The sequence below is a fragment of the Castor canadensis genome, chromosome 4 (assembly GCF_047511655.1).
Source record: "Castor canadensis chromosome 4, mCasCan1.hap1v2, whole genome shotgun sequence".
NCBI classification, from domain to species: domain Eukaryota; kingdom Metazoa; phylum Chordata; class Mammalia; order Rodentia; family Castoridae; genus Castor; species Castor canadensis.
Window position 1 is genome coordinate 175,081,233 of NC_133389.1, and position 144,179 is coordinate 175,225,411.

A 144,179-nucleotide genomic window follows, 5' to 3' on the forward strand; every position below is an offset into this window, starting at 1 on the left:
TAATCTTGTGTGAAATAATTATGTAAGCCTGGGACACTTACAGAGACCACCAGCTGTCTCTCAATATTTCAAATAATTAAAATTTTACATTTTCCTTAACAATCACCATTGAGATTAAGAATTAAGGATCACTGACTAGAGTCAAGGAAACTCTAGAATTTGATGGCTAGAAAGGACCCATTTCTGTCATATTTAAATCTATCTCTTAAGTTGCTAATATCCAAACAATTTGCTCCTGACTATTCCCAAGTAAACAATAAATTATTATAGCTACCTATATAGAAAAAGTATGTGCATTTGAGTTGATACATAGATATTTTGTCTTATGGATCAGCAAAATTTATAAAACCAATGGGTTTATTTTTTAAATGTACTTTTCTAAAATTTAGTGATGGGATTTTAAGAGTTAAGACAAAGGGCTCTGATCTTGGAGTTAAGAGATCTGAGTTCAAATTGTAACCATTCTATTTCTTATGCAATAGTGGGCAAATAACTTACGTTCTATAATTCTAGACACCTGCATTAATGTCAAGATTGGATTAGATAATCTGTGAATAGTAATTTATAAATTGCAAATTATGATTTAATGGCACCCTTATTTTAAAAAGAGGAATACAACATTTATATATATATATATATATATATATATATATATATATATATATATCGCTTTTTCTTAAAGTTATAAATCAGATTGCTAAGGAAAAAAATAATTTGATAGAGTATAATCATTAACCAAGTATAACGATGTCTAGCTGGTAGACTAGGAAAGAAACCAGTAGAAGTGATGGCAGGAAAATATCAGGAATTACTTATTCATACAGATATCAGAAAGGTTAGAGGAGTGAATGGGGGAGAGAGAAAACTAAGAAATCAGGAGAAGAAGGGCTAATCTAGAGTGACAAATGTTGCCACCCTTGGGCTGGAGTCCAGCTCTCTCTTGTCCTCACTTCCTTGAGTACAATACTGAGACTGTTGCTGCTGTACTGAAACTTCACCATTGAGCTCAATGGAAGTGCAAGAACCCACACACCTTCCTGTGATATGCTCCTAGAAGGACCTCCATGTTTGTTCCTTTACCCTTCTTCTGGTCATACCTCCCACTGGTGAATCAAACCAGAACCTAGCTGACAGGGGAGTCTGGGAAATATAATAAAACTTATTCCTTAGTCAAGTTTCCTTAGTCAGAAACTTAATTGGAGCTTAAGGTTAATGCACCATATATACTACTGATAGTTTATTTAATAGTTTATTTAGTTAATTTATGCTTTTACCCAGCAAGTAGATAAAATCCACTTAATTTCAGACTATCTTCACATGGAAAGCTAGGCCTAAACAATTAGTAGACAATGCTTACTCTCTGGACTTATTGTGGTAAAATAAGTCTCTATGAAAATATTTGTAATAAGGAAAGATTTTAGATTTTCAACATAATGTTTAAAGAAACTCTTTTTAAAATATTAAAAAGACAATATTAAATATTAAATATCATAGACAGCCTCCATCAGAAGCTCCTGATGCACTTGTTTTTTATGTGTATGTACATACATCCGTTCATCCATATTCATACATACATACACACATTTCCAAAATGTACCCCAGATGTTCCCAATCACACTATCTAATTGTCAAATCTGAGGACCTTCATTTTATTTATGCTGTCTTTGGTGACTATAATAGTCAAGAGAACAGGTAACTATTGTAGCTTTTTCAAGCCTAGAGGGTTGCAATGCAGGAAATTGCTTATTCAGGTGTTACATTGGCCAGTTTAAAGAAACGATTTTCTAGATGATTTAGATAGTTCTATGGACTTAATTTTGTTCTCTTCAAATTTACATGTTGGTGCCCTATCCCACAATGTAACTGTTGTAGGACCTTTAAGGAGAGAACTAAGGTTAGCTGAAGTCATAAATTTAGAGCCCTAATTCAACAGAACCAGATCCCTTAGAAGAAGAGGAGGCACAGCTCTCTTTTTCTCTGCCATGTGAGAACACAGCAAGAAGACAGCTGTCTACAAGTCAGAAAGAAAGTCTTCACCAGAAACCAATCAGTATAAACCTTCATTGTGGACTTCTCAGCATTTAGAACTACAAGAAAAAAATTTTGTTGTTTAAGCCATGCAGTCTCTGGTATCTTATATGGCATTCAAGTATATCAAGTTATCATGTTATCTTAAGTCTGTTTTGTGTTGTTACAACAAATAACAGAGGAAGGATAACTTATAAAATAAGGAGGTCAATTTAGATCACAATTTTGGAGGCTGAAAGTTCAAGAACAGGGGCCTCATCTGGTTGGCCTCTGGTGAGGGCCTTCCAGCCGTGTCATAACATGGCAGATGGCATCATATGGCAGGAGTGGAAGAGATAAAGATCATGGTGACAGAAGAAGCAAGAGACCAGAAAGGGGCACAGATCTCTTGCCCACTCTCACAGGAACTAATCCACTCCAGAGAGACCCAACACACTCTGTGAGGCCAGCATTAATACCTTCATATGGGTGGTCATTACTCAGTTATTTTCCACAATGACCCACCTCTAAAAGGTTCCACCATCTCTCAACATAGTGAGAAACAAGACTCTAGCACATGTACCTTTGTGGGATAAATCACAGCAAACAGTAGTGGTAGCTGGGCACTGAGGGTAAAGTGGAATCTTTAGGCTAACCACCTATATTCCTATTCACCCACTTGTTGCCCAGGTGGCAATGCCATGCAGATGCATTGTGCACCCATTATACAGTGCCTGAGTGTTAGCTGTAACATTGTGACCCACTGTTGCTGCCATGATGTACAGTCCCATGACATCAAGCTACTGGCCATTTTCTAATATAAAAACTGAAAGTCAATAGTTAAAACAGCTTTCCCTTGTTTTCTCAAGTGCTCACCTTATCCAACACTATTTCCCTCCATTTCCAAGCCTTGCACTGAATTTTAGGATTGTGAGTTTTTGTATACACTCACTTCTATCTTGGTTGTATCCTAGGACTGTGTACTCCCTTATTAAATGAAAAAATTTTCTTTTCTCACCCAAACCTTTCATGACTCCTGCTTCATGAATTTCCATCTCAAGCCACATTTACTTTATATTAACACACTTATTTTATGCCTGGCATCCTCAGATCTGGAAAATGTAGTTGGAAAGTACTCTTAAAATTCAGTGGCCAGACTGAACTTATTGTTAGTCCTGTTCCCATAGCAGCCACCCACAGAAATGCTGCTGCTTCTAGATGAGCCGATCCTGTGCTATGTTTGCAGCTGCCTCTCATGGCTCTAAAGGGAGCAGCTGGTGTCAACCTTGATGCCAAAATTCAATCCAACCCACTGGGTGAATGACTAGTTGCCCAGTAGTTCTGCCTTATGACCAGTGTGACATTTTCCCAACCTTAACACTAATATAATGGTCATGTGGTGATGGCTAAGTGTCTGACTTTCATGAAAATATCCATCCCATCTGTTTACTTTTGGAGAAGATGATTAAAATCCATTGAAAAACCACAAAAGTACAATGATGATTGTCACTTCTGAACTGTATCCATCTTGCCTTTCTTTCTCAGAGCCCTGGTCCTTCAGTACTAAAAGGGGCTGCCATTTGCTAAATTTGATATGGTTTTCTCAAAGATATGTGTGCCCATTCCTTAACATGCAATGCAATGAGTATTGCTAACTGAGCAACTAACTCTTTAGGATTATTACTTAGTATTTGTTAGCAAGAATTTTATGCTTTACTTGGCAAAATCTTTCAAACCCCACCTCTACTTTCAGTTTTCAGCGTCATAAAAATTCACTTTTCCTGGGGAAAATGACCTCATAGAAGACCCTGTTGAAAATAGAATAAGGACATAGCCATGGACAATGCTTACTAGGAGGACAACTGAAGGTAGAGAAGCTCTCTTCTCTGTTGCCTACTTTATTCAAGACAAAAAAAAGCATAAACCAAAAGGGACAGGGTGACTGGAATATAAGGATTCCATCAATCCCAACACAACCAAATGCTGAGAGTTCTATACTAGGTGAAGGACTCGGACACCAGGATTTGTTGTACGCATGATCAACCTTATCCATAGAAGGAGGTGCTAGAGTATAAGTTCTCCAGGGCCATTGCAACTCTTAAGACTTAATACATCTTTGATGCCCTAAGGAAAAACCCAGAATTCAGTCCAAGTTTGACATAACTGACAATTGTGACATGTGTGTCTGGGATTGCAAAGGATAGGGCAGATAATGCCTTTTTCATTAAAAGTTTTATCCAACTTTTCAAATTTTTAAACAATGTTTTTATTTAATTTTCACAAAATAAAAATGAAAAATAAAGTCTAATAAGCAGGTTAGTTTAGAGCATGTCTAGGAATATCTAGATGATATATTCAGGATGTTGAATTCCTGTTATCAGGTAAGTTGGAACAATAGAAGTGGTAAATATTTGAGCTCTAATAGTGGGACTAGCAGTTAGGAACAATTTTACAGTAGGTCCCTTTGGTGAAGTGTAGAGACATCAAATTCCACGGATGTTTTACTGTTAATGACTTTGATCCACAAAGTTTTACTGGAGGACCCACATTTTTAGAAGTTCTAATGCTAAATTTTCTTCCCAATAGCTAAAAACTGCCTTTTTTTTCCTGAAAGTTTTCAACTGATTGGATGCAATGAGGCTTATCCATTACTGAGGAAAATATGCTTCAAGCAAATGTCTTTTGATTTAAATGTTCATCTCAACTAAGAAATAGCTTCATAGCAACAGTTAAATGGTGTTTGACCAATATTTGTGTGCTGTGTATATGAGTGCTAGCTAAATTAACACTGAATTAGCCTTCATGTCAACTGAAGCACATGGGATATCCAAAGTGCCTCATACCTCTTAATGTTTGTGGTCACTAATCTCAGATTAGAGCACCTTCTTTCTAATCTTTTTTTTTCCAATCCTCTAGCTTTATTTTTATTTATTTATTTCTTTTATTGTTTTATTATTCATATGTGCATACAAGGCTTGGGTCATTTCTCCCCCCTGCCCCCACCCCCTCCCTTACCACCCACTCCGCCCCCTCTCTCTCCCCCCCACCCCCTCAATACCCAGCAGAAACTATTTTGCCCTATCTCTAATTTTGTTGAAGAGAGAGTATAAGCAATAATAGGAAGGAACAAGGGTTTTTGCTGGTTGAGATAAGGATAGCTATATAGGGAGTTGATTCACATTAATTTCCTATGTGTGTGTGTTATCTTCTAGGCTAATTCTTTTTGATCTAACCTTTTCTCTAGTTCCTGGTCCCCTTTTACTATTGGCCTCAGTTGCTTTTGATTTGTATGAGTTTATTTCATTTAAAAAAAGACTCAACCTTGATACCATCTCCTTCACAAAGCCTTTATGGGCTTCCCAGTCTTCAATCACCAGATATTTCTCCAGACTTTTTAGCATTTTTATTTATAAATAAATAAAAAATTGCCTTTAGCAGTTCTCAGGTCACAGGTTGGTTTCTTGGCATTGCACACATTTCCTCTAGTAGTGCTATCTTACTGGAGTGGAGGATGAACAAGTGTAAGGAGTTGTGTAGAGGCAGACGTCCATGATTGCAAGATGAAGGCAGAAATCCAATGTGAATTTGGTTATTAAGAAAAGGTATTTCTTATTATCTTGCATTGGTCATGGGTTGTATTTCTTGCCTGACTTTTAGAGTGGACCCCTTCCTACTAGCTTGATAAACTAACCAGGGTGTTATTCATGTCCTGATGGCTTTATGCTGGGTTAAAAAGAAAGAAATGTATTAGAAAATGTCACTGTCCTCTTCATGCATATAGAGCTGGTAACTATGCCATGTACTCTCTGGTGGTGATGTGTATATAAACATTTTGTCACAAGTTCAAACCTTAAAGTGAGCGCTCCTTAGTCTCATTTCTGTCTTCTGAAGAAGCATTACATAACTGTCTCCAGTGCTGAGGGAGGGTTCATTATTAGAAGGAAAATAAAACAAAACAAAATAACAAACCAGCAAGGAGACTTTTCTTTGCTGCCCTTGTTTTGTTTGCCTCTGTACCTACCTATTTCACCAAGCATAATTGGATCTGCTTTATTTTATTAACTTGTAAATTTTGGAGTACAAATGTTTAGTGAGCCAAAGGGGGGGGGAAACAGTGAGAAATAAAGTACATAAATCCTTTGGTCTATGTGTGTTTTTTTGCTGATTCAATTTTAGTCTGAGAACATAAGCCTTTTCCTGAGCTTTGATTATAAATGAATAGTGTGTAAATGATTCCAAATCCTTGTCATGGAGCAGGGGTGGGAAAGAAATCCAGCTGTTAATTATGTAACCCACTGACTTCTTATGATAAAGAAAAGGATAGCTCTCTCTTACCCATTTAAAAATAAACAAATTTATTTAAACTTGAAAATATAGTATGCAAGCATGCAGGTCCACCACCAACAAGTGTTAACATTATGTAATTATTTGCTCCTGGAGTTCTCTTGCACTTATAAAACCTGAATGCCATGGACACTTCTGGAGGGTTTGTCTGGTTTCTAAAGAAACAGGAAAGAAGAGACAGTGTTGGTGTGAATGTTCAGAAGTGGGGTAGTTGTCAGTGAGCTTTATTCCATGTTTATAGTACAGACTTTCCCACAAACTCTCTAAAGTAAAGTGATCTTTAAGATAATTTACAATGCTAAGATACTATTGAAATTAAAAGAATATTGAGACGTTTTAAAGATCATTTCAAGATCGTTCTTGGTATTTTTGTAGAGTCTGGATAAGTGTTTGCCCCACAGTTTACCAAATTTTGGTACTTGTCTTACTTCAAAATGCTTTTGAAGGACTGAGGTAAAGGAAAGTAAGAAAATTCTCTGAGATTTCTACTTATTTATATTTTGGTTGTACTGGAATCTGAACTCAGGGCCTCATGCTTGCTAGGCAGGTGCTCTACCACTTGAGCTATTCCACCAGAATCTTTGGGATTTTTAAATATCATGTCACCATGTTTTCAACAGTTCATCATTCCAAGACAGATAGAACTATCAGAACAATGGAGCTCTGCAGGCAATATACCACATGAGTCATACCTCCAGCCCTTTTTGCTCTAGTTATTTTGGAGATAAGGTCTTGCTTTTGGTCTAGGCCAGCCTAGACTGCCATTTTATGCAGTCCTGCCATGGCTAGAATGATGGGGATGTATGTGCCACAGTCTCACTTCATTTTCCTGTTGAGATGGGGGGTTTTACAAACTCTTTTTTGCTAGGGCTGGCCTTGAACCCAGATCCTCTGATCTCAGCCTCCCACATAGCTAAAATTATAGGCCTGAGCCACCAGCACCCTACTGACACTAGCTCTTTAAAAGTTGGATTCATTTACAATTCTCTGTAGACCCAGTATGACCCCACAGACCAATAATTCCATTCTGAATCTATCTTCAATCTATCTATACATATATACATATACACATATAAGCATATGCATGTATATATACTTATGCATTTGTATGTATATATATGCGTACATACACAAACACACACACACACATATATATTTGAGACTCTTAGAGTTTGTTGCTATTTGCAAAATAAATCTTTTATGTGCTTTTTGGATAATGAAGAGCCAAATTCCCCCAGAGTAATAGTATTTTCTATCCTTAAATATTCTGCAGATGGATAAACTGTATACTGAAGACCTTAGGAATAAGGGAAGAGAGGTTGATAGAGAGGGGATTTTTACTTATGCTAGTCCTAATGGTGTAATGGCCAGGAGAGGAAGGAAGCAAGAGTGACTAAGACATTGCTTAATTACGTTTAGATTACTGTTTTAAAAGCAAACTAGAACTTCTGATACTCAATAAAATTTTCTCAATTTTTAGGACACCAGTCTCATTAAAACATCAAAAAATACCTACCAACATCTATATTTAGCATGTAAGCTTCATGAGAAAAGATTCACTTACTGTGTTTTCTGCTTATCTTAGTGCTTAAAATAGATGTTCAAAAATATATTTGAAAATGAAGAAATGAAGGCATATTATATAGCTGTAGTTATTGCCCTAACAGGCTCAGTGAGTGACTGCTGATATTAAGACTCATCTGTGTAAGAGTAATAAACTGGTGGGTCAGCTGAAAACAAGACCCTTTGAGGCTGAGGAACTGTGTAAGAAACATTCTAAAGATTTCCCCCTGAGATTTACATCGCTTTGTTAGGCAACTAAACATGCATCTAGTCCCTTCGAGGTGATTACAAAGATTATGCAGAAATTTATGTTCCTAAGGATGGGTTCTTAAAATAGGTAGAGTGCCTTGGATTATCCAGGTAAATGCAACCTAATCACAAGAGACCTTTCCAGGGTCTCTTGGAGTTATTCTCCAGCTGGTTACAAAGGAGGAAGAAGGAAGGCACAAGTTGAGGAGAGAGAGATGAAACCAAAGGAGATGTCAGAAAGATCTGGAACATGACAAGGATTTCGTGCTGACTTTTAAAGATGAAGAAGGGGACCACAGGCTAAGCAATGTGAGTTGACTCTAGAAGCTGAAAATGACTTCACCTGACAACCAGTAAGGAAATAGACCTCAATCCTACAGCCTCACAGAACTGAATTCTACCAACACCTGAGTGGTTGGAATCTTTGGAAATAAATTTGTTTCCAGAACTTCCAGAAAGGACACTAGCCCTTTGATTTCTATTTCACAACGTTCAGCACAGAGATCCAGCTGGGGCAGGCTGTTATTGGTATGGAAACCTAATGAGAAAGAATTCATCAAGAAGAAAAAGAGAGATGGAAAAATAAGCTTGAACCAGAAAAAGACCTGGTGATCAGGAAGCGTGATACTGATATGACTTACTGGTTGTAATCCAGATTTGACAAAGTATTGAAGGACATGAAAACATGTCGCTCCATTCCTTGCTTTTGAACCTAGTGAGGAGAAGATGACAGCAAAAATAGAGATGTGTTCACCGTCCACTAGTCAATAGACTGTCCTACACCCCTGGTACTCACAGTGCACAGATGCCTACAGATTCGGCAATGCCCAGTGGGAACATAAAGCCACCGCAGGTGTGGAACAGAAAATGCAGGTGTGCACTGCTATCCTAACTCCACTTTATCTGTCAATATTGCCCCATGAATGCCTCATAGGCCAGCTGTGACTCTTGCTTCCTAAATCTAGTTCTCTCCAGGTCTACACTGTATTAATAAGTGATACTGAAATCTGCCATGTTTTTCAGGTCGGAAACCTTGAAATCATGCTTAATTTTATTCTTTCCCTCTCACCCTGCATGATGCAGTGTACATCCAATCCATCAATGAGTTCATTTGATTCTAATTATACTGCAATCTAGTACACTGCTCAGTGCTCTATTGCTGCACCTTCATCTCTTCTTGGAGTCTCATAAGAGCTTGTTAGCTAGTTTGTCTGTGTCTGCCCTTTCCTGATCATGCTTCCAACAGTGACCATAACCAGTTCCAAACAATTCATCAGCTAAACAGCAGACAGGCATCTTTCTAAAGCATAAATTAAATCCTATCCTTTCTTTACTTGAAATAACTTCTTGGCAATAAGAATAAAATTCAAGTTCCATTCTGTGGTGTATGACATCTTAATGATCGTGCTTCACTTTTCTTCTCCACCTTTACCTTCCTCTTTTCTTTTCCTGTTGGAATTGATAACCCTCCAGTGCCAAAAACAGACACACGAGAGACAGAAAAACTTGACAAGGAAATTTTCTCTTGATCAAGAGGGTGCAAGCATGTGCTCACTCCTGTTAAGCAACATGCAAGCAGAAGATGGCTGACTGTGGCTCCTCCTTATATCCCTGATGCAGTTGTACCTGTCCCTCACCTGGGATTGGTCCAGGTCAGAGGTTCACAGCCTTTCCCAATTGGCTAAAAGGCTTGGGGGATGGGTTAGGGCATGCAGTTTGGTGGACAATGGAGTTGTACAGGGACCCTGGAAGAAGGACCCTTTAAATATGCAAGTCACCTAAGATGGTAACCTGAGGAATTTTTAAGTAATCTAGTAGAAATCAAGTACTTTCATAGAAAAGATCACTTTTCTTACATTCCCATTTCAGCACACCAGTCTTCCTGGCCTGGTTATGTTCACTGAACAGCTCGACCTAATTATTCTTTCAGGACCTTGGTGCTTACTCCTTTCTCTGCTTTGAAAGTCAAAGGTTACTTCCTCAGACAGTACTCTCTTGATAACCTACCTAAAGTACCTCTCTGCTTGCATTAACTTATTTTATTTTCTTTATAGTACATTCAGTTCTGAATTTTTACTTTTAAGTATATTCATACATTCATTTCTTTCTTCATTTTTAGTCCACCTGCTGAAGGTCTATATCCTTTTAAAGAGCAAATGTGATTTAAATATAAAAGACTTAATTCTCTGTTTAAAAATAAGGGAAGATACTTCTCCCTTCCTTTTTCTTAAACCATTTACTTTAGAAAACTCGCCATAGTTTTTTCTCTGTCTCTTTTAAATGTACGTAAATCTTTTTAAACTAAATAATCTCTTGCTAGCTTGACAAAGCAATAATGTTTCCTAAGAACCTGGAAGCTGTCTCTTTATAATGCAGTCAAGAAAAATGGAGCCCCTATTTCCTAGTCCCCTAGTAGGACAGGATCCTAACTTCAGCTGGTGAGTACCAAGTTACCCAAGTTACAACCTATGTCAGGTCAAAGATATGTGAGAAAAGTTTTCCTTGTAATTACAATTAGTAAATAAAGGTGGCTACCCCAAATACCAAATAAATTTAGAACAAACCATGCATGACACACGATGCTGCCAGGTCCTCTTTCTTGAGGATTATTCTGTCTTGAGAACACACTTGTCATGGGTTGCATCTGTTTACCTGCATAGAAGGATTAGACTTCTTTCTGGTTTCGTGACTTCTTTGGCAGATTGGCTGTGATGTGTATTATGTTCTGGATTAATGCTTACTAATAAAATGTTTTTTAACTCTTCCATTTTTGTGAAGATATTGTCTGGAGTGATAATATTTTGCTTATAATTCTATTTTCCCAGAACCCTTCATTGAAAAGTAAGATCCACTGGAGTGAGGTATTTGCTATCATCACCTGTTTTGCACTTGCTAGATGCTCCACAAATCATTGTGGACTAACTGAAAAGCCAAAACAGTGATACTCAAGCAAAAGCAAGGCTGCTGGATAGATGGGAAGCACTTTGAGACCACAGGAATATGATGGTGGTCCTAGGAATTAAAATTCCTGATAACGGTACCATGCTGGGAGTGAAAATGGCCCACAGGCACGAGCCTTGATACCAGAAGAAAGATTCATCTTCCAGGAAAAAGCCCATCTCCATATGTATATTTCCTGGCTTTTGTTTCATCTGTTTTATAAGTTGAGCCACTGCTATCAGCACGGTGGAGACAGATTAAGAATTTTAGAGTTTTGACCAAAACTGTAAATGAATTCATTTTTCCATTTCTCTCTATGTATTATGTAATTTTCTCTTAACGTTAGAGAGTGTGTGGTCCCATAGCCAGGCATTATGGTGGGGGTTCATGTAGTAATAATAATACTCTACAGAGAAGAAATGGAAAACATGCCTGAGGGTCACAGGAACAAAGAACAGGAAGCAGAGAGCTTACTGGTCTCATTCAGAGCACAGGTGAGGGACTTAAAGGATGCCCCAGATTTGTTCTGGACCATCTCTGCAGGTGCAGTAACATGTGATGCCTAGCAACTGCAGAGCTTAGCTTGCACACAAACTTGACATTATTTCTGACCAGGTTAGGAAGTAAACACCTTGTATCAAATGGTTCCTGCTTAAGTGATCAAAATTTAATCTACTTCTCATTCCATGACTGTAAATGTTACAGAAAATATCAAAGAAAAAAAGTCAGAAGCAGTCTAAAGTATTGCAATGTTGTCCTTAGTCTTGAGGGAGGGTACTGATCACTGGCCTCACTCTATTTTGCCCCTCTATTTTGTCACCTTAACTTTTTTTTCCTCTTCTTCTTCTGAGTTCCCCTCTCCTTTCAGTCAGCTTGGGGTTCTAGGAAGGACAGAATTAAAGGAGAAAGATCTTGTGACAGCAGCTGAAACTGCCCCTCAGATAACAGTATCCTTTTCTTACTGTGACCAGACACACCTGACTATGCTGGAATAATGATCAATATCATGGACCAAATCTTTGACCAAGACGGCTTACTAACATACCTCTTGTCCCTACTCCCAATTCTTCCTCGATTAAATTTAAAGTTCATGTCAATGAAACTGGATCTTTGTGCCCCAGGCCTAACTCCTGGGCTTCCCCATGTCAGTCAGGTCCAGTTGTTCCCACTACATACCAAGTAAAGAGACATGATGAAGAGCAGAGAAAAGAGAATTTTTACCCAGCCCTGGTGGAACATGCTATGGGACAAGGTAAAGTCATCACTTAGTCATTTCCAGCATTTTGGGGGTACAAACGTGAACTTTAGCTTTAAAGAGATGAAGAATTAGGGGTAGGGAACAGAATGTATGCATAGAAAAACAGTCCCAGTCACAGGGCTCCAGAGAAGTTGTCATCACCTGAGGGGAGCAATCTGTTTCCCAAGACACGATTACTCCTGCCACAGGGTGCAGGCTCATCATTTTAGGTAACTGTCCTTCATTTGGAGAAGTGGTCTGTCCTGCAAGGCTGTGCTGTTCTTTACAAGTAGTTTTAGTCCCTTCTCATAAAGATGTTATCCATCATTCCTGACCTTCCTTGATTTCAAGGTAGCTGCAGGAGAGAATGGCTCAGAGCAAAGGATAACAGGTACAACATGGTCACAGAGATGCCAGGCTTTTCTCCTGTGTTTAGTTAATTTGTGGGCCAAGTAAGAAGTCAGTGCCTTTCAGCAAAAGCAGTTTAAGCATCTCTTACATCAGAACCCCAAAGATAATTGGATTCATTGAATCTCTTTACCTGTTTTCTCTTCTGTTCACCATTGCTCCTCTCTTTAATTAGTGTATGTGACAGGTGCCTGAGCCTACTCTGGTCGGAGGGGTCCCAGAACCTGGGCTTTTTGCCCAAAGACTCTAGTATCAGCCTCTTTAGTTGAGGGACAGAAAAGAAAGGCCACTAAGAGGTCACAATGATCATGTTTGTGATTTAAAAGTTTAATGAAATGTGGAATTAAGGAAACTTGAAAAACAAAATTTCTGGCTCTTTGCAACAATTACAAGCATTTTCATTAGTTGTACTATGAGGCAGGCTATGTTAGGGGTCACCTGGGGCTCCTCCCCCTAGCCCACAGGTGAGAGGAGCCTTGTGGTGACATACCGTCTCCCCATCTCCAAATTCAAGGTGGTACAAAAATAACCTATCAAGAGACCCAAGCCCTTCATCTTCCCTTTCCTCACCTGGCAAAACAGGTGACTCCCCTTCTCTCATAAAGCTATTCTACCTCACCCCATCCATGTGCTCTGCTTGGATTCTTCCATTTGCAATGCAAGGACCAAGATCTTCTGAAAACACCATTTGCCAATAACACTTGTGGCAAGCCAGCTAGGAGCAACTGAAGGGTGAGAGCCCAATATGCAATCTCTGCTATTGAATATTCATTCAATCCATCCTTCTCTGTCCTGTGGACCCAGGTCTCACCACTTGATGTTTCAAAAACAAAACACCGCTCACAGATTGGGTGGAATGGGACCCTCATGTTGGGACGTCCACCCAATGCTTGGGCCTCACCCTGACTGGCAGGATGCAATGTTTGCCTGCAGAACTCATGAGCTCCCACAATGCACAGTGTTCATGTTCAAGTTCCCTGGCCCTGACCTGGGGGATGGACCACAAAGCTGCCCCTTCTCTAATATTACTTTACCTAATACTTAATCCCTCTCCTTTTCTTCCCTTTAGTGCACTATGGGTGATCATACTCCAAGGTCTCTAACCCCCCCCATATAGCCAGGGACAATTAGAAATGCCCCTGCCATTTGAGCTGCATTTCTCTCCCCCACTTCTTTCTCTTCTTTTTTCTCTCCCCCAACCAGTGGTTTTAAGAGAACAAATGTGAGACACATCTCATTCAGTCCATCCAGCCACAGGCTTTTTTTAAAAAGAAGAAAAGAAACTGGCTCTAGAGTGGCTAACTGATGTCTACCCTGGGAAAGCATAGCTGCTCAGAAGAATAGGGAGGGAGCCCCATGAACAGGGAGCAACCTGCAGGGTGTTACCTGCAGGTTAGAGGATTGGCATGCCCCTGCACTCGCTCACAGGGTCATAAAACTAAAGGAATTTAGACCTGTCAGGGAATGCACTTGAGAGCTAAAGGGAAGGAGCCTTACTGCCCCATCCTGACTGATGCCAACACCTGGGGATGGACTTATGCTTGCAGCAGACTCCCGGCGGCTCCTCTGGATGGGCACAGCTGGCTAGGCCAGCACGGGTGGCATGGCGGTGGTGGCAACATAGTGTGCGGGGACAGAGTGGCACTGCAGGTGATTTTCAGGCCTGTCCCTCCGGGTGAGCACATGTGACTTCCTGGCCCCACCCCTCAGGGCAGACACACACTTTCTCTTGGCCCAGCCACCCCAACGGCAGATGGAAGTCCCGCCTCCAGAGGCAGAAGTCCTGGGCTCCAGAGGACCAGAAGTTCCTGCCCAGAGCACCGAGAATGTTGCTGCTTGCTGTGATCCTCCAGCCCTTCCTCTTTGGCCTACACACAGCACAGGCTCTGGCCCCATTTCTCAGCACGAGCTGAAAGCCCCACCCAGCCAGCCACATGGCACTGACAAGGAGATAATGCACAGCCACCATAACTGCTGAGGCAGCAGGCAGTGGCATGTGTGCTGCAATAGTTACAGCCATGGCTACACCATGGAAAAGGGGCTACAGCATCTGCTTGCACAGGTATGCACATTCGAGCATGGGCCAGCAGCCTCTGTCCAGCAGCCTCCAGTTGGAAGACTCCCAGTGCCTGAGCTAGCTAAAAGAGGGATCATGAAGGCACAGCAGCTCCACCACAATGGGAAGGCCAGGGATGCTTGGGGCACTGGGGACAAGGCAAGTGATGGCCCAGCAGCCCACCAGGATCATGCATGCTGTCCCCAGCAGTGCCTTGCATGGCCTCCTAGCCCCATGGCAATGGTAGCCACAGCTACTTGCTCTGGGGACTAAAAAAAAAAAAAAACTTTTTTTTTTTTTTTTTAAAAGGGCACCACCTCTGGTGACCAAGGTCCCGTGCCTGGACAAACCACCTTCTTCCTATCTGCAACATTTTCTGTTTTCTGCCTCTCACTCACTCCCTTGCCCACCTACCCGCCATGCCTGCCTATCCTAGACACCACATCCCAATTCTTGTCCATGCTCACCTTGCCCCCATGGCCTACAGGAAGTTGAGGAAACACTCACCCAGAGGTCAGATCTCCTTGCTCCAGAGGCCCATGCCAGGCCCTACCTGCAAGTGGTTGTCACCCTTTATGGATGGAATTAATGGGATGAAATTCTAGGTTCTAGAGACAGTCCCTAAATCTCCTTTCTTTATGGAAACTAATAGGGGCTGACAACAGGACTCTAGCAACGAGTCACCTGCCTAACAGAAGAAGAGTCATGGGTTCAAATCCCACCCTAGTGCATTTCTATTATCTGGTAGTTCTCTGACCTTTGTTTTCTCCTTAGTAGGATAATAATTGTGTTAGCATTCAAGGACCCTCATGCAGGGGTGGAGAGACTGACCTTAGGAGAATGTTTGACTCGCAGGACAGAGTACCATGCCACTCACTTGCTCCAGAGGCATCTGATGGAAACGGGTTGGAGGGACCTGTGTTGAGCCTTCATAGATACACGGGGACACTCCATGGATCTTAGAAGGTCTTGTTTTTCTCTCCCTAAAGGGTAAATTTCTTCCTTGCCATTTCCTCTCTCTCTCTCTCCAGACCAACATGGGATTAGCCACCTCATTTCCAGTGGATTCCCCACTTGGCTGTATCCTTAAATACTGGACATGTGTTGACCCTGCTAACCTCAAAAAGGAGCATTTGATTCATTATTGTAATGGGGTTAGGCCCCAATATCAACGGGGGACCAAAAGGTGGTGTGAAAATGGGAGTCTTGATTATGACACAATCTTACAGTTGGATCAGTATTGTAAAAAATGAGAGAGATGGTCAGAGGTACTGTATGTACCCCTCTGTAAGGGGTTCACCTCTGTAAGGAAAGAGACATATATATTCTTGATCCTCACATCTCACAGAGAACCCCCATTGCCTCTCCCTTACACTACTGACTCTAAGTCTACATCACCTCCTCCCAAAACTCCTTCCCCAACTCCTCCTCCCTCAACACCCCCTGTGCCAATGAATTCACCACACACCCAAAATGGGAAATCTTACTCAGAGACTCCTCAAACAGTCCTCGCATTACAAGAAGTGTCAAGTCCCTAGGGATCAATTTGTGTGCTTGTACCCTTCACTGTAAATGATATCCAACAGTGTAGGGAAACACTGGGGAAGTATGCTGAGGACCCAGATAAATTTACGATTGTGTTTCAGATCCTTGCATTAGAGTTTGATCTCTCTTGGAGGGATGTTCAGTTCCTCTTGACCAACTGTTGCACTCCTACAGAAAGTGAAAAATTATTGCTGCTGCCCATAGGAAGGCAGATGAGGCCTTTGCTGGGGATCCCACAAGCCAGCATCCAGGGGATGTCACTGTCCCAACAATTGAGTCTCACTGGGATGATAATGACTCAGGAGGAATGCAGATGAGGCTCCACTTGTTGGAGGCCATCCTTTGTGGAATGAAATCAGGAGCCACACAGTCTGTAAATTATAGCAAGGTCAAAAGGAGACCTTTATAACAAGGCAAGAGGAGAACCCTATAGCCTTTTATGATAGACTACCGGAAGCCTTTAGAAAATATACTACCCTTGATCCTGAGTCTGCTGAAGGGACTGCCCTCCTAAATTGCCATTTTGTTAATCAGTCAGCCTCAGATGTTAGATAAAAGCTTCAGAAGCTAAGTCCAAGACCCCTAACTAACAAAACTGAGCTAGTAGATACTGCCTTTCAGGTCTATAACAATCACAGCTTGGAAGAGGAAAGGAGGGAACAGAGTAAGGAAAAAAGGCAAGACAAACATGGGTGCTGAAAATGGGGATGTCCCCAATGTCCAAAAGACATCCTCAGACAAAAAGGCTGGAAAGTTATCCTGTTTCAAGTGCAAGAAGCTGGGGCACATAGGAAGGAATTGCCCAGAGCCACCTTTGGTACGCTGTTATGAATGTTCCAAAGCAGAAGATTACCAATGGCACTTGAGGATGAACTTTCCCTGCTCCCAGAGAGGGGCCCTGGCCAGTCAAAACTCGGGGTTTATCAGCTGAAGCTGCACATGGCTGAAGAGACCTGGGGTGCTCTCAACACCCCCTGCATAAACTTTTCAACATTTATGAGGAACCTAGGGTGGCTTTGGAAGTCTTGGGTAAGCAAATTATATTCCTTATTGACATGGAGGCACATCACTCTGTTCTCCTTGCTTTTGCAGGAAAGCTTTCTTCTCAGACCACAATTGTAGTGGGAGTTGATGGCAGGATTAAATTGGAAACTTCACTCCTCCCCTCCCTTGTCATATCAAAACTTAATTTTTATGTATAGATTTCTTATAGTCCCTAGTTGCCCCACCCTACTTTTGAGCAGGAACATATTGAAAAAGTTGGGTTTGGTCCTGGTAATGGGTCATTTTCCAGGACTCCTAATGCTTCAAAAAGGACCCAAAAGCATCCATAAAATTCCTTTAGGGGTGGACCAACAAGTAAGCCCCTTTGCTTGGTATGACTGGTTACCCGGAAGGGCAAAAATAGCTATCCCTGTGAAGATACAACTCAAAGACCCCAACCATTAGCCTAGTTGTAGGCAATATCCTCTTAAGCAAGAGGCTAAAGAGGGCCTGCAACCGATTATTAAACAATTTCTAGAACATCGACTGTTAAAACCTTGCCAATCTCCTGTAACACTCCTATCTTACCTGTAGTAAAACCAACAGCAGAATATAAGATGGTACAAGATCTGTGATTGGTAAATGAGGCTGTGGTTCCCATTCACTTTCTAGTGACTGATCCATATACTATCCTATCCCAAATACCTGAAGACAGTAAGTAGTGCACAGTCTTGGACTTAATGGATACCTTCTTTACCATCTCTCTGCACCAAGACTCCCAATACCTCTTTGCTTTTGAGTGGGAAGATCCATTTATGAGGGAAGACAACAGTATGCATGGACAGTACTGCCCCAGAGATTTCAAGATAGCCCTCACCTGTTTGACAGGGCATTGGGAAAGGATTTGAGAGAACTTCAGTTTAAGGAAGGGGGACTTCTTCAATATGTAGATGACCTCCTGATCTATAATCCAACCCAGGATATTTCCAATGCCAACATTGTTTTGGTTCTTAATGTCTTAGCTGATAGGAAATATAAAGTCTCAAAAAAAAAAGCAAGGCCCAAATCTCATTACAGGAAGTCCACTGTCTAGGTTACATCCTTAACCCTGGGGCAGGAGACTGTCCACTAAAAGAATAGAGGCCATCTGTACTCTAGGGGTACCATTGACTAAACACCAACTCCATTCATTTTTGGGAATGGCAGGGTTCTGCTAGATCTGGATACTCAACTTTGGAAGCACAGCAAAGCCTCTATATGAGGCCACAAAGGGATTAGATAATGAGCCTTTAAAGTGAACTGGAGAAACAAACCATGCCTATAAAACACTTTAAAAAGGCCCTCGCTGAAGCCCCAGCACTAGGGATTCCAAATTTAGCAAAACCCTTTGTACTATACATGTCCAAGAGAAAGGAAATTATCATGGGAGTCTTAACCCCAAAATTAGGAACAGAAACACATACAGTAGCCTACATCTCAAAGAAACTAGTTGGAATAGCCTTAGGTTGGCCAGGATATCTAAAAGCAATAGTTGCTTATCTTCATTGTCCCGTTAGTGGAGGAGGCAATGAAGATAACCCTGGGCCAACAATTAGAAGTTCTAATTCCCTACCAAGTTAGAGCCACCCTAGAACTAAAAAGTCACTTGTGGATGTCCAGGGAAAGGCCTGGTTGTTGAGCCAATCCAGAGGCAAGGCTCTTGCCCAGGAGAGTATTGGCAGGTGGATTTCATTCACATGCCCCCACCTCCAAGGTTATAAAAAACTGGTCTTTACAGATACCTTCACAGGATGGATTGAAGCCCCTCGAATGGAAAGAGCCTCTGAAGAGGCAAAGGCCCTTCTAAAAGAAATTATTCCTAGGTTTGGCTTACCCCAAACACTCCAAACTGATAATGGACCAACTTTTATCTCACAGGTCACCAAGGAAGTTGTCCAGGCATTAGGAATTAAATACCACTTACATTCAGCTTGGAGACCCCAGTCCTCCAGTAAGATAGAAAGGGCCAATCAAACAAGCAAATGAACCTTGGCTAAACTTTGCCATAAGACCTCTGGAAAAGGGACCCAGTTTTTTGCCTATAGACTTACTAAGAATTAGAAATGCTCCAGAGGTCAAGATTCACCTTAGCCCTTTTGAAATGCTATATGGGAGGACATTTCTCTCCCCAATGAAAGGAGGAAAACTCTAAATAGAACCAGGAGAACAGGTGTTAATTAAGTCCTGGAAAGAAGGAGCCCCAGCTGACCAGCTCCAGCCCAAGTGGAAGGGCCCTTATCCAGTGATCTTGGCCACACCCATGGTTGTCAAAGTGCGGGGGATAGTTGGATTCATCTTTCTAGGGTAAAATGTGTAACTGTGGAATCTACCTCTGACCAAGTACAGCCTGGGGATTCTTCTGTGAGCCAGTAGAAGATTTAAAGCTCATCTTCTGGAGGAACCAAAAGACTTCTACTTAAATGATAAGTATAGCTCTAATATGGATTATTCAGCTGAACTTGTACCTCTCTCAACCCCATCTCCCAAGTACCACCATTCTGCTTACTGCAGAACCTTGGGACACTTCTTTTGGGCATTTTGCCTTATTCTTCTGGGACTGACACCTGACTTTGACCAGCCCCTAGAGGATTCATCAAATTGTATCCATCCACTAACTACCCCAAGGCTCATGCCCCTACTTCTAATTAAAACCACTGAGGTCATATTGACCATAATCTTACCCAAATGGGCAAATAAAAATAGTGGATTCACCCACATGCTTTCTGTAAAACCCAACTTCTTCCAGACACCACAGGAAGTGTTTCCCTTGGACAAAACAGTGTCTATCAATGTGTACTGCCTAAATGGACTAACACACATGCTCTAGTATGCACAACCCATGATAAGGACATTGCCCTAAGCCATTAATCCTTTACTGCCCCAATTACAATAGCAGTTCAAATCAAGAAGGCCATTCAACTTACCTCCCTTTTAATTGTGTCAAAAACAGTTACCAAAATCAACACCAAAAAATGATCTAGATCACTCTGTCTCATATTACCAAAAATTTTGCTAGTAACCAAAAAAAGTATCATAAGTCATAGCCACACCTCATAATTGGATAAACTCTCTAACAGTTGTTGCTTTTCAAAATAAAAGCAAACTAGATCTTCTGACAGCCAAAGAAACTTCCCAAATCTGGCAACAATCCTTGGATTTCTGGAAAGAATTATTTGAGACTTGGGATCTGTCCCCCTGGGTAATACACCTGACAAGGCCCCTAATGGTTCTCCTGCCAGTGTTCACACTTGGGGCATGCCTCTTTAACTCCCTAATTGGATTTTTGTCATCCAGAATTAAGGCCTCTAGGAGCCAAACCATGACATGACAGGAACATTAACTTCTGGAAGTGGACGGGATGCCTATGAGCAATCTTGATTGGGATGGACAAAGATTCAGACAAAAAATGTCACTGTTCAAGTTCCCAGGGGCAGCAATAGGAAAGGGGCAATATTCCTGATAGCTAGGGTCTACAGCCCCTTGTCAACTAGAAGCAGCTACTGAAGATGGACCACCTCTCTTCAGCACTGACCCAAAGAATTTTTGGAATATTGTCTCTCAGGGAGAGTTTGAGGCAGGCTAGGTTAGGCACAGTCTGGCACTAAATGTAGATACCCTTTGGTCTCTTGGCTCAAGGGCTCCTCCCCCTTCTTCCTTCCCTCTCCTCAGGTGAGAGGAACTACATGATGACATATTTTTTCCCTACCTCCAAGTTCAGGGTGGTATAAAAACGACCTATCAAGAGATCCCAGCCCTTCTCCTTCCCTTTCCTCACCTGGCAGGATAGGTGGCTCCCCTTTCCTCAAAAAAGCTATTTTACCTCAACCTATCCATGTGTTCTACTTGGATTCTCCCATTTGGAGTGCAAGGACTAAGATCTTCCAAAAAAACCATTTGTTGAAACACTACTAGCTTATTTATAGACAGGGAAATTTTTAACTCCTGCATTAAAAAATATATGTGAAAGACAATAAACATGCAACCTTCAGCTGTAGCTGTAACTCAGTACTGAGATAGTCAGACAACATTAAGATGATCAATGAACTTGCTTAAATACACCTGGCTTAAATAAGAGCCTTCCAGAACTTCCCTAATCTACTATCCCATGCTGGGGACAGAGTGCAGGAAGGTGAATAAAAGTGAAAGGCAAAGGTAGTCTGGTCCTCATCTAAATGTTCATGGCAGATAAATGGCTCATTAAGATAAAAGCCAGGAGTGGCCTAAAATCAATTTCAGACATGTTTAATATTTGGTTTTTATTAGTAGAAATGGCAACATGTCTCTTTTCTTGAATATCATATCATCATCTTTCCACTAGTACTTAAGATTTTCCTTTAAGCATTTTTCCAGAGTGTTGCAAAAGTTTTGGCAAGTGTAGACACCCTTAGATATGAATTCAGCTGACTCTGAATGCCCCTACGCAGGTATTTTTCATTACAATCTTATCAGCAGAGAACAGGGAATGCTAGCATTAATTGAAAATGGTCTTTCTCTCCCCTGGTTTTCAATAAACCAAAGATTTTGAAGAAATGAGTCATGTAGCTTCAGGGAGAGAATTTAAAAGGAGAAGACGAAGAATGTCCTGGAGTTGGGATATAAAAAATATTTTATTACTTCTGTCATTCAAAAAAATGTGAAGGCCAAAGCAACCAGTGAATTATTGGATGGTCATGAAATTCTATTATTTGTGGAGGATAGTCAGTTGGACTGTGGTCAAGTTTTAAAATAATATTTAAGACAATGGGTTTAAGAGTCACAAAAACCTGGTTATCATTCTGACTTGGCCAAATGGGTGACTTTTAGAAAGTTACTTAATGAAACTGAACTTTAATTTGTCAACCAAAAAAAAAAAGGGGGTAGTAGCACTCAAATCCCATCAAATCTCTGAGGATTGTGATTATATAGGAAGGTGATATATTAGAAATGGTTTTATTAATTGTCTTGAATTAACAAGCCATGTGCTCAGAGGTTCAAAATGAAAAGCAACTTTTTACAGTTGAATTTAACTTCCTTATTGAATTCCTACAATGCATGATGGCAGAAAGACTAATCTGGCATTTCCAGATAAACTCAGATACTTCTCAATTTTCTTATTCATTTCTAATTTCAAGTCACAGCATAATTTTCTACTCATTTTTTCCTCTCTATAATGGTAGACAGGGTTCTGAGTATCAGAAAATAGAGACAAGGCTTTGTGCTACTATTAAATTATGCTCACATTTTACTCAAAATTAAGATTTTTTTGTTTGCATTCTTTATGTTCACTGGATATTTTCCAGCCCCATAAATTTATCACACCAACAAATGATTAATATCCTTTAACAAAAGTCACTATAAAATGAAATATGTAAGTTAAATCTGATCTTCTCAGAAAAGACTATTTTAGAAAGGTATATATCCCTAAAATACATATTTCATTTTATGGAAATAGCCATATTTACACAAAATAATTACAAAATATTATGCCTTTCTAAAATTATTATTCCAATAATGGAGAAAAATGTAAAGCATTGCACAGCACTATTGTCCTTTAGAGAAGTTTTGTTAAAGACATTGAACAGGGAATGGTATTTTTCTGTTTCTATATGCATTTGTGGTTTGGTTTGAGTAATAATCATATATTAAGACCACAGAGCTAATTTTATCATTTGCCCTTAGCTTTTTTCCAGATCTCATACATGTATTTAGCATAAATACATGAAGGAAGCAAGTTAATAATATTTTAGGAAAGCATAAAAGTCAAGTGAAAAGCTAAACTCAATATACCATATATTACTTTTACCAAATGCTGTGATTTTCCACTTTTTGTCTGCATGCAGCTTCAATGAACTCTTAAAATGCTTGATCTCTTGTGAGTTAAGATTCAAAGAGTATCTTTACTATATGTATGAGAAGCAATTGTCACCATTGGTGGTTCCAAGTTCAATATATAATGAACATGTATTTATTGTCTTGAGATTGGGGGAAATCTATTTGGAAGAGTAATGGATGGGGTTAGACTGATTAAAGTACAATATATTTACGGATTAAAGTACAATACCAATGCAAAACCCTACTGAACATGAACAGGCACAAAAGTAAAACAGGTCATGTTAATGAGAGGGTCATAGTTCGAGGGGGAGGGTAAAAGAAGAGGGTAAAGGAGGGTGACTATGGTTGCGGTACTTTCTATACATGTATAAATATGGACCACTTAAGCCTGTCAAAGTAATTTTTAAAAGGGGAGGTAGAAGAGGGAAAATAATGGAGGGAATGAAACAAACTTGGGTACAATATATGTTTATATGGAAATGTCACAATGAAACCCCCCTGTATAACTATCATATACTAATAAAAATATTTTTTAAAACCCCAAAGAAAACAACAAAAGAAGCCATAATAAGAAAGGCTGGTCTACCACTTACCCACAGCACCAATCCACAAGGACTGCTAACAGTCAATACAATGGGTACCCAATGCTTTTCTGCCCTTCACTAGAAGGGACACTAATCAGAAAAGTGCATTTATGAATGCTTTCATGTTGATTGCACATATGTGACAAAGGTATTATGTGTTAACTGTAAGCAATCCCATCTTGGTTTTGGCTGTACACACTTTTATTTGTCAGAGCCAACAAAATGTTTCCTTAATGATACTGGCTTCTGATTTATTAATAATAATTACTATTATTATTAATATCTATAAAGAAGGAAGGGAAGTTGAGGATCAAGTTTTCACAAGGAAAATGCTGTTACCAGAAGGGAACTAGGAAAACTGACCACAAGTCTGAGAAGAGAAACTGAGGAGAAAGAGTAGCCCTCACTGAAGCCTTTTCCAGTAAGATGCTGCACACGGTGTGGGTTATCTGCATTTTCAATCCCCCCCACAAAGCCCTCATGAATGCTTTCCTTTTATTTGATTAGATTTGTTTGCTATTCTTTCTTTTTTGTGGTTCTAGAGTTTGCCCTGAACTTGCTAGGCAGGTGCTCTGCCTTTTTGCTTTAGTTATTTTTCAAATAGGGTCTCGTGTTATACCTGGTCTGGCCTGGCTCAGATTCTTCTATTTATACTTTCTGTGAAGCTGGGGTGACAGGTTGGTGCTACCATGCTCAACTTTTATTTGTTGGGATGGGGAGCTCCTGAACTTTATTTGTTTGGGCTGTGCTAGAACCAAGATTTCCTAATCTCTGCTTCTTAAGTAGCTGGGATTACAGACATGAGCCCCCACACCTGGTATGTGAATGCTTTCCTGATGAGACCAGTGCAGAGGTTAACAGTGGTGTTTATATATTGTATCATGAGAAATATCAACTTTTGAAAAATATGCATATTTCACTGAATCATCATTTCCAAATGATGGATGTCTTGAGGACTCATTGTACTAAGAAGCAGAGTATAACCTGGTTCAGCAATTGGCAAGAGTATAAAACACATCACATGGAGTTTGAAGGAATCTCACATAGAACACACTTGGGTCTCCAGCAGTGACATGCAGCAACACATGTTCCTCCCAGAGAAGCCTAGATGGGAATCAGAGTCCAGGTGCTTTTCTTGGAGGTTGGTCATGTAGAAACTCCTGAAATTCCAGATTCCCTGAATTGCTTTGGGTGGCAATGAACAGAGTTACCAATGTAAAGAACATTCCAAAAACCAAATTCCCTGATGCTAAGCAAGGTCTAACCCTGAAAATAGCTATTCTAAAAATGGTTAACTTAGGACTGATATACTGGCTCCTTCTTGCACAATCAAGCTACGAAATCGTGAATGGGTGAAAGATTCACTCTAAGTGCAAGAGGCAACGATACACTAAATGGAACAGACTTTGTACTAAAATATATGATAGGGCTTCAGACTCTGCCTTGAAACCAACTTTTAGGAAAACACCAAGTTTTGAATTTTGATATAGCAAAGAAGAATATCTACAGTTATCTGTAATGACTATTAAAAATCTCTTTCCCAACTATACATTTTTTTAAAGTTGGATTTTCTTCCTGCACTTCAACCAAAGCAATGTAGAACAGAAAATTGAACTCAGAAGCAGATATGAGAATGAAATTCCCAGAAGAGAATTTAACATTCCTTAAGATAATAACAGAAAGCAAAAACCATGTCCCTCTTCTTATTGAATCTATTATTTGAAAACGACAGGTCTGGAGGAGTGGCTCAAGTTGTAGAACACTTTGCCTCTCAAACTCTAGGCTCTGAGTTCTACTCCCAGTACCTCAAAAAGGAAAACTAATTTTTTTCATAAATGTATTTTACTCATGTTGACATATAATGGGTTTGTTCATTCAATTGAAAATTAGTTGGGAAATACATATTTAAAATATTTCAACTTTAATTTCTGATATCAAACTATAATAAAGATATTAGAAATAAACTATAGAAATAAAAACATTAGGAGGTCTTCAACAATTTTGAGTATAAATATGTCTTGGTACAAAAGATTTGGGATGTGCCGGCTTAGAATAGTAGGATGTGAGTTCAAGGAATTTATAACATTGTTGTTAATTCATCTTTATTAAATATTCACATAAGAGTTGTGAGGGATGTGGAGGCTGAGAGCTGCATTCTAAGTCTACAATCAGAAAGTAAATCTAAAGGAGAAATTTTCTAGATTCCAAATGAATGAAAAAGAGCACTGAGCAAAGTACACTCCTCTGTGCCTTAATAGTGACCTTCCATTTAAGGGTAAACACACAGTAAAAATTAAATATTTCTGTTTTCTATTCTCAATAAGACAGATGACCACATCAGAGACCAATGCTTCAAAATTTAACAAAATACGTACATGCATAAGCTCTGGGATACTGCTTTCATTCCTAAGAATTTACTTGTGGCAAAATTCTCACACATATGCAAAAGATACATGTATGAAGATACTCATTACAGTGCAATTCATAATGACAAAATAAAACCCGTCCCCCAGCACGGTAAGGAACAAATTGACTCTCTTAATATGATGGAATTTTATCTGTAATTTAAGATGAGTGAAGTAATCTTATAATTATTAGGTTGAATAAATCTCAAAAAAAGTCATGCTAGCTGTAAAAGTTTGCAAAAGGTGATGTATAGCATTATATCATTTATGCAATTATTCAAAATATATGAAATAAAGCAAATGCAAAGTTTTAAGATCCTGTAAAAATAGGACTAGATGCTAACATTATGACTCATGAAATATTCATTTTCCTGTTATTAATTCCTTCTATGCTTTCCCTTTTCCCCTATAATTTACATAAATTACTGTTCTTTCTCTACTTTTATTTCCACTTACACTTTCCCCTGTCATCCCTAGTATTTTAACATGCACATAGCATTTCCACATAGGTACTTAACTTTTCCATACTTGCATTTGATTTACAAGACAATCAGATGAGTTTTCAGTTAAGGGGTCAGATTTAGTCACCTCAGGAAAGGAAAAGTGACACACCCGGAGTCACACACCTAGTAAATGACAGAATCAGAATTTTTATTCTGTGTTTTCATGTTTCGTGTGGCTATGTCTGCATGTTAGGTTAATTATGAATAACAGCTCAACAGGTGTTTTAGTGGCAGATAGTAATAACAATGACCGTCCCTGAATAAACAGAAAACACCCTCCTCTAGGCACAATTCTAAGTACATTAATATTTTAATCACTAGAACTCACACCAGCGTGCTATATTTATCTTCAGATAGCAGAGGAGGAAACAGGCCATAGAGTTTGAGAAATTGCAAATCCATACTTGAATTTGAACCCAAGCAGTCTCTAATTCCAGAGATCACACATCCTGCCATATGGAAGACTTTTTCTTCTCTGTTCTGAATTCTAGTAAAACTGCTGAAGTGCAGAATTCTCTGAAGATGCTCTTCAATCCTGACATAATTTTAATAAAGAAAGCTTTCTCAATGCTTTTAATTTATTCAGTTTTACCAAGTTTATTTTTCAATATACCAAAGAATTCTGTTGATACCAGTGCAGGTAGATGACCTAAATAGTGCTGTATTAATAATCATTTCAAAACTACTTTTCTTTTTTTTTTTTTCATTCTCAGGCCTTTTCTTACTGTTTCATTTTATTTTCATTCTTCTGAGGATGGTAGTGTAATTATTCCACATGCCATAGTTCAATTGTTGACTTTAACAGACATTTAAACAACTTTTTTTTTTTTTATTCATATGTGCATACAAGGCTTGGGTCATTTCTCCCCCCTGCCCCCACCCCCTCCCTTACCACCCACTCCACCCCCTCCTGCTCCCCCCCCTCAATACCCAGCAGAAACTATTTTGCCCTTATCTCTAATTTTGTTGAAGAGAGAGTATAAGCAATAATAGGAAGGAACAAGGGGTTTTTGCTGGTTGAGATAAGGATAGCTATACAGGGCATTGACTCACATTGATTTCCTGTGCGTGGGTGTTACCTTCTAGGTTAATTCTTTTTGATCTAACCTTTTCTCTAGTACCTGTTCCCCTTTTCCTATTGGCCTCAGTTGCTTTAAGGTATCTGCTTTAGTTTCTCTGCATTAAGGGCAACAAATGCTAGCTAGTTTTTAAGACACCTAAACAACTTTTGAATAAAGAAAGGAAGCAAAAGGAGATTCTAAGAGCAGCAAGAACCTGATTGGTGACTGTTTCTTTTGTTGAATTATTTCTTTTTATGTATTTGTAAGAAAATATAAGCATTCAGTGCTCAAAATGGCTTTAGAAAAGTAGTGCTGCTATTTTGGCAACATCTTTTGGCTTAAATTCTGGTTTCATTCATGATGGATAATATGAATTTCTTCAGAAAATGAGCCTTTTGTACAAAGTGAAAATTCAGAATTTACAAAAAAGTGAAACACAATGTTCTGTGCTCTTAATTCCTCAACAATTTTACTAACTTTTAAGGGTTTTTGTTGAAACAAAGTAAATATCATAATTTAATTTTCACCTCCTCTTTTGTGTTCTATATTTGTTTGTTTTCTTTTTAATTATCTTGGTGCATATATATTAGCTATACAACATTTAATTTATGGTTGACTATTTTACTATTACCAAAAAAGTTCCAATGATTTTACACTTAAAATTTTGCATGCATGCATACATATTTATGCAGTTTATTTTTGGTATGAACTTGCAATGGAGTTTCTGAGTTAATTTCTGAGTAAGTAATGAAGTGACCTTTATATTTATTTGAATAATTCATTTCTTGGTCAAGACTGTCACTATATGTGGTAATGAAATTGCTCTTTATTATTTATTCATTCGCCTTTCATTAATTTATTTTTAAAGAATAATATTGATAGGAAATGTTTGTATTAATGATTAAAAATTATTAAAATTAGAATTGGAAAAGTATTGGACAGAATTGGTATGGAAAATGTACATTGTTGAAGAAGTATTATGTAGTTGCAATAAGGGGGTATTTTGGATGTTGTGCCTTTCTGGTAGAAAGAAAATATATTAAAAATCTATTAGAATAACAATAACTCTGTGGCCAAAGAAGGAAGTGGCAGACAATGTGATTGGAATGGCACACATAATAAAGAGATGCAGTACTGTGGTCCTGTGGTTTTTACATTGTGTGTCCATGAGAGATGAAGTGATGTCTGGGGAATTTGTGGAAGGGCAGGGCTAAGAATCCAGGGGGTTCTGCCAGCTACTTGGGCACTGTACATAAACCTGATTTCTCCCACTGGTGTGGTTGAGACCAATGTAGACAAGATAACAATCTGGGATCCAAATTAGCCTGATCCAGCCTCTGTATTTTCATTATCACACAGTAAAAACCTTGGCTTGAGGGATGCTGGAGGTCCTTCTTCTGGTAGTATGAGTAAGATGGAATAGGTTATTGGTGTTTGCAACTACTCATTAATCCCTCATTGCCTTTTTTGACCCTTCCGACTGACAAAGAATGTAGAGGTTCTCTAATTGGGTAGTAGGATGGGGAGCCAATTCTTTCTCATGGGCTTTACCTCTTAGCATTAAACCAGTTCTCCAGGGATCCAGATGATCATCAGTACTGATCACTATTCCTGATCCATCTTTGACCAAATAATATCCATTTTCTGTCTTACACTGCTCTGTGTGCCTCTAAAGAACCCTCTAGTGGTTCCCCAGAGATCTCTGGCTAGGCTAGAGAAGCAGCAAGTGGTTTTAAAATGTTTTGACAAGCACACCCTGACTACATTTATGTCAGGGATCTGAGGTCAAAGGATGCTGTAGCCATGATTAGCATTAAGCATTGTGAGACTGCAAAGGACAAAACCAAAAGTAACATTTTCCCCCATTCTTAACACTGTATTTAGATGGCTTTGAAAATATTCTTCCACCTGTTAAGTTGTAAATGTATAAAACATCTCATTGGAAACATTTTCCAGGACAAATTAAAAAAATGAATTGATGATTCAAAAAGTGAATATTGAAAGAGAAACTTTGCCATTAATAAATTAATGACACCACTTACTTTGTTAGATAGCATATCAAGATAAAATTTTAAAGTTTACTAAGGATCACAGGTTGAATACAGTATTCTTGTTGCTGCCATGTGTCTGTGGAATCAATGGAGGAGAACTGCCTGTGATATGTTTAAAGAAATGAACCTCATATTTATGAAAGAAAACAGAAAGATCATCAATTTCAAAAGGAGAACCACATGCTAGTTTGAACCTTGAATTGTGTGGCAGGAGCTGGTGGACCTCAAGCAGGGGATATATTTATAGTGTATGTTATGTTTGTAAAATAACTTTTAAATTGTTTCACTTGGAAAATTATTTACAAGTACAAGTCTTCTTGTAGCAGTTTATTCTCAAAGCAAGGTTCAATGATATGCAAATATACGGAATATACAGATGCATATAGATAGATATAGATATATCAACATCTATCTATGTTTATATCTTTGCCAATAATACCACCTATACAATTAAATGTCCTCAGTAATTTTTCCATGGGTTAGTATATTTATTGTTAAATAATTCTGAGGAGGATACAGAAAGAAAACATGCATTAAGTAGGCTCTTTCTATTTGCCTGATTGTTACCAAGTGGTCTCCACTTTCAAATCATTTAATGTTCATTCAGTTAATGTTAGAGGGGTGACTGAGCCATTATTTATTAATAAAAGTGGATACTCAGAAAAATTAATCAATTTTCATAGGATTGAAAAGAAAACATGAGGCACAGAAGAATTGTATCCAGTGTATCTATTTTTTATTCCCTTGGTCTTGCTTGTTTTCCACGTGTACACAGAGATGGTAACATCAGCCATGAACACAGCTAACATTTTTCATCATTTAAAATGAACCGGGTTTTATATTAAGTACTGCATAAACTCTGTCTATAATAGTCCTCATAAAGAAATGATTATTGCCTCATTTTATAAAGAAAGTGTGGGTGTTCAAGAAATAAAAAACATTTCCTAAATCCTTGCAGACACAGTTGCTGTTTGACTGATGTTCAGAGCAAGATTAGAAGCAACTGCTCACTTTTTCCCATAATGGGTTTTGCTTCCATAGCATTAATTTTGCACTTATAATTTGCTGACTATAATCGATAATAAGTTTCAAAATGTTCTTAGTTCGTGGCAAACATTTATTTCTCACAGCTTTTGAATCCCATTAAAAATTACTTACTGCCCTGTTATTAAGAAAGTAGTACCATGGAAGAAAGGATTAGGAGGATTAGAGTACCATTGGTTTTATCCTCAATATCACCATGCTTCAAACCATCACCTCCATAGTTCAGGTTCTCTTTTCTCTTTAAAGTCCTAAGTGGCTGAGATAATCCACATAAGCACTGCACACGGTGTTCCCTTACCATGGTGATTTAATTTCTACCATAAAATTGGAATCCATATATGTAGCCTGCTAAACTTTTTGGAGAGATTTCATTTCCTTTTATTAAATTGTTCAATGCATTAGAAGAGAGATACATATTACACATTCTAGAAGAATTTTTCCACCAATGCGGTGAGATAGGACTTAAATTCCTGTTGGGTAAAACATTGTTAAGTTAGTATATAATTCAATATACTTAAATTGTTGTTAGCAAATAAATAAACACGTTTGCTTATAGTTGGAAATCTTCAGAAAGTTACGTGGATAAATATTTAAATGTTACAGTTACAAAAAAAATGTTACCACCTTATTCTTCACCAACATAGTATACCAATGATAGATGGAATTAATCTTCTTTCTTGAAATAAAAGAAATCTGTATTCAACATTCCCTTCTGCTTTCCAGTTTCCTTGATCTGTCTATTTGGCTCTCTCTGGAATTCCAAGCACCTGTTCTTGACAAGCACCCTCCTGACAAGTGTGAGAGCTCCTGCTCATAACAGGCATTTCTGGGGACTCAGTTAGAGGATATGTTTATGTCTACTTAAGTTAGTAAGTGTGTGGAAGTATATCCGGGAGATTAACAAAGTGAAACACCTCATCTTATCCATTAATTAACTATGGCCTTTACTGGACATGGACATTTTTTCATCTGTATGATGAAGAGATGGTTTTGAAACAGCAAGAAAAAGATGTGGATTGGATTCCTTCATTCAACATTCTTATCCCAGGGCCTTTTTAGCACCAGCTTGGCTCACGTTTTGTAATTACCTGTGTGCCACAAAATTTAAAACTTCTAATGATGCTCAAAACAGCTTCTGAATACTGTGAAGTTAGAAACATCTGGAATAGGTTCGATGCCAAGCTTGTGAGATCCTGGGTGGTTATAGGTAAAGGATCCTTAATAGCTTGTCTATGTGAAAGGATGGAGGAAATCACATACAAGGGATTTTCCTGTTCTCGATATTAGTTTAATCATTGCCAAATATGTGTAGGAAAGACTGGAGCCTTATATCTCTAAGATTTTATTGTCTTTGAGAATAAATGATTAGATTAGAGAATTTTTTAAATCATGGACATATCATACAAGAAGAGAGTTCTTCAATTTAGAAATGTGTGTATGTGACTGTGTGTACGTGTGCATACATGTGTGTTTGTATGTGTGTGTGTGTATTAGTAATCCAGATGGAGAAAGAAATAGAGCAGTGGATTTAAAAAATGAAGAAAGAATACCTGAGTATTTTTTCAAACTTGGTGAAAAAATTCACAAATTAATAAGCTCAACAAACTCCATTCAAGAAAAGGACATGGTAAACAGTCCTACATCTACTAACAACATTAATTCATAGTTTAAATCCTTCTCACAGATAAAACCCAAGGCCTATTCAAGATTAATAATCTGAATAATCTAGGTATAGAAAAGAACTTTCTCAAACTCATTAAAGTATTTACAAAAATTGCAGCTATAATTACAATTAGTGGAAGAGAATAGCCATTTTCTACAAAGGTTGGGAACCAGGAAGAGTCTATTCTTACCACTTTTCCTCAGTTTCACTGGAGGTTCTTGGTGATACAACAGAATAAGGACAATAATATAAGGCCTCTAAATTGGAGAGAGAAAACAAATTATCTATTTTTGTCTATAGTATGATTGACTATATAGAAAAGTCCTTGAATCTACAAAATGTTACCCAAATGTATAAGTGAATTTAGCAAGTTTACAGGATAAAGGGCTAACATAATTAATTCAGTTGTATTTCTATACAACTGATTTTTCAAATATTCTATATATCCAAACCTTCTAATAGAATAAAAAATGCTTATGTATCAACCTGACAAAATGTATAGTACCTGCATGCTAAAACTTCAAAATGATGCCATGAGAAATTAAAACAGATGTGAACAAATGGATATAACCAAGTACATAAAAAAGATTTGATAATTTAAGGAGCCTCTTCACCCACACTTATCTACAGATTAAATGAATTAGAATGAAATCCCAGAAGAATTTTGTGTAGAGAATTTTCAAGCAGCATCTAAAATTATACAGAAATTGAAGTTATATAGAATAGCAACTCACATGGAACAACTCATATATTACTCTTGGAAATGCAAAACAGTGATTCATTTTGGAAAACAAATTGGCAATATCTTAGAAAGTTAAACAACTTCCCACGTTGTCCAGCAGGGCCACTCTTAGGTATTTACCTAAGTGGAAGCATGTGTCCATACAAAGACTTCTGCAAAAAAGTGTTCACACTAGTTTTATTTATAGTAGCACAGAACTATAGTTAACTTAAACTTCTACGAACTGGTATATGGTAAATAAATATATTGTGGTATAGCAAGATATAAGAATTCTATACAGTAATTAAAAGAAATAAACAACTCATAATGCAACAAAAAATCACAAAAGAATTTTGCTAAGTGAAAGACCTAAAACACAAAAAGTTGTCTTATTCTTTTGAAATACATTGTGTAATTTCATTTACACAAAGTTCTAGAAAATGCAAGCTAGAAAAAGATAAACATAAGTGTTTCAGAATTTTATAGAATTGGGAGAAGAGGGAAGCAGGAGCAGGAGACTACACCCTGGAATGAAGCAGCATTAGTGAACACATTTTGACATGAGGAAATATTCTATTTATTAATTTTGATGGTGGTCACATGACACATAATTGTTAAAACTCATCAAATGATACACTGTAACAAGCACTGGTATATATTAGCATGCACTGAATATTTAATAAAGTTTATTTAAAAATCTATAGTAAGCATTTCTATGTTACATGCTATGTGGACATGTGCTATTTAATAATGTTAATTTGACAAATTTTTTTTAATGTTAATTTGACAAATTTTTATAAAGTCCATGCTGGAGATTGCATACATATTTCCCACCAGGTGTATAGGAATTTCTTCTATAGATACAATTATTAGATTATTTTATATATTTATATATTTTTATTATATTTTACATTCGTTATATTATTTACTATTATTTATTTGTTATAGCAATATATTATTTGCAAATTGAATTTAGAATTTACCATAGTCACTGAAACTGTGTCATTTGTTTAATTGAAATTACAGATAATAGCAACACATATGCAACAACTCATATGTTACTGTTGGAAATGGAAAACAACAATTTGCTTTGGAAAACAATTGGTAATATAAACTTAATGAAGTTAATTTGAATCTGTTTTATATATTTTTAATAATAGCCTTGTAATCTACTTTAAATGGTGAGTTCTTTATGAGTTTGATTTAAAATATCTTTAAAGGATGTAACACTGTGAATTCATGAAAACTCATGCTATCAAGCCTGAGTCTATCCATGGAGGCACAGTTCTGTTGACAAGTATTTGAAATTAATGCAGATGAATGATCTTTCAGTCATTTAAAAATAATCCAGGTCTCCTTGAGTATAATTTGTGTCTTCCATTAGAAGGACAAAATGACAGTAAAATGCTTTTTATTTCTTTCTTAAATTCTAATGAGAAATATATTTTGTGTTTGATAAAAAAATTTATAAATTTTCTTTTATTTTATTAATGTAAATTAGTTGTACAAAGTGGTTTTGTTATGTTCCCACATGTGTTTAATGAACTTTGATCAAATTAATCCCCTCTACCCTATTCTCTGAATCGCCCTTTCACCGTCCCCCCCCTTTAAAACAATTTAGTGGGTCTCATTATGCAATCTTCATATATACAATATATGATATACATATACATATATGTATATCATATTAAAACAATTTAGTGGGTCTCATTATGCAATCTTCATATATACAATATATGATATACATATACATATATACAAGATATATATATATATATATACACACACACACACATATATACAATGTACTCTGGCTATGCTTGCCCCCCAGAATCCTCTCCTCTCCCTCTGTCCCCTCCTGCTGACCCCTACTGTCATTATTTACTATTACTATGTTAGATCTACATTCTGCATATGAGTGAAAACATGTAATATTTGGCTTTTTGAGCTTGGCTTATCTTGACTGATTTCTAGTTCCATCCATTTTCTTGCAAGAGACATAATTTTATTCTTCTTAATGGCTAAATAATACTATATTGTGTATATATATGCCACATTTTTCCTTTCTTTTTTCCCCAAGGCCATCCTGGACCCAGTCCTACCTATGGCCCCACACTGCACAGCTGAGATTATAGGTGTGAACCACTACACAAAACACCACATTTTCTTTGTCCACTCATTGGTTGTTGGGCACCTAGACAGATTCCATCTTAATAATATTCTGAACCAGAATTGTGAACTATGATTTTTCATTATTATCAAAGGTTTCTACCATCTAGTTGTTTTCACCATGATGTATAAAATTTTAAATAAACAACATAAAGCATATCAAAATATGGGAAAGACAGATTCTCTATGACAGTGTCCTGGAAGCCCTCACTTTCTTACCCAAGGGCTATCTGTAGTTATCATACCTGTACTCACACAATACACACACACACACACACACACACACACAGTAATTCCTCCTTATAGACCTGTGGAAAGATGAAGTCTATTTTCACTTTTGAGATCATTTTCTGACACGTTTTTCTGCCTCATACTGTGCTGTGAGTCAGCAGTAGAAATGTTTTCAAAGAAAGCCCATCTCATTTCTCTCCACCATATTCTGACAGAGTTTGTTCTTATGGTCTAGAATTTTAAGTGTCAAGGAAGAATGTTGGGATCAAAAGAGAAAGCAAGAAGAATAGTCAATGAGGTATTTTAGCAAGCATTATTTCTCACCAGATTAAGATAAATTATGATAAATAAGACAAGCATTTCAAATGAAATAGCCATTATCTTGGATAATACATACATTCATGATATTAGTTGGAGCTGTTTTCTTGGAGTTCAGTCTAATGAATTTATTTTTATTATATGACCTCTTTGCTATGAAATGAATGTGTGTAAGCTTGATGAAGAGAAAATGACTTAAATATGTGAATTCTGTCATTCCTATTGCCATAACTATATTTATTTTACTTGGTTTTTCATAGAGTTCATCAATGTGCAAGAGAAAGATGAATAGTTTCACCACAAACAAATGGTAAGTGTTTGGAGAGATAGATATACATAATCTGATTTGATAATCACAAAACATATGCATATATCCAAACATCACAGCACTGCAGTTATAGGTGCAGTTTTACTTTTATGTATGTATCAGTTGAAAATCAATTTAACTTAAAAATAGAAAGACAGAATGATATGGGTAAGGAGGGTAGGGAAAGAGGGACTAATAGAGGGAATTAATCTGATTAGGTATACAAAATATGCATGTGTGAGATACCTCAGTGAAATCCCTTTGAATAATCAATACTCATTTTCAAAACTGTACAGGAATGTAAAGCAGGTCCTGTTTGGGAGTGAGTAGTAGCAGGAAGAAGAGGGTGGATGGAAAAGGTAAAGGAGTGTGAATATGGACTGTGTACTTTATATACCTGTATGAAAATAGAACAGTGAAACCTGTTGAAATTTTTTAAGAAGGGGGGCAGGAGAATGAAGGAGAATGATGGAAAGATGAATCTAATCAAATGACATTGTGAGCACATATGAAAATGTCACAATGAACCCCCCCATGAAAATAATATATGCTAATAAAATACTTCAAAACTAGGACTGTTGTATATTGTAAAATTGCTAAAAGAACAATTTTATATTTTCTTACCACAAATAAATAAGTATGTGAGATGATGGTTATGTTAACTAGCCTGATTCATTCATTTTCAAATGTATGTGTGTACCCCATAAATATATATAATTATCATTTGTCAGTTAAAGATATAACATTTTAAGACTTTAAAAAGTTTATTAGATCACTTTGTGAAGATTGAAATAGGTATTTATAATAAATAGTGTGGTAATCTTTTAAAAACACTTCCTTCCCCTTTCTTTTCTTTTTTTTTTTTTTTGGGGAGTAAAGTGGGAGAATTTATTGAGATTAAAAAAATAACAAAGAGTAGAGTTCCCAGACCTGGGAGGGGTCCCAAGAGAGACTGTCCTGCCTTTCTTATATGTCAGAAATACGCTTATTTTATAAAGCATTTTTCAGCCCTTTTATGAAGAGAAAACAGGAGACAGAAAGACCATTGTCAAAATCGAGATGAGGAACCTACTAAATAGAACATTCAAAGAATAGTGTTGTTCTGAAGAAACTCGTCTTTTAAGTATTTCATCAATTTACAATGTGAGATCACAAGACCATCTCACTTTATATGATTGAAGACTTCTGAGCACAGCTCTGAAAACAGGAAGATATCAAAAGCTTGAAAGACAAGGATATTAAGTGAAATGTTCAAAAATAATACAAATTGTAGTTATAAAACATAAATACAAACATCATAACTATAAATATTTTCCTGGTCAAAAGAAAGAAATTGTAGTTTAACAGTTTCCTTTATTCACTCCAGGTGTGAGAGAGATACAACCACCAGCTAAACTTCCCACAGTCAGGGGAAAAGATTTAACTCACTTTGTATCAGTTGAACTTTAAACATGAAGCTTCAGTTATTCATGACAGCTGAGCTACAGAAACAGCAAAAATGCTCCACTACTGACAAATGGAGCAAGAAAATGTGGTATTTGTACACAATGGAATTTTATTTAGCCACAAAGAAGAATGAAATTTTGTCTTTCCCAGGTAAATGGATGAAACTGGAGAACATCATCTTAAGTGAAGCTAGCCAAGTTCAGAAGGCCAAAAGTTGCATGTTTTCTCTCATGTGTGGAATATAGATCCAATACAAATACAGCAATATTATGAAAAACAGGTGACACTAGGGGAGGTCACATATGAGCGGGGAGGAAGTTAAGAAGGTGAATATGGTTGTTGTATTCTCTATACAAGAATGAATACAGAATTTTTAAACCTGTTGAAGGCACCACAAAAGAGGACTAAGGTAGAAAGAAGAAAAATAGAGAAGCTGAACCAATTCATGTTGTATTATATATATACATGGAAATGTCACAAGGAAACTCCATGTGTAACTACCTTAGACAAACAAACATGTCACTTATTTTCTTTTACAAAATCAGAGGACAGGAGGGAGGAACAGATCCTGTCTGGGGGGTTGGTATTAGTGGGGATGGGAAGGGATATGGAGAGAGTGTCTGGGAGGGTGAATATGGTGCAAATACTGTGTACATGTATAAGTAAATGGAAAAATGATACCTGCTGAAACTGTTCCAGGAATGGGGAAAGTGGGAATAAAACAGAGTGATGGAAGGGATGAACTGAAGTATGATATATTTGATATATAATAAGAACATTTATAGATGCCACAAAGTACCCCCACCCACCACAATAATAAAAGTAGCATAAAAACAAAGCTTCATTTCTCTTCTCCAAATAGGGCTTCCTCAAAGGATTCCTTTTTTTGCCCTTTTAAAAAAAGTTTAATTAGTTTAATCAAGTGGTTTTTTTGACCATTTAATATTTGGTAGGTACTATCCCAGATACTGTTTATGCATTAACTCAATTATTCTTCACAATTAGAATGTGTGTGAGTGCTATCATTCGCCACATTTTATACCTGAGGAAAATTAGGCTCAGTTAACCAGTGTAAAATCAAACAGCTAGAGAGTTGAGCTGGAATTTAGTCTCTTTCAGGCTTATTCCAGAGTATACAAACTTTAACATTTTTCATACTCTCTCCAAAGTGAAAATACTGCCGTATAGATCACGCAATGTTCATCTGGAGACCAATAGCATTAGGATACCATTTTATGAGAGCATGTGATATCAATGAGAAACATTAAAGGTTATCTAATATTTGAAGGGAAAGCTCTCCAATATTGGAACCCACAAAAAGGTACTTATTCCTCTTCATTTAAAATATATATACATATATATGTATATTCACATATATATGTATATATATATATATATAATGTCTGGCATACAATAAAAATTATGAGCAGGCAAAGATATAAAGAAATGTAGCTCATAAAGAAAGTAAATAGACAACATAGGGAGATGTATAAAGAACCCAGCTAGTGAAATGATCACAAACAGACTTTAAAGGAACCTATCTAAAAGTTGGATAAGAGGAGTGAAGATTTTCAACAGTAAGTAACCTAAAAATGAACCAAACTGAAACTCTAAAAGAAAATAATCATAACATACAGACCAACAGTTCAATAGTGAGCTTAGAAATGGACTGTATCCAGCAGAAAAAAGGCTCAGTGAACTTAAAGACAGAGCATAAATTATCCAATCTGAAATAATGAGAAGAAAAATAGAAGACAGAAAAAATAGACCACGATGTGAGGCTTGTGGAACAATATCAAGTGGTTTAATACATGAGCACTGGGAGCTCCAAGATGAAAGAAGAAAAGAATCATCAGGAAGCTATGTTTGGGGAGATAATGATGGGATTTTATCAAAATGACAAAATACATCAAGATACAGAGCCAAGAAGAGTAAATACAAAGACAACCACAACCACTCACTTTATAGATGAGCTGCTGAAAACCAAAGACAAAGAGAATGCGTTTAAACTTGCCTTATACAATAAGGACATTAATTCAATGAAACAGAATGACAGTGTTTCTCATCAGAAATAATAGAACTGAGGAAACCCTAGAATGAAGTCTTTAAACTGCAGTTAAAGGAAGCACACCCTTAGAATTCTACAGTGAGAGGAAATATCCTTTAAAAATGAAAATGAAAAGTAATGTATTTCAGAAAAATGTGAAATAATTCAGCTTCATAACATGAAGAGAAATAATTCCAGAAGCCTAATTTTGAAAGAATGAATGGAGAGTCAAGGACAGTAAAATATGTGCAACCTAAAATACTTTTCAATACTTTCTTGAAGACATTACTGATTGTTTAAAGGAAACAGTAGCAAAATGTGCAGTTTCTGATCTATGCAGAAGAAAACATATGGCACTGATAATGAGAAAGGTGAGATGTGGTTAAGTGGAGCATTACTGTTGAGTCATACATTGTTTGTAAAATCTTACATATTGACACAGTGCATTGTGATGAATTGAAGACATATATTTTAATACCCAGAGTAAGTAAGCTCCAGAAAAGCAATGGGAAGAAAGCCACCACTACAATAGAAGAAATTTTAAAATACATAAAAAATTTCCATTAAGTCCTAAAATAACAGAAAAGAAGAAAAAAATGAAAGAACCAAAGAAACAGAGAGAAGTTGTGAGACAATTGATGTGGAAAAAATCATTGCAGTAACAATGTTGTAGTAGACAGACTCTTAGGAGGCTTCTGTGTTCCCTGATTCCTGGGATACATGCCTTTGTATGATCCCTATGGCAAAAGTAAGGTGTTACTACTCCCATGATTATGTTATCACTCAATAACATGTCTTTTTAGCATACTCACTCTGGAGAACTTATTTCCCTAGCTAGATTGGCCTATGTTGGGAGGCTCAAACGTTAAAGACCTAATAGAACCCTCTAGGAACTAAAAGCATCCTCCCACTCTAAAACCGCAGAAACAAGTTCTGCAAACTACATGACAGAGCTCAGAAGCTGATTCTTTCTCAATGAACCTCCAGATTAGAATGCAGAATTTGTGGCACCTGGCTGCAGTCTTATGAGGTCATACACAGAGGATTCCCACTAAGCCAGTTACAAACTCCCACATGGATAATAAATGCTATTTTAAGCCCCTCCTTTGTGGTAATAAGCTACTTAGCAATAGGTAATTAACACATGTGGAAATGGAGCCAATATTCCAAGTAAAGGCAGAGATTGTTGGGTTGCATTTAAGAAGAAAAAAGCATATAGCTTTGTAAAAAGACTGTTTAAAAGATATACAATTTAAGCAGGAGGAGGTTCGTATGCTCAAAGTAAAAGGAAAAAAATGCCATCAAAATCTAATCACAAAAAGGAAGATCATCCTAAGAGAGCCAGTGTGGCAATTTTAATATCAGATGAAATAGATTTCAAGATAAAGATTCTCCAAGACAATCATAATATCAAAACCTTCGATCTATAAAGGAAACATAGTAATAAAAGGTTTTCCACACTTATTAACATCAGCTAAAAATTCTAAAATGAAAAAGTGATTGAGACCAGTAAGAGATCATGTAAATAAATCTTTAATCATAACTCAAGAAAACCCTCAGTCTTCCCTGAGTAATTATTTACAATAAGTCGGCAGAAAGCATCAGGCCCTGAGTTCAAACCCCAGTACCACCAAAAAAAAGTGTATATATATATATATATATATATATATATACACACATATATATATGATTTGTTTGTATTTATTTACATACATATTATATACATAATATGTTTATATACATATTATTTGTTTATATACATTTTTAAATGTATATGGACATTTATATATACATATATATGCATGATTTGAACAGCTCTACTAGCCAAATTGGACTAACAGATGTTTACAGAACCTACTCCCAAAGATAACAGAATAAACAGTAATTTCAGAGATATGTGGAGTAATTACAAATTAAGCTAAAACATAAAACAATTCTCAAACTTACAAAATTTTAATTTTATAAGGTATGATCTGTGATCATAATATAATTAAACTAGAATCAGTAGCTAAAAAGTAGTCAAGAAAATCCCAAAGGCTTTTAAATTATGCAATTCATTGATAAAAACTTACATGCCAACACACAAAAAATTGTATATAAAAGCTCATAGTGGCATTATTCATAATAGTTAAAACCAGAAATGACTCAAATGTTCATCAAGTAAAGAATAAAGAAAATAAGATATATATGTATACAGCAAAATATTGTTATTGAAAATTAATCAAACACTGACACATACTAAAACATAGATGTACCTCAAAATGTGTAGTAAAAGAAACAGTCAGCATTATTTATGACTCCTTTGCATGAACTGTCAAAATAGACCAATGCAGAGGAACAGAAGCAGATTAGCAGCTGTTTTTGGAGGAAAAGGGAGAAGAAAATCATTGCTTACTTGAGACAGTGTTTCTTTGGGGGATGATAAAATATTCCAAAATTATATTGAGATGATAGGTTGTACCTCTGTGAACTTTATATTAAAATAATTTATTTTATTTTAGTAAATTATATTTCAATAAAGATATTCTTTTTAAAAGTATAAATGAAAACTGTGAAATATTTTAAACTGAATAATAAAAGATACAAAACACTTTAGAATTTGTGAGATGCATTCACACCATTTCCCCCTTTTCAATTTGTAAGTTCTCTTCTATTATTGCATCCCTTTAATAGTTAAATTACTTTTTCTGTCACTTTTAATCATATCCAAGATTCTCTATGATTATGTGAAAACCCAGTGCTGCTTTATTTCCCTATCCAGATGCTCCTTATGAACCATAGTTTGATCCCACGCAATAGGCTATTGAGTAGATAATCACCCCCTTTCTCTCTTTCCCAACCTCATCTTCTCTACTAAGAGATCTTTGAAATGTCTTACACTTCCTTTCTTGTTCCAGCTCCTAAGTTTTCCACCACAGTTCAGTTTGTTCCAGATTATCACCATCATATTCTCCCTCACCTTACAGTCAGTATCCTCAGTAATTCTTATTATCCTCTTGTATCATAATTTCCCAGTAAGTAGTTCATTGCTCAGTTTCTGACAGCTTGAATTCTGAGATGTGAATTATTTGTCTTTTCACAGGTGTGGTTGTTCGGTGTCTTTCTCAGGCAAGGTTAGTGGTGGAAGATGAATTGGAATCAACAGATAGACACACATACCTTTCTTTAATAGGTATGTGTTTGGATACGGTCCTTTTCCTTTAGTAATTTACAAGTAAAACTTTATTGTCATTTACTTTCCAATATTTCAGGTAAGAATGACATCTCCATGGAGCATATAATGTACTATGAACTTAGTCACCCTCTCCATTACTCTTTCTTATTCCTACTTTTAATTCCCCTTTTTTCCTTTACTCTTTCAATCCACTAATTTCAGTCTTAACAACATTCATTCCATACTTCAACTCACTTAATTTTCTACTTCAAAAATCTAACTGAAATCTTTTCAGTTGTTCTTCACCATGTTATTATTATATATTGCTGCTTTTTGAGTTCTCAACAGTCTCCTCTAGAGGTTTTCTTCTGCCCAGTACCTGCTTTATTAGATCTTCTTTTGCTTAGATCCATGATGTGCTATTATTTTTTCTTGATCTCTTTAGGGATCAACTTTGGTTGCTGAATAAAGTCTCCTAAGTGCCAGACTCTCAGAAGGGACAGAAGATGAATCCACCTCTGCATCTGTGGGATAAAATTTTAACAGTAAGTAGGCAGCTTAATGGTTTTCCCCTATGACCTGGTTTTCTCATATCCTCCCACTGCAGAGAGTGGGGATGACCCAGTCATCTCAGCTCTTTTGAAGAGCTAAGATGACTTGTCTTTTGAAGGCTAAGGACCACCAGGGCATGCATGTGCTCATGCAAACACACACACACACACACACACACACACACACACACACATACATGTCTGGTGCTGTCCTCTCCAACTCCTGAGGGCTCTTCAGCTTTCCAGGTCAAGTTCTTTCCAATACACCCACAATCATAGCTCAGAGACTCTCATTAGCTCACCAAACACTCAGAAGAAAAGCCTTTTATATGTTTCTTCCCAGGGATTCCTCAACCCCATAGAGTCAAAGTCCTCTCAGAGGAACCCACTGCCTTCCACAGCCTTTCTGATACATAAGCAAGAGGTACACTTGTTGATAATAGAGAAAGCATCATGTATTTTCTGAATGTTTTCATGATCACTATCTTTTATTTAAATTCTTCCCTTATCATTTTTGTTAATATTTATCAATAAAATAGTTGAAATTATATCCAGTTTCTTTTAGTAATTGCATCAGTCAGGTTTTAGTCAATGTAACTAAGTACCTGGCACAGACTACTTGTGAAAAACAAGATGTTTTGGGGTTCATGGATTTTCAGACTGAAAGTGCAAATGGCATAGTGCAGGCTTGGCATGGTCAGTCCCTGGCTATGTCACCAGATGAAATACAAATAATGGCAGGAGTATTTGTGGGAACAAGCAAGCAATTCCATCTCAAACAAGGAACAGAAAGAACTGGGTAGAATGCCCCTTTCATTCCCACCATCTTGAGAGAGCTACCAAGAGATCTAATGGCCCCATCAACAAGGGTCCTCTCGTTAGTCCCACTTCTTAAAGATTCTACCAGCTCCTAATAACACCACCTCAGGGACCAATTCTCTAACCACATGAACCTTTGAGGGCACATAATTACTTCATGTCAAAACCTCAGCGATAATTTTTCTTTACTAGGGTAATTATAAATTCAAGATGTACAAGATTTTTCTGTTTTCTTTCTACAGATTTCCTGCTCTTCTTTGTAGTCCATTTTCTATTTTCTGTGAAGCCAAAGAAAAATGAAATAGCAATACATAAATCAACTCTAAATGGTTTGGATGCTAAAGAAAATTATCACAAGATATCTCAGTCCCTTAGAGCAAGCAGACACACGCCTGCTCTAACCATAGTTGACACTATGCATAGCTTCTTAATTCTTAGGAGAAATGATGAAAACCAGAGAATGCTGTAAGCCCTCAGTGAGTTAACATTGACCCTTTTTCTTTGCATGTGTTTCCAGAAAAATAAGCAGCCCTTCAGAATAAACAAGCAGCTAAAGGAATATTTTTATCTGAGACTTTATAAGTACAACTGGGAACCAACCACAAATAAGTGATATTCCTCTAAATAAAGGGAGAAATGATCAAGGATATGGGGTAGATGGAAACCATGTTCATAGGCTATATTGCTATCTTCTGCACTCTAAGACAGTAACCTGAGTGTCCATACCTATTAAGACTATTTGTTGACAGTTTCCTGGGTTTGGGTGGTGTTATCTATAAGATAATGGTACATGGAGTATAACCTTCTGTTTTGACTAATTTATAGTTTTACTGATTTGGAGACACAGATATTTTATATTCAGGACTAAGAAATAAATTTCATATATCCCTCTTTTTTTTAGAGGTGAAGTAATAACATTGAATACTGCATTTCCCTACTCCTCAGTATCATTACATCATAGAAAACAAGTTGATACAGTCAAATCTAAAAATGTTTCATGTTTAATATAGTTAATCTTTTAAGAAAAATCTGAAAGAAAATAGTACAATGAAATGAAAAGAAAGTATGACTGTTTTAAAAGTCTGTTCTGGAACTAGAGTGTGGCTCAAGTGATAGAGTGCTTGTGAGCATGCAGTCCTGAGTTCAAATCCCAGTACCACCAAAAGGATCTGTTCTTACACAATGAAGTGCTTTTACTTTTTAATAAAGCTATCTTTATTAATTGTACATTTAGCAAATGGCATTGCTGTTGTTTTTACCAATTTTAAAAAGAAAAGAGCAGAAAATAGAGAAAAGAAATATATCAGGAAATTAGTGGGAAAGCCCTCCATAGACTTTCCTGAAATACACACTGTAACTGAAAACATGTGGTCAGGAAAGCTCAGCCTCCTTATACCTCTGTGTGCTTTGACATAGTGCACTCTGAGCTTGTGAGGCCCTGGGATTTACCTTCATGGCATGCATGAGAGTAGTAGAAACCAATTCACCCTAAAGATAAACCTTTTACCATCACAGAGGTTGTCTGAGCCATGTAGACTTATTACATTCATGTCTTTGGAGAAGTCTCTTAGCACTATTGTGTATTCTAAAGTATAAAATTAAGGCCATTTCTAAGCTGAGAAAGATTTTATGAAACTATAAAATAAAATATTTCATTTTCTAAGACATTATATAACCCTCTTTCTGCTATTTCCAAAAGCCTAAGGCTCAGGCTGAAGACAACTGTGGGCTTACTCTTATGTAATTCCAAAGTAGGATTTTAGTATCTAGTTTCCTTTTTTACATTCATTCATTTGAAAATATTTACTTTGCACCTTCATATCAGCAATTAATCATTCCATGCTTTCCAGACTTAGAAATCAATATTTGTACTCCATAATATATGGACCTAGCTCTACCTTTCACGATTCAATGCTAAAAACATTTGTTTCTATCCTCTTTGTCATCTCTCTCCTGCCTCTGACCACTTGGTTCATTCAGACAACACCCTATATGGCTCTATCCGTATCCTCTATAGCTTTCCTCACTAAAGTGACTTCCATGTGATTCTACTGTGTTTAGGATGCAATGCTAAGTGCAAGGTTCACAGAAATGAAAAAGACAGGCATGATGCATGTCTCTTTTGAGTCCTTTGTCTAGGGGTAGATAGTAATGGGGAAGGTATTATGAGAGTAAGTAAAATTGTAGCAAGTAACCAGAGTACTAAATGCAGTCTAAAGTACTAAAAAATATGTACAGTGAACCTGATTTCAGGATTGGGCATGCTTACTGGGCGTGATACTTAAGTGACATCCTCTAAGAGTCATAGGATATAGCCTGGTGAAGATTAGGAAAAGGAGATTTCCAAGCAAATGGAACACCTTAGCAGAGGCACTACAGTCAGGAGGTCAGCAGATGTAGGAAATGTTCAAGAGCATTGGGAATTAGATTGGCACAAATTGAGGCAGAATCTGGGTCTGTATCATGCAAGAGATTGCAGCTTGAATTTGGGTTTCAGGTTATTATCAAACAGGATGCTGCTATATTGAGTTAGATTCTAAATTGAGAAGTGTCACAGATTAGCATTTAGAGAGCATCAACCTGGCTTTTAAGTAAAGACTGGCTTGAAGAGGTAATGCTGTGTGTGTGATGTCAGTTAGAAGTCATTGTACTAGGTGAAGTAAAAATGATGGCGTTATATACAAAGGTAGGGGATATAATACAGAAAAGATACAGCTTGCTTTAAGAGTTATCTTGAAGTCAGAATCATCATGATTTAATAATTGGTTAGGAGTAGGGGCTGCAGGAGTTGAAGCGTCAAGAATCACTTCCATATTCCTAGTGGGAACAATAGAGTGAACAGTGGCATCATTTCATGCTATAAGTGACTCTAGAGTGAAAAGGAAAAGGTATTTGGGGAAAATACCATGAGTTTAGTTTTAGACACACTGATTTTCAGGTTTCGGAGACTTCTCAGTGGATACATCAATACTTAGGGTTACATAAGGACCTTGAATGTGAAAGACAGATTTGTCCTGATTTAAAAAAAAAAGCACTTGGCATCTGTTAGCATAGTCAGTAAATGAAGCCATAAGAATGGATACACTATAAAAATGAAATAAGAAAAAATTGTTTAGGGGCAAGTCCTGAAAAATTCTAAAACAGTGTAGGAGAGACAAAATCACAAAAGAAAATTGAGACACAGTCTCCAAGAATCATAAAGGAAAGCTAAGAGAATTCAAGACATAGAATCTGCTAGTCAATGTCAAGATCTGCCTAGAAATCAGGTGAAATCAAGACTAGGAAACTTCCCAGTATTGACTCACATGGAGGTCACCCTAGTAGGGGAATCTACAGAGGACAGGAACAGAGTCATACAATGTGTGCTTTGAATGAACCAAATGGTCAGTGGACAGAGAACAGAGGACAAAATAGGTATAAACAGGTAAAAGTAAACCATTTTAGCACTTAGTTATGAAACACAGAATTAGGAGTCCAGATGTTATTGCCCCATAGGTGTTTGTTCTTAAGACTGGAAAGTTTGGAATGCTTAATTGCATTATGAAAGTTCAAATAGGGAACAGTGACAATTCAGAAGAGAATTTAGGACAAGACTTCATTATAATGGGAGGGTAAAGGTAGTTTTGTATGTTAAGGAACAGGAAGACCTTCCCATTAACTTATCTTTCCCTAAAAAGAATGATCACAGTCTTCTGCTGAAAATGAGGGAAAGGATGACAGCACAGTGGTAGTGGTGGTGGAGTGGGTAAAGCAAAGAAATCACAGGAAATTATTAGAGAAGAATGATCTGCCTGAAAACACTAAACACTTGCTGGGTAAGCCTTGACAGCCTGATTCTTTCTCCTTGTTTTTCCTTCATCCACTCCTAATAGCACTGTAATTGCTAAAAACATCTAGATTTCAGAAAACATTTCCTAATTCTACACAGGAGTGCAAGTGCCTAGGCTGATACATGACTTAGCCTGACTCTTGCCCTGATAGTTTACATTTTTTAGGGCTCCATATCACAAGCCCACTAATGCCCTCAAGATGCAGAAAAAATCAGACTAAACAGCCTCTGAGGGAGATTTTTGGGGTGGGGCTCTTTCCTAGCTTCTCTGCCAACATGTAGGTAGAAGCAGAAGACTGGTGTTGCTTGTTATTTTGTTACTCTTTCAAAGCTAGTGTTAGTCAATACCTGTAACAAATACAGAAGAAAAAGAAAAGGGTTATTTTGATTGATGAGTTTTTCAGGTTCCAGTCTATGATCCATTGGCCCTATGGCTTTTGGGTCTTAACAACGCAGCCCATTGTGGTGGGGAGTGTATGATAGAGCAAAACTGCTCAAGTCATGGCTGGGGACACACACAAAAAGTGACAGGGTAAGGTCACATTATCCCCTGCAAGAGCACAGTCCAAATGACCAGAAGACCTCCCATTGGGTCCCACCTCTGAAAACAGTAACACAATTTGGGGAGTAAGCCTTTGGGAAACATTTTACAGCCAAACTGTAGTAGCCAGGTTTATCTCTAAGTATTAACACATGAATTTTAACTAGGCTATCAGTTTGCCTTCTTAGTAATTCAGTAAAGTTTGAGGCCATTTTGGTGTCAGTGGGATGGGGATGGTAGAAACCTGGACGGTGGGGAACTGTGTGAGATGGATGAATCCTGCTGATGTTTTACAGGAGAAGGCACAAGGAAACCAGAGCACATTTACACCCTGGAGACAGAGTTTTGGAGACAGGAGGGTTGCAGCAATGGCTGGAAGTTGTTCTGAGTTTTATGTACAGACTGTGTTATTTATTATCTAAATGTTACAATTTCAGGTATGGCCTCAGGTGTCTAATAAGTGCAATGGTGCTGTCAATTCACTGTGGAGGTTGGAACTGATAATGTAATCCGAGCTCAATGCAATTGTCACTCAGCCCAATTTTCCTCCTGCCAACTCTCTAAAGAGGAATGTTCTCTTCTGTGGGGAGAGTTTGTAAGAGGAATAGGAACCCTTTTCTCCAGCTCCTTTTGTATAGCAGGCCAAAACCTTCAGCACTGCATTGATCTAAAAGCAGATCTTCGATCAGTTTTGAAGGTTGAATTATAAGACTGCATGGTGGTCAAGACTAGCTACATAATTTGTAAGGCCGGATGCAAGTGAAAATGTGGGAATCTGTGGTTGTAAAATGACTAGAAATTTCAAAACAGCAACACTTGAGTTTTAAATCAAGTGGGGAGCCTTTCCGAGCTTGGGGCACTGTGGGAATACAAAAGTCACACACCTGTCACATCAGCCTTGATGATGGCTAATGACTGTTGCAAGTGTACTCTGTCATTTTGTTTGTCATTAACTGGGCCCTTTGGAGGGTCACTAAGCTTTCATAAGCTTTAATTCTTCAACTGTGATTGAATAAAGATTTATTAGACATCTATGTTACTAAAATCCTGTATTAAACATCACTGGCATATTGTTGGTATATTGCTGTGACCAGAAGAACACGGCATTATACAAGCTACTGGAGTTATGTGCTGTTTGAGGCAAGTAAGAGCAAACTCATTTTAAAATTGAGGATTTAGTTACAAATATGATGAGCACTACAATATGAGACTATGAACTGCGATAAAAATTTACAGATGGTTTATAGGCAGTTTTAACCATTTGTTGACATTAAATCATCTATAAACATCATTACTTCAACTAATAAAACAATGATTTTGTGTCAGGCACATGATATCTATGCTACATAATTCAGTTAATACAACTGCTGGATTTGGTAGATACCATTAATAGTCTTATTTTACAAATAAGGAAAATAAGGCATGGAGACATTAAGTTACTTTTCAAAGATACTACAGTTAATGAGTGGTGAAGCTGGCTTTGACTGCACACTGTCTTATGGTCAAAAGTGGGAGCCTTAAATGCTTTGATATTCCACATTTCAGGACATAAAATTGATCACATGGTAATGATCACATGGGGAATAAGACTAAGAAGTTCTCATTCCTGGGGAAGGAATCTGAAGGCCTGAACTTTCTTTCTGGTTCTTAATGAATTGAATATGATGCAGGTTCCTACTATTTTTATTCTTGCATTTCCTCATTTTGAGACAAGATGTCAGTTCCCAGAGGTTGATGCATGTCAGGCTGGATAAAAAATGTTCTATATATACAATTTTCAAGGGGAGAAGTGACAAATAATTTACTGAAAGCATAATATCTCTTTCTGTCTCTGTCCCCTACCACCACTCTCTCTCTTCTCTTTCTCTCTCTCTGTCTCTCTCTGTCTCTCTCTCTCTCTCTGTCTCACACACACACACACACACACACAAACTGAATACTTATCTATACTGTTACATAAATTATATTTTAGTATTATCTAAATAGCATTTTTCTACCAAAAATAATTGGCTGCAAATACCTAACAGTAATTAACATTGCTTCTTAGGTATCGGAACTGGTCATTTCTCCTAGGGACTTGTTTGATAGTTCTCCTGGCCCAGGCATTTTTTCCAGATTAAATACATGATCACTCCCTGCAGGACTGATCCAAGTAGATACACATTTTATAAACATAAATGTTAACTCATTTTCTTTATAATGGAAACCACACTTATGCAGAATTTATAGTGTGGATGATATTTCTTTGAGGGGCCTTCATTGACTATTGATCTTTGCTTCTCTTTAGGATCAGGAAAATTAAGATTTAGGAAGGATTTTACATTCTATGCCTTTTTTTAATGACAAAAGGAGGCTAAGTGACTTTGACACCATCAACACATGGCCAGTGTCCAGCTGTCTGGGTTCTTACCACGGAAGTATGAGGATCCTCTCAGATCATGGCACAGTTTGTGCTAGAGCTGTGCCATGACTTTGAAGATTCAGTTGAGTACCTGGGATGCACAAAATGCTAACATGGCTCCTTACAGCTATACAATTACTTCAATTTAAATAAATTCCATGAGAACCATTTGGATAGATTGAATAACCAAATGACACTGAGCCAATTTGGATACTGAGTCACATTTCATTGGACCAAAGAACACATTGTATAGCCCATAATGTCCAACAATGGGTAGAGGAATATCATTCTTAGAGCAGTGGTTTGATATAGAAATGGAAACAGCAATTAGAAGCATTTATTGTTTAAAGAGGGAATGGCTAACATGCCTCTGTGAGTGTGTGCTGATACATGAGGGTGGCCTGGAAGAATTCCCAAAACATAGACTCCTCCACTTCTCTGGGGTGCTTAGGAAAGAACAGGGAGAAAAAATGATGATATGAATAGATTTTTTTCTTTTTTCCCCATCTTACCTCAGCTTTCTTTTTTCCTTTCTGACCCAGTGACAGCAGCTCTGATCCAAGCAGAATCATGATTATCTTTAAGAAAGAAATTGTGTTACACTGTTAAACCCTCCAGGAAGCATTTCAAGTGCATAATGGAGTGGACTGTCTTTTACTCCATCTGGAAAGATTCGGGTTAATAGTGAATGCAGCTTTATTTTCTAATGGTACTACATCTACATGGTCTGTACTTCTGTAGCTCTCCATTGAATAGATGGGAGTAAACTAAAGTGGGCATGTGCTGGACGGTATTGCTTCTGACAATCTAGACTCTCACAGAAGTCAAACATAACACCATTTATCCAAACATTTGGACAAAATGATAAGTGGAGAAAAGGAAGCATGGTAAAGAGAAAGAAATACATACATAGATGATGTTAACAAGGGAACTCCGGTATTACATTGTCATGTGGTGAGAGATCCAGAGCAAGAGATTATTCCAGCTCAGTAAGACCAGATTCCTGAAAAGGAGAAACTATCTGTTACCAAGACCACTCTCACCATTGGAACCTGACAAGTTCAAATGAAAGCCTGCAAAACCAAATGAAATCTCTCCGGGACATTTTGACCATATTACATAATGATGTATGAACTAATTGTTAACAACTGAGTAGGATTCTACTAATATACTAGTTTCTTTTGGCTCATTTCTTGGGTTACATCTTCCACACTGTGATATGGTGCTACACCAGCATTATTGATAAGACTATAATACCACTATTGATGGCCAATTGCATTGGAAAATTAGAGTGAAAGCTTCTGTATATATTATACACTGGCTTCTGTAAATATTGGAAATATGATTGTTTGGCTATTAGAGCCCTAGTCTATTTAGTTAGAAGTTTGGCTTTGCCAAAAAGAAGTTCTGGCCTCTACCCTTGGTTTTGCAAAGTAATCTAAAGCATACCTGTTAGAAATATCTTTGTTTAAGATTGGTGGATGCCATGATGATCTTAGGGTATGGTTGCCTATACACAAGAGTCTTCACATAAAAGTTGTCCATGTCAGAAAGACTAACCATGAGATTAGAGGATAGGAATTTGGGTCAAGTAGTATCAAGAACCTAGTTGCTGAGCTGGCTATGTGAGCAATTGGTCAATCAATCAACCATGCCTCTATAATAACACTCCTTAACACACCACAAAAAAAAAAAAAAGCTCTCTGGACACCAAAACCTTACATCTGTAATTCTCATAAACTTTGCCCTTGGATTGGTTAATACCTCCATCTCTGTAATAAACCATGGGTGTGAATATAATGCTTTCAATAAGTTATATGAAAACTTCTAATGAATTAACAACACTGAGGGTGTTCAGAGCACCACTTATCTTGCAGCAAATGTCAGAAGCGAGAATGGTTTTGTGTGCAGAGTATGCTCTTGGGCTTTATAGTTAGGCTCATTTTGATTCATAGGACAAAATAAAAGTAGCAGTTTCATGTTCCTGCTTGGAAGCGAGGGGGTGGGGGCGTGAGGGAGGGGTGAGGGAAGGGAGGGGGTGGGGGGAAGCAGGGAGTAATGACTCAATCATTGTATGCACATATGAATAAAGGAAAAAAAAATTTCATGTCTGAAATATAACAAAATGGTCAAATGTGATCTGAAAACAAGAGCAGAATATGCTTAAATTTCTGCAAAATTAAAAGTAGTTTTTAATGAAATAAATGCATCTTCATTTACTAAGGAAAAACAAAATATAAAAATCTGAGCAATGATAACTAAAGGCTAAAGACAATCAGTGATTTGAATATATTTTTCTGTTTTTAGCTTCTATATTTTCTTCCTATGACATTAGATTTTACTTTATAGTCTATTTACATGAAAAACTCTCCTTTTTGATAGTTAACCTTTAAAATAATTTTCCTAATTTAAAGTGCATCTGCTTGACTTTTTTAGAAAGCTGTTAGCTTTACCTTTAAAATACATTCACCCTTTGAATTACATGTCATATGTATCTGAACATTTTATACAAGATTGCATATAAAATAACTGCTTATTTCTTTTAAAATTATCTTTTTGATTTGTTCCCTTTAAAATTGTCCAATGCTTAAAAATACCTTTATTTCTCATTGATATCCACATACAGGCATCTTGTCACTAGAGCGCAATAGCACTGTAGGATTTGAATGTCAATTTTTTCTATATAATTACTGTTTTCTTTTGACATTTCCTTGTGTCCTTGCAAACCTCTCTACCTAGGCTCACCGTGTCAATTTGATTTTTCTCCCTGGGTATGCTGCAACTCAGGCTGAAAAATACATTGCATGCCTATAACCAAGCTACAACGCTGTCCTCTGAGGACAGATATGTAGCTCAGAGGGAACATTACAAACATCACACGCTAAGATGAATAATTTCTCTTCTTTTCTGGTGTTCAGTGTCTCTCATAAGGCACAGTTAAGAAAAACAGATACCCAAATCCTGACATTTGAATCTCTTATAAGAAAAAAGTAGGATTATTGTTAGTATCAGAAGATAGAAAAACAAAAAGATATATGCTACCAATGTCTTCTATGAAGCTATTTTCAATGGAAAATTGAAATGGGAAAATAGTCAGAAACATGAGTTTCCTGTTTCTACTCTCTGGGCCCCTGATGTTAGATTGCTTTTTTTCTGAATTGTTTTTATAGCCAATTTAGCAGTTTCTACTCTTGGCAGCATTTTTCTCTTTATTTTGTTCCACGATTAATCAATCCTCAGGGTTCCTGGTAGTTTTCTGTAAGAAAATAGCAAATATGATTGTTCCCAGAAAGTGTTACTAATAGACAGTTATAGGAAATATAAAGAAACAAAGCAGTGGACAGAGTAAATTAAATCAGATGTAAACTGAGGCTTTTTGGTATTCTTAGTACATATGTTTTTCTTTTATACTTTTACTTCTGCAAATGTACTATCAATTGCCTTCCAGTGTGACTATTTGTCTAACTGCAAATCAAAATCATTTGAAATAACAAAATATGCATTGCTACATAATACATAACAGGCAGAAAAGAAGAAAAATGTTAAACAGAACTATGTGTGCTGAAATAGATAATTAAATATAAATGATGTGAAATGCATGGCAAATACAAATAGGGATCTTTAGTAGAGTAGGTGAGTTGACCAGTTTCAGAAAGACACATCAAGTTGGCATCACAAATTAAAAATCACACATAATACTGGTTTTGTCTATGTAGCTTTTGGAGCTTCTAATGTGTGTGTGTGTGTGTGTGTGTGTGTTGCATACACACACTCTAACATTCTGCAAATATCTAAACACAACTACATGTGGCTCTTTCCATTTAAAAATGTTTGGGGTGCAATATATAGCAATTCAAGTGTCATCACTCAGACAGTGAGGCAAATTCAAATATAAACTCACACATATCAGGACAAGAAAGTGAAGAAGGATGTGCAGATTGTTAGGGGGACTACCTGCTAGGAAAACAATAGTGTGCTGTGTTAATCTAGTGCTTTAGAAGTATGTGAAAACTAGTAATTTTTAAATGAAAAATAAATCTAAACACAATAAATGGATCAGTTATTTCCTAAAGACAATCTTCCAAAGATGTCCAGAATGTGACCTTTTCTTTCTAGAATGCAAATGTCAGGATCCATGGCCTTGACCATTGTATGTGAAGAAGGACAAATGTATCTTTAGGAAATTAAGTGAGAAAAGGCTGGAAGTTTGAGAAGCAGATTAATGGGAAGACCCACTGGTGAGACTATGCTCTCTGTTTGTCCAGTAGAGCCGAGAGGGGCGACTGAGTGACAAGACCCACAGTAACACAACCAATTGCATGTGGAACTCTTACAGCAGAAGGACCTGTACCTCACATCACAAGGCGCCGGGTAGGAACATAGTTTTGGAGCAGCACAGATTCATGTGATCTCAACATGGGCCAGAGAGAGCTAAAGCTGAAAGCTAAATAGAGTTCTAAAAAAGTATGTGCTTTTTTTCACCACTGAGGATGAAACAAACATCTTCCCAGGAATACAGAACCAAAATGAGAAATTATCAAGCCAATACCAGAAAAAAAAAATAATACAGAAGTAGCCTTTTGGTTTGATGGAGAAGAATTCAGAATATAGTGAAAAATTATCTTGTGGCCAGCAAAATTAAACTAAAATCAGTATCACCATTACTATTCTCATTTTTGTTGATATACACCTAGAAGGCCATCAGGACCCCCTAAACCCATCAGGGAATTTGAAGAAAATGAAACACAGGAAATTAGCAATGCGAGACCTGAGCCAAACAGGATAGAAGGATGGTATCCCCTCCTCAGATCACGGGATAGGAGTTTTGGAATGATTAAATTAGACCAAAATCATTAGCAGTAAATTGTAAGAAACAGAAGAGCAATCTCTGACATCAAGGATAGCTAAATCTGGCCTGATACAGCTATGTCATGTTTTTCTCTTTTTGGAAATAAATTATTTCACCAAATACCAACATTAGACAAGGCCACTCTTCAACAATGATGAAAGGGAAAAAATGGACCATATCTTAATTTTTTCTGAATGCAAATAAAAAAACCCAAGGTCACTCACTGTGCAAACCAACAAAATACCAAGTACCTATCTCTCCTGCCTAATGTGAGTAACTTCCATGTCTTTATGAATCACAGCTTTAGCCTTGCTCAGGTCTGCATTCCTAGAAATGACTTACCAAGATGCTGAGTCACAGAATTGTCCCTTTTCTGACTATGTCTGAGAGCAAATCCTTGCTTTATTGAACTTTCAAAAAATGTCATAATGCAAACTCTAATTTTTTAGTTGATCTTTTTAAAAAAGACCTTCTGTTAGAGTTTCCCAAGGCACTCTATTGTGAGCAGTATTGTTTGCAGTAACAAATAGCAACAAACCACTGTGTGGAACCCTGATAGTCCAGCAAAGAGGAGATGGTGTACCACGTATGGAAGCATGGCATTGGATGGGACATTTCTGGGTTGTTTGCCTACGTTTCCTAAAGAGAACCTAGCACATATCAAGCACTGAACAAACATGTATTGAAAGAATGAAGTATTTTTTGGTCCGCTGGCTTTTCCAGAATGTAAATCAACATGATATGCTCAGCAGGAATCCAGCCCACACTATGTGCACATCTAACAATAATTCTAATTTCAGGTTGTATTTAATTCAACAATAGTTTTATATATATACATATATATGTATATAATAAAATGTACATACATATATATGTATATACATTAACTGTACTCTACACATTCTAGAGCTGACACAAACATTTGCTTCTGATCCTTGCCATCCACTGATTCAGTTTCAAAGTTTCAAATCCCTCAATTCCTTGACTCTATACATTGTCAAAATCATGCAGGGATTTTCACCTCTTTTTATGTGGCTTCAATTATATTGCCTTACTCAGTGTTTCTTGATGATTTAGGATTCTGTGTTATCAAGCCCACTTTTCTTTACACTTGAAATTACCTCTATTCCTTCTTGGTCATGTTAAAAAGTCCTACTTGTAATTGCCTTGCCTGATATGCTTTCCCTTAAGCAAAATAAATCATTCCTACTTCTTTGAACTGAAGAAAATATATTCAGACTTTTTCTGCATTACTAAACCTGTTGAGTTATGGTCATTTGTATAAGCCAGTTTCTCATGATCTGCCATGCAAAGTTCATAGAGAAAGTAATCCCTCTCTTCCCTGTTATCTCTAGCAGTTTGGTGCCATGTTTGTGTTCTATACATGGTAAATAAATAAATGTATGACCTCTTGATTGTTCTTAATTTCAACTCTAAATACCTCTTTCCTCCTTAAGCATTTAATGATCTCCTAATGCAGGATAATATCCACACTTATTTACCTGACATTGGAGGCTGTGTAAAATATTGCCTTTAATTTTATTTCAAAGATATATTCCCCTACTCCTCTGTATGAATAATTTGTTTCCATGAAGTTGGATTCAGCATTAGTCATTTATTCCTCACTTTTCCTCTTCCAGAATTCTTCTACTTCCTTTCACCAAGATAAGACCTATTCCCTCTAAACTTCTGAATATAAAACTGCTTGTAATATTAACTGGCATAATTATTGGGATATTACCATGTATACCAATGGAGAGATGATATCTCTTAAATCAGGAAGCCCTTGCACATTACAAATACTTAGTAGGAGCTGATGTCAATAGCAATGCTTAAGAGGGAACACAGTAGGGAAAGAGAAGGAGCTTCTAACTAATCTCTTCAGCCAAGACTACCCTTCCAAGAATGAGACAGAAAGGACAGGGTAAGAGACTGCCAGAAAATGAAATTATCCACTATTGGACATCAATCAGTGGTGAGCAGGCAAGTATAGGTCATCTTCTCAAGGAGCAGATGGTCACTTAGATCTGTGGATTTTCTAATAAATAATCATCACCTAGCCAGACACCAGAGTTAAGACTTTAATTATTGATCTTTCAAAAGCAGAAGTTGCTAAGAGTTAGTTCAGATAGATGTATGAGTCTTTTCTTTTTTTTTTGTATTTTCCATCTGTAACCTCATACTATTCCTTCTTCTTAGCTGAAAAACAATCCTTTCCCATATAGCCAGCATCATTTTCTTGGATTGTTTTTTACAAGGCTTTCTTAATATGATTATTTTTAAGCATTACTGAGTATAATAGTTACTGTTCCCCACCTCTCCCTCACCCTACCACTGTAGAGGAATCTGAACATTGGGGGTACAATTCTTCAGACAAATAACATCCCATTTCATAAACACAAAATTTCTCTGAAATATCTTTGCACACCATTTGATTGATACAGAGACTTCTTTCTCCCAATTCTCTCATCTGGAAGATTTTTGAAAATCTCAATAAATCATTTATCCATTTCTTTTTAACTCAGTTAGGATTCTAATACTTAAAGGTATGAGTTCAATGAAAACAACATATCTAAACCATTATGATTTTTCACTAGGAATTCAAACAAAGGATAACAACAAAGACAGAAGAGTGCACAAAAGAGGTAGAGTGGAGAACTAGACACCGGGTAGTAACAGAAACACGGAAGTTAATACAAAGACAATCTTGGACTTTTGAAAATTTTGGGGATATGTGCACTGAGCATTGGCCATAGTAGTGTGATTTTAATGCAGAATAAATAGTGTAGACTAGAAATGATAGTGTGCCATGTAAGAAAACTGCTCCAAAAAGACATCAACTCTAAATGAGTAAGGAGAAGATAGATAAAGGGCCTGATCCAGAATGTTTTGTGTAGCTTGAGAATGAGAGGAATGAAGGAGGTGTCACTGTATCTTTTAGCTTAATTCTGATCAAGAGAAAATGTGACTTTCTCATCTACAAAAAGTCTCTCACAATTCCAGTGTGCCTGTTGGTTGGGTGTGGCCTGTTACATCGCTCTCTTAAATGTGTGTGGAGCTAATGGAATAATGAGGGGAGCAAATGTTTCAACCTCTTGTGTAGGTTTTCAAGCTTATTTCTCATTTCTTATTAATAAATCGAAAAAACCTTGTTTTTATATTTAGTTATCCCTTTTTCAGAAGAAAGCTAATCTTCAAATTTGTCCTCTCTATAGCAAAAAGGAATGTAATACAGAATTTATGGATTTTGCATTATTTTGCAAAGCATGAAATACAATTCTTTTTTTAAGAGAAGAGTAATTCAAAACACAAAGCAGTGTGAAAGATTCTGCATCATAGAACACAAAGAGTAATTGCCAAATATGCATGAACATTTGCATTTCATACCTGGAAAATAAATCTGTTTGCTCTCTTTCCTTGTCTCACCCAGTATTTTTGGTGGTTGTTGTTATTAAATTTGTTTGCTTGTTTTAGACTCCCCTTTCTCATTTCTCATGCCTCTAGAGACATATGACTTAAAAAGCATTCAAGTGAACATTGAATATCTGAATATTCTAAAATGATATATACCCTGAGCTAAGAGAATATTTCTGTATTAAATCTTTCTGCTCAAAATGATGTTTATAGACTATCCCATGTAAATATCTCAGCAATACTCCAAAATAGAAATATTATCCCCATTATTCAGATGAGTTTGCACCTGTTTACAGTGAAAAAGGAAGCAGAGATTTCACCCCAAAATTCTCTAACATCATCCCATCAAAAAAAATAAATCATCATAGAGTGAATTAATTACAGATCTATCTTTTTATTTAAAAACTTTCTTCATAATGTAAGATGTTGATACAGATGATTCTACCATTTTCTTTATGTAAAACAGCCTAAGAAATTCTGACTTAGGCTACCAAAATGAACTTTTTTTTTTATTTCCACATCCCATACTACTTCTGTGAGTTTATTCCTCCCTGCTCCCACTGCATCCTTGTCTGGATTGACAAACAAAAAGATAAGTAGTATTTAGTGTAGAGCAGAGCCACTATAGAAAAGCCAAGAGGATTCTAAGTGTTCTGAAGTTAGCTAGCATAACTGCAAAAAAATTTGATTTCAGGAGGAAAAGGGCCCTAAAAACTGGGATAGAATAAACATTTGAGAAATAAACTGTTTTTTGACCTCCTCCAGCTAAATTGTGAGACCCTGAGCCACTATCCCCTGTACCCGTAGGGAGGAAGGAATTGGTTCACAGAGCAATCAACAACAGAAGAAGTGCTTAGTTTCATCATGCTTTGCTTCAAAACACACCACTGGGTATCCACAAGCATATGCCAACAAAGGAATGAAGAGGCAGAGAGAGAGAGAGAGAGAGAGAGCCTGGGTCTGCCTGCTATGGTGCAGAACAAGAGGGGCTTGACATGATCAGAAAAGGGTAATGGGGATATTTGGCCTGAGCTTACAGGAAATTGCCTTTAGCATACCTAAGTTTGTTGCTATGAAAATGTTCCATGACAAGTCATATGACAAAATTCCAGATTAATTCTAAACAGTGCCAAGAATATTGTAGAAGAAGATAAAATCATGGGCCAGCAGCATTTAAGCATTTTTCCAGTTCATTCTTGAATTACCCTTTGTGCCTGTGTCTCAGCTGTAGAAGAGGCACTTCTAGAAATTATGGTATTTCCAGAGACAATATGACAATTAAGTTATACAGCCCGAAGCACAATTAGTCAAGTTTCTCTTCTTAATGGTTTTCCTTCTTTATCACAAAACCTTGAAGCTTAGGGTCAGGAAAAAAAAATGAGCTTTGGGTCATGCATCACTATTTTTCCCATTCTACTGGTTGTCTTAAAAATCTATGGATTATTATCAGGGATCATTATAAGTCACAGACCAAACGTTCTGTGTCTGCAGCATCCTGTCGAGGGATGTAACAAAGCTGCTCAGACAGATTGAAATGACTGTGAATTCCACCTGGGGCCAATAATGTATCCTTAGGCGCAAACTAGAGAATTTAACAGAAGTGCTCACGTATAATATGATTTTTTTCAAAAGGATATGGAAATAGATACTCTTCTTCTTTAGGAATGTGAAGAATCAGGTGCATGACTTCACTGTTCATATAGTTCCGGGTGCTTACTAAACAACTACTATGTCTGACACTGCTCCATATGGAGCAGGAAAGCAGTATTTACAAGGAAATTGAGAGTATTTTAAAAGTTAATAAAGTACAAAAGAGTGGGAAAATTGATCACAGTTACAAATAGGTGGCTAAGAAGGCAGTATCCGAGTGAAATAGGAAGTGATGATGTTCATCTAGGGAGAAGGCTGGTTCCAGGTGGAGGAAATAATAAATACACCAACCCAGTGGCACTGACCTTCTATAGACCTCTGCAGTTTCCTCCACAGCCCACTTCAGCAGGTAGGCCTGCCTGCTTTCCCACTTCATCAAATACACCCATCCATGATTTTCTTTGACCTACTTAGTCCTCTGTTTAGCACCCCTCTTTTTTTTTTTTCTAAATTCTTGCTCAATCATTTAAGTTCTTATTCCATAATAATCATCACGGTTCTGACATAACTTGAACCCTGATTTTTAAATACTCTCATACCTCAGAATTCAAAAGTAATCAAAATGCTTTGCAGTATGACAGTTAATTCTAACAGAGCCAGAACCAGCCTGAGTTGTTAGCCTTTCATGACTGACTCTTAATAGTTTTATGCTGTAATTCTAGGTCTTAGGAGTTTGGGGGTGGTTTGCACCAGCTTATCAGTACTGTTTGTTAATAACTGTGAGATTAATTATTGGTACTAGGTCTCAGTGAGCCCTCCAGAGGGTGACAGGAGGTCAAATGAGTTGGGAAAGAGTGCTGGGATAGACAAAAAAAAACAAAAACAAAGAATCCCTATTTACTGTGATGGTATAAGCAAGATTCTAAAACCAGAGATAATGCTGACTTCTGTTTCATTTCTCTCATAGAACAAGACACCAGCACAGATGTGGGGCCATCACACTGTTGTGGGAACAGAAACAAAAGGTTCTGTTAGTTTTATGGACCCTAAGGCGTATGGGCGGGTAGGAGTGGGGAATGAGGGGCGGGATTGCAATGGAAAAATGCTGATTAATGGGGAAAAGGTTTTCCCTCCCTACCCTGCCACATAAGGAAGTCACAGGAGAGACACTTGAGGAAGGATTCTTCCCAAGGTCTCAGATAAAGAGCCCCCTTAGGAATAAGTCCCCTGGGAGTGGGAATGGGAGCCTGTGTAAGAGTACAGCCAGCCACAGGGTCTGTGCTCCCCGCTGCACATCCTCTAGTCTGTGGTGCACCATGATGCGCCAAGTTCAGTACTGGGTGGCAGGCTCCTCAAGAGGCAGGCCAGGTAAGGCCTTTGTGATTCCTATGGTCAGGCTTGAAAAATTACACCTAGGTTTTTCATCAAGAGCCAAACTCCTCAATGGGACCTGCTTTGGGACTAGTTACATAGTAAGAAATGTGTCTACAGGACCAGTAAGGTAGGAAAAGCACTAGCTAAGACTCTTGGACTCTCAGGTCTCCAGTTGTTCTGTGCACATGTCAGTGGTTCCTGACTTGAGATGGAAAAGCATGCCCATTATGGTTCTATATGTAAGTGGAACCTGGCCACCAAAGTCTCTTTGCTGTGTGGCATCCTTTGTCTTCAATGTCCTTCCTTGAATTCTATAGTGAAATGAAATCCTGTTCCTGAAACAAACCAAGAAGGAAAAAAACATTGTCTTTGGGTTCTGTAAGTCTTTGGTAGCAATTGAACCAGTCTCCATGTCAAGCAAAGGGAAGCCTTCCTCCCATCTCTAGCAAGATTCTCCAAAAGAAGAAAACCAAGGTTGTAAGTGCCATGTGAGCATCTCACACAGCTATTATGCACCAATTTAAGGATATGTATATAAATATTGCCCATTTTATGAAAATTTTATACACATTGTTCTCTTTTTTTTGCATTTTGTAACAAGTCATATTTTAGAGAATTTCAGTTTTACTGAAACTTACTTGATTGGAAGTTACAAGATCTGTCATTATACAGACATTGAATTTCTTAAACTTAATTCTTAGTATAAGGTTAACTGCTGGGCCTCTGAGAGAAAATTAGGTCATGAGGGTTCTTTTCACATGATTGGATTAATGTTGCAAACACAAGAATGAGTTTTTTAATAAAAGTAAATTGATCCTTCTGTTGCTCACTCTCATGTTTCTGCCTTCTACCAGAGCCTGGTTCAGCAAGAGCATCCTCGCCAGTGCAGGCCCTTGGTTTGGTGCTTCCTAGCCTCCAGAACTATGAGCCAAATACATTCATTTTCTTTATAAGTTACCCAGATTCTGGTATTCAATTATAGCAACAATTAAGACACACACCAACACACTATGCATAAGCTTAAGACACAATACTGATGTTAAAAGTCACATCACATTGTTGGGGTTTTTTTGTTTGTTTGTTTCCTAAGTAAAATTAAAAACCTCTCCAAAACCCTCTCTTCAGCGTTATGGGATTATTCAGTTGCAATCTTGTTTGGCCTGGGGAGGTCCCTTCCTTTCCCTTTTGGTATATGAAATTCCAGAGGATTGCAGAATGTGAAAAAGATCAATGGCTTTGCCTTGTGTCCATGGCGGGCTTGTGGCATTGGTGGGGATCTTTACGGCACACATAATGTTATCAGGTGGGTGTCCTACCTCTTCCATCCTCAGAGACTCAGCACGTGAATACAGTCCTTCCTCAGTGACACCATACTGGACTAGATCCTATCCTGCTGTTTTCAGGGATACAGGTTTCCACTAACTCCCCCTCCCATGATTAAGATCGATGTATGCAAGAGGACCATGGTCTGGTCATTATAGTTTTTACCATTTCCTTGGAAAAAATATGAAAATTCACCTCTTTTTTTTTTTAAAGCTATTGCCAGTTTGCCTCCTGCAGCCCTGGGAGCCCTCCCCTTCCTTGGATAATCCATGCTAACAAGTATGAATACAAAAGCTACTTGCTGGCTGACCTCCCACTTTGCACAGTCCTCCCTCATGCACCCGAAGCCTCCAGAAGCAATTCAATCTTGTTTAAACTGAGTCTGTTTTGCTATTTCCATCATCACAAAGGAAACCAGTAAGAAGCCATTTTTCTACACCTCCTATTAAGTTAGAGGCCTCAGGTGGCATAATAATGATAAACCCAAGACTGAGCCTTGGACATCAGCCATACTTCACACTGTGGCTGGCTTCTGCTGGCTCTATTATGTTGTGTTTCAAAGGTTCTGAATATATTGTTCCAGAGTCTCTGGAGCTGAAAAAAAGTAAAAACATTGGCTCCTGTGGCATCTACGTTCTGATTTCCTCTGAGCACAGCACCCATCTGCCCTGGAACACTCAAAATTCCCATCCCATCAAAACTCCCTAAGAAGTCATCAGAACAGTAAAGTTTCACCAATTGCCTTAAACTCTAGAAGAGTTTGCTTTGAAGTGATGAAAATGCATAACCTATGAAATGAGTTACTGCTCTCTTTTTGAAAAGGTCTTTTAAAATTTTAATTTAAACTTACCATCTCCAAGAATGGTTTTGTATAGGCTCTTTTTTATTCCATGGTGTTAATCTCAAAAAAGTTGGGAACAAGAATAAAATAATGAATATAAATTAATGTGGAGTCTGTATAAATCAGACTGAAAAACATTTGGGAGGAACATTTTAAAAGACTTGAATAAATAAGGAAATGGACTAGATTTATCATAGGAAAAATATTATAAATATGTGACTTTTTCAAATATAATGTATACATGTCAGAATGTAATGGAGTACTTTTTGACCAACTATGAATGAATGTGGACGCTTAACTTGAAAAATAAATAGAGATCAATAATCAAAAAGATTTTGTGAAAGATCAATAATCAAAGGTTAGGAAAATCAGATAACAAAACATTAAAAATTTACCATAAGTAAAAATGTATTATCATGCTTGAATAAGCAGAATAATTGAACAGAAGGAAAAGAACAAAAGCATTTAACAATTGAATTTATGACAAAGTTTTCATCTTAAATGAGTAAGAAAATGAGTAAGAATTTTGTAAGAAAAAGCCCTAGAGTAATTGGTTATGCATCAAGAAAAATAAATGAAGTTAAAAGTCTATTTCACAATGTTATCATAAGTACATTAAGGAATTAAATGAACAACCATACAAAAGAAATGGAAGGAAAAACTGGCAAATGTTTTATTTCAGATGAGCAAGACCTTATAAGCTCAAGCAAAGGAAGTATTCAGTAAGCTGTGCCATCTTTCCTATCTCTTTCATGTCCGTCTGACCTAGAACTCAGCTATGAGTGTCTGTCTTTACACCATCATGATGAGCACAGGTGTTCTCATAGTTTCTCTACCCTAGTGACACCCAAATGTCTGTCTCTTGATGCAGGTCTCCTCTGAGCCTTAAGTGTAAATACTCAAATGTCTACTCATTTTGTTGATATCTCTAAATAATTTTGCCAAACATCTCTAAATAATGCTGCAAAACTACTACCTCTTCTCCCAGCTGATCAAACTTGCTTCTTGCTTAATTTTCTTCTTTTGAGTTGCCACCTGTGTGGTAAATTTCTTCACTTTCCTCCATTCCTTAGAGAAAATTTTGTTGGCTATGCCTCCAAAATAAATTTCAACTCTCACCTTTTCTTTACCATCTCCATTCTTACCCTTGTAGACTGAACTATCATCTCTTCTCAACTAGCTTTCTTCAAGAACATCTTACATACTCTTCTGTTTCTATCCTATCCATCTCTTGAGTTTATTTTCTATATTCCTTCCAAAGGGATTACTTTTGTTTAAATCAGAGATGTCACTCTTCTATTTTAAACATTCTAAGCTGTTTCAAAATGCAGCAAGAAAACCATGCATTACCTACAAAGTCCTGTATGATCCTAGACCCTAATCTCCAAAATGCTACATGCCTCTCCTCCAGCTCCTCCATCAAGTGCCACCTAACAGTCACACACACTGGCCCTCCATTCTCATGTATGCTGAACTTATCCCCCACTGCACTTATTCTGCTCTATTCCTGGAATGCAATGCCAATTGGGTGGCTCTTTCCCCTACTCTTAGGAAAGAACTAGCATTGTGGAGAAAAGACAATATTGTTTTAATTTATATAGTCTCCAAATTCTATGTCAACTATCATCATAAAAATTAAGACAAGTAGATAACTCATGAAAAAATATTTACAAATGCAAGAAATGAATTACAGGCTTAGTATATAATTATATTATAATTAAGAAATGGTTAGCTTCATGGTAGGAATATCAAAGGAAAAATAGTCAATTCACAGAGGACTAAATACAACTATCTATTAAAATAGAGACATAATTCAACTTGAAAAATGCATATTAAAACTGGTAAACACTATTTGCTCTTTTGTTTAATGAACAAAAACTATAAATTATTTAATCAATTATGGCCAATCAGATGGGCACACATTTCACATATGCATTATCTGTTGCTGAGTAATTTCACATTGCTTATTTGGAGAATTCCATACATTTGAACTTCTGTTACACGTTCATTACATGGCTAAACCTCCGAGGCACCTCCCTTCTTATCCCCCTCCACTGGTACTGGGGACTGAATTTAGGGTCTTGAGTTTGCTAGGCAAGTGTTCCTCTACTTGAGTCACACCCTGCTCTTTTTGCTTTTAGTTTGTTTTTCAGATAGGATCTCATGCTAACTTTGCCTGGGCTGCTTTTGAACAATGATTCCTTAACCTCCATTTCCTGAGTAGTTGGAATTACAGGTATGTACCACCACACTGAGCCCCTCAGAGGCACTTTTTTATGTCGTAAGAATTTATTAGCAAGGAAAATTGAAACTATCCATGCACTTAACTATAGCATACATTGTATGGTCTATACTTTATATTACTAGTTAAGCAAATCTGACAATATTGGATGTGATACAAAGGGATATGAGTGACTGCAGTAGGTTGGATGGGTGAGGAAAGCATCTCTGAAGTAGTGTGTAGACTGAGAGCTGGCTGCAAGAGCAACTTTGAAAAGACTGGAAGATCCTTCTGCTCAGAGATGCAGGTGTCTCATGTTATGGAAAGACTGTGTTAAGAACAAGGATCTAAATACACATGCTAGGTTGGCTGAAACTTAATGAAGTCTGAGATATAAACAGGACCATGTGGGGCTTTGTACTTAGGGAAAGAAAGCCACACTTCCTAATAGATAAAATGGGAAGAACTTGGAAGGTGGAAAGCAGGAGAATAACATGCTTAATTTATGCTTTATACAGATTAGAGTGACTACAGTCACTGGTTCTGATTCTGGCAAATCAGAAAATAATGGAGGGAGCAAGAAAACAATGTGACCAATAAGCAGGCTGCTATAGAAACCCAGAAAAGTGAGGATGACTTGAATTAATTAGCATGCTGGTAGAGGAAGTGCATAAAAGTAGATTATTTCCAGTATGTTTTAGAGTTGTTTACAGAGTGTGGCAATAGATTTATAAGGAAAGGAAGAAAAAGATTTTAAAAAAATCTCCATTTTTGTCAAGAAGAATTTCTCCGAGACGCGTACCATGGAACATTCTGCTGGAGAATGGTCAGGCTGCCAGCAAGCCCAGAAGATGTTATATGAGTGGAAGTATCCATGTCCATGGACCTCAGCAGAAGCTCGTGTGTTTCAGGTATTGCCAGTATGGACAGGCCAGGGTCTCGCCCTGTGTTGTGCTGCTACCTAAGCTTATGAAATTGAGATATCAGACCTGGAAGTAGGAGGCTGGGGAAATGCATTGAACCCAAAATGGATGAGTTTACCCTGAGTTGATAAAAGTCACAAAGGGAGCCTTGAAATAGAAACTAAGTTGTAGAAAACTCAGCTGACATGTTTTATCTGCCACGTTGAGTATCTCTAGTGGAATGTTTTTCTGCTGAGCCTCATTGACTAGAGTTAGAGATGGTTCATTCAACCATCTTAATGTGTTTCATGCCTTCCTGATGGTTTAACTTTAAATATTTACATATGTGTGTGTGTTTTCCAAGTTTCCAAGAAGAAATTTGCATTACTTTCCAATCATAAGATGACCCACAAAACATGTTGTTTAAATAATCAATGAAGCTTTAGATCACAGCAGTCCCATTTACTATCTTCAGCAAATGCAGACACCAGGAGCATGTTGCTAGTTCCCTGGTTGGAGAGCACATGTCCTTTTGTGGTCTTTCTAGACACCCATGGCCCCTCTATGTTTGTCGCCATTGTTTCCATGTGAATCTGCACTGCTGTAATTAAATGTTAACAACCTCCTTAGGCTTTCTGGAGGACTGCCAAAAGGCTACGACACTCCCCATGAACCGTACTGACCTGTGGCACCATGGTGACTGACATTATTAGCTCTTAGGCACTTGTAAGCTGAAAAAAATCCAAGGCCACTATCAACTTTCATCTAGAACTGCTAACTCTAATAATATCACCTAATCCATTTTGTTTACAGACATCTTAGTATATTGCGCTTCTTCACCTTGGCTTTATTATCACCACCAGATGGAATTATATTAAAAGTTTAATTGAGCTCAAGTATTAATTAACAAACACCAAGGTCTGGTCCCTGCATTGCAAGCACGAGGACATACCAATTCCATGATTCAGCTTACAAAATTAAATAGAGATATTGAGTTATTATGCATGGTAAACAAGCAGTGTTTTATCACTACAATAATTTTAAAATACATTCTCATTCTTCCTTCAAACTAATTAAAACCACTCACCTTCATTTAGAACACAGATTTAAAACTGGATACTGTTTCTCATTTCCTGCTCGCTAACTTAAACAACAAAAATATTTAACATGCATTGCACGTAATACAAGAGAGTAGGGCAGTCAAAATTGTCATTTGTCAGAGGGAGAAACGTAGTCTTCTTCCCTACTCTAAAAATATTGTACAGTTTGAGGCCTGACAAAGGACAACAAATATGTTGACTGGATCTTGGCTGGTGGAAATCATTTAAAATTCTCTTCAATTACTCTCTACCCCCAAAAAAGCCTTTTCAAATTTTATATTAAAAATACTATGCTTGAGGCTTTTATGTAGTTAAATTTGTTTTTCCTTCTAAAAATGAGGTGTTGAATGTTTTCATGAAAGAATGACAGTGTTTTAATGCACCCAGAAAGAACCTAATTCGTGAAAACTTGTCCTCAAATGCCAATTACCTTCTGAAGAGAAGGCAGGCATTTGCTGGTTTCAATGCAGGTAACTGAAAAAGCCAAATTCTTCCTGTCATCCTAACGGTAATTTTTGTACATCTCCATGACAGCAAGGCTGGTTACTTTTCCTCTCCCATTGGATAACAGAGTGATTTTTTTAAAAGCTTTATGGAGATAAAAATCACGAGTCAAAAGTTGTACATGTTGATGATACACGTTTTCATGTGTTTGGACACATGCATAGGTACATACCATTATACCATACATGTCTGTCACCACCAGAAAATTCTTTGTGTACAGGTGGTTTTCTTTGGTTGGTTGGTTGGTTTAGCGCTTATGGTTGTTTTGTGGTAAAAACACAAACATGAATTAATATGAATTAAAGATTTATTATTAAATATAAACCAAAGCATCTACTGGACCCTAAGACTAGTGTTTCAGGTGACTTGCCTTCCTGAAGAAGAGACAGGGAAAAATAAAACAAAGCAAAATACCCAGGAGAGGAAAACAAGATGGCAGGCTCAGTGGAGGGGTTAAATTATATCCACAGCAAAGGAGAGAATTCCTGAACATTTGTTGCTCTTAAAACTGCTGTTAAGACAAACAGACATCAGTCACACAGCAGATGAATTCCCAGGAGTTTGGAAATGAAGAGCCCATCCCTGACTAAATCAAGAAAGTGTGTGGCTTCCTGCTGCAAGAAAGACAGATCCATGTCACCTGGGGGAGGAGCCACAGCAAGAAGCCCTGCTCCTTCTCAGGAGCTCATTAGTAGAGAGCGTGGTAGGCTTGTGGGAGACTGTTGAGTTCAAGCACCTGTCTTCCCACCTTTCATATTTACGTTGAAAACGTTAACTGGGCCATAATTATATGTAAGACTAACAGACTTAAAGACTGAGGTCTCAGGAATTCTTAGGGCCCATCTGTAAAGTATTTGTGTAGGTTCTATGTTCTATAACAAAGGGACCTTTGAGAAACTGTTTACAGTTATTTTTGCTGCTGCACATGCATCATCCAATAAAAGAAAGATTAATTCCCTGTCCTTCCTCATAAGAACAGCAGATAAGCCACAGAGTTCTGGGTTGATTAAAATTCAGGAGGATCTGACATGGGTTTGGATGGATGTTTGCCAGGGAAATTGGACCCAGTGCTTGCTGCAGTATGTAGCCTGGGTTGGATGTCCTAGGGAAGAGCCCTGGAAACAGAGGGTGTCTTAGTCCATTTGTGCTGCTATTACAAAAATATCGTGGTTTGGGTAATTTATAAGCAATGGAAATTTATCATTCATAATTCTGGAGGTCGAGATGTCCAAGATCAAGGTGCCACCAGATTTGGTATCTGCTGAGGGCCTGTCTCTCACAGAAGATGCTGTCTATATGTTCTCACATGGCAGAAGAGACAAACAGACTCCACTGGATGTTTGTTTTGTTTTGTTTTTTGGTGGTACTGGGATTTGAACTCATGGATTTGTGCTTGATAGGCAGGTGCTGTACCATTTGAACCACACCTCCAGCCCTTTTTGCTTTGGTTATTTTAGAGACAGAGTCTTGCTTTTTTGCCCAGGCCAGCTTGACTATTATCCTCGTATGTTATGCTTCCTACCACAGCTGGGATGAACAAGTCACCGAGCTCACCTCTTCTCTGTTCAAATGGGGTCTCACGAACTTTCTGGAACTGAGCTCCTCCTAACCTCAGCCTGCCGTGTAGTTTTGGGTGACAGGCTGAAGTCACTGGCACCCAGCTTCCCTTGGGCCTCCTTTATAAGGACATAAATCCATTCACATGGGCTCTACCTCATGACTTATCAACGTCACAAAAGTCCCCCTCTTTATGCTAAACTACTGAGGGTTAGATTTCAGCATATGTATTGGAGGTGCACAAACTTTCAGAACACAAAAGAGAGGGAGGACCTATTCCTTTCAGCAGCAGAAACAATTGTTAGGAAGTACAACCCACTAACTTCTACACAGAGAACAGCTTCTTCTAGCTCTTGAAAAGAGGGCCTTAGCATTTCTGTTAGTTTGACAGGCTTCCTTCTGCCTTTAGGTCTTGACCTCCCTTTCAGGCTGCTCTTGGGAATCTAGCTGGCCTAACCCCAGAGGTTTCTTCCTTCTCTTTTCTTAGTTTGCTTCAAAAACTTGTCATTGTGAATTCTCTCTGTTAGGACCCGGAATCCTATTCCCCCGAGAGACAGAGAGCCAGGCGTGAATGCAATCAACAAAGCAGAGTTTATTGGACTGGCTAGCCAGGGTCAAGCTCCCACACGGACACGCAGGACCGGTTAGGAAAGCAAGACTCTGAGCCTCTTAGGGGGAAATCTTATATAGACTGCAGTGGCGTGCATATTTTTGTTATCAACATTAGACAAGCAGGCAGAGCACATCCTGCACGTACTTCACATCTTGCTCGTACCTCACATCTTGCTCGTATCTCACATCTTGCTCGTACCTCACATCTTGCATTCCTCACATTCTATATGCCCTAACTGAGCCCTGCCTCATTGCTTATCTTATCTACATGGGATGTTTGGTACTGGTTTCTCCAACAAGGGGGTTGGGGCCCGCTGAGACCTCATATTCCTTTCATTCCCCCCTTTCTTATGGCCTAAATTGAGGAATCATCCTCGAGAGGATGAAGAGCCTGATATTGTTGGCGGAGGACCAGAAGTTGGATAGTATTAATTCGACTTTTGACAAAAGTCATAAGTCGGTTTAGAATCCAGGGTCCTATGGTAACAAGCAGTAGGATGATTATTATTGGCCCTGCCAGTGCAGATAAAAGGGTAGCCAACCATGGGGACTGGTTAAACCAAGACTCGAACCAGCTTTCCCCTGCCTCTTTTTCTCGTTTTCTTTGTTCCAGGCTCTTTCGAAGTTTAGACATGGAGTCACGAACAACTCCGGTATGGTCAGCGTAAAAACAACATTCTTCCCCTAGAGCAACGCATAGTCCCCCTTTTTGGAGGAACAACAAGTCCAGACCTCGTCGGTTTTGAAGTACTACCTCAGACAGGGAAGTGAGGGATTTTTCTAGGTGGCTAATGGAGGTTTCTATTCTCTCTATATCTTCATCTATGGCTGCGCGCAGTGAAGACATCCCTTTATGTTGAGTAGCCAGGTAGGCTATGCCGGTCCCTGCCCCAGCCACCCCTAGGCTAAGTAGGGTAGCAATGGTTAGTGTAGAAATAGGCTCTCTCTTCTTTCTCTCACCTGTTCCTATATTCCAGTATGAATATAGACTTTCCTCCGAATGATAGAGGATGCGGGGCAGCACAACCACTATAACACAGAATTCTTTAGAGCTGTTAAACACCTTAGTTGATAGGCATGGGGTGAGTCCGGACCGCGAGCATAGCCACCACCCATTGTCCTTTGGAATTACCCATTTAATAGCATTTCCCCAGGTAGAACTGGCGTTAATAACAGTACATAAGTCCCGTCTGTTCTTTGGCACTTTTCCTAAGCAGGTTCCTTGGCCGTTTACCTGCTGTATGGTCAGACCTCTCTTACGGTCTCCCCAGGAACATTGACTAGGGTTTTCCTCAGATGAGGTATCGTGAGTGGTGTTTAGCCCTATTGCCTCATAGAATGGGGGCCTCACATCATAACATAACCAACAGGAGTTAGTCATGTTAGGGTTGGTGTGGTTTAACGTCAGGAAGGCAGCACCCACTAGCTCCCAGAGGGGGTCTTTAGATGCGGTCATGAGACTGGGCCTCACCAGGGGAGGGCTGGTTTCTGATGGTCTTGGAGTTGTAACATTAGCCCGAGCTATGGTTGAGGGAAGGTGGTGAGTTGTGGAAGGTTGGGGAGATGGCTTTACATTGGGCGGCCTAAGTACCTTATTGGGGCCTACTGCTGTGGACGGTGGCCCTATGGGCTCAATTTTTAATCTGACCACTATGGTCGAGCCAGCATGTCCACCATATTTATAAAATACAAGTCCCCATACCTTACCTTGTATCCACCCAGGGGTGTCCTTCTTGCCAGTTTCAGTGAAAGTGACCTTGATTCTATCTAGATCCGTGGGCTGGCATTTATGGGTGGGTATTGGAATTCTGTGCCCCCTTAATATCCCATTTACAAAGGCAAATTTGACTAGGTCTGATTTTGATATCCCCCATTTCCATTCACTATCATTGGATGTGACACATGCCCATGACCTACAGAAGGAGTATTGTATCCCCCCACATTCCTGGTTCTTTTTGTGGCCGGGGCAGGCATAAAACCCATAACGTCGGGCTGACTCCGGGGCAGTAGACTTGTAGGCAGGATTGATGTCTCTGAAGCAGAACTGAAGCTCCGGCCACCAAGTTCCTATGGGGGCAGTGCGAGTAGTCTCGTTGAGGGTGGTATGAGTCTCCCCATCGGTGAGTATCCAGGTTTGCTTATAGGGCTGGTGAGGGTTGGTTTCTGCGAGGCTCCCGCTCTGGGCATTGAGCAAGATCAGAGCGATCAGCCACCCCATCCGTGGCTGCTCCTGAAGGCTCTGCATGTTCCCGGGGCCACAAAAGCTTTAGCTTTAATGGGTTGTCTGGGTGCCGCCGTACAGTCCACTCCTTGACCCCTTCTTGTTTTTGATGATTGGCTCGACGCACGTGGGAGTGGTGGATCCAAGGTCCGATGCCATCAACCTTGAGGGCGGTAGGGGTAGTAAACAGTACAACATAAGGTCCTTTCCATCTAGGCTCTAGGGTTTTGGACTGATGTCTTTTAACCCATACCATGTCACCCGGGACTATGCCATGTTCCGGAGCCGGGTCCCTCTTAACAGCGTGGTATGCTTGAATTAAGGGCCAAATCCGTTGTTGCACTTTAGCTAAAGCCTGCAACATGGTCAGGTAATTTGGGGCCAGATCACCTAGTTCTGGGCTTAAGGTCCTCTGAATGATGGGGGGTGGAGCCCCATACAGGATCTCAAAGGGAGTTAGCCCATGGACATAGGGGGAGTTCCGGACTCGGAAGATGGCCAAGGGAAGGAGCGTCACCCAATCACCGCCAGTCTCCAGGGCCAATTTGGCTAAAGTCTCCTTTAGTGTCCTATTCATCCTTTCTACTTGCCCTGAGCTCTGGGGGTTATATTCACAATGTAGCTTCCAATTGGCCCCCATAGTCTGGGCTAGTCCCTGCAGGACCTTACTAACAAAAGCCGGACCGTTATCTGACCCAATTGCCTCGGGCACCCCATATCTGGGTATGATTTCCTCTAGCAAAGCCTTTGCCACTACCTGACTCGTCTCCTTCTTTGTAGGAAAAGCCTCCACCCAGCCTGAAAAGGTATCTATGAATACCAGCAAATATTTGTACCCAAACTTTCCCGGTTTTACCTCAGTAAAATCCACTTCCCAACTTCTTCCCGGAGCCCTCCCCCGTTCCCGAGTACCTGTATGGTGCCCCTCCCTTCGTCCTGGTTTCATGACTGTGCAGCTGGCACAATCTTCCACAATTTGGCGGACTGCTATGGTCTGGTTCGGAAATCGGAGCTGCGCAGATGTCAACAAGTCTAGTAATTTTCTCCGCCCCAAATGGGTGGACTTATGTAAGTTAGCCAACAGGAATCGTCCGAGTTTTTCAGGCAGAATTAACTTGCCTTCCAAGTCGCTTTTCCATCCGTCTTCCCCTTCTCTAAAGGGGGAGTGGGCTCTCATCCAAGTGAAATCCTCTGTGGAGTATTCTGGTCGGGGGGGTAGCGGAGGGAGCTCTGGGACTGGCACGTCTATCGCCGCAACCGTGGAAGGTTGCCCTGTCTCCATGGGAGGACTCACCATTGCTACTCTCTTTGCTTCTTGATCTGCTCTGTTGTTACCGACAGCTTCCGGCGTCTTGGCAGACTGGTGGCCTGGGACATACATCACTGCCACTGCCTTCGGTTTTTCCACTGCCATTAATAGACGCTGGACTTCGGCTAGGTTCTTTAGATGTTTTCCTTCTGCTGTGCGGAATCCTCTTTCGCGATAGATGGCCCCGTGGACATGGATGGTACCGAAAGCATAGCGGCTATCGGTGTAGATATTGACTCGCTTTCCTTTTGCCCTCTCCAGGGCCTCTGCCAAGGCAATTAATTCCGCTTTTTGGGCTGATGTTCCGGGTGGGAGGGTGCTGCTCCATACCGTATTTCCTTCTTGGTCGACTACAGCTGCCCCTGCCCTTCGGGCTCCATCTTGGAAAAAACTGCTTCCATCCGTGTACCAGTTTAATTTGCAGCCGGACAGGGGGGTATCCTTTAGGTCAGCCCGTACCTGTGTAACTTCGGAGAGGAATTCTTTGCAGTTATGGACAGGTGTCTGCAGTTCCGGGTTAGGCAACAAGGTGGCAGGGTTCAGGATTACGGGATCTGTGAATGTGATCCGAGGGGAATCCAACAAGAGCCCCTGGTAGTGGGTGAGCCTGGCATTCGTCATCCATTTCCCAGGGGGTTGTTTAAGGATTCCCTCCACCGGGTGAGGGGCCGTTACCCAGAGGGCCTGTCCAAAGGTTAGTTTATCGGCTTCTCTCACCAGCACGGCAATGGCCGCTATGATGCGGAGGCAGGGGGGCCATCCTGCCGCTACTGCGTCTAATTTCTTGGAAAAGTATGCCACTGGTCTCTTCCAGGGACCTAGCTGTTGGGTCAAGACTCCTTTGGCTACCCCCTTTTTCTCATCTACAAACAGAGTGAATGGTCTTGTAGGATCTGGCAAGGCTAAGGCAGGGGCCTGCAAAAGAGCGTCTTTTAGCTGATCAAAGGCCTGTTGTTCTCTCTCTCCCCAACTCCAATCTGGAGCTTCTTTGGTGGCCTCATATAGGGGTCTGGCTATTTCCGCAAATCCTGGAATCCAGAGTCTACAGAACCCCGCGGAGCCCAGGAATTCTCTCACCCCCCTAGTGGATGTCGGGGATGGGATAGCCAGAATAGTCTGTTTCATGGCATCAGTCAGCCATCTTGCCCCATCTGCAATCCGATAACCCAAATATGTCACTGACCTTTTACAGATGTGAGTTTTCTTGGCACTTGCCCGATACCCCAGCTCACCTAATTCCGTTAGCAGGCGTTCAGTAGCCTTGATGCACTCCTCTCGGGTTTCTGCCGCTAACAGTAAGTCATCAACATACTGTAATAGAGTGACTCGTGGGTGGCTCCGACGAAAAGGTTCCAGGTCCTGGCTCAGGGCCTCATTAAACAGGGTGGGAGAGTTTTTAAATCCTTGCGGCAGTCTGGTCCAAGTGAGCTGTCCGGATTGGCCCCCATCTTCTTGCCATTCGAAAGCAAATAGCGGCTGACTAATTTCTGACAATGGAATGCTGAAGAAAGCATCTTTCAAATCAAGGGTTGTATACCATACTTGCGAGGGGGGTAGGTGGCTGAGCAAGGTATAGGGATTCGGAACGGTGGGATGAATGTCCTCCGTCCGCTCGTTTACCTTTTGCAGGTCTTGCACAGGCCTATAGTCCCCGCTTCCCGGCTTTCGGACGGGGAGCAGAGGAGTATTCCAGGCAGACTGACAAGGCCGCAGTACTCCTTCCTTTATTAGCCTGTGGATATGAGGGGCTATGCCTCTTCGGGCCTCCTCAGGCATAGGATACTGTTTCACCCGAATGGGGAGAGCAGAAGCCTTCAATTGTATAACTACGGGCGGGAGGTGTTTGGCGAGGCCGGTTCCCGCAGTCTCCGCCCAGGCCGTGGGAAATCTTTTTACCCAATGAGTCATGTCCCCTCCTGGTTCCTGTTGACTCTCAAACAGACGATGCTCGTCAGCCAATGATAGGGACAAGACATGAATCGGGCTCCCTTCTCGATCAGTCACAATTATTCCATCTGGTTCAAAATGGATATGGGCCCCTATTTTGGTGAGTAGGTCCCGTCCGAGCAGGGGAGCGGGGCTCTCAGGGACGACCAAGAAGGAGTGTGTGACCTGGTGTTTTCCTAAGTTCACCTTTCTTTTGGTAGTCCATGTACATAACTGCGTACCGGTGGCCCCCTGAACAACACTTGTTCGTGCCTTGTTCAAAGGTCCATGTGCCTTGTTTAAAACCGAATATTGGGCGCCGGTATCCACCATGAACCCCATCGGCTTCCCCTCCACATGCATTGTTACCCAGGACTCGGGGAGGGGGTCTGAGCCCCGTCTCCTTCAGTCCTCTTCTCCGGCTAGTAGGACTCTGGCCTGCTCTACTGCTCGTTCCCTTTCCCTGTTTTCCCCCGGTCTCCTTCCAAACCCTCTTCTTCCCTTTAACTTAGGACATTCTCTCTTCCAATGCCCCGTTTCCTTACAGTAAAAACAGTGTTCCTTATCCGGGGTCCTGGCATGGCCCCCTCCTCTGGGTTGGTCCCGGACACCCGCTAGGAAAATACGAGCCATTTCTCTCTGTTGCTTTCGGTTTTCCTTAGCCTGGAACTCCCGGTCCTCCTTTCTCAATTTCTCCTGGGCTTCCCTGTCTTCCTTTCTCTGTCTTTCCTCCCTTTCTTCTGGAGTTTCCCTAGCGGTAAAAACCTTTTCTGCTACCTGTAGCATTTCCCTTATAGTCATCTCCCCTAAGTTTTCCTGTTTATTGAGTTTTCTCCTAATGTCTGGGGCTGCCTGATTAATGAATGAGAGTACCACAGCAGACCGGTGGAGGTCCGCCTCAGGGTCAATCGGGGTGTACTGACGGTATGCCTCATAGAGGCGCTCTAAGAAACCGGCTGGGCTTTCGTTTTCCCCTTGAATGACTGCTTTTACTTTTGCAAAATTGGTGGGCCTTCTAGCGGCCGCTCGGAGACCGGCCATCAGAGTCTGGCGGTAGATCCGAAGACGCTCCCTACCTTCTGCGGTCCCGAAATCCCAATCAGGCCGGCGTAGGGGAAAAGCCTCGTCTATGGCCGGTTGGAGAGTTGTGGGTCTCCCATTATCCCCCAAGACATTCTTCCTCGCTTCGTTGAGGATGCGCTCTCGTTCCTCCGTCGTAAAAAGAGTATTGAGCAGCTGATGACAGTCATCCCAAGTGGGGCGGTGTGTATGCATGATGGACTCCAGGAGATCTATGAGACACTTGGGGTCTTCAGAAAAGGGCGGGTTCTGCGTCCTCCAGTTATATAGATCACTGGAGGAGAAGGGCCAGTACTGAAACTGTTGCCCTCCTCCCGGTCCCCCTTGGCCCACCATCCGGACTGGAAGTGTAGGGACAGTTTCCTCCCCCTGTGTTGATGAGGGGGGCCCGTCTTCCCCCTCCCTTTCCCGGATCCCTCGGGGGCGAAGTCTTCGACCCATTCCTCCTCCTGCTGCCAGTCCTGTTGAGGAGGATGAGGAAATTTCCTCCTCCGGGGCACTGGCTTGGCCAGGGGGAGTCACGTATGGAGGCGGCCGATCTTCCTCTGCCCCTGCGAGGGATGGGTAAAGGGGGGAACTCTCTGGTAAGACCGGAGATGGTGAAGGAGATGCCCTAATTTGAGGACCGGTCAAGGTGGGAAGAGGAAGTTTTTCCTCCTCCTTTATGACCAAGGTGGGCGTGACTGGGGTTTTAGCCCCGGGGGCCGAACTGGAGGGGTGGGTCAGAAAAACTGTTAACCAAGGGGGAGGGTTCCTCACCAGATCCTCCCAAACCAAAATGTAAGGAACTTGGTCTGGATGGCCTCGATTGTCTGGCTGAAAAATGACTGCTTTAACCTTAGTGATCAGGTCTAGGGAGAGGGAACCTTGAATGGGCCACCCGACTCCAAAGGTGGGCCACTCTGCAGAACAAAAGGTGTCAAACTTACCTTTCTTGATGACCAGACCCGCATTTAAGGCCCTTTCTTTAACTTCTGGAAAGTGAGAAAGGATCAGAGACTTTGGGGTTGTTTGTCCCTGTCCCATTGTGGAAGGAGACTCAAACACCAAGAGAGATAGAACAAAAAGGGTAAAGGCAACAATAATTCCACACACACACAACACTCTCCAGCACTCGCTCGGACCGGTCCTTCTCTCACACTGGTGCGCACCCCATTCAACCTCCTCACCGTCCAACTGGGATATCAGGCCGAAAGGCGTCCACTTGACGGGTGGTCGGTCGACTAGCTCAATTAGTTCTTCACCTGGCGCCAGGGTTCCTAAAATGCTTGAGCCCAAATGAGAGGAAAGCCTCTCCCAATAGGACCCTGTGGTCCTCCTTGCAAGATTCCCAGAATGAATCTCCCTGGGGATTGGCCGAATCCCCGCCGCGGCCCAAATGGAACACTCAAGTTCCTCCAAATGAGGGTCTGGGATCCCCTCCCAACGCCTAGGACTTGGGATCGCCCCTGCTTTCTCGCAGGCAGGTTCTGTCTCTCGAGAAAATGAAATCTCGGTGGGACCTCCAAATGTTAGGACCCGGAATCCTATTCCCCCGAGAGACAGAGAGCCAGGCGTGAATGCAATCAACAAAGCAGAGTTTATTGGACTGGCTAGCCAGGGTCAAGCTCCCACACGGACACGCAGGACCGGTTAGGAAAGCAAGACTCTGAGCCTCTTAGGGGGAAATCTTATATAGACTGCAGTGGCGTGCATATTTTTGTTATCAACATTAGACAAGCAGGCAGAGCACATCCTGCACGTACTTCACATCTTGCTCGTACCTCACATCTTGCTCGTATCTCACATCTTGCTCGTATCTCACATCTTGCATTCCTCACATTCTATATGCCCTAACTGAGCCCTGCCTCATTGCTTATCTTATCTACATGGGATGTTTGGTACTGGTTTCTCCAACAAGGGGGTTGGGGCCCGCTGAGACCTCATATTCCTTTCATCTCTCTGCTCCGTTGAGATGTCAAAGAGCTTTTAAATCCTCTTGCTAATTTTATGACGTAAGACTATCTTTCTCCAAGCTTGGCAACCTTGTTTTTGAAATATGACTATCAAAACAAGAATGAATATAGAATATAGAATGAATATGTTGAAATCACCCTAAGAAGGGGACTAAGGTAGAAAGGAGGAAAAAAGAGAAGACATGAACCCCTTCAAGTTATAATACATATATACATGGAAATGTTACAAGGAAATTCCCTATATAGTTATCTTAAACAAACAAAAATGCCTTAAAAAGAAAACAACAGAGAACAGGAAGGTGAAACAGGTCCTATCTGAAGGTTGAGAGCAGTGAGCAAGGGGAGAATGTAAGGAAAGAGTGAAGGAGGCTGACTGTAGTGCAAATATTATGTACTCATGTATGAAAATGGAAAAATGAGATTATGTTAAAACTACTCCAGGAGTGGGGCAAGGGAGGATAAAGGAGAATGATGGAGGGGGTAAATTCAGCTATGATATATTGTAAGAACTTTGGTCAATGTCACAATGTACCCCCAGTACAACAATAATATAATAAAAAAGATAAACAAATAGAATAAACAAACAAAATAAACATAATCATTTAAAAAAATAGACCTGTGGTGGAGCCCTAGAGCTCTTATTGTCCAGCCTGTAAAAAGTATAAAGCTAACCTCAGCAGAAACTTTCTTCTAAAGGAAAAGCTCCTCTGTTCTGTCAGGAACAGAACAGAAAATTTGCTTTTCCTTAGGGTAAAGCCAATTAGCAAACACATATGTGGATGTCTTAAGATCCCCTCGCCTCACCCATCTCTTAAAACCCTTCTTGACCTTTGTTTCAGCAGAGGTCCAGACTTGTGTGTTTTCTCCCTACTTAGCATAAGCATTAAATCCTCTTGTGTGGCTAATGGAGGAAAAGAAAAGAATTCCCAAAGAACAAATGATAGCAACATTCTCCTCAATCCTGGAAAATGATAGAAAAATAAAGAACTCTACCATTCTTAAAAGTGAGTGCTACAGACCAATTTATACGCTTTACAAATGTTTTGCTAACATTAATTAAAACATCAAAAAACAAAAACTAAGAAAGGATTCAACAAAGCAGATGAGCAGATATGGCTTATTTTATTTTTTAAAAACTTGTTTATGTTTTTTAAACTCCATTTTCCGTGGCTAACATTCTTTTGAACTTCAGCAAGATCAGTCTTAAAAGTGTGAATAGCCTGACACAGAGTTTAACACAAATGAAGGCAAAGTGTAGCTGATGTCTTCTGTATCCTCTATTAGTGTTTACTTCTGTCCTCTAAAAGTTGATGGAGGCAGGTCACATCCCAGACCGTTTTTTACTTTAGCAATTTTTTGGATAGGGTCTCACGCTTTTTGCCCAGGTCAGTCTTGGACCGTGATTCTCTTATCTTCGCCTTCCTTGTAGCTGGAACAGAATCTCATGACTTTTTGCCCAGGCTAAAAGTCCTGTTTTTCACCTCCCAATTAGCTGTGATGACAGGCGTCTGGACCAAAAGGAGCTTTGTTTATTTGTGTTTGTTTGTTTTTCACAAAGAAGCAAAGCCTCAACTTATTACCCAGTAGCCAGTTTTTTAATGCATCAGTGAAAAGATTTTCAAGACAATTCACAAGATAAAAGGTGGCAAAAAATTTTTATTAGGTGATAAGACAAAGCAGCAAGCAGTAGAGAGAAAGGGAAACCCACACTGAGCAAAGGGCTCAGAATGCAGGTGTTGGAGAACCATTTATGACTCTTCCATTGGAGCTATTTATACTAGATAAAGTAGGTTGGGGAGGTTTGCTTGAACTGTAAATGCTTTCTTTGATTAGGCACCTGGTAACTTTCAAACACTTTGTTGTTGCCATGTTTTGACATTATCACCCAAACATGGGGACACTGAGAAGATCATACTAACCAAAGGGTCTTATGACATGGGTACCTTTTCCTTGAATTTTTATGAGCATTCTTCTGACCAAAAGAATTGCTGTACCAGGCTTTCTTAGTTCTTGGAGTGCATTACTCATTTGGGAACCAGTCAGAAAAATTATAGGATGACTTTTCTTCTTTTACATATTGTAGTTAATGGAGTGAGATGTGCTGGAAGGAATTCATGTGTGTGCTTTCTTAATATTTAATACCATGTTTAACTTTGCAGTCCTAACAACTTTTACTGTTTTTACCCCTTATATTGGTTTGCTTTGATTTCCAGGACACTTTTTCCTATACGAGCTTGTCTCATTTGGGGCTTGGTAAACATTACCAGAATTTTACCAGTAGCTAGAACTTGAAATCATTATCCTATACTCAATATTCATAAGTTTACATGTAAAAATATCCCATAGCAACTGGCACATTGATTTATTCCTATAATCCCAGCTACTCGGGGTACAGAAATTGGGATGATCACCATTTGAGGCCAGCCTGATTTAAAAAAATGTTTTAGCAAAACCCCCATCTCAACCAACAAGCTGAGCATGGTGGTGCATGCCTGTGATCCCAGCTACTGAAGCAGCTTACATAGAAGGATCATGGCTTGAGGACTCCACAGGCAGAAATGCATAATCCTATCAGAAAAACTAAAGTGAAAAAAGGACTAGGGGCAAGGCTCAAGAAGTAGAGTGTCCTGAGCTCAAACCCCAGATCCACCAAAAAAAAAAAAAAAAAAATCCTATACCAATCCTCTAAAAAAACCCTAACCTCCCACCTCTTTTTATATAGACTATTTCAGCTTATTTTTCTTGTTCCCTTAAAAACTCATGCAAAGTAAAAGAGAACTGAAAACCCTCATGCACTGCTGTCTGTGGTATTCATTGGTGCAGCCATTTTTAAATGAATCTAACAGCAATGAATTCCCTGGGTAGCCCTGTGAATACACAGAAATACTCTCATCCAGATGTGCAAAGACTTGTATATGAGGAAAGTAATCACAGGTGTACTTATTGTTGTGAAGAACACACACACTAACCCAGACACTTGCCAATAAAGGACGAATTGGTGAAACGTAATCAATAAAAAAAAAAATATACAGAGAAAGAACGAAAACCAGGAATCAATCTCAGAAATACAGTAAACGTTTTACTTGAAAGATGTGGACAGTGCATTGGTAATAATGGACATTAAATAAATATATGGAGAAAGAGAAGTGGGATGAGGCAGGAGAGGTGGGATGAGGCAGGAGAGGTGAAATGAGAAATAAAGTGAACCCTGAGTTTATGGCATATTACCATAAATCATTTGGTGATTTACCATAAAGTAATCAAGACCTTTAAAGTAAACTGACAAATATTGAGCTGCTAATTTGAGGGTAGTTGACAGTTGCCGATTGTATTGGCAAGAATTGAAACAGATGCTAGGGACCAATCCCTTCTTGGGACATTGGGAAAGAAGTTAAGCCTTGTTTAGCACTGGTAAACACTGTTAAGGTGTGATTATTGATAAGCCTTTTTTGTAAGTACCTTTCTGAAAGGTGCTTTGACCCTACAGATGACCAATGGCCACTTCCTGGGGTGGTGGGGTACTTTGGCCAAAAGAAGACTCATAATTGGTGCAAAAGTAATCCTTCATTTGCATAAATGACTGAATCATGATGGGTACAAACTCATTCCTTCATTTCTATAAAACACTGTACCAAGCATGAAGGGACTGTTGTGATTGGTGCTGGAACACTTGTCTTCTCCCCCTTCTGGTTATATAAACAGGTCCCTTTATTCACTTTGTGAGTAGCTGAGAGACACCCCTCAAAAACTTCTGCTCCCCTGACATTGTAACATCATGTCTCAATAAAGACTTTCTCTCAAGTGGTCTTTCCCACCTTTGCTGAGTTGGTAACACAAAGAAAAAGAAGAGGAGCAGCAGTGACAGGGAGGAAGCTGCTCTGGCAGCCGAGCACAGTAAGTTCCCAAAGCTGAGCAACCTGAGTGAAACTGACCCATGGGACAGGGGCAGGCAGTGGCTGGCAGCAGAGAATATTGGAAGGCGATGGACAAAGTAAAAGTGACAGTGCCTAGCCAGGATAGGCTGCAGAGAAACCCCTCATGCCACAGGAGATGTGATAGTTAGGGCCCCAAACCCTGTACCACTGCCCTGTGCTGTCTGGGCCCTCTACCAGAACACTGAGACCTGAACTTCAGACTGACTGCTATCTGCAAAGGCCCAGGGCTGATGGCTACTGCTCACAGTCATCCACTCAACTGCTTGCAAACACCTGCAAGGGCCAGGAATAACTAGAGGAGCTTCTCCTTGTCTATCCATGATTTCTATCTGGGTAGAGCAGTAGAGTTTGTTTCTGTTACAAACTCCTGCTTTGTAATAGAATGATGCCCCAACCAAAAGATATCCAGGTCCTAATTCCTGACTCTGTGAATATGTCATGTTACATAACCATGGGGAATTAAAGTTACAAGTGGAATTAAGGATGTTATTCAACTGAATCTTAATATGAAGATATTATCCTAGATTATCTCTTAGATCCAGTGTCATCACAAGAGTTTTTAAAAGATGGGAAAGACAGATTAAAAAGTCAGTGCTAGAGAAAGATTGAATGGCTATTGGTGGCTTTGAAGATGAAAGGAGCCATCCATCAATGGATGCTGGCAAGCCATAGAAACTGCAGGAAACACATGAGAAAACATGTTCTCACTACATCTTCCTTACAATATATAGTACTGTTGATACCTTGATTTTAGCCCAGTGAGACCCACTAATGACTTCCGATCTCCATAATTATAATATAATTTTTTGTTGTTTTAAGTCACTAAGCTTATGATGATTTGTTACAGACATAAAGGGAAACTAATAATCAATTTTCTAAATGTATACGTGTGTGTGTTCACCCCAAGGACACTTATAAATCTGAAATTCTCAATGCAATTATTGCAGTTTTATCTTAAGAGATTAATAACATTCCCAAACTGACATTATAATTCGCATTATTCCTAATATTCAATGAACTAAAAAAAATTCTCTGAGTACATCCAAAGAATCATAAAAATGTCTTACTATAAAGACCACTATGTATTTTAAACAGATCATTTGAAAACACATGAAGCATAATTTCCAAACTAGACCATTTGAGCAAATAGAATTTATTGAGGAGAAATTTATCATAGTGAGAAGAAAGGTGTTTGACATTTTGCTGACTTCCAAGATAACTTTTGTTAGTCTGTCATTGATGTTGCTACATTATGGGATCAAAAAAAAAGGGTAACACATTGCTTTTTCAGGTGAATTTTTTTTATAGGACACATGAAAAAAATCTCATCAAGAGATGAATGGATTTTTTCTTTTATTGAATAGACTGAGTGCATAGAAGTGATTTTAAGTGACAATCTAGTTATTTATAGGAAACCCAATGAAAGATTTATGTTCCGTTGGTATGCATTGGGTCAAGGTATCGACATTTGAAATGGTAATAGACTAAAAAGTCAAGCATGCTGGTTTTTCATATTTTTTCATGTCATATTTATTAAGAACCCATGGATCAGGCATTAAAAAGCTATAGCTAGACATCAGAAATACTCTGAGCAGTGGGATGTGTCTGATTCTTCATTACTGAAAGCAGCACAGTTTAAATAATTACAGAATAGCAACAGCTACCCATGTCGAATGTTAGCCATGGTTAAGGTCCTTTGCCAGTCATTAAGTAAATCTTTGAGCACCTTCTCAACTTTTTGAGTTGCCTTAAGTATGAAAAGAGGAAGAAGGAAAAGGGCTGGTATTTCCAGACCTTAGAGAAACCCTATTTGAGGGGACCCAGAGCTGCAGAAGAGATTGCACATGAAACAGAGGGGAAGGGAGAAGAGTCCTGTCTTCTTCCCTTCCTTTCCCTTACATGGGCCTCAAGTGATTCTGATTAACTTGATGTAAACCACGGAACAAAGAAGCCTGGGGGATGTACTTCTTTAAGATACAGATAAAAGTGGGAAAGGACAGAGAATTGATTTTAAAGGAAATAGAAGAGGGTGATATACCAAGAAGGGATTCTGTCCATTCTCCCTCTGTATGAGGACAAAAACATGGGGAAGATTTATGGCCATGTTCACATTTCGTTGTATTTCCACATTCTCTGATCACATCAACAGCCTCATTGGTGTAGACAAGATAATAACTTCATAATTACTCACTTTGATTTGCACACACACACACACACACACACACACACACACACATATATATATATATATATATATATATATATATATATTGACTAAACCATGCTACTAGATTCTGAGTACATCTTAAGTTTCTTTTCAAGCAATGGTCACAAGCCCTATTACATACTAGTTTATCTTGTGTTTAATGAGAAGCACTCTTGTTCATTTCCAGATTGTTGCCTGATTTTCATGAACTATCATCATTGTGAGACATATATCCAGTGACTTTTAAAGGTAAAACTTCTAAGTGAGAGATGGTGGGAAAGAAGTAGCTGATTGTTTAAAATTCATTCATACTTTTCTCACAGTAGTATAAGAAATTTATTCTTGAATAATTCACAATTATTTTTAATGGGCTCTAAATAAAAAATAGCAGAAGTACTAGTTAATAAAATTACCATTTTTAAGTAAATTGCTCTAATGTTCATTATGAAACTAACAACGATGGACTTTAGACTTATGAAATGGCATAAATAAATAAATAGAAGTTCAGGAATAAAAACAAGGTAAAGAACATCCTGCTTCTTTTTATTTTGCAAGATTAAAAATGGAAAATAACGAGTAATGTCAAGCATATCTGCCCAGGGTGTCTGTGAACTTCTTTCTCAATGATCTGCTTCTGAGTGTCTTATTGCCATAGTGAGCTATTAATAGTTACAAGTTGTCTGTTAATAAATCTTAACTATTGCTCAGGTCTGTGGTAGTCAGATTATTAACCTCACAAAAAATGTCTGCACTCCAATCTCTGAACTTGTGAATGTGTTACATTACAAGGTACAGGGGACTTTATGGGTGTAATTAAGGTTACAGCCTCAAAATAGGCAATTCATTTTGGATTATCCAGATGTGCTCACCACATCACATGTGTACTTGGAAGCAGATTTTTTTTTTTTTTTTGGCTGAAGTCAAAGAGATATACAACAGCAAAACTCAGAGATTGAAAGATTAAAAAGGATTTGCTGTAGTGCACTGTTAGCTACTTTGAGATGTAGTGATTCAGATGAGAGAAACAGGTAGAGGTCTCTAGGGAGTCAGGGTTCCCTTGAGAAGGAATGTGGAAGCCTACAAAGATACAGCAAAGACTGTATCTTGGTTAACAACCAGCAAGGAAAGAGAACCTCAACCTTTCGGCCACGAAGAATAGAATTTAATCAGCAACTTGAACAAGCTTAGCAGTAGATTCTCCAGAGCCTCTGGTAGGGAATGTATTCTATGTTCAAGCTGTATATTCTGCCATGGCTGGCCTTCCTTCTTTCCCCTAAGCACCTCAGGCCCCATCCTTTTCCCACACTGTGGCAGTCACAACACTTGATAGAATGTCCCACCTTTCACCCTGATAAATCTCTCCTCATCTTTAAGACATCTCTTCTCTATCCTTGTCTTTGGTTCTCCTATACTGCTTCAGTTTCATCACTGTTTAGTCATCCAACTGCTATTAACTGAGCCCCTATGTAATGCCCAAAATTATGCTAGGAGAATACTGGTGAATCAAACAGACACTGTGATGTCCTTTATAGGATGTATAGGATCCAGGAGGCAGAACTGCTCATGGAGGTGTGTTGTGGCAATTGTTTACTTGTGCTTAATGTATTCCTTTACATGTGAATCTTTCAAACAAGCTTTGGAACTCTGCAAAAGAAGTACCAATTTTATGCATCATTTGATGAATTACCTTCAACATAGTCCTGGTGTTGACAGAGAGTATAGGCCAGACTAATTCAGGAGAGAGTTACAAAACCAAGGAATTAGGAACCCAGAAAAAATCCATCTTTGCTGAGAAATAAGTTATATAGCTGAGTAAAAGCAAAGCATATCAACAGAAACTATGCTTTAGAACAGGGAAGTCATTTCTCAAAGGAATGCTAGCTGTGTGTACCAGAGTGCTGATGGTGTTAAGTTCAAGCAATGATAGAAAAATAAAGACTTTGAAAAGTAGAAATGAATACACATTTTCTTGTTTAGTATTCTTGTTGAAAACTCAGAGTTTTTGCAATTCCAAGTTTGCCTAATTATTTTGGCAGCAGTGGCAAGCAGAACAACTGATTCAAGTCAATGTCTGTAGTAGGGCTCCCTAGTAGCAAGCCTGCTATTTTGATGATATTTTGCAGTAAATCTGGTTTTTTGAGCAATTTGTCTTTGACCAAAACTATTTAGTGTATCGTTTTATGAAAATTTAATTTTACTTTTTCCCTAGCATTACCTCTTTTTTTGTGAGTAAAAAGAGTACTGTATATGCTTTGTATATACTTTTATCTTTTCTATATTTTCAACTCCTCTAAAAAAGTTCACAAGTGAGAAAGGGGAAAACCTTTTGAAAAATCAGTTTGAAAATATGAAATTCTCACAAGAGTTCAACAATATTATTTCCATTTTGTCATTGATTCATTCTTCAATTTATTTAATTTGATTTCCTTTTAAATGCCCTCTCCAATATTGCCTGTGATCTCTATGTTTTAACTCCAATTGAAATCTGTCTATTCTCATCTTCATTTTCCTCTTCAAATCAGTCACTAGCTGCTTCCCTTGGCTTCTAAGATACAAAACCCTCATGATTAATTTCTTGCGCACTTCAGTCAAGTTTCTTGCTGAAGCTCCTGCCTCTCGTATCTTGCTTTCAAATGTCTGTTTTTCCTTGGGTTCAGTGAGAGCAAGTTCTCAATTCCTCGACATTCTCTCTTGAGAATTAAGACCCTCTTTGGCAATAGAACTGTAGAGTACCTGTGTCACAACATTTAGTTGTTTACCTAAGAAATAAATAAGATTATTTTAGAAAATCCTAACCAATCAACTTGCTTATCAACCACTTGCTTATCAACCACAGTATACTTACCTAGAGTCACTTCAAAGCTTTTATGTCTCTGTGCCCACCACCCTAAACTATAATGCCACAAAATTTAATCATTCCTGAGAGTTCTCCTGCCTCAAACAATCTGCTTTAAACTACAAAAGCTCAGTCTCCAACCCTATATAAATACTGCACCTCTGACTTCCCTTTCTGAGACACCACTAAGAATCCATCGTGGTGATGTTGTCTCCTGCAATCAATTACAGCTTTGCTTCGTTGGCCACTGTCTGTTGATATGTCAAGGAGGGTGCCACTCACTGATTACTTTCTCCACAACTTAGCTCCATATATTCTCATATTCTCCCTCCCTCTTCCTCTCCCTGTCCCTCTCCTTCTCCCTCTCCCTCTCTTTCTCTCTCTCTCTCTCTCTCATTTCCACCAGCATCACCGTCAAACAGCATCATCACCCCTTACCTAAATCACTACAAAACCTACTGTCCTGAGTCAACCCACTCAGTTTAAAAACCCTGAAACATCTTAACCTCCACTAATGATTAATGAAATAATGACTCCTTTGAGTAAAAAAAATTTTATCTCCAGTTCAACAACTCAGTTTTTACTGAAGTAGGTATTCAAAATTAATTTAATGTAAGTAAAAGCCAGGCAGATTTATAAAATTTAACATATATCATCCCATTTTCATAGAAGTATTACATGCATCTAAACATATCTATTCTATCATATATCTATACATTCTATTCTATAGATATGTATCTATAGAACATATAGATCTATTTATTCTATAGACATATATATATCCATTCTATTCTATAGCCACATATTGAATGACATTCACTTAAGATTAATGATGGTTCAGGGTGAGAAAATTTAAAGCTTATTTAGCATTTTTGTATATCTGGTTATCATAATTTGGTACATTTTTAATTAAAGTTCATTACTCCAAAATATAAGTATATCATTACATCAAAATAATTTTTCAAAAATGGTTTCATTATTATTAATTCTAAACATTGAAGAAGATCGATCAATCCTATCAAGAGGACTAAGTTAATCAGATAAAAAGAACATATGAGAGGTATAAAGTCATTTTTGACTTAGCACCTTGGGATGATAAGCATAACACAATTATGGACATATACCTCCCATACCCTAAAAGAAGTGTTCCTTTATCTGCAGTCCATGGGCTTTGTTTTCAGGATTCCACACATTGCCCTTACCATGCTTTTGACTCTCCTTTACTCCTGGGGAACTCCTCCTCCTCCTCCCATTTGGATTGTTATTCTCTGTAGTCTGAGTACTTGACCTTCACCATGTCACTATCCTAAGACTCCTTTTCACTGATCAACAAAGGTTGTATGCATGGTTCGTGGGACTTTATTTCTTCTTTTTATCAGGTAAATGATCCTATAATTTAGCAAGCAATTTCATTGTCAATGGAAGGAAAAGTTTTATGTCCTTGAAAATCCAGGAGTGTGCTGTTGATGTTTACATCATTACCATAGATGCATATATTACAAGACAAGAACTTTCTATTTGAAATGAGTTTTGAAAGAATTTTAAGAGGAATTCTTTAACAGTTTTATAGCATACATTGTCAAATGCAAAAGACCAATTGCAGATTGTTTCTTATTTATTTGTAAATGACATCTCCCTATAATAAATCCTATAAACTTTTAGTATCATCACCATTATCTCTGACTATAATAAACATTTGAAATTATAGATCTAAGTGATCTGTCATTATAAAGATTATGTTTTCCAAATACTGATTTTAAAAGTCAGGAATGAGACAACTACACAGAAGACTTATTTTCCTGAGTAGATAAGCTACTAAATAATGAATCAAACAAGAAACTTTGGACCTCCTTCCCTGATAGATGAAAGTGCATTGAAGATGAAGAGCTGTCTGATAACCATCAGGTACTGGCATGGCTTGAGCCAGCACTGTCCTTAAACCAGATGACACCAATGCTTTCCTTCAACACTCATCCTGACTTTTAGCAAAATGGGTGAAAAATTTTGGACTGAGATGGGTTAAAGTGAGAGAAAACTTTCAACTAGAGCTACTGAATGAAAATACCACATGAGCCACCTAAGCAATTTTAAAAGTTTCATAGAGACATTAAAAAAAGAAAAAAGATTCAGGTGAAAATTAATTTTAGTCATGTATTTTTACTTACATCAAAATGTTATTATGTCAACATGAAATCAATATGAGAACAACATCATTAATGATATATTTACATATTTTCAGTTTGTTTAGTGTGTGAAATCCAGAATGTATTCTGTGATTAAAATTCATCCCAATGTGCAGTAACCACATTTCAAGTGCTTGAGAGCAATGCATGATGGACAGTGCAGAAATAAATCAATGGCAATGCTCTAAAGACAACAATTCCAAATTACTCTAGTCTCTGCATCATTTGGAGACTGTATGTAGACACTGGTACATCTGCAGTTTCACATTGTAGCAAAAATGATTACAGAAAAGAAGAATAGGAATGAGAAAGAGCAGGAGCAGGAGGAGGAGAAGGAGGAGGAAAAGATGTTCCCAATACATAATAATATGTCTGATTCCCATTCTCAAGGTTTTATTATTTTTTTCTACAGACTTCCACTCAGAAACTACACTGTTGTCTTAAATTAAAAACTATATGCTCATGAACCTAAAACCTAGTGTTTGACCAATAAGATTTTGTTGAATTGATATATGTTTTGCTTAATTTATCTCCTATTAAGAAGGGTGAAAATGCAGCTCAGGGGTGTTTGACTATATTTTTGCTTTGGGTCAGGGTGGAGCAAGTCAGGAATGGTTGCAGTGTGCATTTGCAACAAATTCAGTTAGTTTTTCCATTTCATGTTAAGATACACCTAAGTGAATCTATTAAAGCTTATGAGAAAATTAAATGTATTAGAACTTCCATAGAGCAATGATTCTCAAATTGTGGTCCCAGACCACCATCTCTACATGTTCTTAGGTCCTCTCCAGACCTCCTGATCTCGGAGGTGAGGGGCAGCAATCTATGGTTGAGCCAGCCCTTACAGTGCACTCATGTTTGAGAACTATAATCACAGAGCTCAGAGTTATTGTTTTATTTTACTTTGTAGCTTTTATTTGAAAATGGTCATTATTAATTTTGCACAATATATGATAACTTTTCTTTCAGTTACAGAATCAATGAAAATTTTGCTCTTGGCACAAAGTAGGATATCTCTTTCTCATGCTGAGAGTTTCTCATAGCACCTCATATTTTTACTTTGAGTGTTGGTAATCTCAAGACTGAACATCAGATTTATTAAATAATAACCCCTCATGGAGAAGAATAAATAAATTAATCTCAATGTGAGGTAAATATTACCTCTCTATCTGTAATGAAAATTGAAGGACGTCTGTAACCTATCCAAAAAATAATTTCCCCGTTTGGCCCAGAGTCATCAGATTCGAGGTTTACTTATTTTATTGAGGTTTAAATTCTGGGCCTGTGAAGAGCACAGAGCAATAATCTTTTGAAGTTGACTAAGAATACAGTGGATCAGGATATGGGCTGTGCTTATTTCCCATTGCACTTGACCTCCTCCTTTCACACAGTAATATTGTTTATAATTTATAGTGTGCTTATCAAAAATGTACCATTTTAATGGGTGAAATGGAATTTGTGTCTATTATTTCTTAAAGTGACTGCCAAAAAGCCAAACACAACAGAAACAGGTGAAGCCAAACCTCTACAAGCTTCATGAGTTTTTTTGTCCAGGTCACAAACAAGGTTTGAAAAAGATGAAAAACACAGAAAAAAGGAGGAGATAAGAGGACTGTTCATTTCTGTGTTTCTTCAGATTTTTTAAAGCAATTTTTCAAATTAGTATTTGGCAGTCAGAGTAAGAAAATTTAATTGCAGAGGGCAGGAGTAACAAAATGGCTCTTTTCTTATTGTGAAAATCATTTAAAATTAGTTGCTAGTCCAAAATAACAGGAACCCACAGCAACTGTTTCACTCAACTAATGAGGACAAGACAGAGGAGGAATGTCCCTGAATACAGGGACAGTAGTCTCCATATGGCTACTAATCTTGAGCTGCTTCTCCCAAATCATCATTGCATCATTGAGAAATTCCATGAAATGTAGGATAAATGAGGTGGAGGACAGGAAGGAATTGGTGAAATCTGATACCCATTTTATATTTACTCAAACAAAGCAAAATAAGAACAACATAAATAAAGAAGGTCTGTTCATGACAAGAGTATTGATGCCATTTTTCATATTTCCCTTTGGTTAGCATCATGTTAGTGCTGAGAACCATCAAACCTGTCCTTCTGTGCCGTTCCTGCAAGGTACTTTAATCTTATGTTTTGTTTTCATTTGCTGCTGATCAAAGACCTTCCTAGAGATTTTTGTTCCATGCCTGGACCTTTTTTCCAAATGCTCATTTTTCATCTAATTCTGTGACTGGCAGGGTATATTCTTGTATCTAGGGTTACATGTTGATCTCAGAGATATGACTGCCCATGCTTCAGTGGGAAAAGCTAAGTAATACTCCATTTAAGCTATTTGGCCAGGCCAAGAAGCATGACCTGATAATGTGTACAATAACACAGAAGCAGTTTTAACTGAGTGGTGTCTAGAGCTAAATTAATACCGAGTTGCTCTTTCACTTTAACCACAGGCAGCAAATTGGGGAAAAGCCCTACTAAAAAAGGCCTCAGAATCTGGGCACTTGTGTCTGGAGAACTGGGGATGCTGACCACGTCCATTTGGTGAACTGTTGATTCATTGGCACTGTAAATATGGCTTATTTTCCTGGACAAAACTTCCTTTCTAGACTAAAATGTGTCATTATTTGAGTGCAATAAGCCACTTAGAGTGACTATAAATGTGTGCGTGTGTGTATGATTCATATGGGGAAACACATTTCAGCATCCAGAATAAAGCTCTAAAGGAGATCTTAGTGAAAGCTGTACTCACGTTTTCTGGTGTTCTCCCATTCCTACATCTCTCTTCTGCCTGTTATCATCCTTTCTCATCAACTCAGATCCCCTCAGGTGTCACAAAGCTGCCAACTACCAGCACCACATTGCCTGATTTTTAAGATTAGCATTTCTATCTTTGTCATCTTCACATCTGCCTGTGTTTCTAGTCTGCTCTATTTAACCTTCTTGTTTGCAGCTCAAGCTCATAAGAAACTAATTTCCAACATTACAACCATTACTGCACAGCTATTCGTAAGGAGCTGGTTGGTCTCAAAAATCTTAAAGTTCAGTTGAAAATAATCCTTGTCTGCCATTTCTGTCCTTTTCACCCAACCTCTCCACATTTCCTGCTTGCCTCTCAAAGACAGCCTCCCATCAGAAACTCTCCCATCTCTGATGTTCTGATATTCAGCGAAAACATGCTGGAAAACTAACCTGATGTCTGCCAGTTTTAAGAAGCCAGAGCATTTGCAGTACAATTATGAATTTTAAAATAGACTAATTTAACTTAATTTATATAAAATGAAAGAAAAATAAGCACAATATACATGGTCCTCAAAATAACACAGAATTTTTATATGGCAGTGTTACAAACTCAAGACCCCTAAAATTAGAGATATTTTTTCATACATAATGTCAGCTTCTTGATGCATGGTTTGACAATTTATTCACCTTCCTGCACACAGTAATACCTAGGTAGCCAATACACACTCACTTAATTTAGTAATATATTAGAATTCCCAAATGAGCCAAAACATAAATCAAAATGAACAAGACTACTTCAAAAGTCATCTTTGGAATATAATTTTTGACAGCACAGCAATTAGTCTCAAGATTTAAGAAATGTTTTTTTGATGGCTGTATAGAATTACACTGAGTATTCACATCACATTTTCTTTATTTGTTTGTCTGTAAGTAGACATTTAGGTTGATTCCATATTATGGGTGTTATGACTAGTACCACAATAAACATGGAAGTGCAAGTGTCTTTTTGACAAGTTGGTTTCATGTAGGAAAGAAACTACAGGGAGGAGGTAACTTAGCAGATAGAATGTTACTACCTTTTAGGAGGACTAAGTTGCAGTGTCCTATGGCACAGCAAGGTGAATATAATTAACTATAATACATTGTATTCATCAAAATACTTAGAGAAGATCTGAATGTACTCACCATAAGGAAATGACAGAAGTTTGTAGTGATGGATATGCTACTAATTACTTTGATCACTACCCAATGAACATATCAGAAGACAGCACACAACTCTGTGTGCATTTTGTTGTTGAATTGTTATAACAAATATGTACTGAAAACAAGCATTCCAAGATAAAGGACATGGGGGCTCTTGAAATAGAAGCATATGAGTGAGATAATCTAAAAATTTTTCCTAGGAACTTAAGTAACCAACTGGACATTCAACCATAGCTCAAAACACTTAAATAGCTTCCTTGGAAAATTGCCTTAGAACATGTGAACAACTTATGAAGGAGCATGATTTCATAATTGCATGAATGTTCTTAGATTTTACCTACAGGCTTTATTTACCTTTGTCAAAATCTCATCAAAAAGACTTGGCTGTAGGCAAATTCACAAGAGCCAAACACTCTATCAAAGTATAAAGATTTGGAATACCATTAGGTTTATTTAAAAAGTATATTACAAATTATCAAGTCACATTTATTTTCAGTTTTGTTTATGTTTAATTTTATTGACATATGATATTTGTATATATTTGTGAAGTTCGACTTGATGTTGTGATCCATGTATACATGGCATAGTTTGCAAGAGTCTAACAATGATTGAACTTAAATGTCTATATTGAGGACAACAAAATAATTTATAAAGGATAAAGTTATAAGATGAATCAATGGCCATTAAATTCTTAGTGTCATAATTTTATTAAAATAGAACTTGTTTATAATATAATTTTAAATAAAAATCATAATGTGAGTATATTTTCTTGGTTCTTAATATCGTAGCTAAATACACACTGAATGACAATATAACAAAATAGGAGACTTGAGTTTTCAGTATCAAGAGTAATTTACATTTTCTTCTTCATTTTGCAAACTGTATTCCCCCACATCAACATGATAAAGTCACTGGGATGAGGAACAGGTGTTACCTGTGTCAGCATGCCCTTGATGTTTGTTTAGCCCAGGAAATCAGGTCCAAGGAAAGACATGAGTATAAACCTATAAGTATCTGAGCATTTCTGAATCATGAAAATCCCCGTTTAATTCTCTATCTCAGATGATAGTCAGCTCACTTGGGCAAACAGCTCAGTTTCCAAAGTAAAGTAGGCAAGAGCCTACCTTACTTCACTATGCCTTCAATTATAAACTATTATGTTTTAAATTTCATGCAACCCAGTTTCTTTTGTTGAAAGAGGCATCCTAGTCGACTGGAGCCCATGTATCTAAGCGTGTAATGTGACAGTCCCCTTTTGAGACAATGTCTAGACTACAGTACATTCTAATATATAACTCTGCTTCATCACAGGTTATCTTCTGATAATTACAAAAAACCAGCCTTTACACAATTCATCACATTTCTACACTAAAGATCTGTTGTTTTAGTATTTAGGTTTTAGTATTCTAGTTTTAGTATTTAGTATTTAGGTTTTAGTATTCTAGTTTATGCCAGTGAAGACTTGTATAATCTGACAGAAAACTAATGAGTCAAACTATGTGAATCTTATAATACATCTTGACTTTTGGATGCTTAAAGGATCCAAGCATCATTCTCAGAATTTTGCATGTGGTGAATAATTTAATCCTCTCAACCATTCTATGAAAGTCCCAGTTCCAGGGACAGGGGCTGCTGTTTGGCAGAGCTGGGATGGGAGCCCGGCTCTCAGGCACCATACCCTGTCACGGTCCCATGACGTCCTACTGCTTCTTATATACAGACACTAACATTTTTTTTGGAAAAGAACCAAAACAAAGCAGTCTGAGATAGGTTCAGGAGATTAATAGTGCCAGAATGGAGGATTCTGCTTGTGTTTAAAATGTCCTCAGAAAATTCAGTGAGAAAGGACTCCTCGTAGACCTTTCATTCTTCTTTCTGCTGCTGACACTCTTTCAGAGATGGCATTATTTTGGTCAGCAGTTTTACCATAAATATTGCCTCTGGTGTTCATTTTAGCCTAAGCATTTCTATTCCAAGGGGAGGGCTTTCACTATGTGATTAGATAGGAAGCCTTTCTAAGGCCCCAGGAACAGCAGTTCCACTGGTGTAGGCTGCTTTACTGTGGCAATAAGGCAGTAGTTTGGTAAAGGTCACAGGCATATTGTTTATATCAAACCTTATTCTTATGTTCAGAGACAAGATTAAGCTTACATACACATACGTATCACCAATCACCCAGTGCCAAGCTAGAGAGCATGAACAACTATGTGTATGAACTGAAAGCAAGAGTGTACACAACCCTGAAAGACCTAAAAGCATATATAAATGCCAACACAGTGGTTATGGGAGACTTTAACACCCCATTATCATCAATAGATAGGTCATCCAAACAAAAACTCAATAAAGAAATCCAAGATCTAAAATATGCAATAGATCAAATGGACCTAGTTGATGTCTACAGAACATTTCATCCAACCTCTACACAATATAAATTCTTCTCAGCAGCCCATGGAACCTTCTCCAAAATAGATCATATCCTAGGGCACAAAGCAAGCCTCAGCAAATATAAGAAAATAGAAATAATACCGTGCATACTATCTGACCACAATGCAGTAAAAGTAGAACTCAACAACAAAAGTAAAGACAAAAAACATGCAAACAGCTGGAAACTAAATAACTCATTACTTAATGAAGAATGGATCATCGATGCAATAAAAGAGGAAATTAAAAAGTTCCTGGAAGTCAATGAAAATGAAAACACAACCTACCGGAACCTATGGGACACAGCTAAGGCAGTCTTGAGAGGAAAGTTTATAGCCATGAGTGCATATATTAAAAAGATTGAAAGATCCCAAATCAATGACCTAATGATACATCTCAAACTCCTAGAAAAACAAGAACAAGCAAATCCCAAAACAAATAGAAGGAGAGAAATAATAAAAATAAGAGCTGAAATCAACGAAATAGAAACCAAAAAAACCATACAAAGAATTAATGAAACAAAAAGTTGGTTCTTTGAAAAAATAAACAAGATCGATAGACCCCTGGCAAACCTGACTAAAATGAGGAGAGAAAAAACCCAAATTAGTAGAAGTAGGAATGCAAAAGGGGAGATAACAACAAACACCATGGAAGTCCAGGAAATCATCAGAGACTACTTTGAGAACCTATATGCAAATAAATTTGAAAATCTAAAAGAAATGGACAGATTTCTAGATACATATGATCATCCAAAACTGAACCAAGAGGAAATTAATCACCTGAATAGACCTATAACACAAAATGAAATTGAAGCAGCAATCAAGAGTCTCCCCAAAAAGAAAAGTCCAGGACCTGATGGATTCTCTGCTGAATTCTACCAGACCTTTAAAGAAGAACTGATACCTACCCTCCTTAAACTGTTCCACGAAATAGAAAGGGAAGGAAAACTGCCAAACACATTTAATGAAGCCAGTATTACACTTATCCCAAAACCAGGCAAAGACACCTCCAAAAAGGAGAACTATAGGCCAATCTCCTTAATGAACATTGACGCAGAAATCCTCAACAAAATAATGGCAAACCGAATTCAACAACACATCAAAAAGATCATTCACCATGACCTAGTAGGCTTTATCCCAGGGATGCAGGTGTGGTTCAACATACGAAAATCAATAAACATAATAAACCACATTAACAGAAGCAAAGACAAAAACCACTTGATCATCTCAATAGATGCAGAAAAAGCCTTCGATAAGATCCATCATCATTTCATGATAAAAGCTCTAAGAAAACTAGGAATAGAAGGAAAGTTCCTCGACATTATAAAAGCTATATATGACAAACCTACAGCCAGCATTATACTTAACGGAGAAAAATTAAAACCATTCCCTCTAAAATCAGGAACCAGACAAGGATGCCCACTATCTCCACTCCTATTCAACATAGTACTGGAATTCCTAGCCAGAGCAATTAGGCAAGAAGAAGGAATAAAAGGAATACAAATAGGTAAAGAAACTGTCAAAATATCCCTATTTGCAGACGACATGATCCTATACCTTAAAGACCCAAAAAACTCTACTCAGAAGCTTCTAGACATCATCAATAGCTATAGCAAGGTAGCAGGATATAAAATCAACATAGAAAAATCATTAGCATTTCTATACACTAACAATGAGCAAACGGAAAAAGAATGTATGAAAACAATTCCATTTACAATAGCCTCAAACAAAATCAAATACCTAGGTGTAAACCTAACAAAAGATGTGAAAGACCTCTACAAGGAAAACTATACACTTCTGAAGAAAGAGATTGAGGAAGACTATAGAAAGTGGAGAGATCTCCCATGCTTGTGGATTGGTAGAATCAACATAGTAAAAATGTCGACATTCCCCTCCGTAAAGTAATCTACATGTTTAATGCAATTCCCATCAAAATTCCAATGACATTCATTAAAGAGATTGAAAAATCTACCATGAAATTTATATGGAAACACAAGAGGCCACGAATAGCCAAGGCAATACTCAGTCAAAAGAACAATGCAGGAGGTATCACAATACCTGACTTCAAACTATATTACAAAGCAATAACAATAAAAACAGCATGGTACTGGCACAAAAACAGACATGAAGACCAGTGGAACAGAATAGAGGACCCAGATATGAAGCCACACAACTATATCCAACTTATCTTTGACAAAGGAGCTAAAAATATACAATGGAGAAATAGCAGCCTCTTCAACAAAAACTGCTGGGAAAATTGGTTAGCAGTCTGCAAAAAACTGAAACTAGATCCATGTATATCACCCTATACCAAGATTAACTCAAAATGGATCAAGGCTCTTAATATCAGACCCCAAACTCTTAAGTTGATACAAGAAAGAGTAGGAAATACTCTGGAATTAGTAGGTATAGGTAAGAACTTTCTCAATGAAACCCCAGCAGCACAGCAACTAAGAGATAGCATAGAAAAATGGGACCTCATAAAACTAAAAAGCTTCTGCTCATCAAAAGAAATGGTCTCTAAACTGAAGAGAACACCCACAGAGTGGGAGAAAATATTTGCCAACTATACATCAGACAAAGGACTGATAACCAGAATATACAGGGAACTTAAAAAACTAAATTCTCCCAAAACTAATGAACCAATAAAGAAATGGGCAAGTGAACTAAACAGAACTTTCTCAAAAGAAGAAATTCAAATGGCCAGAAAACATATGAAAAAATGCTCACCATCTCTAGCAATAAAGGAAATGCAAATTAAAACCACGCTAAGATTCTACCTCACCCCTGTTAGAATAGCCATCATCAGCAACACCACCAACAACAGGTGTTGGTGAGGATGGGGGGAAAAAGGAACCCTCTTACACTGTTGGTGGGAATGTAGACTAGTACAACCACTCTGGAAAAAAATTTGGAGGCTACTTAAAAAGCTGGACATCGATCTACCATTTGATCCAGCAATACCACTCTTGGGGATATACCCAAAAGACTTTTACTCCAGAGGCACCTGCACACCCATGTTTATTGCGGCACTATTCACAATAGCCAACTTATGGAAACAGCAAAGATGCCCCAGCACTGATGAATGGATTAAGAAAATGTGGTATCTATACACAATGGAATTTTATGCAGCCATGAAGAAGAACGAAATGTTATCATTCGCTGGTAAATGGATGGAATTGGAGAACATCATTCTGAGTGAGGTTAGCCTGGCCCAAAAGACCAAAAATCATATGTTCTCCCTCATATGTGGACATTAGATCAAGGGCAAACACAACAAGGTGATTGGACTTTGAGCACATGATAAAAGCGAGAGCACACAAGGAAGGGGTGAGGATAGGTAAGACACCTAAAAAACTAGCTAGCATTTGTTGCCCTTAACGCAGAGAAACTAAAGCAGATACCTTAAAGCAACTGAGGCCAATAGGAAAAGGGGAACAGGTACTAGAGAAAAGGTTAGATCAAAAAGAATTAACCTAGAAGGTAACACCCACGCACAGAAAATCAATGTGAGTCAATGCCCTGTATAGCTATCCTTATCTCAACCAGCAAAAACCCTTGTTCCTTCCTATTATTGCTTGTACTCTCTCTACAACAAAATTAGAAGTAAGGGCAAAATAGTTTCTGCTGGGTATTGATGGGGGGGAGAGGGAGGGGGCGGAGTGGGTGGTAAGGGAGGGGGTGGGGGCAGGGGGGAGAAATGAACCAAGCCTTGTATGCACATATGAATAATAAAAGAAAAATGAAAAAAAAAAAGAAGAAAATAACATGAAAACAAGACACAGGAATTAATTTAGCAAAACATGGATAACCTACCTAGTAAAAACTATAAAAATTATGTAGAAAAACTTTAAAATTTCTGAAGATAAAACATGTTAAACATTAAAAAAAAAAAACAAAAAAAGAGTGTACACAAATCCAGCCTTGGGTTTATAAAATCCTGATGGGTTTTTTAATGTGCTAGACTAGGCTTAATTATTCAACAGAGAAAGTAAGTGTCATATTTCAACTGAAGTCACTTTTATCTACCTTTCCAGCTGAAATGCAGTGTATGAATATTGGAGCTGAGAATGTTGTTAACTTAAATTAGACCAGCTGCAGAGGGAGCTTTGCTGGCAATGTGAGTTTGAAAAACAGCCTCTTTTCCTAAGAAAATTGCCCCAAAGATCATGAACTGAAACAGGACCAAATTAGAGGGTATAGAGGTTCTTTGTAATGTTTCTTCAAAAGATACAGTAAATAAAGAGTGTCGGCCTGTGGACTCATACATCACTTTGTGCCAGTTAACAGCAGTAGAACCACAGGCATCTCCAGCTGTAAATAAAATGTTTTTATTAGCCCAATTCCTTACACTACTTCTTAGAGTGAGCTCTCCTTAGTTGAGTGTATGAGTCCATTTGTCAGTGCTATAACAAAAGACTTGAGGCAGACTACTTATGAAGAAAAAAGATTTGTGAGGATCACAGTTTTAGAGACTGAAAGTCCAAAGGGCACAGCCTTGGATCTGGTGAAGAGCTTATGGTGGATAGTGGGACCATGTGGGGGATGAAGGATCACATCTGAATAAGGAAGCCAGACAATGGGGTCCTACAATCCCCTCTGAGCACAGCCTCCAATGACATAAGGATATCACACTAGGCTTTATCTCTTAAAGGTCTACCACACTAAAGACCAGGATTCTAACACAGAAACAACAAACAACACTCAAAACATAGCACTGATGAAGTCTGACCACACTGCATAGTAAATATTGATGGTCTTTATTTTCTTTGCACTTTGGAGACGTTATTTGAAATGGCCACTATTAATGGAAATTTCCATCACTTAAATGTGAACCTAATTAAAGTTGAACTGAACAGATTGAAATAAATTGTCATCAATTGAACTGGCCAGAAAGTATGTCTCCAGGATTCCATCTGGAAAATTTTAGCTCATTCTCAATTCTCATCATGAAGAATTCAATGTGGTAGCTGGAAATCAAGACATGGCCACCTATTAACTGTGAGATCTCCCACCACCCTGTCAAAACATGCCCAGGGCTATGATCAGAGCAGGACAGAAAAGTACATGTGTATTTACATTTAGACTTACTAATCCAAAAATCCCAGTTGAAGCACATATGTGATAGAGATATTTAAATCTGAGTTTACAAAATTCTTTTCTATCAAAGTGACATTTATTTTCCAAATAACTTCTAAATGAATAGAAGAAATGCCTGGTAAAAGACCTATTTCTGAGCCCAGATATTAAAAACCACTTTCTGCCTAAATGACTGCATTCGGTTGACCTTAAGGTCTATGTGATAAGCACAGGACTCTTCCAGACCCAGCTATTATTATAAAATGATTGTGCACAGGGGAGCTGTAGGTAATAAGATCCATGAGGCAATAAAAGCAGTGGAAGGTGGGATGTATGGGATGGCATGGGAGCTGAAAAGAAGGTTGGCTTTTCTAAAGGGTAAGGGAATAATTACCTTACCTGATTCTTTAAAATAAATGTTATTTTTCTGATGAGTGTGTCTCTTTTCAAAAGTTACAAGTATATTTCCTTCTCAAAAATATCAAAATGATCAGATGATTCTCGAATGGCTGCACTCGTTTTAAAGCATTAAGTTCTAGCAGCACAGATGTCATAGAAATAGTCCAAATTTATGATGTAAAAACTTATTCCACTGGGAAAGTAATATTTAAGACAGCAAAAAAACTTTAAGAACTTTCATGAGTCAAATATTCCCACATTTTATTTCCTAGATGCAATGGGTTGTCACAGGTTTTCAGAGCCATCAAAAATAACCCAAAATAATCTTTCTGTCAACTTAATAAAATTATATATCTATATGTGTATTCCCAACTTTGAGAAGTAGAGAATAAGTTTAAAGTACGAATACTGAACAAAAAGTTATAAAGTCCATCAGAATAAATCATATTCATTACAAGTAATATTGAATTATTTTTTATCATTGGGACATTAAAAAATTCAATTCTTCATTCCTCTAAGGCATATAGGCCACTTTATTGCATTTGCTTGGTGAAAAAGAAATGTTTCATTTATACTTTGGGGATATAGTGACTTTTAAATCACCTTTTGTTGTTTGGTTTGTAGGTTTATCTTTTTTAAAAAATTAGTTATCTTTTGAACAAATAAATGTACTAATTTACTAAATAGTTATTCTATAATATATATGTTAAAGTTTAAAATGCCTTGGAAATTTTTCTTTTTATTTATGAAAAATTATATTATCTCCCCAATGACTTTAAGAGTTGCCAACAAGATTATTAAAGACTGAGTAAATGGTATCAGTTTTAGGAAATAAACAACATGAGAGACAAAACCAAAAATGTTAAGATAAATAGCTTGTTTCACTTCACTTTTACATGCTTGGTGCAAAAATGGCTATCAAAACTGGAGTTGATCAGCTGTCAGCCAAGCTCTGCAGATGCTCATATGGTACCCACACGATCAGGAACATTCAGGTCTTGGCATCTCTCTCCCAGGGGCTTGGCGGGACCCAGGCTGTCAGCAGATCCAGTGCCACCCAGACATGCTAAGTTTAATGACTTGCATTAGAAATAGTAGGTGACATTTTCTTCTCTTCCATCTCCTGATCTCTGCCACCAATTACCAAAGAACTGAGTGAGGATGCTGAAGTTCTGCTGACTTAATGAGGCTCCACTGCACAATTTTGTTCTGCTATGTGACAGTTAGGAAGCTTTCATGCTTTTCTCTTTGTCTCTGGACACACTGCCTTTGTCATTAAATAGTCACTGTGATCTTTTGTGTAAAGTGACTAGGAATGATGTCTGGAAGCCAAATCACAGCCAACACATGGTTTTGGACTGATTATAGCAACCAGTTTTTGATAGACAGCAATGTTATACATAGTTTTCCTAAGAAGAGTGGACATGGTGAGAGGGTTGGGAAATTGCGGCCCAACTGAAGAAGAACAACCAGTTTTCAGTTTTAATCCTAGCCTAATGAGGTTTTTTTTGAAGTAAATATACCCACATACTATGAAATTGGAAGGAAATTTAAGATAAATTTAGATAGTTAATGTAAAAGTCATTTTTGGAAATATCAAAGTTTAAGTTACTATAGATTGAATTTGCATTAAATGTTTTACTATAATTCCCATTTCAAGAACATCTGGTGCCAAAAAGTAGTGAATGTATTCTCCCTAATTTCCCTTTCTTTTTCTTCAAAATCTGAGAACTAATGAAATTCTTAATCTTATGTTAAAGGAACAGTGAACAATTCAGGTCCCAGAATGGGATAGCACAGCCACTAGGGTGCGTGTGCCTTGGGAAACAGGACTCTGTGATATACTGGACCCATAACCCATGGGCAACCTACGTACACCCCACCGGCCTGGACCTGGAGTGGGACCAGGACCAGCACAAACCCAGTGAACCTCTGCCTTGGACTCAAGTCTGCTGGTGTGAATCTGCAGTTCCCACAGGTGAGCACCACACACCACACGCCCTCCCAGGAACATAATCCAGTGCAGTTTATGGGCAGATTGCAACCCCCTCCCCAAAAAACTGAACACCATAGACAGTGTTTACCACTGTCAACAAGGGTGGGGTAGACAGCAGAACTGACTTCAGAGAGTAGGGACAGGATGAGGGCCCAAACATTGAGACTAGGGGCAGAACAAGAAGCCAAGAGTAGGGACAGGATGAGGGCCCAAACATTGAGACTAGGGGCAGAACAAGAAGCCAACCTCACAGAGCATAGGCATGGCAGATGCTGAGCTTATCTTCTGGGACTGGGGACTGGCACCGCACTGAGTTGCCCCACCTTGTTGTGGGAGGAGCTGACCAGTCAGAGTTGCTAGTGTGGAGTGACTCAGCTGCTGTCTAGTGAAAACAGTAACATATGATACCACCTTGGACAATCTGGTAGTAAGCAACCAAGACCTCAATTGCAACCTGCCTTGTGACCAGAAAGGACCAACACTGCTCACAAATCAGACTTCTGGTGAGATCACTTCAGAGATCCCTCCTGCACCAAACTGCCCATCAGACCAATGAAGTGCAGACTCAAAGACCCCTGAGCTGACTCCCCACTGGACTCCAAGACCCTGAGCTGACTCCCCCTAAGCTTCCCAACAAAGATGGGGAGCATCCTTCACCACACAACCAAGCATGCCAGCCATGAGAAGAGAGAGCCACTGAAAAGCCCCAGTAATAAGCACCAGGACCTGGATTTGATGCCAAAGGAATAAGTTGAGAGCTTCACCAAACTGATTTTTTAAAATTTATTTAATCTTTTATTTAATTTATTTTTCCTTTTTTATTTAGTATTTTTAGTTTTATTATTACTGTTTTGCCTTTATTCTTATTCGCTTCACTTTCTCTCCTTTTCTTGTGCTACAATCCATTGTTCTCCACAACTATATTTTTCTGCCCCTTTTCATCTATTCTCTCCCCATCTTCACCTCCTGCTCTTCAGCTACCCATACCTTTCATCCCACTGTCCCTCCTTCCTCCACACTTACCACTTGCTGATTAGTCTACTGTACCAACCCTACACACCCCATCCCTTTGTAATCCCTGACACAAGCACCCTCCCCTACAATAGCTGAACTATACTTTAACACACACAAGGGCCTTAAAACCCTATAAACCCCACACCTCTTCCTCCCCTCACCCCTTACCACCTTTTTGACCCCCCATAGTGCCATCTTTTTAAATTACCTAAATATCTATCTCTATCCAAACAACCATTAGCCACCAATTATCACTGCTTATAGATGATATCACCAAGGGGTTCTCTATATATTATATAAACAACTGGTCTGGCCTTGAATCTGTGAACTTGTTATTGGTAATTTATACCTCCAGGGCAGGAGCAGAAATAGCATATAAACTTTGCAAACAACTAAGCTAGTCACAACACAGTAATTAAGTCAAGGGAAAGATAACAAGTGATTAAAACCCTCAACTAGTTAATCAATACCTGGAACATGGCACAAAATAGAAGCATGGGAAGAAGAAAGCAGCAAGGGAATTCCACCCCTCAAAAGACCAACAATTCAAAACAGGCTTTAGTGGGAAATGAAGAAAGTGAATAACCAGTTCCTGACCCAAACAGGATGATGACAAATATGTCCAATGATCTCAGTGACATCTGTAAAGACTTGCTCATAGAGGAAATTAAGAATGGGCTCTTCACATGATAAAAGCGAGAGCACACAAGGAAGGGGTGAGGATAGGTAAGACACCTAAAAAATTAGCTAGCATATGTTGCCCTTAATGCAGAGAAACTAAAGCAGATACCTTAAAAGCAACTGAGGCCAATAGGAAAAGGGAATCAGGAACTAGAGAAAAGGTTAGATCAAAAAGAATTAACCTAGACAGTAACACACATGCACAGGAAATCAATGTGAGTCAATGCCCTGTATAGCTATCCTTATCTCAACCAGCAAAAACCCTTGTTCCTTCCTATTATTGCTTATACTCTCTCTTAAACAAAATTAGAGATAAGGGCAAAATAGTTTCTGCTGGGTATTGAGGGGGTGGGGGGGAGAGGGAGGGGGCGGGGGCAGTGGGGAGAAATGACCCAAGCCTTGTATGCACATATGAATAATAAAAGAAAAAACAAAAAAAGAATGGGCTCTTTGAGCTCTTTGAGATGCTCATGGAGAAGCTTCAAGAGAAGGTTAAAGAGAACATACAAAAACAACTGTAAGAATGTCAAGACACCACAGAAAAAACACTTGAGAAGATACACAAACATCTAAATGAATTCAGAGAGGCATTCATCAAACTTCAAAAATGAAACAAAGGAGACTACAAAAAAGAAATACGTGAAATAAAGCAGAAGATATGAAAGAGGAGTTGAACAAAGATATGAAAAACTTCAGAAAAAAGAATCAAACAAATCTTGGAAGCAAAAATTTCCTTAAATCAAATAAAAAATACAGCTGAAAGCCACCGCTGCAGACTAGAACAAGTGGAAGGCAAAATTTCAGGGCTCAAAGACAAAACAGATATAAAGAAAAAACAAAACTCAACAGCTTCCAAAGGAACACACAAGAACTTAGAAATTCCATCAAAAGGCCAAACATGCAAATCATGGGCATCAAAGAAAGAGAAGAGGTGCAAGCTAAAGGTATACATAATCTATTCAACAAAATAGTGTCAGAAAATTTCCCACGTTTCAAGAAAGAGATGCCCATTCCGGTACAGAAAGCCTCCAGGACACCAAACAGACATGACCAAAACAGAATCTCTCCACAGCATATTATCATTAAAACAACTAGCACAGGGAACAAAGAAAGAATATTGAAGGCTATAAGAGAGAAAAAACAAATAACACATAAAAGTAAACCCATCAAAATAACAGCAGATTTCTCAACAGAAACCTTAAAAACATGAGGGTATGGAGTGAGGTATTTTGAGCACTGAAAGAAAATAATTTCAGTCTTGGATACTCTACCCAGCAAAAATATCATTCAAAATTGATGGAGGAATAAAAGTCTTCCATAATAAACACAAACTAAAACAATATATGACCACCAAACCACCACTACAGAATTCTGAAAGGAATCCTACACACAGAAGATGAAAACAACATAACCACAAAAGGATGGGAAATATTAAACCTCATGAGAAGAACAAAGGAGCATTAGAGAGTAGCACTGAATTGACTGCACACACTCAAATCCTTAAACAACAAAAACAACTAAAGAACAGAAATCACCAGATATCTCTCCATATTAACACTGAATGTTAATGGACTCAAATTCCCCATCAAAAAACACCGTTTGGCAAGCTGGATTAAAAAGGAAGAGCCAACTACCTGTTTTTTACAAGAAACCCAGCTTATTGACAGAAACAAACACTGGCTTAGGGTGAAAGGCCGGAAGATCTTCCAAGCTAATGGCTCTCGAAAACAGAGAGGCAGGAGTAGCAATACTTATATCAGATAAAATGGACTTCAAACCTAAATTAGTCAGAAGAGACAAAGAAGGTCACTTCATACTAATAAAAGGAACTATACATCAAGAGGAAATAAAAATGATCAACTTATACGTACCCAATGTCATGCACCCAACTTCATTAAACATACACTAAAGAACTTAAAATTACATATACACCCCAGCACAGTGGCAGTGGGAGAATTTACTAGGCCTCTATCACCAATATATAGGTCATCTAGACAAAAAAATCAATAAAGAAATTCTAGAATTGAGTGACACCATAGATCTAATGGAATTGACAGATGTCTACAGAGTATTCCACCCTGAATCATCAGCAGCCTATGGAACTTTCTTCAAAATAGAACATTTCTTAGGACACAAAGCAAGTCTCAACAAGTATAAGAAAACTGAAATAACCCCTTGCATGCTGTCTGACCACAATGCAATAAAACTAGATCTCAACAACAAAAGAAGCAGCAGAAAATATATACACACAAAATGGAGGCTTAAGGATAAGTGGATCATAGAATAAATAAGTGAGAACATCAAAAAGTTCCTATAATTCAATTAAAATGAACACACAACCTATCAGAACCTGTGGGACCCAGCAAAGGCAGTCCTAAGAGGAAAGTTTATACCTATGAGTGCATATATTAAAAACAAAGAAAGATTTCAAATAAATGACCTAATGCTGCATCTCAAACTCCCAGAAAAACAAGAACAACCTGAACCCAAAACAAGCAGGAGAGAAAAAAATTAAAAATACAAAGAATCAATTAAACAAAAAGCTGGTTCTTTGAAAAAATAAACAAGATTGACAAACCCTTGGCAAATCTGACTAAAACAAGGAAGGAAGAGACCCAAATTAATCAGAAATGAAAAAAAACAGATAACAACACCAAGGAAATATAGGGAATCATCAGGGACTACCTTGAAAACCTATATTCAAATAAATTGGAAAATCTAGGAAAAATGGACAAATTTCTAGATACATATGACCATCCAAAACAGAACCAAGAGGATATTAACCACCTAAACAGATGTATAACACTCAATAAAATTGAAGAGCAATAGTGTCTCTCAAAAAAGAAAATTCCAGAACATGACAGATTCTCTGCTGAATTCTACGAGACCTTTGAGGAAGAACTAATACCAACCCTCCTTAAACTTTTCCATGAAATAGAAAGGGAATGAACACTGCCTAACTCATACTATCAAGCCAGTATTATATTCACACCAAAACTAGATAAGGACACTTAAAAAAAAAAGAGAATTACAAGCCAATCTCCTTAATGAACATAGATGAAAAAATCCTCAATAAAATAATGGCAATCTGTATTCAACAGTGTATCAGAAAGATCATTCCCTGCAACCAAGTCAGCTTCATCCCAGGAATGCAGGTATGGTTGAACATAAGCAAATCATTAAATGTAATACAGCACATCAACAGATACAAAGATAAAAACTACTTAATCATCTCAACAGTACAGATAATTCCTTTGACAAAATTCAACAACCTTTCACAATAAAAGCTCTGATGAAATTAGGAATAAAAAGCGTATACATTAACATAATAAAGGCTAAATATGACAAGCCTATATCCAACATCATACTTAATGGGAAAATCTGAAAACATTTCCCCTAAAGTCAGGAATGAGGCAAGGGTGTCCACTCTCCCCACTCCTATTCAACATAGTATTGGAATTCCTAGTCAGAGAAATTAGGCAAGAAGAAGAAATAAAAGGAATACAAATAGGTAAAGAAGAAGTCAAACTATCCATATTCATAGATGACTTGATTGTATACCAAAAAGACCCAAAAAACTCCACCAAAAAGCTACTAGACACCATAAACAGCTTCAGCAAAGTAGCAGGATATAAAATCAATTTACAAAACCAGTAGCCTTTCTATATACCAACAATGAACAGATTGACAAAGAATATAGGAAAACAATTCCGTTGACATTAAGCTCAAAAAAAAAAAAAATCAAATACCTAAGAACAACCTTAACAAAGGATGTGAATGATCTCTACAAGGAGAACTACAAACCACTGAAGAAAGAGATTGAATAAGACTACATAAGGTAGAAAGACCTCCCATACTCAATAAAAATGGCTATACTACCAAAAGCAATCTACATGCTCAAAGCAATTCCCATCAAAATCCCAATAATCACAGAGATTGAAAAATCAACCCTAAAGTTCATCTAGAAACACAAAAGACCATGACTAGCAAAGGCAATACAGAGCAAAAAGAACAACACTAGCAGTATCACAATACCTGACTTCAAACTACTACAGAGCCATAGCAATACAAATAGCACGGTACTGACACAAAAACAAATATGAAGACCAGTGGATCAGATTAGAAGAACCAGATATAAATCCACACAGAAATGCCCACCTAATTTTTAACAGAGGCCCCAAAACAAATGATGGAGAAAAATAGCTTCTTCAACAAATGTTGCTGGGAAAACTGACATCTGCACGCAAAAAACTGAAACCAGATCCATGTTTGTCACCCTGTACAAGTATCAACTCAAAGAGGATTAAGGACTTTAATGTAAGACCTGAAACCATGAAGCTAGTACAGGAAAGAGCAGGGAATACACTGGAAGCAATAGGCATAGGCAATGACTTCCTCAGTAGAACTCAAGTGACTCAGCAAAAAGAGAAAGGATCCACAAATGGAGCTACATGAAATTAAAAAGCTTCTGCACAACAAAAGAAATGCTTTCTAGATTGAAGAACCCACCCACATAATGGGAGAAAATCTTTGCCAGCTATACATCAGACAAGGGACTGATAAAAAAATATATAGGGAGATCAAAAAACTAAAGTCCAAAAAAATCACTGACCCAATGAAGAAATGGACAAATGAACTGAACGGAGTCTTTTCAAAGGAAGAAATACAAATTACTAAAAAACATATGAAAAAATGCTCACCATTCCTCACCATAAAGGAAATGCAAACTGAAACCACATTCTGATTCCACCTTAATCCTGCTAGAACAGTACCATTCAGAAGACAAATGACAACAAATGGTTGGTGAGCATACAGGAAAAAGGAACGCTCATACACTGTTGGTAGGAATGTAAGCTAGTACAACCACTATGGAAAACAGTATGGAGGATCCTTAAAAAAACTAAAAATAGACTTGCCATATGATCCAGCAATACCTCTCCTAGGGATATACCCAAGGGAATGTGAGTCAGCTTACAACAAAGGCACCTGCACACAGGTATTTATTTGCAGTGCTATTTTCACAATAGCTAAGCTATGGAAACAGCCAAGATGCCCCACTACTGTGGAATGAATTAAGGAAATGTGGTATTTATATATAATAGAATTTTGTTTAGCCACAAAGAGGAATGAAATTTTGTCATTTGCAGCTAAATGGATAGAACTGGAGAACATCAGCTTAAGTGAAGTTAGACAGACTCAGAAAGCCAAAAGCCACATGTTCTCTCTTATATATAGAATGTAGACCTACTACAAATTCAACAATATTATGAAACACTGGTCACACCAAGGGTAGGTCACACACAGGAAGGGTAGGGAAACTAAGAAATTGAATATAGGTGGTACACTGTCTATACAAGAATGCATATAGAAATCTTAAACTGACTGAAACTACTACAAGAAAGGGACTAAGGTAGAGTGAATAAAATTAGAGGGGATAAACCAATAGGGATTATAATACATATATACATAGAAATATCACAAGGAAACTCCCTGTGTAACTGCTTTTATCTCAAGCTGAAATATCATGTTTTTCATTTTTCTTTTCTCTTCTTTCTTCTACAAAATTGGAGAACAGGATGGCAGAACAAGTCCTACACAGGAAAAAGGACTGGAAAGGGAGTAGGAGAGTAAATATGGTGCAAAAAATGTGTACACATACATGCAAATGCAAAAATGATACGTATTGAAATTACTCCAGGAATCAGGGGAGGAAGGGATAAAGGGGAACAGTAGCAGGGGTGAATTCATGTATGATATATTTAATACACTGTAAGAATCTGTGATTACTTGCAGGATTTCTCCTTTCAGAGTGTTCTTGTAGATTTTGTTGGGTTCCTTAGCATATTTTATCTTTGTTTTGTTGGAGTCTGAAACTGGGTATCCGTTTTCTTCATTTTCCTCTGAATCCTGTATTAATTTATTTTTGGGGGGATTTCCATCCCTTTTTTGTCTACATGTAATTTAGTGTTAGCTAATTTACAATGGTAAAACTAACAAAACAAAGAAAGAAAGAAAAAGAGAGAGAGAATCAAAGAAATCAACAGCAAGAGGTGGTGGACAAACAAACATATATAAAAAAAAAAATTCCAGGTTCAGGAACAATAGAATTTCAGTCTTAGTAGATCTGGTGTTACTCTTTCACCATGTAGTCCTGGTGTTGGTATTTAAGCAGAAGCTCTGTCTTAGTCTTGCCAGGTGGTTGGGGAGACTCACCAGATGTTTTTCCTGTCTTTCAGCAGCAGCTGCTTAGTCAGCCCTCCATCAGCGAGGTGTGTCTTGTCCTCAGTTTTCAGAGATCAGCTCTGTGGTGCACTAGCCATCCTGCTTTGGAGTTGGGTTTTCACTGTGTTGATTTATTGGGGGCTTATTTCTTTGTCTTGTGCCCTTTTCCTAGGGTAAGGTCAGAGATCCATCAGCTGGTGTCTGCCTCCCAAGTACCTAGGATTACAGGTGTGAGACACCACGCTCTGCTCGAATTTTTTAAATACTAAGCATATATTTCACTTTTCTAAAAGTTGCATTTTATTCTTTGTAATAGTCATTTTAAAGTCTTTTGTGGCTTGTATTTTCTCTATTCCCTTTTTTATAGCTTTAAATTATTAAATTCATTTATTTTATGTGCTGGGCGAGGTAATTTTATTATCAGAAACCCTGCTGTTTTTATTATACTAAATTTTAATTCTCTAGCTTATATTTTCTTATTTTCTTTAGCACTCCATCATTCTCTCTCTCTCTCTCTCTCTCTCTCAATCTCTCCTCTCCCTCCCTCCCTCCCTCCTGTAAATTCATGTTTCCTGAAAATTCTTCCAGTGGAAATCTCTCACCGCTTTTAGTCTCGCATTGGAGGCTACTTCTTCTTCTGACTCCAACTAACGGCCTTCTCTAGCCAACACCATACTCGGCCTCATTTGAGGACAAGCAGAAACCACCAAGGTCAACACCTATGTGAGCAATCCTTAATAACTGTGGCTGAAATCTCAATGGCAAACACCTTACACCTTGGTCCCTCACAGGTCAGCTTTGAGACAGGGTCCCCCATATTTCGGAAGTCCTCAGTAAACTGCCCATTCCAGCGTGCCGTATAGACTATCTCACTTCCACCGCCCACACCAGTGCTTTCCAGGCCCCTTTTTCAAGTAAGTCTCATTCGTTCTGTTTCTAATCTCAGAATAGGCTTTGGGGGAAACCTAGCTGGAATACCTTCCCAAATGTCTTCCAAATATCTTTAATTCATAAAATGACAAGATTTGTGGATTTTGTTCATAGTGAATTGCTGTTCCAACTTTAGCTGAAAGGCTTTTCTCCATAGGTGAACGTTTTATGTCATTCTGTTTTCTTTTTCTTTATTACACAAATTTTTCATTAGGATATGTTCACTATATGGAGGGGATTCATAGTGACAATTCCAGTTAGGCTTATAGTGTACCTTGTTAGATCACCCCCATTCTCTCTCCCTCCAACTCCTCTCTGCTCCACTTAAAGCAATTGAAAGCAGTGTCTTTGTTCTATTTCCTATAAGTATTTGAAGCCCATTAACCACATATCGTCACTTTAATCTCCTCTCTCCCACTCATACCCCCCCACACACTGTACCTATTTTACAGCACTGTCTTTCATCATTAATATTTAAGTTGATGTTCAAAGAGATGGCTGTCTCAGTGTATCCTCACTGTGGGTGTGCTTTACTTGTAAACTCCTTCTCCACTCCTTTGAGATGAAATCCCTGTTAGAAACCTCCTTAAAGAGATACTGTGCAACAGAGAACTATCTTTTTCCAGGACCTAGGAGCCATTCCTTTGAAACGTAATCATTAAGAAGACACCGTCAGTGCCTCCCAGTCTCTGTGAGAGGATAGGAGCCTAACAGGTGGATGCCTTGCCCCAAGCTGTAAACCTATTCTGTGTCTATCAGTAATTTCTTTAACATGTCAATAAAATTTGACAAAAGACAGTCTGTGAAAACTGTACTATTTTTATATTAATAGTAAGAGCTTATTATAAGCAGGAGACAACTAAACGGGAAGCGGATTGAAACTGGGTCAAAACTTAGGATCAACAGCATTTAGGTTTTCCTACCCTATAATATGTTAAAGTAATATTAGATTTTATATTCATACACTGACTTAACATCACAACTTTTTTCCATAAAAAAATGAGTAAATAATGATAAAATAAATGGAAACTTTTAAGTCATTTTATTGTATTATAATGTATGAATAAATGCATTCCATTTCATAAAATTACATTCAAGAGGATCTGTCTTGGTATTGCATTAAGAATGTAAAAGGAGGGTGAATATGATCAATGTACTTTATACTCTTGTATGAACATAGAATGATGAAACCCCTTTTAAAAAGAATGTAAGAGAAAACAAAAACTATTCCTCACCATGAATATAGGAAAAAGTTTACACTTCTTTGAAGAAGGCATTTAGCAAACACAGGTGACCCATGATCTTCCCACCGTGAGCTTTGAAAACTCTCTTGCCTCTCCTTTCAGTGGAGTTGAGCTCAGACTTTAGTCCTGGCCACTCTTTCCCATTGCAAAATCCTCCAAAAATGTCTTCCTTACCTGTTCATCTTCATCTAATGCAAATTTTGCTTTGACAGGCAATATTGTGGGAAAACCAGCTTTACCTTCCGCATTTCCAAGGGTTATATTTTGCTGCATTTAGGAGTTTGATTGACAAGTGTTTAAAAACCTATCTTTGTAAGAGTTCACAGATGGGGCAAATAATTATAGTGGTCCATTATTTTCTGTATAATAAATACAAGACAGGCAAGCAATCAGGGTGTTTGGAATCTTAGATATTCCTACTAACCTACAGAGTTTGAGTCTGAGTTTTCTCAATATAAAATGAAAGCTGCTGACAAATCCACTCCCATCTCTAATAGTTTTTGATGGTTTGATTATATTTTTGTTTTGAAGATTTGATTTAACCCTAATTAAGAGGCAGACTCCTTCTCATTTCCTGATGCAGTCTTTAGACCACATGGTATATTTAGTTGGTGCCACAGATTCATGATGCAAAGAATGTGTGCATTGCCATAAGCACATACAGAATTAGTCACTCATTAACAATCTTCTAAATGGCTTTCCTAGATGAATAAGCAAATTGGTGCCCATGAACACAGCTACTTCACCCTCACCTATCCTCCAGTTATTAATTTTAATTTTAGGTAAACGTCAGCCCGGTATTCCAATAACCTCTGCTTCCTTACTTGTAACTAATCAATGGCGACACAAGAACTAATCAATCATGTGATTGATGTAATATCAGAGGAAATCTCGAGTGGAAAAGTTTTTAAAGTTCAGCCAAGTTCCACATCCTCCTGTTTTTTCATGGGGTTCTCTCCTCTGCTATCCTTTCTCTCAAATCACGAATTTTATTATTTTGCACATCAGATCAACAGAACTAGATTAATTATAATCCTTTATGACCCAATATCATTATTATTCATTGAAAAGAATCACATAAAATATCTTCATCTTTGCAAATATATAAATATGTAGAAATACTATATATATATATATATATATATATATATATATATAATTGAATTCTATACATACTTGTAACAGGCCAGGTGTGGTGACTCATGCCTGTAATCTAAGCTACTCAGAAGATGAAGATCAGGAAGATGGTGGTTGGAGGAAGCAAAAAAGTTAGTGAGACCCCTTTTCAACCAGTAAACTGGACATGGTAGCACATGTCTATAATCCCAACTATGGGATGGCATAGGTAAGAGGATCGTGGCCCAAGGTTAAGTATGGGCAAAAACATGAGACTCTATCCAAAAGATACTGAAGTGAAAAATGCCCAAGGGCATGGCTCAAGTTGCAGGGTACATGCCTAAAAAGAGCAAAACCCTGATTTCAAATTCAAGTACTACCAAATTTTTAAATTTGTTTTAGTAATGCAAGAATAAAAAAATCCTTAAATCTGCACTTAAAAGGGAAATAGCATAATCTCACTATGTGGTTGTTTTCATTCCCGTTACCCTCCTTGCTCCCACCCAGCCTAAATAGAATGAATCCTGAGTGATTCCCTCCTTCCTCTCTTTCTTCCTTCCTACATTCCTACCCATGCTTCCCTCGTTAGCCCCTGAAAACCATTAATCTACTTTTTATCTCTTCATGTTTGTCTCATGGACATTGCATACAAATAGTATTGTGATTATATGGCCCTTTGTTCATTTCTACTCTATCTCTTATTAACTCTGGTTTTTATGGACCTTTAGAACTTTGTTCCTGGACATCTCTATGAAATTTTCTTCTTAGATAGTGTTAGTCATTCAAATGGACTAAAATTTTATCTATATGCTAATAACTAAAAATTATATATCCAGCTACATATTGATTCAGCAAACTGTATGTCTCATTCTTATGTCTAATTTGCCACAATCCCTTGATTGTACACTTCTTCTGATATTAGTTTCATAGCCTCTCTAAATGGCAACATAATCCATCTACCTGTTGACCCTCAAATTTAAGAGTCATTGTTGATTCATCTCTACATCCCAACAAATCACCGACCTCTGGATATTCACCCTCCAAAATCCTCAGATCTACTCACTCTTACCTATCTTAAAAAACTGGTTTTTTTTCCTCACCTGTCTATCTACAATGGCACAATCCTCCATGTTTACACTCTTTCTTTCCCCACCCTACTCAGCTAACTCATTTTTTAAGCAGTAGCAAAAGCTAACTTTAAAACATAAGAATTTGTTCATGTCACTTTCCATTCAATGTTTTTAATGATCTCACAAGCTGTCAAAATTTCTTGACATTAATCAAAATATTCTGCACATTCCAGCACTTGGTTACCTCTCCAAAGTCATATTTTACAAGTTCTCAAGGCTCACTTTGGGCTAGCAACACTATCCTTCTTTTAATTCCTTAAAGTGGTCAAAGAATTATGCCTTAAGGCTTTTCCTTGTTCCATTTATTAATTCACTTGATTTTTTCTTTTCATCTTTTCATCTTTCAGCTTAGTTTACATATTATCTGTTGAGAGCCCAGTGACCCCATATAAAACAGTTCTCCCTGTTTTTCTTAATCTATGCACTCTGCTATTTTTCTTTTATACATCTTATAACAATTCACATATCATTTATTTTTAAGCTATTTACTCCCCATTAACTTTTCTTCCTGATTAGAATATAATTTTATTATAATAATGATAATGTATATCCTATTTAGTATTGTTTTTACAATGTCAATAAGACCTTGGCTCTTGGGATTTGCTTAGTTTTATTTGCAGAAGAAAGGGAGAGAGGAAGACATGGAGGGAGGAAGAAGAATAATAGCTGCTACATTTTATTTATGAGATAAGAATTTTCTTTGTAATCTTTTGTGACTGGGAAGCTTTTTGCTTCCTTTTTGCAAGAAACAGATCCTTCATGCTTGGAGCTTAAAATGAAACTGCAATGTTGATAGAATAGAGTGTGACCACTTCTTGTGCCAAGTCAGTAAACATTTCTATGGCAACCACACATGGTACCTTTCAATTTTACCAACCCATATCTAACACAATGCAGGCTAAGACAACTAAAATAAAAAGGGCATCTCTTTGGCAAAATTGTTAGTTATATAATTATATCATATTATATAATCGGTCTTCAACACATTTTTCTTCACAATTTCCTTATTTTTTGTTTACCTTCCTTTTTTATGAACTTCTAGTTTCTCAGGTGTCTGCCAAAAGTCAATACTCCTCAAATAACTTTTGTTGTTTGCCAAAATTGAGCATTACACTGTACTAGAGTTTAAAATAACAATAAAATGTCTTCAGTCCTCAAGAAATTGAAAGCCTAATAGAGGAGAGATGATATTGATCAAATTCTTAAAAGATAATTAGCACTAATACAATAAGATAGTGAGTAAAGCTTAAAGAGAGTAGAGATGATGTCACAGATAAGCATGATTGATATTTAAAATCCCTTTCAATTTGATCCCTTTCTTAATTTAGGTCAAAAGACTTTTTCCTGTACCATGTAATTGTAATGTAATTTCCCACAAAAATGCCTTTTATCCACTTTTTGTATGAAAATAATCCCTTAGTCATTCTCTTGAAGTCTCTAAAACTCCGTGGAATGCTGAACGAAAAGCATTATTTGTAAGAAGCATGGTGTTTCCTCTTTATAGACACTGCCTTGCTCAACTCTATAGGGTATCACTACATGGGTAATTTGTAGATAGGAGAGAAAGCAAGAATCTCCCAAGAGTAATATATTTGCATTAAACACAGTACTGGTGGTACCCAGACAGGCAAGTACTCCAAAAGTGTATATTTAATTAAATCTTACATCAACCTTGATGAGTGATGGTTAACGTTACATAAATTGGGCTGGAACCCAAACAGCTGACTTAGCATTACTTCTGAATTCATCTGAGAGTATTTTCAGAAGAGATTGCTTTTTGAAACTATGAACTACATAAAGCAAATAGCCCTTCCCAGTGTAGGTGGGCATCATCAATCTGTTGAGCGTCTGAATGGAGCAATAAAATGACAGAATGTTGAGTTAGCTCTGATTAGTGTTTATGCTGGGACATATGTCTTCTCTTGCCTTTGGAGATCTTGATTCTCAAGCCTTCAGTCCTAGAGGGAAATCTACACTATTCACATGCCATCTCAGGTGCTCCATTATATCATTGACTTTCCTGGGTTTCCAGATGCATTTTGTGGCATTCTCACCCTCCCTAATTCTGTGAGCCAATATCCTCATAATGCATCTTCTCCCATTACCTATTGTTCTCTTTTTCTGGAGAACTCTGACTACTATTAGTACAACATGAAGAAATTAGTAACATTGTAACTTGATCAGTAAGGCCCTTAATTAACTGTGGCAGTTTTCTTAACTGACCCATTGGAAAGAAATTGAGATAGGTAAATTAGACAGTAAATGGAAAATCATAGTTAATGATCCTCAAGTAATAGGTCTGCAACTACCTTCAGGGAAGCCTCTGTGGAGCCCTCAGCATTCTGCCCTGTGTTCTTTTCCTTCGGCAGTTTATTATCCACTTAGCAATAAAGGAGGCACTTATCACATGTGTGGAAGATATACAATAAATATCCAAGGCATTCTAAACAGGCTAGATTAGAAGTCAGTGTCCATCATATGAAATTAGATAGGAGTAGATATAAAATTATTCACTGCAGTTGTCATTTTGAACCGTATAAATACGGAACTGAAGGAATACAGTATCTGTATTAAAGTAATGAGTATAAAAAGATAGAGTTTCTAATTGACAGAAAGATTAATATGAGAAGCTGTGATGTGGTTGCCAGAAATGCTAATGGCTTCTTAGAGTATATAAATAGAAGCCTAAATTCTAAGTGAAGTTGGTGCATCAGGTACTTTCTAGATTGCTGGGTCCCATCCAACATCTATTGAATATATGTAATGCCTGGATGTGATGCCCAGAATTTGCTTGAATGTTCTCCCAGGGTGACATGCATAATGGCACCCACTTAGAAGAATTAGTGCAGAGAATAAATGGCATACTATGCAAAAGCACAGTGCTTCTACAAAGTAAACATGATCAATGAATGACATATTTAAGAAGTGTCATGGTCATTTTATTAGTTATATTGACATTTTTGTAAAGTCTTCATCTGAACAAAACTATCCCTAAAACTTACGTATGGGACCTTTCTTTCATGCCTCCCTCCCTTCCTGCCTTTCAGTCTTCCAGCCTCCCTAAATTTCTCTTTCTAAATTTCCGCATATATTCATTAGAGCCTACTGTGAATAGGATAGCGTCCTAAGCCACATGGAGACTTTAAAAAATGTCCCCAGGCAATGTATCCACATAGTAAAGGAGTCTTAACCTGTATAAAGGTGAGTGTACTGTATAAAGATGCCCTGGGGCTTGGGGAAAATGTCTAAAGATGCCTGTACCATAGCAGTACTCCAAAGACATGCAGCATGCATATTTATATCCCACACTGCCTTTCTGGAAGACATTTTTGTCCATGAAGGAGGACTTGATGGAGGAAGAAAAGAGTTCCTCACTTTTCTTCACCACTCTAGCCCCTAGGGGTCCCCTGTCTACCTCCACACAGTTTAAGAATTCTCCTGGACACTGTGAGTCATTATTTCATACACCATCAGCTTCAAACTTTAAATTGGCACTTCCATAATGTGCATATTACTCTCCTGGGGATTATAAAGAGATTCCAGTTCCCTTGCTGGAGGTGGAGCCCAACAATACACATTTCAGACAAGCTAGCGGGTGACGCACATGCTGCAGTTAGAAGAAAACTAAGTATTAGTAAATATCAATATTCCTTAGAAAACATTTAATAGTTAAAATACTGCCTTGGATAGCAAGCAGAACATGTATTCAGATGTCAAAACTGTGTTGAGATCAAGGCTTTTAAAGCTAAATGTTTAAGAATGCTGTGAAATAATTTATGAGATAGAAAAGTTGGAGAATTTCATACATATTTAATATTGCCTGAGAAATGTCTCTACAGGGTTCCCCCCCACACACCCTAGAATATTACCAAAGCTGTAATTAATTGCTTTTCTGTTGCTATAAAAATATTTTTTCATGCTACAGTGATTCATGAATCTCCCAAAGTATGTGTTTATTAGGTGACAACTCTTGTTGACAATGACAGAGAATAGAATGCTTCCACAGGAAACAAGAGATCCAGTTCCTATCTATGGCTTGTGGGTGTCACATCATTTTGGGGAAAGTTGACTACTTCGTGACATGACTACAGAGAAGTCTAAGTTCCCGATTGCCATCTCATCTTAAAGAACGTGAAGAAAGTAAATGATTCTAAAAAGAAAAACAAGACTAGGGAATCTGATTAATAATATATCCTCAATTTAAAATAGTTTGTGAAATAATGAAATGTACCATGCAAATGAGAAGCAATTTTAGCAGGGAAGTGTTCTGCCTCATCAAAACTAATTGTTATTTGAATATTTATTAGTAAGATGAGCCACTCAAATCTAGACAATATTCTAAGGAAAAAATGAATTCTATTTTCACAAACTCACTAGAAATTTTATAAAGTCTCTATTTTCTACTTCTATGGTATTTAATGAAAATGCAGTCTTTGAAATAATTGAAATTTTTCAATGAATATGTGTATAAATATATTTTTAAATGAAAGATCATAATGATAAAAAGATATACTAATATTCAATAAATACTTAATGAATAAATTAATATAGGCAGTTTTCATTTTCAAATCAAGAATCAATTTATTTCTTATTAATAATGATTTTATTTATGTTATTAGGACCACATTCATCTTTATTTCTTCTTGTTAACAAGCATCATAGTATGCCAATTTATCATTTTCTGTATCTGACTTCATTTTCTTTTTGTTTTTTGCATGCTGAAATACAATAGTGACAATGGGGAAAAAACTAATAAAAATCATAATGATAGTTTTATCTACATAATGGTTTAAAAGGTAATAAAATAACTCCCAGAGTTTTTTTTTTTTTTTAATGAGACCCAACTGTGTTTTCATTCAAATGGAAAGTTTAGGAGTAAGTGCTGTGGGGCATAGGATTCAACTTGAGGGGATCCTTAACTAGTTATGCTCCAGACCCTGACAATAACAAATATAAATTCTTTTCATAGAAAAATACCCTTATCTTAAATGTCATTTTATTCTTCTCAATTTTTGAAGTACATATATCAGCAGAGTATAATCATCATTAAGTGTAAAATCAAGACCTAATTCAACTTTCAGTTCCTCTACTTTGTAGCTATGAATTGTGAGTTGACAATAAAATTTTTCTAAGTTCAGAATCCACACTTATAAAAAGGGGCATCAACTCAGCATGTCTTTTTTTTTTTTTTTTTTTCGGTGCTGGGGACCGAACTCAGGGCCTTACACTTGCCAGGCAAGGGCTCTTCCACTGAGCTAAATCCCCAACCCTCAGCATGTATTAAGAGATCATTGTGTTTTGTAGTCACTAAAGTGTGTGAATGCCAGTCTTAACTGAAACATTTGTTCAGGTTGAATTGAAAATTTCATTTTCTCCCTTACTTGTTGTATGGCATGATCACAGCAATTTGTAGGAGTAGGGATTGGCAAGGGAGGCATCCCCCTGTTGATGATGCAAAGACAAATATGTTAAGCCAAACAATCTTTCTGGCATACAGTAGATTCTGAATGCATAAGGAATGATTTCTCTTCTCCTCTCACTGAAGGTTGTTTGCCAATAGACTATAGAATTATTTCCTTACAGCCATAAAATTATTTTTTTTTCATTTTTCTTTTATTATTCATATGTGCATACAAGGCTTGGTTTATTTCTCCCCCCTGCCCCCACCCCCTCCCTTACCACCCACTCCACCCCCTCCCGCTCCCCCCCCTCAATACCCAGCAGAAACTATTTTGCCCTTATCTCTAATTTTGTTGTAGAGAGAGTATAAGCAATAATAGGAAGGAACAAGGGGTTTTGCTGGTTGAGATAAAGATAGCTATACAGGGCATTGACTCACATTGATTTCCTGTGCGTGGGTGTTACCTTCTAGGTTAATTCTTTTTGATCTAACCTTTTCTCTAGTACCTGGTCCCCTTTTCCTATTGGCCTCAGTTGCTTTAAGGTATCTGCTTTAGTTTCTCTGCATTAAGGGCAACAAATGCTAGCTAGTTTTTTAGGTGTCTTACCTATCCTCACCCCTCCCTTGTGTGCTCTCGCTTTTATCATGTGCTCATAGTCCAATCCCCTTGTTGTGTTTGCCCTTGATCTAATGTCCACATATGAGGGAGAACATACGATTTTTGGTTTTTTGAGCCAGGCTAACCTCACTCAGAATGATGTTCTCCAATTCCATCCATTTACCAGCGAATGATAACATTTCGTTCTTCTTCATGGCTGCATAAAATTCCATTGTGTATAGATACCACATTTTCTTAATCCATTCGTCAGTGCTGGGGCATCTTGGCTGTTTCCATAACTTGGCTATTGTGAATAGTGCCGCAATAAACATGGATGTGCAGGTGCCTCTGGAGTAACAGTCTTTTGGGTATATCCCCAAGAGTGGTATTGCTGGATCAAATGGTAGATCGATGTCCAGCTTTTTAAGTAGCCTCCAAATTTTTTTCCAGAGTGGTTGTACTAGTCTACATTCCCACCAACAGTGTAAGAGGGTTCCTTTTGCCCCGCATCCTCGCCAACACCTGTTGTTGGTGGTGTTGCTGATGATGGCTATTCTAACAGGGGTGAGGTGGAATCTTAGCGTGGTTTTAATTTGCATTTCCTTTATTGCTAGAGATGGTGAGCATTTTTTCATGTGTTTTCTGGCCATTTGAATTTCTTCTTTTGAGAAAGTTCTGTTTAGTTCACATGCCCATTTCTTTATTGGTTCATTAGTTTTGGGAGAATTTAGTTTTTTAAGTTCCCTGTATATTCTGATAGCCATAAAATTATTTTAAAGAGAATACCTCAAGTAATTCATCACAGATCAGAAAATAATATTGAATATCTTAGAAACTAAATAAATGTTAATACTCTTTTTCTGTTGGGTGCTTAAGGATAGCTTGCAAACAAATCAGCCAAATAATTGTTTTAACTTATTCATTATAATTTGGAAATAAAAGGAAAATTGATGATTAAAGCATTGCTCAAATAAAATTAAATAGTTCAAAATATAATAGGTTTACTAAGAAATGCAATTCATATTTAGTTTTTTCATTTTAAAATAAGAGTGGCAATGACTATTAAATATAAAAATAATAGTTGAAGAAATATAATCAGAATTTCTCTGTAGAGTAGAAATAAAAGACACAACTGAAAAGAAAGTTAATGATTTGGAAATTATCCAGAGTGTGGCATGAAGAATCAAAATGCAAGAAAATCAAAGCAAAGTTAAAAGACTTAGAAGATAAAGAAAAAAGGAGTATATGTCATCATAACATATGTCAGGCAAAATGAATTCGAAATCTACACATTGTGGTTAAACTGCAGAAAATCAAAGGTAAAGACAAAATGTTAAAAGTAGCTAGAGAAAAAGAGAAAAGACACTTTCCAGTGATTGCCAGTGGGACTGTCAGCTAATGTCCCAGGAGCTACAAAAGGAAAAGTCTCTTCAAAATATTGGGAAAAAACTCATAACTTACAACTGTTTAGCTAGTAAAATGTTTTTTGGTTTTATGTTTGTATTTTTTAATGATAAAATAGAGGCCAGGTGCCAGTGGCTCACACTTGTAATCCTAGCTATTCTACTCAGGAGGCAGATATCAGGAGGATCACAATTCGAAGATAGCCTGGGCAAATAGTTCATGAGACCCTATATTGAAAAACCCTTCACAGAGAAGGGTAGGTGGAGTCTCTCAAGATGTAGGCCCTGAGTTCAAGCCCCAGTACTGCAAAATAAATAAATAAATATGATAAAATGAGGACATTTTCAGGCAAACAAAAACAAAAACTTTACCATCAGCCAAGTGTCATTAAAGAATAGAAGCAAAATTATTGTAGATAGAGGGTCAGATGTGGAAGAAATAATGATTTTGACAAGATTATTGAGCTTGTTATAATTTATATGGTAATGGTTGAAAATATAAAACTAGATGAGACAAGTAAAGCACTGAAAATATGATAGTTGGTTTAAAACCTATAAGAAGTAAAATTGTATTAAGGAAGCAGAAACTGCACCAATTAAAGGCAAAAAATTTCATGCTAAAAGGGGGAAAAAGAACCTATGTGAGGTTTAGCCACATATAAAGCCTGGGCCATAGAAATTTAAAACTAAAATACAAGAGAAAATATTGTAAAAATAATAGTAAGTTGAAGTGGCTGACTTTCCTTCAGCAGACCACACTATCTAAAGACCTAATGTATTATTGTTAAGATAAAGAATATCACTTTATGATAATAATAGATTAAATTCATTAAGAAGAAATAAATGTTTTAAATATGCATACAACAACATGTCTTTAAATATATGAACAAGGAGGGAGGGGGAGACACATTAAAAGGAGACATAGAAAATCCAAGCCATGGGGGAAATTTTATTTTTTTGTTGGTACTGAAGTTTGAACTCAGGGCCTCATGCTTGTTAGGAAGATGTTCTGCCCTTTGAGCCACTCCACCAGCCCTCACAAGGGGAAATTTTAACCCCATTTTTTTAGCAATAATTGACAAAAGAAGCAGAAAAAAACTACTCATAAGGATTTCTAAGATTTTGAAGAAACAAAAAACTGGACCAACTGGACATGCTGAAATACAAAACAGAACAGGTCGTAATTGCATAATCTACTTTTTTCCTCAAGCACTCTTGGAACATCAACAAAATTGGCCATATACAGGGACTTAGAGATAAGTGTCAAAGATTGCAAGTAACTAAAACCATACAGTTTATCTTCTCTTAGGTTACTAAATTTACTAGAAGTGTAAAAAAGTCTAGATAATTAGAAAGCTCCCATATGCCTTCAGAAAATTCAACCAGTGGACCCAAGAAGTCACAAAGTAAGTTAGAAAAGATTTTGAAACCATATCACAATGTGTAGGAAGCATTTCAAGCAGTACCCAGAGTAAAAACACAGACTGGAAATCTATGTCAGGAAGCTCCAAAAAAGAATAGCAGACTAAAATCAAAGAAAGCCAAAGAAGAAAGTAGAGACTATCTTGATAAAATGGAACTCAAGCATTTATTAGACAGAGTCAACAAAGATAAAGGCAGATTTTTAAAGAATGTATCATTGGTAACTCACTAGAAATATTGATCAAGTTTTTTAAGAAAAGAAGACATAAATGACCTATATTAAGAATGAAAGGGAGAGCATCACTAACTCCTAACATGTAATGTGGGAATCAATGGACCCCACTTATGTGAACACCATCATGCTTGTTTTAGCACAAATCAAAGCATAGCATTTTGAGTGATGGGGTTCCAGATCACTTCTCTTTTCCTGGCAAACTCAGCAGATTGTCTTTCTGGAGCCAAAAAACATAGGTCAGCACAGTTGAGGTATTGCCGGTGTTAGAGCATGGGCCAAGTGCCCACTTAAACCAAAGCAAAAAGCACAGCTTTTGGATGCTGTAAGACCTCAACTCTGGGAAAGTTGTTTAGTCTCCCTGTTCTCTGTTTCTCATCTTCAACATGAGCAATGTCCTACCTAGGCACAAAATTATTAAGATGCCACAAGATGCCACATGAAACCCAGCATCTGGCAAATACTGGGTTTCAATATATATCATCTCCATATTCTTCATCAATGGTCACTGACAGTTAAGTGTATAAATTATAGTATAGAAAACAAATATAAGAAAGCAAGGGAGATTGTTGTATTTTTAAAAAGATATCTATTACTCTGAGAGGGAGAAAAACTTATCAAAATGAAGCTCTGAGATGTAATAACCTGGTTTGAGGGCATATCCAAGGATTACATTTTTTATAGAACTAGATTATATATTTATTACAGAAAAAGGACAGTATTCTTTGCCTTTAATAAATGAAACCTTATGAAAATGGGGTAGTGTGAAATTATACTCAATGCATAAGTAAATGAGATATTCTGACTTTCAAAATTTTTAATTTAAATGACTCTTTAAAGCTGGAGAATGTGGTTTGAAGAGTCTTAGAACTTATCATAGAAGTTTGGGTTTAAATCTATTAGAGAGGCTTTAATAAGGAAATAAAAAGGCCAAGCACAGAAGCTTCATGCCCATAATCCCAGCTACTCAAGAGGTGGAGACTGGGAGGATCACAGTTTGAAATCAGCCAAGGCAAAAAGTTAGCAAGACTCCCATTTAGCTAATAAACCAGGCATGATCTTAAATACCTGTAGTTCTAGCTTTGGCAGAGTCACAGGTAGTGAGTATCATGCTCCAAGGCAGACCCAGGCAAAAGCCACATCAGAGACCCTATCTGAGGCATGGCTCAGTTGGTAGAGTCCCTGCCTAGTCAAATCCCAGTACTGAAAAAAAACAAGGAAATGGAAGTTTATCTGTGTGTAAAGAGTAGCTACACCTAAGGAATGGAGGGCCAGCCCTGCCCCTCTCTTCTGCAGTATTCAGGTCTGTAACTACTCTGATTTTCTTCTAGTATTTCTATAGATTTGTGTACTATACTTTGGTATCTGCTTAGTTGACTGATTCCCAGCTCAGAGGAAGACAACACAGTGATTGATCCAGGATGATAAGCCAGATCCATTTTGGTCTTTTTTCCCCTGTGTTCAAATGTAGTAAGAGTACTAGAGTTCACCTAAAGAGACCGTTCCAGATGAGTGTGGTGGCCTACACCAGTAATCCCAGAACTATGAAGACAGAGCAAGTCCAAAGACAGCCTGTCTTAAAAAGACCCTGTCTTAAAAGTTAAAATAATAAATAAAAATAGGATAATATGAAAAGAGGCCATTCCTAGGTAGGCTAATCAAGGACAGCATCTTCAAAAGGGAAATTGGTATATGGACCTCAGAGGAGACAGCTTCTTCTTAAGATATCCAGTTGCTTGACATAATGATTAATGATTATTAAAGGCAAGAAACAAGATGGAAGATTTCCTAAATGCTGCCACTGAAGAGAGTGGGTTTTAAATAGGGGACATATAATTTATCATCTTGGGATACGTTGTAATAAAGGATGATGCCATGGATAAGTATATAGGAATTACAAGATAAACCAGTACCATCTATGACATATGGTTACCTCATTTTTAACTTATGAAAGTGTCTATTGAAATACAGTTCTTGAGCTAAAATTTAAATATATCATATCACCTTTTCTTATTCATATATATTCAATGAATGCTATAAGAGAAGTGAATTCCTGAGTCCAAAAGTCAGCTTGGTTTTAGTTCCCAGCTATGCTCCTTAGACCTGTAAACGTCTGAGTTATTTGACATCTCTGCTTCCTGATTGTCTCAGCCATAAAGTACAACAGAGGATGGTTGCAAAGCTTAAATGAGTACAGCGTTAGACCCTGTATTAGCCAACTTCTGCTGTGGGCACAAGGAGCTCCAAAACCAAAGTGGCTTCCAACAGCAAACATTCATTCTTTTTCACATTATAGGGAGGGAGGCTGTAGGCTGGCTGGACCATGGTAGATCCCCTTTGATTCTTCTGGGCTTGGCTCAATAGTACATGTCTGTTTGTTCCCACCTCAAGCAGAAAAAGCACCTTTCATGGGCTTTTTTCTCATGGCTGAGGACAGAGGCTCAAAGCAGAGCCAAACCATGTAAACAGGTTCAAAGCTCCTACTTTGTCAAGGCATATGTGAGCCCAAACATGTTACATTGTCCAAAAGCAATTCATAAATCCAAGAGCTCAATTTAAGGGGCTAGTGACATGCACTCTACCTACCCAAAAAGGTGACAAGAGTGAGCAAGGAGGAAATATTCATGACCAAATCATTCTATCTACTTCAGGAACTTTAAACAATGTCAGATAGCATTCCTAGAAATTGTTAGTTGTTATTAATAGTAAATCCACACAGAACAATCTCTGAGTTCCTATTATATGACAGTTATACACCTTTCAGTAACTATGTTTGTGCGTAAGACCTCAATGTTGGTGATTCTATGCATGCAAGAGACACAATAAAAACACAAACGAGAAACGTGAGATATTTAGAGCTTCTCAGAGAATTAAAAGTGGGTCACGTGCACAGGTATGGTTGCACCCGTGAGGGAGAGCCAGCTATGCATCAGTTCCCCATGATGCACCCAGCAATATCATATAGATAGTTTGAAGTGAGCATGATGCCATTGTTTTCAACACAGAAATTGGTAAATGCTATGAGTCAGATATTATTTGTGTACTTTTTATCTGGGCAGGGAGAGATCTTGTTATTAAACATTCATGGAAACGCCATAGGTCATGTGATAGATATTTCCCTTTTTTACTCCCCTTCCTAAAATGATCCAAAGGCCCATGGTGATGGAAAAGGCAGGCTAAGCTGTTTAAGGAATCAACTACTCTTGTTGCTCTGATTCCAGGGGAGGGGATAAAAAAAAAAAAAAAAAACACCTGCCGGGGATTTAGCAGAAAGAAGTCATCTATGATAACTTCTAGCTTCTAAGAAGTCATGCTAATGTGCTAAACAGGTATAAATAAGCATTGTGACCTGACCAAAGCTAGCCTGAGAAGCAACAGGTAAGATGAAACAAGAACACTCTTGAGACTGAAATTGAACAGATTCAAGAAACCATTTAGAGGCACTAATGTAGGTCAATCTGTTGTCTGGGCTTTTCTTTTGAGGTCCAAACTCCTTCCAAACTTGCTTAGATCTTCCCTAAAGGTATAGCTAGCTAGAACACTTAGGATCAAGCCTGTAAATCCTATTTAACTTGTATTTATGTCTCCATTTGTGCTATAACATTACGACCACAGGGAGGAGTCCCACAGGCAGGCAGGACCCCACAAGCCGTATATGTCTTATCAGCATAGTTGGCAAACTTTGCTCAACTTGATCAGTTCTCTTCCAGGTTCTTCAGTCCCCTTTTTTTTTCATTCAAACTAATGAGGACCATACCACAATTCTATAATCTTTTTTCTGTTTAAATCATTTTTTCTCTGTCCAAAATCTGGCTGACTTAAAAACGCTCACCACTTCCTTCAATTTCTCCTCTGATGCAGATTTAGCATTCAGAATTATTTTCTGGATGTTCTTCTAAACAAAGTGGCACTGTTTTAAAAAATGCCCCTGTTTTTCCCCCATCTGTCCTTCTTCTTGGATTTCTTGTTTCCTCACTTACTATTTGTATTATCGTGTATCAATTATAAAAAATAATGGGTTTTGTTGTGACATTTTCACACATCCATATAATGCACTTTGATCATTTTCCTTTCCCTGTACCTTCTCTTACCCTCCCTCCCTCATCCACCTTACCCTACTCCTCTTCCCTAAGAATTCTGCTTCTACTTTCATGTCTTTTTTCCAGATTCCACATATAAGAGAAAGCATGCAATGCCTATTTTTTCAAGTCTGGGTTATTGCACATAGCATGATAATCTTCAGTTCCACCTATTGTCCTGAAAACTGCATAATTTTGTTCTTCTTTATGGTTGAATAATAATTTAGTCTCTCTCTATATATCACATTTTTATTATTTATTTTTCACTTTTGGACTTAGGCTGAATCCATAATTTGGCTATTGTGAATATTACCATGATAAACCTAAGTATGCAGGTTATCTCTATTGTATTTGGGACTTTGACACCTTTGGGTACATACCTAGGAATGATACAGAGGGAATATATGATAGTTTTATTTTTAGATTTTTGAGAAACCTTCAAACTGAAATCCATAGTGGCTAGACTAATTTATCTTCCAAGAACAGTGTATAAAGATTCCTTTTTCCCCTGCATTCTTGCCAGCATTTGTTGATTGGTTTTGGTTGTTTTGTTTTCTTAATGATAGCTATTCTGACAGGGGAGAAAAGAAACCTCAGTATAGTTTTGATTTGCATTTCCTTTATGGATAAGGATGTTGAATTTTTTCATGTATTTATTGGCCACTTGTACTTCTTGTTTTGAGATGTGTCTACTCAGTCTATTTGCCTATTTATTTATTGGATTATTCATTGTTTTGGTATTGAATATTTTAAGTTCTTCATTATTCTGGATATTAATTCCCTGTCAAATGAATAGTTGGCAAAGATTGTCTCATTTTCTGTCAGCTGACTGCTATGTTAATCACTTTCTTTGCTGTTAAGAAGCTTTTCAATTTGCTGCAATCCCCTTTGTCAATTCTTGCTCTTAAAGATACTAGAAGATGGACATCCCTCCTATATTCATGGATCAGCAGAATTATAATTGTTCAAATGTCAATATTATATAAAACAATCTATAGACTCAAGGCAATCACTTATAATTTTTTAACTTTAAAATAATTCTAAAGAACATGATAAGTCTCCCTACAATTAAGGACAGCATCCCTTTAATGGAGATGAGGTTGCTTCACCCAGAGGCTGTGTTATTAATGCAATGGAGATAATTCCTATTTCTCTTCTCTATTGTTAAGAACATGACTGTGATCCCTATTACTTTCATTTTTTGAATGCACATGATAGTTAAGTTTTCCTACTGTTTGGATATCTGTAGCTTAAGAACTCTCTCTGACATTATAGCACTAGAATATAAGGATTGGCTGAAGTGACCTGCCCAAGTAAAGCCTATAAGAATGTGCCTTATCTTTAAAGAATTGAGGGCTGGGTGTGGCTTAGTGGTGGAGCACTTGCCTAACATGTACAAAGCAATCCCCAATACCACTAAGAGAGAGAGAGAGAGAGAATGAGAGAGAGAGAGAGAGAGAGAGAGAGGAAGGAAGGGAGGAAGGAAGGAATCAATCCCAGATGTTCCTTTGAGCAAACCATGGTTCTTTGTCACCTCTAAATACCATGTAGACTCTTATACCACAGGCATTACCAACCTGCATAGCTTTCCATGTGCCACATGTTGACTACCCAACTAAAGGAAGCATTTTATACTCCCCAGAAGACAGAGAGTACACCAACAGAACAGAGATGACCCAGTTCTTGTGATTTAGGACAACTGTTGCACGAAAGATGCCTCCCTTTCCTTCTCCTATCCACGTCAATAATTTAACCTAGAATAAGTTTCCATCTTATCCCATTTCTGGCTTTTACACGTTATTATTTCTTATGGTTCTAGGCCATGGATGACAACTCTGTCACCCTTGTGATACTGTACAGCATTGTCCCCACATTTTCACAATTTTATAAGTGAGGCTGGGGGTTCAAAGGGGAGGTCATCATAGTGCTACAACAATCAGAAGCCTGGGCTATGAACTAAACCAAGATTAGGGTGAGGTAAGTGAGTCATTTACCTGGAACACAAAATTTAAGGGGACACCAAGAAATTCAGCAATCAAGATAAATAATGTGATAATGCAATATTTAAACACAATCAACACTAATGCAAAATATGTAAACATTTTAAATAATGACAAGGTCAGTAGTACTGATTTTTTTTTCTTTTTGCTTCAGGTTTCTTACATTCAATTGCAGAAAATAAAGGAAGAGAAATGGCTAGAAATCTGCCTAAGGTAGAGGAGTTTGGAAAGATTTATTCAAAATTTAAGCCAAGATATCAATAATAGGAAAGGAACAGTTGTATCCAGCCTACCAAGTACACCAAAAATCTGTTTAAAAGTCTCTAAGCTGGAACTGCACTTGGTATGGTGGAAGAAACCAATGAAGACCCATGTGACTGATGTAGCTGGAGAGGGGAAAATGTGATGAGAGGAGAGACAGCCAAGCAAAGGTTAACGCTTGGACATTGAAAACCAAGGCTTCAGTTTTATTTTCAATACATGGGAACTCAGTGTAGTGTTCTAAAATAGAGAGATGTGATCTGATTTATATTTTATTTCAAAATAATGCCTCTGAGTTATGTTTTGTGAATAGTGGGTTTTAGGCTGCCAAAAATGGAAACGTTGGGTAGAAGTGGGTAGGCATGTAGCTTGCGAGGGCAGGAAAAGTGTGATGTTTTGTCTAATAGCTTCAATTTAGGGATAAATGAGTAGAGAGTGAGGTAAAAGAGAAGGCATGAAATGGTCCTTTCAGAGAGCACTTAAGCAAACATGTTAATATGATACAATACAAAATATGTATTTCTCCTTGAACCTCAGTTCCTGATACAGTGTTCCTAAAACCCTTATAATTTCCTGAGTGATAGGGAGATAGGAGCTTCATTTATTAATAATACTTGGTATCAGTCCTTGGTTCCTGACACAAGAATCTTGAAATCTGGAATGATAAGGGTGACTGTTGGCTGGGTCCCCCAGAAAGCTAGCTTCAGGATGGGGGCTCAATCATGCATGGGTACATTAAAGGGTTGAAATGTTTGGCTGCAACTGTGACCTCCAGAGAAAGGGGAGCATCTGGAGAATGGAAATTGAGTCAGTCACCAATGGCCAATGATGTGATCAATGATGTCTATGATATAGAACCTCCATAAGAACTCCCAATGATAGGGCTCAAGGAATTTCTGGGTTAGTACTGGGAAGGTGGCTCACACAAAAAGGCATGGGGATGCTAAACTCTCTCCCATGTATTTTACTCAGTGTAGCTCTTGAATTTGGCTGCCCCTGAGTTGCTTCCTTTATAACAAACCAGTAATAGTAAGTATTTTCCTGGGTTCTGTGATCCATCATAGGAAATTACCAATCCTGAGGAAGTAGTTGAGGGAACCCTCAATTCATATCTAGAAAGTTAGAAGTAAAGGAGGCTCTGGATTTAGGATTGGGGTCCCAATATTTGCAGTTTTGTGGGAGTGAGCCGTAACTTGCATGATCCTGCACTGTACCACGTTGACGGTATCAGAATTTAATTAAATTGTAGGACAGTCAGCTGGCATTAAAATAGTTGGTGTGTAGGAAAAAATATGCACATTTGTTGCAAACTGTTCTGTAAATAGAAACAGATTACAATAGCAAATCTCCTGGGAAATTTTGGATTATCCATTTGATGTCTGTAATCCTGAATCTAAAGTGACATCCATCGGCCTATGCATGAAATCAATATCACTTCCAGGATACAAATGGAGAGTCGGGTAAGAACATGTGCACAGTGGGCATCCAGAATCCTGTAAAGCCTTCTAAAAAGTTTCAAGTTAGTTTGTTCCTTGTCTTTGCTCCATCACATAGTGAGATCAGGAGACTTAGCAGTGAAGAAAATTATTAAGACCAATGTAATAATTAAATTTATGATCATCATGGCTGGGTTGTGGTGACCAAGTATTTGCTCAAATATTGTTGTAGATGCTTCTGTGAGGTTTACATTTAAATCTGTGGCCTTCTATAATGTGGGTGGGCCTTATGCAATCAGTTGAAGACCTAAATAAAACAAAAATTTGACTTCCACATCAAGAGGAGTATTCTGCTGTCAGTGGCCTTCGGTCTTTCTACAATATCAACTCTTTCCTGGTTTTATAGCAGATAGCCTCTAGAGTAGAACTGCAGTTCTTTCCTGACACTGTAGCCAGCTGGCCTCCAGATTTTGGACTCACCAAGACTCCACAATCACTTGAGCCAATTCCTTAAAATAAATCTCTTTATACCCATGAACACACTCACACTCACTCACAACAATCACTTAAGCAAGATGATAAAGTGAGACAGGTACTTGCACAGATACAGGTTGTAGATGGAATTTACGAGAGTGATTCTTTCTAAAATAATGAAATGAAACATGAACAATCACAAAAGCATCATAGTTTTGTGTAGCGCATCACCCATTGCAAAAACACCTTCATCTCCCTTTTGTTTTCCTTTTCTTTCAAGGTACCAGGGAGTAGGGTAGGGAAGGTCTGGGCACTTTTAGAGGGAATACTGAGGAATAGTGCATTGGTATCTTTTGAAAACTGTCGTCACTTTTTTTTTTTACTCAATTAAACTTTTTGAAATTGAAAATTTAATTTTGAAAATTAATCCATATGTGTAGCTTGTTACACTAGGTAAATCTTGAGATTAGCCTTTATTGTTACTTTTCTCCACACATAGATAAAAGTTTTACTTAAGCATAAGCAAATAATTATGAGTTGGCACTGAGATCTTGTTACTTCTCAGCCAAGTAGAAAGCACATCACTGAGTGATATTTTTATTTCTTATGAAATAAATTCATGTGCATCCAATTGCAAGTGTGGGTAAGATTGTGTTCTGAAGTAAAGTACACAGTATATAGCATGGAATGACCTAGATTTTTGAGCATAAACCTCCAGATTTGGATTTATGAAGACACTGATTTCAGAAGTGAAGTGATAAAGACCTATTTCCATCGGTAGCTAAGAACATCATTATTCTATGTCCTGAGCAATATAAATGGAGACACCAAGAAAGTGATTAAAGTTTTTAACACAAAAATATCCAGGAGCATTAGAAAATGTATCTGGCATTTGTTACTCTATTTAAAGACGAGATAATATATAGATATATCTGCTTGTAACTGGGGAATAAAATAAAATCAGTCAATTGCGTGGGAATAAAATGTCATGAGAGCAGGTGATGAGGTTAAAAAAGAGAGGAAGTCAGGGAGAGACCAAAAGGGCCATCTACTCATGTCTCTATCCAGAGAGGAGACCTGGAAACTAACATCCTGGGGAACTGGCACAACTTTATGGGGTGCTGTTTCTCCAGGTTTTATTTGCTATTTAGTTCTATTAAATTATTGTATTTAATTTGATTAAGTGTATTAAGTTGGACAGAGATTTAGATGTTAAATTTTCTAGTCTTTTGACACATACACTTGAAATAAATCTTCTTAGCAAAGTTGTTAAATTTGATCTCACTTCCCATGCATTCCTGAAATTTTTTAAAAGAATCTTTGGAAAGCATTTATTTAACAAAGGTGTTTGTCTATTTCTTTGACAAGCAAATTTACCATTTTTAAATAAATGATATTAATCATTCTCACAAAAAGCATTGGTTTTTTGTTTTGTTTTGTTTTTATTTTTATTTATTTATTTATTTTTATTTTATTGTTCATATGTGCATACAAGGCTTGGGTCATTTCTCCCCTCTGCTCCCACACCCTCCCTTACCACCCACTCCACCCCCTCCCTCTCCCCCACACCCCCTCAATACCCAGCAGAAACTATTTTGCCCTTATTTCTAATTTTGTTGTAGAGAGAGTGTAAGCCATAATAGGAAGGAACAAGGGTTACAAAAAGCATTGTTGAGTCTCTCAGGACAAGAAGGTGAGGAAGTCCATATTGGAAGTGGTATTGGTTTTGCACTGGCCTGTTTTGATGTTGAGTCATGGGAGAACACTGACTTAGAGATGCCTCACCCACTTACACTGTTTCACTGGCAATTATGTAAAAAGAAAAACTCTCAAGAGCCTTCTTCATATCATTAATAACATGTTTAGTGCCATCAGTCATCAGAGCCAAACTTTAAGGGATTGGGGTAGCAGTGCTGTGATAATGGGATGAGACCAATAGTAATTTAAAAATACAAATGTTGGAATAACAAAATTATAGATGAAGAATAGATTAGTTGCTCCCAGAACTTAGGAAATGGAAGAAAGGTCATTGTGATTATAAAACATGAGCAGGAGAGGTCCTTAGGATGGAGGTAGACTGTTACTTTACTGTGGTGTGGGTCACAAGAAGCCTTGTGTGTGATAAAATTTCAGAGAACTATATGCATACACAAGTGAATGCATGCAAGACTAGTGAAATATGAATAGAGCTTAAGGGTTGTAACAATGTCAGTTTCCTGGTTGTGATCCTTCAAGACTATAGTCTTTCAAGATATTATCATTGGGGAAAAACTGGATGACTCTAGAAAATGAAAATTAGTTTATGTTGACAGGAAGCAGGTTGCTGGTTCCTGGTTACAAGGAGTGTTAGGAGTAGTAGATAATGTTCATTTTCTTAATTGTGATGATCTCACAGATGTAGGCTTATGTCAAATATTCCAAACTGTACACTCTAAGAATATGCAGCTCATTTAATAAAACTGTTAAAAAACTAAAATGCAAGGATACTTCTCCTTGATCTATACAAGGTTGCTGCTGAGAGATAGGGCAGAGCCCTTCATTCTTTCACAGAGTCATATCTCTTACCATTGTAAGATGCTAGAAGAGGGGCAGAAAATGCCCCACTCTCAAAGTCAATAAAAAGATTCACTAATTGTGGAAGAGTAGAAACCAAGGTCATTGGCCCATGAGAGGGGCCAAGAAATCCTCTTAGGCATGGTATTCAGCACTGATACAAAGCTGGGTTAGTTCTGGAAACTTTATGTGCACCTCTTACCACAGAGCAAAGAGAGAGAGTGGTGTAGGTGCAGAGAGGTAGAGACATTCAGAAAGTAGTATTCCAGAAGGCCAAGGTCATAAGTGAGCTTAAAAAAGGTTAGACCAGGAGCACTGAAAATCAAGATGAAATTTAGCATGTGCTAAATCTATATACCATGGATTTCAAACTTTGACAAAGTTTCTACCAAAATGCCAGGGTATTCTTTTCTAGTGGATAGGAGGAAAGCACATGTCTTACGCTACAGAGGTAAACAGGTATCCACACCGGAAGTGGTATCCCTTCCTCTACCTACTCGGAAAGAGCAAAGAAGAGAGTCATCCAGATCCTTCCACATCTCACGGTACACGTTTCTTATGTGGCGGGAATAAGCTATCAACTTTCATCCACTTGAAGTACTAGACTTATTAAACATATTATCTTTATCTTACAAATAGTTTTTACAGAGGATAAATTATTATCATTTTTTTCTTCCTGAAAATTTTTGCAACTAGTTGTCATATAGTAGGTATTAACTTTTGCTAAAACAAAAGGTATTTCTGCACCATGAGATATCTTGAATAAAGTAAATCACCTAGGGAAAAATGCTACAATGAAATATTAATGGTTTGCTTAACATAGAGTTTTAAAAAATGTCTACCCTCATTGTTTATTGAAAGACATTTCTGAAGATTTTTCCACTCAGAACTTTTAAAGCATTGCAAGTATTTAAATCCTTGCTCAATTTAAAACTGATTTCAACAATTCCTCTAGAATGGAGTACAATAAATGCATCAGTATTTTTTCCCTTTCACTGCTTGTTTCCTTGGAAGATTTTAGCAATTTTTCTAAGGGAACATCAAATTGAAGGGCATTTTGGTCAGAGGCATTTTAATAGTACTGCTTTCCCCCCTTTTCTTCTGTAAAGAAAATGAGTGACATGAGTTAAATGACAACAGTCAGTCTTTTACTTGACAAAATATTTAACTATAGCTGAAGTAAACAATGAAAACTAAAATAATATTAGTTACTTGAAGCTAGATAAGTGAGATTCCTGTTAATCGACTGAACTCCAGGCAATGTCTCCTTCCAGCCTGTATAGTCAAGAATCAGTTCTCACACCCAATAACCCACTGTTCACCTGATGATGGGGGCCTCACAAGCAGACACCTACACAAGTGACATAAAAGGAAAGGGGAAGAGTCATTTTGCTCCTCTGTTGGAGTGAGTTAGATGAGAATGTGGGTTTTACAATCACAATCACACTGAAAACAGTTTAGCTCAGCTTTAACACTTGCACTGGGGCTACCTCAAATGAATAACAATGACAACAACCAAAGCAATAGCTGACATTTACTGAACATTTGTATTCTGCATATTTTATAATAAACACTTTATATTCATTAATTCCTTCACTCCTCACTGTGGGAGTGAAATTATATATAATCTTCCTTTTTAATATGAAGACTTGGAGGGGCTGGATAACTTGCTCACAGTAACACAATTTATAAGCAGCACAGTGTCTTACCTAGCATTTTACTTGATAATGCACAATGTCATTGGGATTTTTCCTAGAAAGAAAATCTGTAGCCCAGTCAATGAGTAGAGCTTTTTCTAAAGGTCAAGAAGGAATCTGGGGTCAAGGGGGACAAAATGAGCCAGCCTAGCAGTGAAGCAAATTAGTTTACAGCCCTCAGGATGACAAGACCTGAATAAGAAGGGCATTTAGAATCAGATCTCAGGGAGAAGTGGTCTAATCCGTCAAAGCAATGCAAGTGTGGCACCTGCCCAGGGAAGGCACCAAAGAAAAGCTGCAGCTGGACTGTACACCCGTGATATCAAAAAATAGCCCCACTAAGTTAGAAATCTTTCCTCACAATTTAATTCTGTTATTTATGTTTCATCAACTTCCAATATAAATAAGATTTTAAAATCAGAAGAAAAGCTTTACTCTCTGGCAAAAGGAAACCTGGCTCCCACATTGCTGGGTCATTGTCCTTCTCATGGCTTAGGCTTCTAAACGCAAATACACCTTACCCTCTTTCTGTCCTTGTTCAACAGAGTAGCATGTGTCAATTGTACTGTGCTAACTCTCATCTTCAAAGTCCTAGAAGTTATTCCCAAAGATTCTGACTTAATATATCTGGGTAGAGACCTAGGGACCAGCACCTACACAAATCCCTGACGTGTGAAGCTAGCCATTGGCACAAGCTTCTCTGCCACTCACTAGTAGAATATACATACACATTCACATTCACGTGCGTGTTCAACATTCACACCTTAAAATCTCTAGTCCCATCACCTTTTAGAAAGTTCTAAACCTCTCTCCTCCCTCTATTAAACCACCTCCATTGTTCACAGTAATGCCTTTTTCACAATATTCTGGGTGGGGATCATAGTCTCAATGCCTAGTAGCATCTACTTTTGGCTCAACAATCAAAGGTTAGTGAATCTTCTGAAATAAGGCATTTAAAACTCAGAACACGGAGCCTGGCAAATATTGTGATGAGGAGACAGAATATTTAACATCTCTTCCAGGGTTCTAAGGCTGGAGGTATGGCTCAAGTGGTAGAGCACCTGCCTAGCAAGCTCAAGGCCCTGAGTTCAAACACCAGTAGTGCCAAAACAAAACAACAACAAAAACTCTCTTTTAGGATTCTACAACAAAAACAGAGCACAGTAGACAGAAGAGAATTTAGGCAAGATTTACACTTACTCCTTACAGAAATGAGGCACTCGATCTCGTGACACTGGACATGATTTGTGTTGATTCCACTGATGAAGGACTTCTGGGAACACCAGCAGAAAACCGGTCTTTGTATTAAACCTCAAGTAAAATGGCAAGGTAGATGTGACAGGAAAGGTTTTAAAACGTTATTGACTAATCGACTGCCTCCAACAACAGAAAGGTATTTTCTCACATTCTGGATTCCAGAAATCTAAGATTAAGATGCTGGCCAGTTTCGTCGCTTCTAAAGTTTCTTGCCTTGTCTTGCAGATGGCTGTAATATTAGCTTTCCATCACTGTGCAAAAATACCTGAGGCAATCAACCTTAAAGGAGGAAAGATTTATTTCAGCTCATGGTTTCAGATGTTACAGTCCATGGTCAGCAGTCTCCACTGCTTTGGGCCTCAGATGAGGCAGAAGGTCCTAACAGCAAAGGAGGCTGCTCACCTCATGGCAGACAGAAGCAAAAAAGAGCAAGAGGAAGAGCAAAAATAGAGTCCCCAGGGGCACAACCCCAGTGACCAACTTCCTCCAGCTAGGCCCTACCTCCTGCCACCTTCCAATAGTCCATTAAGTTATGAATCCATCAATGAATTAATACATTGAGGAGATTATAGAGTCCTCACAATCCAATCACGTCCCACAATCCCATTGGCAGAAAACCATTTATAATATGGCCTTTATGGAACAACATAGATCCGAAGCATCAAAGCTACCTTCTTGCTAATAGTCCTCTAATGGTCTCTCCTTTGTGCCTAATTGGGCTTGGTGTCCTTCTGTCTGCCTAATCTTTCTCCTCATGCTCAGCCTCCATGTTTTGTGCTCTTCCTTCTCTCTTTCTTCTCATTTTCTTTCTTCTTTGTATATTAAAGTCACAGTATGAGAACTACCCTTTCAACAAAACTATATATTTCAATAGCCCATGGAATTAACAATAGTAGTAGGTTGAATGACAACTCCCCGCAAAAGATAATTCACATTCTACTCCACTGAACCTGTGAATGCTACCTTACATGTCAAAAGACGTAACACATTAAGTAAAGAGTCTGAGAGGAGGAGCTTCTTAGATTATCTAGACATCTTAAATCCAATGCCAAGTGTCCTTTTAAGGTAATACAGAGGGAGATTTGACAGACAGACAGGTAAAGGAGAAGGTGATATGGAGATGGAAACAGAAATTGGAGGGAAGCAGCTACCAGCAGAGGAGGGCCAGTAGCCACCAGAAACTAGGAAAGGCAGAGTGTAGAATCTCCTCTAAACACCACGGAGGGAGCAAGGCCACCAACAACTTGATTTTAGTACAGTGAAATTCATTGTGGACTATTGAACTCTTGGACCATAAGATGATAAGTTAGTGTTGTATAAGCCATACTCATCACAGGAGCAAAGTGAAGTAAATACACTAATAGGGAATTGTAGGCTTTGAAAAAAAACATCTCAATAGAACTAGTAGAGTCAAATCCAAAGCCAACCACAAACTCACTATGCACATTTCTCAGTTCCTTCCACTATAGAGAAAAGATAATATTTACCTCTCAGGGTTGTTGTTAAGACAGCACAAAAAATCTGGAAAGGGTCAAATTCTGAACTTATAACAATAATAGCTTCCTAGTTACCAAACCTTGATGAAACTTTAGCCTCACATTTCCTGTACTTAAAAAGTATGTTTGAATTCAAAGAAACCTTGCAGGAAGCAAATATGTAAAAAGGCTTTTCCCTCAACTGTGGCAATCATAAGGCTATCACATCACAGTGGTAAAAAGTGTATAGCCATGTGGTCTTCAATGAAGATCCCATGCCCTCAAAAACAGCAAAAAGGAAAAAGTGTTTCCTTGACACAAAATTGTGGCAGGAACCAAGTGGTTCTAAAAGATGATGAGAGGAGAAGAAAGAAGCAAGTCTGAGGCCAAGAGAATATAAAAGACTTAGGATAAAACAATGACCACAAGTTACTGTATGGCTTGCTTCCTCAATGCTGCTTATAACCGATAGTTGATTTGTCACTGGGGTAGAGTGGAAAGGGGCTATTTAAAATCTGTTGAATACCAATTGCAAGCATTCTTTAAAACTTTTAAAAATGTTATTTCTTCATTAGTTTCTATTATTCTCAGATTATCAAGAAATAGTATTTTAACTACCTTAAAGGAGTTATTATTTGGCAAGTCGCTCATAAGTTTCAGTCATTGAAAACTTGTGTAAGCTGTGCTGACACTAAGAAAGCTTCTCCCTGGATACAGTAGGGCACTCATGTAATTCCAGCTACTTGGGAGACAGAAATAGGAGTGTCATTGTTCAAGGTCCATCAAGGCAGAAGTATAAAACCCTACCTAAAAACAAAACTAGAGTCAAACATGCACTTTAGGTGTGGCTCAAGGGATAGAGTGCTTGTCTAGCACGTGAGAGGTACTGAGCTCAAATCTCACTATTGCCAAAAGAATGAAAAGCAATTAGAATTATGGTTCCTGGGATGGAGGTATTGGGGACATGTAGGGGTAGTGGTCAGAGGTTATGTGACACTGTTTTAGTAGGGTAGTGAGTCCCAAGGGTTTCATGTAAAATGTAACTAGTTACATGAGATTCAATAAGGCAGCATATTTTAAGTTTCTTCATCCATCCCTCCCACACACATAAGATCATGTGCATACATATGAGGCACACACAAGGTAACTGTGGGTGGTGATGGATGTGTCAATTAGTTTGAGTATAAGAATCAGGGCACAATGTATACATTTCATCACATTGCATAGCAAACATCTGAAATACTTTTCAAATAAGTAGTTTAAAACATCTAAAAAGTTTTGGAAGGAAGGGAGGGAGGATATGAAGAAGTTTCATAAGACTCCAGGCCCAAGAGATAAGACTAGTCTCTCCACATTGACTCACTTCTCTCTTCTTCTACATGGCTCTATCCTAGAAGTTGGGACCACCCAACTCCAAAACTCAGCAGCAGCTCTAGACCAAAAACTAGGATCAGCCCTGATCTCAAACAGTGAGGAGATAAGCATTTCTGGGACAAGGCTTCTCAGCTCGTTTTGTGTTAGCTTTATTATCTCTACATTTCTGACTTTTTAAAAATTTTGTGGTGGGTTTTGTTTGTAATTCTGTTGTCTAGATTCATCCTTTGTTTTCAGATGGCAGTATTCCTGTCTGTGCTCCAACTCTAGGGAGATTCTGTATTTTCTTCCTGACTTGATTCTGTGTTTAGTATTCTGGCTTCCCTAGAACTCAGTCCCAGAATTCTTTTCCTTAGGGTGGAATTCTAGCAATCTCCCACCAATACCTTTGATGCTGACAGTCCACTTGTCTTATATGGTGCTTAAGCATCTTCTAGTTAATTTCTCAATCTTTGGTAGGTTTTCCATCCCCATTTTGTTGCAGATTGAGTCACTACTCTGGGACATACTGAAATGTGAACTGTTGGAATTGCAAAAGGAAAATGGAAAGCATTTTCAGATGTAACAGCCCTTTGGAAGGTCAAGAGAAATAGAGGCATTTATCAACAATATAAGAAGCATAAATGTATGCATGTGGAAATATCACAATGAAACCCCTTTGTACACTAGCATGTACTAATAAAAAGAAGCATAAATTGGCTTCCATTCATAGTTTATTTAATCAACTAAATTAGAATAATGTAAATTTGGATATAAGATGTTTTGGGCAAAAAAAAATTACCCAAAAGTGAAGTGTGGGTCATACAGTGCTATGGGGGAGGGGGAGGAACCTAAGCAATAAGAACACAAACCATGGTCCCTGAGGAGTTAAAAGGAAAGAGAAAATAAGGGGAATTCACCTAATACAAACAGAGTCAGAAAGATTAACAAAAGCCAAATCTTACCACTTACAAACATTTGAGCACATTTTTCTCACTCCTGTGTTTCATAGAAGACCAGCTCACACCTTTGCACTGTGAGATTAGGAATGTCTGTACCTAACTCCCTAACAATCATCTCACAGGAAAGTAGAATGAGATGAGACATTATGGACAGGATGCCCATTCATTAAAGATTCTCCATGACAGTCTCAAGTACACTTGTCATTCTGGTATATCTACTAATATTAACCACCATTGACTTTCTAAGGTGGACTTTTTACTGAGGATAAACCAAGATAATGGTACATTATATACTTAAACCTCTTCATACCATCTGAACTCAGGACTCACACTTGCCAAAATAATGGTTGATTATAGTACCAATTAACCATTAATGTAGACTGAGACAAAGTCAGTTCAAGTACAACTAGACATAAGATTAGAT